The sequence below is a fragment of the Paroedura picta genome, chromosome 2 (assembly GCF_049243985.1).
Source record: "Paroedura picta isolate Pp20150507F chromosome 2, Ppicta_v3.0, whole genome shotgun sequence".
NCBI lineage: Eukaryota > Metazoa > Chordata > Lepidosauria > Squamata > Gekkonidae > Paroedura > Paroedura picta.
The window spans coordinates 36,274,319-36,418,497 of NC_135370.1; the positions used below are offsets into that span (position 1 = coordinate 36,274,319).

General features: G+C 44.4%; 1 protein-coding gene and 1 long non-coding RNA gene across 5 annotated transcripts; both read left to right on the forward strand.

Moving 5' to 3' along the window:
• The first annotated feature begins 4,866 nt into the window (after window positions 1-4,866).
• Window positions 4,867-25,129, forward strand: LOC143828639 (uncharacterized). 2 transcript variants are annotated; one of them, XR_013227782.1, is made up of 5 exons: window positions 5,018-5,084; window positions 14,988-15,166; window positions 17,836-17,939; window positions 20,850-20,959; window positions 23,500-25,129. It is a non-coding gene; the product is annotated as an uncharacterized LOC143828639 (long non-coding RNA). The 2 variants fall into 2 exon arrangements; XR_013227783.1 differs by lacking the exon at window positions 14,988-15,166 and having other exon boundaries at window positions 4,867-5,084.
• Window positions 25,130-36,283: 11,154 nt separating this feature from the next.
• TLK1 (tousled like kinase 1) lies at window positions 36,284-116,946 on the forward strand. 3 transcript variants are annotated; one of them, XM_077319736.1, is made up of 21 exons: window positions 36,284-36,955; window positions 80,374-80,492; window positions 81,408-81,479; window positions 83,285-83,360; window positions 87,644-87,690; window positions 88,335-88,421; window positions 89,192-89,281; window positions 90,777-90,869; window positions 91,221-91,331; window positions 92,361-92,497; window positions 93,144-93,332; window positions 94,887-94,953; window positions 98,788-98,885; window positions 101,127-101,208; window positions 102,287-102,378; window positions 102,463-102,552; window positions 102,847-103,016; window positions 104,968-105,103; window positions 107,001-107,112; window positions 107,360-107,467; window positions 115,072-116,946. In XM_077319736.1, exons 1-21 carry the CDS (start codon window positions 36,781-36,783, stop codon window positions 115,246-115,248), a joined length of 2,328 nt encoding a protein of 775 aa, XP_077175851.1. In that variant the 5' UTR covers window positions 36,284-36,780; the 3' UTR covers window positions 115,249-116,946. The 3 variants fall into 3 exon arrangements, with proteins under 3 accessions (XP_077175851.1, XP_077175854.1, XP_077175853.1); XM_077319739.1 differs by lacking the exon at window positions 36,284-36,955 and adding an exon at window positions 37,071-37,091; XM_077319738.1 differs by lacking the exon at window positions 36,284-36,955 and adding an exon at window positions 37,189-37,340.
• The last annotated feature ends 27,233 nt before the right edge of the window (window positions 116,947-144,179 follow it).

A 144,179-nucleotide genomic window follows, 5' to 3' on the forward strand; every position in this document is an offset into this window, starting at 1 on the left:
TGCGGACTTCTAATCTGGCATGCCAGGTTCGATTCTGCACTCCCCCACGTGCAGCCAGCTGGGTGACCTTGGGCTCACCACGGCACTGATAAAACTGTTCTGACCGGGCAGTGATATCAGGGCTCTCTCAGCCTCACCCACCCCACAGGGTGTCTGTTGTGGGGAGAGGAATGGGAAGGTGACTGTAAGCCACTTTGAGACTCCTTTGGGTAGGGAAAAGCGGCATATAAGAACCAACTCTTCTTCTTCTCAAGAGTGCTGCCTGTGTGGAGAAGTCTCTGCCTGCTGTAAGCATCACTGGAGACCAAAACTGGTAGCGGAAGAACTCACATTTTCTTTCAAGCTGCCTTTCTCCACCCCACCCCCACCCCTTCAGTGATGTCTCATGACTAAAAAGAGTGGGGGGGGGGAGAAACCAGTCACAGCTTGTAAAACGGCAGCTGATGGAATTCTGGAATAATACAGCAACAGCCGGATGATGTAAAAACCCTCCCCAAACAGATCTCTTTCCATGTTCCTCTTTATTAGACAGTGAAAAGAAGCCTAGGAGCCATTTTCAAGGCGCTCAAATAGCACCTGAATAATTAGCATATAGAGAGACTGGTTCTTTCTGTTTAATTGGGTCTACTGAATCCATTTCGGATTCCTGCGACTACCACCACATTGGATGGAGTCTCTGCAGCGCTTTCTCCAAATGAAAGAGTAACCCTTGGAAACTGGCTGGCATGGAATACATTTGCGTTTAGCATAATAGGGTTGTCGCGCAGGACTTTGAAACTGAGTGGTACACATTTCCTTAGTCATTCTCTCATGGCAGTATTAACAGCCTGGCTGGGCTGCAATTCTGGGCATGTTAGAAATTGCATAAAGATATTAATATATTCCTGTACAAGATAACACACGGTTTGGCTTCATTTGCCTCGGCATTAAAAACAATACACCTACTCTGGCAGCGGAATGAATTTTAGAAATCCTGTGCGTGTAAAAAGATTTCAACTAATTAGTGCTCTGGTTGGCAGCAGTTTTTAACAGGAGCCATTTATTTATTCATTCATTCATTCCACTGAAACACATCAAGGAATATAGGGCAGTTTGCATACCATTTCCTGGAAATTTCCCATTGAGGCATAGAGCAAGTCTAGATCTTCTTACCATTGCTGTCTCCTGTATTCCCACTGTCATGGTGGAAGTTCATAATCTGAGGAAGAGTGCTTGCGCTCAAAAGCTCACACCTTGAATAAATCTTTGTTGATCTTAAAGGTGCTACTGGATTCTGATTTTCTTGTACCTTCCAGTTAGGTGTACCAGGTTTCCTGCTTCGGCGGGAGATCTCCCACCTCCAACTCACTAATCACAGGAATCTGCTGGGAGATGGTAGAAAATGGTGGGGCTGGGGGCAACTCGGGGATTACTGGTGATGTGATGATGTCACTTCTAGCCTGCCCAGAAGTATCATCATTATCTGGCTGGGGACTCTCTAGCATTTCGCTAAAACTTGATGGTAAAAAACACAGAATTCTGGTGGGATACTAGAGCTATGATGCAATTATGTCATTTTCGGTTGTTCTGGAAGTGACATCATCATGTCTACCACTGTCGAGGGCTTGTACCTGATTCCCACCAGTTGTCAGCCACATGCTAGAAACCTTACTTCAGACTGAGAGTCCCAGGTTCAAATCCCCACTACACCATGGAAGCTTACTGGATTGACCATGGGCCATTCACCTTTAGCCTGCCACATTTCATAGGATGGTTGTTGTTGTAAGGATAACATGGAGGAATGAACTTGTAAGGTACTTTGGATCCCCCAAGAAGGAGAAAATCAGACTGCAAATATCTCACTCAATAAACACAGGGTCAGTAATATAACATACTTAAATGGTATATGACAGCTGTTCTCAACTTTTTTTCCCCATTGAGAACACCCCTGAAACATTCATCAGGCTACAAGAAACCCTAGAACTGATGCGATAGTGCAGAATATGGTTGAGAAGCATAAAGGTAAAGGTAAAGGTATCCCCTGTGCAAGCACCGAGTCATGTCTGACCCTTGGGGTGACGCCCTCTAGCGTTTTCATGGCAGACTCAATACGGGGTGGTTTGCCAGTGCCTTCCCCAGTCATGACCGTTTACCCCCCAGCAGCAAGCTGGGTACTCATTTTACCGACCTCGGAAGGATGGAAGGCTGAGTCAACCTTGAGCCGGCTGCTGGGATCGAACTCCCAACCTCATGAGCAAAGCTTTCAGGCGGCTGCCTTACCACTCTGCGCCACAAGAGGCTCTTCTTGAGAAGCATAGCTGTGAAGAAATTGAAATTCAGCTGTGTTAATGAGAAACACTGGATTAAAATGATACTAAATGTGAGGGACACAGCAACTATTAGCAAAGTTTTTACTGCCAATTTAAATGAAAATCTTTTACGACAGATTTTACATCTGAAACTGTTTGAAATTTTCATTTTATGCTTTGCAATTTTATGCCAATAAAGGTACTCTGAATCTGAATCTGCATAGCTGTGTACATGCCCCTCCAAGCCCGTTGTTGGCCATTTTGTGAGGGGAGGGCAGGTCAATATGGCCATATGTGATCATATCACTCAATACATGTTTAACAATTTTTGTATGCATAGGGAGCTTCTCCACCAGGCATTCATTCATTCATTCATTCATTCATTCATTCATTCATTCATTCATTCATTCATTCATTCAATATACCGCCCTCCCTGGCGGCTCAGGGCAGTATACATAAAACATATAAACAATACATGAAACAATAGAAATTAATTAATTAATTAATTAATTAACTCCCACCCATTCAGAAAACCCTTCCAGGGCTGTCAAGAAACCCCACGGTTTCATGAAACCCTGGTTGAGAAAGCCTGGTATAAGAGGCCAAAGAAGGTGCCCCCTGATCTCCTCTGGGAGGCCATGCCATTAAGACAGTTCTGATGCAGACTGTTGGACTAGCTTGAGTGTTGGAATTGGTCTAGGTTTGCTATCCTTCAGGTGAGACCTGGAGATCACCTAGAATTACAACTGTTCTCCGTATTACAGAGATTGGTGGTAGGAGAAAACGGTAGCTTTGGAAGGTGGACTCTGTTGAGGACTCTCCCTTCCCCAAACCTGTCCTCCCTAGGCTCCATCTTCACATTTCCAAAAAATCCTCAACCCAGAGCTGGCAACTCTAACTTAGCCTGAGGACACTTGGGTTGAAACCTCTGCTGGGTTGACCATAAAACTCCATGTGTGACCTTGACCTTCCTGGCAGTGCTGTTTCAACTCTCTGTGCTCTTGCTTGCATAGGCAACACAGTTCTTTTTCAGTGGTGGTGTGTTGCCTGTGGAATTATTATTATTATTATTATTATTATTATTATTATTATTATTATTATTATTATATTTATATTTATACCCCGCCTCCCCCCCGAAGGCTCGAGGCGGCTTACATAACCCCGTCCCCTAAAACCATAAAATGACAATAAAAACCGATAATTTACAGTAATGGCAACAGCGATGGCGTAATCTACTCATTTGCTCTCTGCATCCTCAACTACGGAGGGGGGTGACGCTCTCTACCGCCAGTTTGTGAATGTCCTGTCTTTTGAGTATCTGGAACTTGCCCTCTCTTTTGGGCTTCAAGCCAAAATGTTTATTTCTTACCCAGGCTTTTAATTAAGGAGTTGATCTTTTAATCATCATTTTTATAGCCGATTTCTAGCCTGCAAACTGTTTGATGAAACTCATTCTAATTCTGTTCAGTGCCCCTTTTCTAGTGGAGCATTTTTAACAGCTCTACAATTGGTAAGAATTTTTTGGTGTTTTTATGTTTACATTATGCTTTGTAAGTCCTCCCCCCCCCCTCATCAGGCTCTCTGTTCTAGATAAATAAAACTGCAAAGAAAATCATCACTACAAACTGACCTCCTCAGAAAAAATAAGAAGAGTTGGTTCTTATATACTGCTTTATCACTACCAGAAGGAGTCTCAGTGACAATGTCCTTCCCTTTCCTCTCTCCACAACAGACACCCTGTGAGGTAGGTGAGGCTGAGAGAGCCCTGATATCAGTGCTCGGTCAGAACAGCTTTATCAGTGCTGTGACCAGCCCAAGGTCACCCAGCTGGCTGCATGTGGGGGAGTGGAGAATCAAACCCGGCTCGCCAGATTAGAAGTCTGCGCTCCTAACCACTACACAAAGTTGGCTATCAGGATAGAAATTTGATGATGATGATGATGATGATTTTTAAACAGCTCTCTATTTGGGGAGAGATATAAGTTAGCATATATGAGGAAATGCCTGTTATTTTCAAATAATCCCTTCGTGTGTCCTGATTGGCTCAACTGGAGACTTCCTGCTCCTTGTGAGCCCACTTCCTCTCTGCTTTCCCTTCTGAACAGTAGACACTTAGGACTATGGGCCATCTCTCTCCTCTCTTACTCATAAAGTTTGTTTCTCTTCTCAAAAACTATTTTATTCTTGTAAACAGACAGTTCTCCGTTGTCTTGCATTTTTAAACTCTGCCTACAGGCAAGGCCTCAGCCCTGTGCACAGGGGCATGTTTGTGAGTGGGAAAGAATGCCGCTGTCCTTCCTTCCAAGTAAACAGGCACAGGAGCTGGGGCCCACGAGGCCTCCTGTCAGTCATGTGAAAGTCAATGTAGTTTTCTTTTCCATCAAGTCGTTTTCAACTTGTGGTACTTGATAGATCTTGGAACTGCAGGCCAGGTGCCAGCCACAAACCCAGTGTTTTAAATGGAAATTTTAAGATTTTAAAGTTTTTATCGTAAGCTGCCCCGAGGCCTTTGTGGAGAGGGGCAGCCTAGAAATCTAAATAAAATAAATACCACCTGCAAGAAACATCAAACACTATGTACATTTCAGATGCCCCACCGAGGAACCTGATTGGCCCTTAACGAAGCCCACGGATTGGTCCATTCTCAGAATCCCAATTCCCTCAGCGATTGGTTAGATTAAAATCCTTCATTTGCATGCAGTTGGAGTCCAACGCCCACAAATACAATGAGGCCACTAAAGTTATGCAGACTATGTCCTCACTTCGGGGAGCTGGGGTTTGGTCACTGAGCATAGGGTGAGTATTCATTATATTCAAGCCCAAGTTCTCTCTATAAGTGGAAGAGCCAAGAGATGGCCCCACAACATCTGGTGAAGTAACTGCCTGAGAACTGTTTCCTGTTCCTCCAGCCTATAAAATCGAAAGCTAAAGCAGTGATTAATGCGCGTCTCTCTTCTTTTGTTTATTTTCTCATCTGCTTTCCTTTCGGCTTCCTTTTGGTCTCTCTCCAGTACTTTTATAGGCAGGCGGCTTTGGGTCTGTGATATGCCGAGTAAGGAGGAGATGCATTTAATAAGAGGTTTCATGTGTGCCGCATGATTTTCAATAATGAATAATCTTTTGTAGGTAATTATGGAACGAAGGTGCATGTATATTTTTGACCCATTTCTAATTAAGACTGAAGTAGGTACAGGAGTAGGTACTTCAAGAATAATACCTGTTGTTGCTTGATGTACTCTGCTGTGATAAAGTTGTACAAATTACCCTTCCCCCCCGTACTTGATTGCAAGGAACAGTAGCTACCTTTGAAATGTGTTGAGTCAACATGTATGCACTTCTTTCAAATAAATGATTTCACAGCACTTTTTTTTTTTAAGTCCCGGTTCACTTCCTGCTTTTCTGGTGCTGCCTCTTTTCTTCTGACAGTTCTATTATTCCCATATACTGCACTGGGAGAGCAGCTTGCTTTCAGCCATCCCGTGAATTCAGCTGAGGCAAGATGGGAGACCCTCCCCCCCAACAACACTGATCCCCAGTATGGAACCTGCCAGTGTGCTTCTGGTGCCTGTAAACACCCCCCACACACACACACACACAAAGCATCTGTTTCCCCAAAGTGAAGAGCCAACTCTGCCTTTCCCCTGTTTCATTAAAGGTGGCTTACAATTAAAGTGAGAGCCTCTTGTGGTGCAGAGTGGTAAGGCAGCAGACATGCAGTCTGCAAGCTCTGCCCATGAGGCTGGGAGTTCAATTACAGCAGCCGGCTCAAGGTTGACTCAGCCTTCCATCCTTCCGAGGTCGGTAAAATGAGTACCCAGCTTGCTGGGGGTAAACGGTAATGACTGGGGAAGGCACTGGCAAACCACCCCGTATTGAGTCTGCCATGAAAACGCTAGACGGCGTCACCCCAAGGGTCAGACATGACTTGGTGCTTGCACAGGGGATACCTTTACCTTTACCTTTACAATTAAAGTAACTTACAATCACATTTCCTTCCTCTCACCACAATGGGTAGGGGGGAGTGCTGAGAGAAATTGTGACTGGGCCAAGGTCTGCCAGCTGGCTGCACGTAAAGTATTGGGTCATCAAACGTGGTTCTCCAGATCAGAGTTCACCACTCTTAACCGCTACACCATGCTGGGTCTCTTTGGAGCAGGCTGTGCTCCCATTCTGAAAGAGCTATCTCCATTGTAGGAGGACGCATGGCTTAGAAGAACCTCCCAATATTTGTGATTGTTCTATGTCCCCATGGCAGCCATTTTGTGTCTGACTGTGCCCCTTGATAGCTAGCGGCAACCAGTGACTTTTCTTTGAATTTCAGCTGTGCCCACAGACCCTACTAGGGTTGCCAACCCTAGAGATGTTTGACTTTTACAACTGATCTCAAGATGATAGAGATCAGTTCCTCTCTGGAAAGTGGTTGCTTTGGAGTGAGGACTCTATGGCAGTGGTCCCCAACCTTTTTATCACCGGGGACCACTCAACGCCTTTTACTGAGGCCCGGTGTGGGGGGGGTAGTTTACTCCTCTCCTCTCAACCACTGCCCTAACGCTCTCTGATCGCTATGGTAATGTTTAAACATCCCTTCAAAATAAGATACAGACATGCCACAACAATGAAGTGTGTTGTAAAGGGCTGGGGGGGATGAAGTAAGGGGCCGGGGGGGGAGAAGGCGTCCTTCGGGGCCCACCTCCAATTAGTCGAAGGACTACATGCGGTCCGCAGCCCACAGGTTGGGGATCGCTACTCTATGGCATTTTATCCTGCTGAGGTGCTTCTGCTCCCCAAAATTCACCTTCTCCAGGTTCTGCACCACCCAATTCCCAAACAGAGGTCTGTGGACCCCTGGGGGTCCATGGTCTTCCCCCTCCTGCATTAATGGTCTCCACCACAAATGAGGAAACAGGCCACTTCTATTGCCCCCCTCCACCCCTCCTGAGCATCAGGTCTCTTGTGGTTACTGCACCTTGGAAGGCAGAGCCTGCACGTTGACTCCTGTCTCTCCTCCTACCCTAATCTTTCTCAAGCCTGCCTGTTAGCACCAGTGGTGATATCACTTCCAGCAGCATGTCACTTCTGGGGCTGTGGCAGGCAGGCGTGGCCAGCTGAGATACCTTCTGGGGCTCCTTAAAGGCTGAAATATTATTTCAGGGGCTCCTCTGTGGTCAAAGGGTTGAAAAAGACTGCCCTAGACCCAAGAAATCTGGGAACACTGGCTCTGTGCCAGCTCCCTTCATTCATTTCTGTGATCTTCCTTATCACCTTATCTGTATTTCCTTGTTATATAGTCCAGTGGTAGGACTGTATTAGTTTTGTGCAACAAACCCCTAAAAGGAATATTTTTTAAAGTCCTTTATTTGTTTTAAACATTTGAATCCTACCTTTTCCCAAAGCTACAGACGGGTTACAAACACAAACTCACAGGGCAAAAGATGGAAAACAGCACAAAATATTAAAACACTCAGAGCTGAGAGGTTAATTAAAAACAGCACCAACTCGGGCACAGACCAAGCTATACAATAATAGCAACCATGAAGCCAACGGACTCAGCCAAAAAGCCCTCTGGCACACAATCATTTTGCAGGTTTTCTTGTGTACTGCCTTCCTCAATCTCTCTGGCAGGCTCTTCTGCAGCGTCAAGAGCATAACTGGGCTGCTTTCCACATGGGGGTGCAAAATGCCAAGACGGAAGCAGCAAACGCCATTAGTGGGAATGGCATCCACACCTCCCCTTCCTACTTTTTCATCTCTCTTCTGTTCCTCCCCTTCCCCCCTCCTGTCATGCCAGGCCCTGAACCATTTCCTACGATTTTTCCTTTCCTTATCAAGTCAGGCTATAACACTGGGCCATGGCTCTACACAGAAATAGGAAAAGACCTTTACAGGGCTAAAAAATAGGGGAGTGATGCACTGCAGTGATCATAATTTTGCAAGCAAAGTTTATCTCTGCCTTCCTTCCTCACAATTGTGTCCAGGAGAGCCCTGAATCCACTCTGGAGATTCTACCTAGAGCTGGTCCTTACGTACTCAAGCAGGGCTTCAAATAAGCTTCTTAAAATGAACCTGGGAGTAAATAGGCAGCCAGCTCCACTGTTCAAGAATGTTCAGTGTTTACTGTTCAACCATGTTAGTAGACTATCAATCAATTTCAAGTTAAAGGAAGCAGTGAATAAGGACGGCAGAGCCTTAAGAGAAAAGACTGAGATTGAATAGACAATTATGAAGCAAAAAAGATGGACATAGCAGTTACTTCTTACATTCGAAACAGAAGAACAAGTGAAAAAATGCATGGTTAAATGGATGCGAAATTTTAGAGAGCAAATATCTTGTCACAATGAGAACAGTTATGGGAGAAACAAATCAAGTTTACAGCCAATCAAACTTAAAGAGAAAACTGGCATAAACTGTTTTTTAGATGGTATATCACCCCTAAAAATATTGAGAACATTGATAAAAAATCATAACGGAAAATGTTGGAAATGTGAAGAAATAGAACTTTTTATCATATATGGTGGACTTGCAAAAGAATTCTGTAAGGAAATACATAGAATGTAAAATGTATTAAAAATCAGTTTTTCTATGGACTCTAAGAATATACTGTTGAGAATATGACCTAACAAACTACCAAAGCTATTGGAAGATATTTGAATACATAGTGACTGCTACTAGAACAATTTATGCCACAAAATGGAAAAGTGTTGTTTGTCCAAGCTTAGAAGATTGGAATGCTAAAATGGCTGAATATGCAGTTATGGCAAGTCCAATGTCATATCTAAAAAACAAATCAATTTCTAAATTTGAAGAAAGATGGAGAGTCTACTAAAAGAACAGCAGTTTATAGTGAAAAACATGTTTTAAAAACTGTGTCTATATATAAGAACGTTCCGCATTCGTCCAAAATAGCACAATGGTTACTAATTGAAATCGCTACAGTTTTGCCGTTATGTACAACGTCGTTGACAATCTGCAACACTCCTGAAACCGATCCGCAAAAAGCACTTCGTTGTAGCGCTTTCAGGGAAATCCCAAAAAGTGGATTCACCGTCCGGAAAGCGCTACACTCCTGCAACCAATCTGCAAAACTAGCGGGAAAGTTCTGTGCGTTACCATTGTTGCGGTTTCTGCAAAGTCCCTCCCCCTGGCTCTCTCCTCTGATCTTCCGGCGAAGCGATCGCCATTTTTTTCTCTCCGAGCGAGCGGAGATCAACGCACCGGCAAGCCTTCGTTTACCCAGTGAGGCTTCCCCGGCTGCAGTCCCTCTGTTTAAAGTCACCAAGCACAAGCATCGCAGAGGCCCGTTTGCTGGTTTATTTTCACTTTATTTTTCACACTGTTTTCGGCCGAAAATCGCGCCTGTGAGGGGGGGGGGTTCACTAAGGGGGGAACGTGGCAACGATGAAACGGCAGCTCAAACATCACCTGCTAGCTGGATGGGTCTCTCCGTTGCAATGAATCAACGCATATTCGTTGCAACATGTGTGTGTGTGTGTGTGTGTGTGTTTTAAACCTTCCTTAAAGGGAAAGGGGCTGTTTGGGAGCATAACGGCCGCCCATTGGCTGCTTGACGGCCAGGGGCGGGACACAGCTCAGCAATAGCGCTTCCTTTCTAGCGATTTTTGCCGAGACCGGAACCCTGTGGGAAACGATAGAAACGCAACTGGATTCCACTACAAAGGCAGGTATGCATAACGACGAATTCCACTATTAAAAATGGCGATTTTTCGTTCGGCAAACAATTTGCTACATGGATCCCGGTGTGGAATGGCCCATAGAATTAGAAGTTATATCACAGCATTTTATATGTTCTTCAGTGTTTCCCTATTGATACATGATTTATGCTGAATTATAGTAACATTTTTGCTCAATTGTAGATTTATAGAGACTATAAAATACATATTGGAATAAGTAGGAACAATGAAAGTGTAGCAATGAACTTAATATAATATAGCAATAATATAATATAGCAATTAACTTAAATATAAAATAATTTATTTATTGTATTTGTATACCACCCTCCTCTGAGGCGCAGGACGGTTCACGTGGAATGTAAAGGAACAATACATCAAACTCATTTTTTGTATCAAATAGAAATACAGCAATTGTAATAATAATAACAATAACAACAGAGAATAACAGTTTAACAGGATAACAATCAAACAGGTACATGGATTGTGGGGAGGGGGAGGTTCAGGGACAAGTGGGTGTTATTGGTTCCGGTCAACCTCAACCAAATGCCTGGTGGAGGAGTTCCATTTTACAGGCTCTGAAGAACTGTTTTACTTCTGTTAGGGCCCTGGTCTCTTCTGGAGCTCATTCCACCAGGTGGGGGGCTAGGACTGAGAAGGCTTGTGGCCCTAGTTGAAGTCAAGCAGGCTTATTTGGGGCCAGGGTTCACTAGCCAATTGGAGGCAGAAGAACACAAAACTCTTTGAGGGGTATAGGCAGAAAGATGGTCCCTGAGGCCCTGACCCCATATGGCCTTGAAGTTGATTACCAGAAAATTTAGCCTGATCCAGAATTCGACTGGTAGCCACTGCTACCAGTCGAATTGGAGGATGGGCCAGGTGTGGGACCTCCATGGTGTTGTTGTGAGGACCCTGACAGCTGCATTTTGGACCAGCTGTAGTTTCCAGATCAAGGTTAAGGGCAGGCTTGCATAGTTGCAGAAGTCCAGTCTAGAGGATCACTGTGGCTAGGTGTTCCAGGACCAAGTAGGGCACTAGTAGTTTGGCTTGGTGAAGGCGCGCTATCTTCGTGACTGGAGCTTACATTGAGAGAGAAGCATCCAGGATCACGCCCTGATAGTTGCACCACTGATAGCTGCACACCGTCCTGGTTGGGCAGATGCACTTCCTCACATGGTCCCTTCATGCCCAACCACAGGACTTCCGTCTTTGAAGGATTGAGCTTGAGAGAATTCTGCTTGAGACATTTTGTCACTGCTTCCAGGTAGCTGGCTAATACTTTTGGGGGAGAGGCAGGGCAGTCATCCATCAGGAGGAGGAAGAGCTGGGTGTCATCTGCATATTGATGTCTTCCCGGTCCGAACTTCCATACCAGTTGGCCAATAGGGCACATGAAAATATTAATAAAGATTGGAGAGAGGACCGCTTCTTGTGGGACTCCACAAGTGAGCTGTCAGCAGTTTTATGATCTCTTTCCTATTGCTGCCTTCTGTCTGCGGCCCCAGAGGAAGGAGATCAGCCACTGAAGGGCTGTCCCCCTTGTTCCAGCATTGGCAAGGTGGTGAGCTAAAAGCTTATAGTCAGCTGTGTCAAACGCTGCTGAGAGATCTAGTAGTATCAGCAGCGCTGACCTGCCTTGGTCCAAATGGCAACTGAGGTTGTCCATCATGGCAATTAGCGCTGTCACTATCCCATGGCCAGGCTGGAAACCTGACTTAGATGGGTCTAAGACTGTAGCTTCTTCCAAGAAGGCTGATATTTGAACTGCAACAGTCCTTTCCACCATTTTCCCCAGAATCGTTAAGTGCGAGACGGGTTGATAGTTATTGGGCTCTCGTGGGTGGATGTTTTTTCCAGTAGTGGGCGTACCGCTGCCTCCTTTAGTCCCTCCAGGAATTCTCCCATTGTGAAAGATAGGTTGATTATCTCCTGGAGGGGGGCCCTTATCCTTATATCTTATATAATGTTAAGATTCAGAGGAGAGGGAGATGGGGAATTATGTTAAGAATTCAATAATTTGAAGAGGAGGAGAAGGGGATAACCTAGATCTTTATTAAACCATATTTTATATTGTATTATTAATTTGTTGTTGGTTGTTGACAGCCGTTCAGTCGTGTCCGACTCTTGCTGATCGCATGGCACAGCTGTCGCCACGATCTTGCACCACCTCCTTTAGCCGTGCAGTATTCTGGGCCGGTGTCCATTTTGATCGTGTCCAACCTCTTTGTCAGCCTGGTTTCCTTTTCCCACTGACCAGTCCTAGCAGAATTGTTTTTTCCGTTGACTTGGATCGCATGATACGGCCAAAGTACGCAAGCCGGGATTTCATGATTTTGCCTACCGATGATATATCAGACTTTATGCGCTGTAGTATTTCCTTGATTGTGACTTTTGCTGTCCATGGAACCCGCAGAAGCCATCTCCATTATCAGCATTCAAATGAATAATGGGCCCCAAATTTATGTATGTATGTATGTTTTTTTCTATGAAAATTAAAAAATATATATTTTAAAGGAACAATATGTTCAAAGCAGAGCCTCTTGTGGTGCAGAGTGGTCAGGCAGCAGACATGCAGTCTGAAGCTCTGCCCATGAGGCTGGGAGTTCGATCCCAGCAGGCGGCTCAAGGTTGACTCAGCCTTCCATCCTCCCGAGGTCGGTAAAATGAGTACCCAGCTTGCTGCTGGGGGGTAAATGGTAATGACTGGACAAGGCACTGGCAAACCACCTCGTATTGAGTCTGTCATGAAAACGCTGGAGGGCGTCACCCCAAGGGTCAGACATGACTCGGTGCTTGCACAGGGGATACCTTTACCTTTACCTTTGTGTTCAAAGCAGCTTATTCCATAAAAAATGTGACATTTTTACAAACTAGTATTTCTGTGGTGTCTTTAAATGCAGTCTTTTGCACTTTAACAATTAACAGGTGTATTGTTGCACATGTGAAGCTCAAAAACCATTCAAGACACCTTTGCTTGGTGACAACCTAAACTGAATACCTGTAGTAGGTGAGGAAAGCATTGTTCCTGGTCAATGCAATTATACCTATTGATAAATTCTAATCCAACAGTTTCACAATCCCAGCAACCATGAATATTTACATATAAATTTGAATTCCGATGAGAGAAATTAAGATTTTAGATCTTCTCTTGGCAATAAAAGATGTTCCGTCATCATGGTGTTTGCTAGGAGTTTCATAGTTTCGTAGTGTTCTTGGCGGCTTGCTGCGGACAGGAGTAAAAGATATTGATCTAAAGGTGCTTCCCACATTACTACCTCTAATGTTTGTGCAAGATTTTTAAAATATGCCTAACACTGTGAATGTTACAAGCAGATGTTTGCAAATATGCAGAGCACACAAGCGTACCCGTCAGATTGCTGGTATTGGCATGGCCTCCAACAGAAGATCCACAGAAAAGGAAATCATGTATGTTCCAAACAGGGCCTGGAAATAGTTGAAGCCTTGTTTTATTTGTGAAGTCCTCACATTTTTGTGTGCAAGGAGGGTGTGTCCCCCCCCCCTTGGGCTTTTGTGACTCTTTCATTATAGCACTGTTATTATACCTCAGGTGTTATTAATTCTTGACAGGTGTGTTTGTGTGAACAAGAACAAGAGCACTTATTATCAATCCAGTTATTAGCTATTCCCTTATGTGAGCATCTTCACTCTCTCGGGCGCACTGCGATAGCTGAAGTATTAATTGCCACTCACAGAGGCAAAAAATAACTTCCAAGGCCTTGTACAATCAACAAGAAACTGGCGGAAAGGCCGCTGGTGTTATTTCACCTACGCGCTCTTTGAGGTAGACAGTGGCCACCAATGCAAGGTTAATAATCTGCAAACATTTGCACTGCCTCCCACTTAAAATCAAGTTTAATCTCAATCTTCCCTCTGTAATCATGCCTGTCCTCTCTTTTCTCTCTGCAATTCTTTATATTCTGCTAATGGGGGCTAAACTCGCTGAGAGGGAGAGGGAAAGGGATCTTGGGTCATAGTGGATAGCGCCGTGAAAGCATTAACCAAGTGTACTGCAGCGGTGGGGAAAAAAAGGCAAATTTTATGTTAGGGATTATTAGGAAAGCAATTGAAAGTAGAACCATATTGTAATACCCCTGTACAGAGCAATGGGTTGTGCGCAGCGGCGTCTGAATTGGCCGTTCCAGGCCGTCTCAGGCACGGGGAAGGGGGGGGGGCACGGGCACCAGTGTGTAACTCGGTGCACACATGCAGGTGCGGGGCTCCAGCTGTGTCAGCCTGGAACACCCGATTCGGACGCCGCAGCTCTGGTCACTGTATCTAGAAACTGACAGTGCAGAGCTGGAAAAAGTACCGGGGTCTTTTGGTGTTGGCTCCTGGCATTGCTATGAAGAGGTTGACTACCTCTGAATGTGCAGGTTCCCTTTCATCACCAAAGCTAGTAGCCACTGATAGACCTGTCCTCCATGAATAATCTAATCCCCTTTTAAAGCCACCTATCCCTGAGGCAAAGAGCCTCTTGTGGCAAAGAGCCTCTTGTGGCGCAGAGTGGTAAGGCAGCCGTCTGAAAGCTTTGCCCATAAGGCTGGGAGTTCAATCCCAGCAGCCGGCTCAAGGTTGACTCAGCCTTCCATCCTTCCGAGGTCGGTAAAATGAGTACCCAGCTTGCTGCTGGGGGGTAAACGGTAATGACTGGGGAAGGCACTGGCAAACCACCCTGTATTGAGTCTGCCAAGAAAACGCTAGAGGGCGTCACCCCAAGGGTCAGACATGACTCGGTGCTTGCACAGGGGCTACCTTTACCTTTATCCCTGAGGCAATCACTACATCCTCTGGTGACAAATTCCACATCTTAATCACTCATTGTGTAAAGAAATACTTCCTTTGGTCTGTCGTGAATCTACTACCCATCAGCTTAATTGGAGTCGAGTTCTAGTACTTTGGGGGGAGAGAGAGAAACCCCATGTATAACTTTATAAACCTTTATCATGTCTCCTCTTAGTTGTCTGTTTTCTAAACTCAGTTGTCCCAATTTCAGAGGCAGTCAACCTGTTAATACCAATGACAGGAGGCAACATCAGGGGAAGAACTCGATCTCTCTATCTTGATGTTGGATCTTCAGAAGAACTGATCGGCCACTGTGTGAGACAAGAAGCCAGATTAAATGGACAACTGGGCAGATACGGAAAGGGTCTTCTGAGTGTTCTTATCTAAAAGGTTCTGTAATATATTAGTGAATTTTTTTAAAGTCTCAGCTAAATACGAAGGCTACCACTTGTGCCAGCACCGAGAACTTCGTTCCAAATATTATTAGCAATTGTTCAAGCTCTGTATGCTGCCAAGTGATCATTGTAATTACACAATAAGTCCCACCCACCCCCCACGCGCGCACACGTATTAACAAGCAGATTTTACTTAACAAGCAGAGCCAGCTTGGTGTAGTGGTTAGGAGTGCTGACTTCTAATCTGCTGAGTCAGGTTTGATTCCCCGCTCCCCCACATGCAACCAGCTGGGTGATCTTGGGCTCGCCACAGCCCTGATAAAGCTGTTCTGACCGAGCAGTAATATCAGGGCTCTCTCAGCCTCACCCACCTCACAGGGTGTCTGTTGTGGGGAGAGGAAAGGGAAGGCTATTGGAAGCCGCTTTGAGACTCCTTCAGGTAGAGAAAAGCGGCATATAAGAACCAACTCTTCTTCTTCAGTAATATCAGGCTCTCTCAGCCTCACCAACCTCACAGGGTGTCTGTTGTGGGGAGAGGAAAGGGCAATAAACAATAGCAGTTGTATTCTATGAAGTGGAAACAGAAGGTATTCACAGGTGGTTGGGCAAACTTCATGGGTAACATGCCAGAGTATGGGGTGGGGCCACAATGAGGAGTGGAAATTGTATGAAAGCCCACCCTCTACTTATGACAATGAAACCTCTTCATGAACAGAAGTACTGCTGATAGACAAGGAAGGGTACAGATTAGTTTGTGAGGTTCACCTGATCTTCAGAGTCACCTTTTCTGAGCTCAAAACAGGCTGCTGGGAGGTAAGCACATGAACACATGAAGCTGACATGCTTAATCAAACTCATGGTGCATCAAGGTAAGTGTTAAACCTAAGTAGGATACTGAGTAGACCTGCTTCATATTGTTCTGTAATGCTGGATAGTCAGTTCACAGTCTCTTAATTTTAGCATCTACACTACTAGAGATTTTACTTCATTCTACGGCTAGATTGAGAGCCTCTTTTTCAAATTATTCTATTAACTTTATTATTTCTCACTCTATTTGAATTTTGCACTTAAGCATAATGTTTCTTCACTGATAGTTGCAATTATTTATTAATAATTCATTTCTAGGGATATTCTGTGACTAACTTATTTACTCTATATATTTTAGGGATAATGAGTAATACCTAATTATCAATTACTAGTGAGACTGAATTTAATGTAACTGGGTTTTAGTTCTGGTTTGTTTGGCCTGGTACTGGTCTACAAACAATGTACTGCTTTTAATACTAACTTGTCAAAAAGATTTTTTTTGACACTAGCATGTTTTTAAACATGGAACAATTTTCTTTTTCTTTTTTTTTTTGTGTGCTGAGTTTGGACAAATGAGTTTGCCTTATGTACCCATTCCACATGGTGATGGCCACACCAGTTCTCTGAGAAGGGGCAGTTTACCCCACCACTTCCTGTGTTCCCATGGGGGAACGTTTTTGGCGGTGCACACCATCTACCCTGGATTTCTGCTTCCATGCAAGGCATAACAGGGTGGGGGCCATTATTTTCATGTTTAGGAATGTGCTAGCAATACTGTGTTCTTAAACAAACAAAATATGCCCCAGGCAGTTTGGCTGCGCATTCCTTCCAGGACACCATAATCAACCCAGGGCAGGGGAGGAGCCGGGCCTTCCCTGTCACATGGGCCAGGCCCTGCTTAGTCCCTATTGATGCCCGGGGCAGAAAAGAGAACGCTTAAATATTTGTGTTCTCTTGACATGGGAGGACTTGAACCAGGATAGGCCTAGGCCACTGTCGACATCATGTAGGAGCGAGGATTAGCCCCACTGCCAGATGTGTCCTCGCCGTGGGTCTTATTCCACATGCTGAAAAAGTCATACTTAATCAGTCCATAGGTCCATGAGGATAAGTATTGCCTATTCAGAATAGAAGTGGTTCCCATGGATTAAGATGGAACTCTTTCGTGTCATACTGGTGATGCTAAGGATTAACCTGGGATGCATGCCAAGCAGGTGCATTACCACTGAGCCACACTTCCAAAACTGGCCAGGCAGGTGTTCCCTCCCTCCTTTGTGGAGACAGGGTTGGTGGGGGCACTATGGCCAGAGCCATTTGCCCCCCCCCCCATCCAACCTGATCATATCTTCACCATCCTAAAACAACCCTGCACTCAGCAATAACAAACTACAGAACAATGCAATTTGTGCTGAGTAGCTCTTGTGTGGTTTAGAAACCAAAGTCTTGTTTGCATAGTTGTCAAAACCTTGCTAGATACAGTGGCACTTCCTGAAAAGAAGGAATCTTCAGCAAGCGAACCAATTAACAAAGAGGATTCTAACCTCTCTGACTTGTTTCCTGTCTGTAATAATTATTCGGGGTGTGCAGGAAGAGGATTGGACCTCATGAGCCAGCTGCATCTGAAATGGTGGAGCCCAAGCACAGCTTTACTGCTTCTGCCAGAACTCAGCTTTCCCTGTTTTAAAATTACAAAGGAGCACTACCTGGATAGCCAGAAGCTATTACAGAGGTGAAATTCGAATGACTCTGTATTGGCAACTTTTACGCTGGTAAAATCTGGTTACTTCCAGCTGATGTAGGTCCTTGTTGCCTGGGTGAGTTTGCTGATTTGAACTGATTAATTTTTTTCCCTTCCAGATACTTCTGTGACCCAATAATCATTCCATCGCAGTTCGAAATTCCAGTCTAGCTGTGGTGTTCTTGTCTGAGCTAGAAAAGGATTTGCTCCATGTGAGACAAAGGTAAAAGGCCTCTTGGCCTGCCGGTTTATATGCTCTTTTCTTCAGTACACAATGATCTATTGCAGCCCACTTTTCCCTCTGATTTCCCAGATTTTCACTGTATTTGATAAGCTCATCTTCTCCTTTGTGTAGATCCCATCTCTTCCCCTCCTCATTTTCATCTCCCTTTAAAATGTGTGACAAGAAGAAAATGTTTGAGTTTTCTTAGAGTTTGCCATCCCTGGAAAATTTTCCCATTAGCCTTTGCAAGATATGGGCCTAAGAGCACAAGTAAAGCCCTGCTAGATTAGATCCAGGATCCATCTAGTATAAGGTGACCAGATTTTAACATTGGTAAAGCAGGACACCATTGACGGGGGGGGGGGGGGGGGCTTGATTAAAGATTTGGTCTATATGGAGCAAATAAAAGTTTAATAGAACGCATAGAACGCTAAAATAGTATTGTAATGTATACATGCAACATAAATACAATTTGCCAGGTGCCCCCAGATGTCCCTCCAAATGTGGGACAATCTGGTCACCTTAATCTAGTGGAGCAGTGGTTAACCACACAGTGGTCAACGCACATCCCATGAAGACCCACAAACAGAGCACAGATGCCAGGGCCTTCCCATGTTTCTCCCTGAGACTGGTATTCAGAAGTTTAATGCCTCTGAATGTGGAGGTTCCCTTTAGTCACCATGACTGGTAGCCTTTGATGTATCCTCTTTAAAATCAAAATATATTGGCTGGATACTTATCTGCTATGAGCTTGCTTTGCTTTACTTCAATAAAGTCTCTTGACCTACATGAGGAATTATGTGGTCTTTATCTTTTATTCAGTTGGTCTCTTAGGTTTATAACCAAGAAAAGGAAACACTCTTGTTTCCTTACACTTAGTAGAAAACCTGGCTAAAGATTATTCTCGAACCTGGTTTTGGAAGGGAAATAAGCCTGATAAATCACTCAATGAACCACATTTGTTTCAAAATGAGCATGGAAATACAAGCAATACAATTAAGCCAAAAACAAAACTTCCCTGCTTGAAATTCAGGATGCTTTTAGATACGTCATGTTGGCAGAAAGGGATCAGCTTGGGCAAGTGCCATTGGTACAACTTAATTGTGAAAATTCCAAAACTGACCAGAATTCTTACTCATACAAATCTCTATTACACAAATAATTAAAAGCAGATCCCCCCTGGAAAACTTTACTGTATGCAGCCACAAATCTTATGTTTTGAATTAGAATTCCCCTCTTTTACTGTCGTCTTCTCTGCAGACATCTCAGAAAGTGCAAACCTAGGATAAAAGGCCAGATTGTGTGTGTAGGCCCATGCACAATTGCCCCCTTTCATACGCTTCCCATTTTCAAAAGCAGACAGAATTAGGATTTCATTGTGAGCTGGGATCAAGCTTTTTGCACTGCAGTATTTTATAGGCATTCCAAAGTGAGGTCTTTGGAATTATAAGGTTACTAGATGTAAAGCCCATTTTATAATGAAATAAAATTGGGGCTAGATGGCTTTTCCCCCCCCAGAGTCCGAAGGGCTCCAGCGTAGCCAGGGATGGCGTGGGGCGAGTCACCGTCCGGGCCGCAGAAGTCTTGCCCCCCCCTGGACCATGGAAGGCTTCTGCGGGGCCGGGCTTGGATGGTTAGAAGTGAGGCTACCGGTGTTCTTCTCTCGCAGCTCCTGAGTGGCCGGGAGCTGCGGGGACGGTGGGTCGCGGGCGGCTGTGAGGCGGGCGGCCATGTGCAGTGGCACGGCGGCGGTGGGCCAGCCGCGGCGCTGGTGGCAGCAGCCCAGGCACAGAGCTGGCGGCGGCGGCCCAGGCGCCGAGGTGGTGGCGGAGCAGCTCGGAGGGTCTTTGCTCGCCATAATGTATCAGTCGTCCGGGCATGGCCGTGGTGGTAGCGGTGATGGGCGGGGACAGGCAGGGAGTTGGCGAGTGATAAGTTGTGGTGTGGGGGTGGGGGTGGGGGTGGGAAGGGCGTGCGGTGGGGCAGCCGGGGACGGAGGGTCGGGGTCTGCGCGCGAGGCAGCCGGGCGGGGGTGTGCGGGGAGGGGGGGTGAGTCCCATAGACGTCAGAGGGCAGTCGCTGGGTGGAGGGAAAGTATTTTTCCCGAAGCCCAGCGGCGTGAGGCAAGGGTCCTCCCTGGTGGCCATCCAGCAAGGACGGCGGCTCGGGAGGACTGTAGAGTTGGCAGCCCGGCGTCCGGGAGACGGGCCAAGTAGCCAATAGGGAGGTGCGCTTCGCGCACTTCCCAATTGGCCATTTGGCCCTGGATTGCCACTCTGAGGAGCGAATCAGGAGCCGCGAAGTTTTTATCCCAGACAGGGCCTGCCCTAACTCCTCCCCAACACCCCTTAGCCTTTTATTTAATCCGCTCCGCAGGAGCGGATTAAAGATGAAATAGCAAAGGTTGGATTGCTTCGATAGAAAACTGCTGAAGTAACATAGTGAACTAAGGAATAAACAGAACGGAAAAGAAAGGTTGAAAAACAGATGGAATGCCAAACACCTTCAACCATGTATTGGCTTTTCTTTCTTTATGGAAAGTGTATTGCTGGGATGAAAGAATGACTTCAAGACTGCTACAGCATACAGTGTACTCTGGGAAGTCCTGAAAGAGAAATGACAATAAGCAAAACATGGACCACAATAATCAGGACTGCTTCTGTGTAGACTATGAGATACCACATTTGTTTGGGGGAACATCTGCACAATGTCATGTTCATGCTCAATCCAAGCATGACTTGAGAGCTGGCGATCCCTAAGAGCATTGGGGGGCATGGAGGTGACTTCTGAGACATCAGTTCTTGTACCAGAACAGGAACCGGTATCATGGCAGGAAGTTCAAAATCTTGATGGAAAAAGTATATGGAAATTCCTAGGGCATCATGACGTTACTTATTTTTTCCAAAACAGGAAGTAACATTCAGGAGTTGATTGATGTCATGCCCCATTTCCTCCCTCCATTTCATTGTGTGAGGTTGGGTGATGGGGGCCATTGTCAGGAGATGTCCCAGCTTAATTAGGTAAGTGGTAATCCTTCTGCTGGGATTCCTGCATTTCCCCCCCCCCCCTTTAGCAATTTGAATGGATTGTTTATTCCATTCGTTCTGCAATGCAACAAGTGCTAGCTAATGGTTTGGTGTGGGTTTAGTGCCTCACTTGGAAGCTGTCAACCCTAATAGGAGGTCTCTCTGTGCACAACAGTCCTGATCCAAATCAGGTTCAAGCACATCTAGGAAGTGTGCAATTCTAGAACACGAACCTACATCTGTCTGGCAACCTTACCTCCTCTCCGAAATGTTTTCTTGACCTGAAATAGGCCAGGAGGACTATAGGGCTGGTTGGGTGACTGTGGAGGCATGATACTCTTTTGAGGCATCACTTTCATGGAATATCTCCACCCCAAGGGTAGTCAACCTCCAGATGGGGCCTGGAGATCTCCTGGAATTACTGCTCATCTCCAGACTATAAAAATCAGCTGCTTTCGAGGGTGGCCTCTTCTTAAGCCTGGGGCCTACTACTGGCAACTACAATTTCTGTTGTCTGCAAAGACAAATCGTTGCCTTATAAAACTGGAAAAAACTAGTCCCCCCCCCCACAAAGTCTCATTGTCTACTTTCCTGTAAACTCAATGTATGTTATCTCCCAAGCTAACTCCACTTGAAATTCTGGGCCACTAATCCCTCCCACGCCCCTGGTTCCAGGGTTAGGTATTAGACGTGCCTGGAACTACTGATTGATCCACCCCTGGTTCTTCTTCTTTTTCCATCACCAGTCTTTGACTATGTCCTTTAATGGTTTTCAATTGCTTGAGACATTGAGGGAAGGACCTTATATTGTTGTTGTAATATTAGCATATTTTTAAAGATTGGATTAATGTTTTATGGTTTGATGTTTTATTTTATGTGTGTTGTGTACTGCCGCAAGCCAGCTGGGAGTGGTGGTATTTAAATATAATTAATAAATAATAATTGTTAATGGACTCAAAGGAAAGACGAGGTCTCTCATTCCCTGATTTTCAAATTTATCACGAAGCAACCTCATTGACTTGGATTGGATTCAGCTGAAACACAATAAGCTATTACACCTAGAAGGGTTCAACAAATGATCCAGTTGGCATGAATACATTTGGCATGACAAGGATAGAATCCATAGGGGATTTAAAGAACATTGCATTAGGAGAAATTTAATTATGTTGTGGAAGAAATACAGACAAAGATTCGAACCATCTAAACCAGTGGTCCGCAACTTTTCTAAGGCTGCGGACCAGTGGGGCGGAGGGTGATCCGGCGGCCGCGCACGCCGCTCATGTGCAAACACACATGCGCGGGAGGTCCGCGCATGCGCGTTTGTGCCATGCACGGATGGAAATGCACATGCACGGCACTTCCACGCATGCGCGTTTGCGCCGGCGGCACTGCTTCCCTCCCCCCCAACCACAAAAAGAAGCTTGCTGGGCCACAAGCTAATTGGCTGCTTTGGCGGCCAATTTGCTTGCGGCCTAAGAAGTTTCTCACTGGGGGGGGCGGGGAGAGGGAAGCCACGGCCCGGCGGTTGGGGACCACTGATCTAAATCATTATGGTTGTCACCAGCCAAAATGCTCAGGTCAGGGAAAAGCAGTAAAACTGATTGGCTTATGTATAAAGATTTGATTTATACAGAAGGAAGGGATTTTAAATTTTGATCTAGAGAAGAACTTCAGAGAAAATCGATTGATTGGTTTTTATATCATCAAATCAATGACCTATTTAAGGTACATTAAAAAAGGGATTTGCCTCTCAGAAGTCCAGATTTCAGAAAGAAATAATAGATAAAGAGAGTCGAGAAATTTCTCAGCTGCATAAATATCTACTTGAGTGGTCTTTGGAAGAAAGAGTTAAGGGAGTGATGATTCAATGGGCTAAGGACGTAGGTCACTCAATTAATTTAGTTACTTGGGAAGGATTGTGGATGTAAGATATGAGATTTACTCCTTGTTATGTGATTAGGGAAAACCACTATGAAATGAAGAGCCTCTTGTGGCGCAGAGTGGTAAGGCAGCCGTCTGAAAGCTTTGCCCATAAGGCTGGGAGTTCAATCCCAGCAGCCGGCTCAAGGTTGACTCAGCCTTCCATCCTTCCGAGGTCGGTAAAATGAGTACCCAGCTTGCTGCTGGGGGGTAAACGGTCATGACTGGGGAAGGCACTGGCAAACCACCCCGTATTGAGTCTGCCATGAAAACGCTAGAGGGCGTCACCCCAAGGGTCAGAAATGACCCGGTGCTTGCACAGGGGATACCTTTACCTTTACCTTTTACTATGAAATGATGTACCGATGGCATGTTACCCTGGCAAAGATTGTGAAGTGAGATTTTAAAAAGTGCAAGATAAGTGTTGAAAAGAGGGATTACTATCACATGTGGTGGGATTGTAAAAATGCAAGAGTGAAGTATTTGATGAATTTGATGAATTTTTTAAAATGGTGAATTGTAATTTGGAGAAGAAAAGAAAACGGAATTATCTTTATTGAGCTTTGTAGAGGGGGATATGCCTGACGATAAAATGCTCCTCTTTCTTTATGCAGCATCAGTGGCAAGACTAGTGTATGCAGCTCTAGTGTATGCGGCTAAATGGAGAAGCCCGGAAACCGCTACTATAGAAGATTGGAAGAAGAAGACATTGAGTTCTGCGGATTGAGCAAGACCAATGGCACTGTTAAAGGACAAACATTTGGAGAAACATTATGAACAGTGGTCACCTTTCTGAAGCTACATGAAGAAAATCTTTCTAGACTCTGCATCATTTTATAAGACATAAAGAAAGTGAAGCAGCAGACAATTCTAATTAGTTTTTGGCACAGGAAGAGGGTTTATTTGTCCAGGAGGGACAAATAACAAATGAGTTGGGTGGGAAGTCAAATTTTAGGTTGTGAAGTGTTGTTTGTGTTATTTTTGTGTGTGTTTATGTAGTTTTTGTTCAGTTGTGATGCTGTGGTTTGTAGATGAAGAAGCATAAAAAACAATTCTTTTTAAGGCTACCAGTTGCCTACGCACAGCTGCTTTGGCCACTTCTATCATACATGTTTTTACGGTCTCCTCCAATGTCAATCGTCATCATCATCATCCACTTCATTTGTAGCTCACCTTTCTCCCCAAGCGTGCTGCATTAGAAAATATGAGAAGTTCAAGAAGACAGGGAAGACCTCCAATAAATGATGCATTAAGGCTAGGATTACTGCAACCAGGAAACAATATAAATAAAAGATGCCTAGAGCCACAAAAACGGTCCAAAGCATAACAGACCATGATGACAGGGCTACCAATTGCCCACCCACAGCAGGTAAACTCTAATATCTGCCCGTTCTTGAACAACTGAGTGGTGGGAGATAGTGTCGTGTATGAGGGACTGATGTTATAGATGCACTGACATAACTTCAAGTTGCCCCATTCACGGTAGTCTAGGAATTTCCTCTATCTCTATGGGCTTTAACAGAAAGACTGGAAAAATTCTTAGAGCATCACTGATTGCTTTAGGGTGCTTAGGGCTGATCCTGCGTTGAGCAGGGGGTTGGACTAGATGGCCTGTATGGCCCCTTCCAACTCTATGATTCTATGATTCTATGATGTGGTCATGCTGCTTCTGAGTGAAGTATCACTGCTGCATTAGTGACACTCCCTCTCCCCCTCCTCCACCCTCCAGAAGATCCTACAGGCTGCTGACATAAAGCCAGCAACCCTACATAAGAAAGAAAAGGGATTAAGTCCAAAAGCATTACAGAAGAGAATGTGACCATTTCCGCATTAGGAGACATACCTTGTTTTAGCCTCGCTTTGGATTTCCTTTGGATGCTGTGAGTCAACTCTAGCCTTTCCACGTTTGGGTTTTCCTTCCCTTATTTCCAGGCTGAAATCCGAGACATGCTTTCTGAACTGAGTCCAACAGAGGCAGTCTCCCGTTATGCTTTGCTCCCCTCCCCTTTTCAAAAAAATATGTTTTTTGCAGAATCATGCCTGCTTGCACCTTTGTTTTCCTTGTGCCCCTTGATCCCACCATTCTGTACCCTTGATCACTTCCCCCCTTCCCTCCAAAGTGTCCTGACTGTAAGTTTTGTTTGTTTTTTTAAACTGGTTTATGTTATAATATTATAATATTGCTGTGTAAGACTGGAAGACTGCTTTTTAAAAATGTAGAAATAGTGTAATGTGATTACTCACTTTTTTTAAAATGCGGATTTTTTAGAATGGAGGAGGGAGGGGGAGGGAAAGAGGGGGAGGGAGGACAGTTGCAAGGAAAGGGTGTTCCCAAACGACTCAAAATGGTGGACGCAAGGAAAAACCCAACTGCACGTATTTCTGCATTGGTCAGCCCCAAACTAGACCCTGTGAGACCCCACTTGAAAAGATGAAATCTGTTTTTGGGGGGGGATTCCTTTGCTGCAGGGCAAATGAGGGGGCAAATTCGGGACTGCACCTGAAGAAGCAAATTTTAGTGCAGAAATGGATGAAAAAGTCGACCCTTTAAAAATGCAAATCCTAACGATATTGCTAGTGTGGAAACAGTCCGAGAGGTGGTATGTACTTTGCGCGAGGCTACGGTATTGCCCCTTAGAAAAGCAACTGGTTGGTTTATTTGTCTTTGTTGATGTGGCATGACGCTACGTATACTCCCCTACGACTGTTGTAATAGAATACTGTGGTGTGCGGAATCATGTGGGGTGACGGAACAGTTAGCCCTCTTAGCTTTCTGTACTGAGAAATCTCTCAACAAGAGCAGTTTCAGTTTCCAGTTCCAACTGGGTTTGACTGTTATTAGCAACCAGTTAGCTTCAAGGTTTCCTCCTGTTGTACCTCTGTGATTACAAGAAAGTTTCTCTTTGGTTATATTCCTTCTGCGTGGCCTCCTTTTCATGATACTTATCAGAAGCACAGAGCTCTGGTGTTCAACTGGTGATGTAAGAAGTCACTTCTGGATGCAGCTACTGAAACTAGAAAACTAAATTTTATAGATTTGATCTAGCATCCTTAGCATCATTTAACAGCTTGCAGAAGTTCAGGCAACTCAGTCTGGTGCACATGTACTGAGAAGTAAATCCCTCTGAATTCACTGAAATTTGATGTCTAATAAGTTCGCATGACATTTTTTCTGCCTGTGTGACTTAGTTTGCTGCCGTTCAGCAAAAACTGTCCACATCAATGGCAGAACATTGCACAAATGAAAAAAAAATTACCAAGAACTGAAAACCTGTTTTTTTGTACCCCGCTTTTTATTACCCAAAGGAGTCTCAAAGTGGCTTACAATCGCCTTCCCTTCCTCTCCCTGTGAGGTAGGTGGGGCTAAGAGAGCTCTGAGAGTACTGATTGTCATCCATCTGGCTGCATATGGAGGCGTGGGGAATCAAACCCATGTCTCCAAATTATATATTCCTAGCCACTACACCAACCTGGCTCTAAACAGAATTGTTCAGGAGGGCATTCTTGTGAAGGAAATAGGACTGTAGTAAAACTGAATTGTTCAGGAGGGTATTTTTATAAAGAGAACAGAGCTGTAGTTTATGGCACTCTTCATTGTCTGCGTCCTCTTCTCAGTGCAGTGTTTTCTAATTTCTATAATCCGTTTTTTCCGTTGTTTACGATATGTCATGTCCCACACTTTTTCATTGTTGCATTGTTTTATAATGTTGTAATCCAATCACTGCCCTATTTGTCGTACGTCTTGTACTGTTTCTATTGCACTATTTTTAAATCTTGTAATCTGCCTTGAGTCTTAGCAAGAAAAGTGGATTACAAGTAAAGTAAATAAATAACTTTAACACAGTTTGCCTAATGGTTGATATAGTGAGCAAATCTATTTCTTCAGTTATGTGTTGTTTTAAGAGACGGGCAGAAGAATGCTAATGTACAAAGCAAACTTTCCCCCCTCCCCACAGTGATTAAAGGTGTACACGTTCATTAAGGCAATATTTTTAAATTTATTTTTAAATTTATATACCGCCACTCCTCCAATGATCTTGCGGCGGTTCACAGGAATAAAACATTCAAATACAATAAAACCCTATAAAATCCTCCCTTATGACAAAGGCAGCAAGTGGTCAGATACTCTTCTAATTCATCCCAATCCTATCCCACCTTGTTCAACCACAGGCCAAGTCCTCTTCCACTGGGAGTGGATGCCAGATCAGGTAGACCAGGTTACAGTTTTGGACTTGGACTGAGGGGATCCATTTGAACCCCCTTGCCTTTAAACTCAGAGAATGACCTTCGGCCAATTGTTCTCATCCTAACTTACCTTATAGGGGTGTTGTCAGGATACAATGGAAGAGTACGTCCCTCTAATTTAAGATTTAATTTTACTATAATAAGGGCTGAAACAAAAAAGAGCTTTCTCTGCCTTTGCTCCAGAAACCCTTTATGAAGAGGTCTTTCTCAGCTTTTTGACCGTCAAGAAACCCCTGAAATATTCTTCAGCCTTTGAGAAACCCCAGATGGGGCATGATGGTGCAGAATATGGCTGGGAAGCATTGCTGTGGACATGCCTACCCAGGGCTCCTCCCCTTCCCACCCCCCTCCAGGCCCATCATTGGCTATTTTGGGAGGGAGGTCGACATGTCCATATATGGTAATATCACCCGATAAATGTTTATCAAAGTAAAAACATATATTAAAATTATTTAACTCCCACTCATTTGGGAAACCCTTCCAGAGCCGTCAAGAAACCCTAAGGTTTCATGAAGCCCTGGTTGAGAAATCCTGGGTCAAGTCTTTTGAGGGCACAGAGTTGCATCCAGTAATCCATCTGCAGAAGGCACTGAAGCTTGTAGATGTCCCCTCTCCCCCTTCTCTAGCAGCCATTTTGGACCCTGGGGAAGTTGATCCCTGAAGTCACTGGCCCCACATATAAGGACTATAAGTCATGTGAAATGATGGGTTCCATTGAAGAGAAGGAAAGGGGGAGAAATCATCTTTCTGCTTCTTCTGGCAGAGCTCTGCTGACAGGACAGAAAGGAGAGAATGGAATTGGCAGTAGAGAGAGGGAAAAGTGGGAAAGTTCTATGCTCTTTGATAGTCAGTGATCCAGCTGTCAATGATTTGTGGCCAAGTGCCTGTAATCTGCTTTTGGGCCACACAGTCTGTAAACCTTGATAACACAAACCAGCAGTTTTTAAAGCAATTGTCATACACATTATCACCCACATATTGCTTTAATATCAGAGGAACTTAAATGCTGGTCACTGAGCACAATAATGGCCAAGAGGGCCAATGCCAAGTTGCACATGAACCTGCCATCTCCTGTTTCGGACGATTAATCAACGAAACTCAGTATTATCTACTCTGTTAGTGGGTCTCAAGCAGAGGTTTTCCACATCATCTGCTACCTGATCCTTTTACCTGGAGATGCCAGAGATTGAACATGGAACCTTCTGCATGCAAAACAGGTGTTCTACCACGGCATAGCGTCAGATGCACAAAACCAGCTCCCAGCAATGACCTGTATTTAACATCAGGGACAGGTATCTCTGTGTTATGTTGGCATAGCAGCCCCATACTCTGGGAATAAATTCTGGTGTGCCTTCCAGAACCCTTGCATGCCGTATGTAATTGAGGGATAATTTATTTATTTATATTTATATACCGCTGATCTCAAATGACTCGTGGCAGTTTACAAAGATCCATGAATACAATAACATCCGTAAAAAACCATTAAAACGTAATTAAATTAGAACATGTATTTGTGAAATAAAATAAGCCTTTAAGAACAAAACTAAACCAGACATTAAAATCTTCTTATATAAGTCAAAATCTAGTGACTTAGCACCATCTTGGGCCTCTCCTTGACACCTGGGAGCCTCCATATTTAAAGTACTCCATGGCCAGAGAAGAACATCAGTTCTGGCTGCAAACATTTATCAATGCTGGGAGATGTATTTTATTATAATGTTATTGTTTAAGATTTTAATGTTGGGCATATTATATATTATGAATATTGTGTGGTTTTATATTATGTAAGCCGCCATGAGCCGGCTTTGCCAGGAGTGGCGAATTAGAAATCTAAACAAACAAAGTACAAAATGTCAGTCTCTGGTTATTTTCTGCTGAGCTCCAGGAATAAAAATTGTTTTTCTCAGCTATACGACGTTTGACTCCGGTGACACCTTTAAGACCAACAAATCTTTATTCAAGGCATAAGCCTTTGTGTACACGCACACTTCCTCATATGTTAGAGAAATGATTGACATCATTTCCCAGTAATTTACAGAGTGGGGGGCAGGATGTAGCAGAACAGCAAGTGTAGGCATGGTGAGCCCTACTGAACCACAGTGGAGAAAAGGCCAAGTGTGCTGTGAAAATTAATGCAGCTTCTCCCATATGAATCTTCACAGGCTCGACTTTGGTTGCCTCTAATGTTGGAGGCTAGATGGGTGGCGACTTTCTTGGTCTTTCTTGGTCATGGCATCCGAATTTGGGGACTTCATCTCCAGGGAGATTCATCTATCTCCCTCTATCTGTGTCTTCCAACAGTGGGTGAAGACTTTTTACATTTCATCTGACATATTCCCAACAATGGTTATTGGCCTTCCTCCCTGGTTCTGGTATTGTATGCTAATGTGTTTTTATGGAGCTTTCTCATCATTTTAAATGTTGTTTTGATGGTTCAGAAGTTTTAATGTTTTTACAGTCAGAGCTTTGGGGACCGTCATTGGGTAGAAGGGCTGCATGAAAATGCTTGAACTAAAATAATAAATTCCGTACTTGGCCAAGAGGGCAGGAGCAGCTGAAGTTGCTACCACAGAAAACTTCTTCAGGATTGAATGCTGTTTTGGCATTGAAGTCTTTAATCTGAGCGTAGTATCCTCACACTTCTGTATTCAGTTCTTGCTGGAAAGCATAGGATTGGTTATATACCCTATTTTTCTGTGCTTTCTCTGTCCACATAATTTTTGAGTTTAAGAGTTTGGGGCCCATCAGTATAGCCATCATGCAAAAATTAAAGGGGGGAAAGATATTTTCTCAATCCAGTGCCTTCTGTTATTGGAAATTGTCATTTTCCACAAGAATGTTGTTCAGTGTAACCTTGCAGTCCATGTGCCATACAGGAATGAACTCAGGAGGACTGGGAAAAACAGTTCTCTTGGAATTGTGTCAGAAAAGTACCTTTGTGAGTCGTGGAAAAGAACTTCAGACTGCTTCATCACGTATGACAGAAGCGATCTGTCAATAAACAAAGAGTTGTAAGTGAACATCATTCATTTTGGGTGGGGTAAGCAAGACTAATGAATAATATCAGCATAATGTTGGAGAGCCAGTTTGGTATAGTGGTTAAGTGGCAGCCTATAATCTGGAAAACCGGATTTGATTCCCCAATCCTCCTCCTCATACAGCCATCCAGGTGACCTTGGGCCATCCACAGTTCTTTCAGAGCTCTCACAGCCCCACCTACATCACAGGATGTCTGTTGTGGGGAGAGGAAGGGTAGGCGATTATTAACCACTTTGAGACTCCTTTGGGTAGGAAAAAGTGGGTTACAAAAAAACAGCTCTTCTTTTTGTTGCTTTGGGGCCATTCTGCAAGTCACGTGTCATCAAAATGCATCTAGATTAGCTTTAATAAAGTCTCCTCCATAGCAAAGAAATGTTCATATAGCTTACAATAACTCTTATTCTTATACATCATCTAAAGCTTACACACCACATGCTGCATAGTTAACATATACTGTTTGAAAATCATGTTTTTCTTCCTTCTTAAATTTTACTGTTCAGGATAATACATTATTTGCCTCTGTTTTCTTCTGAATTCTGATGTTGTTTTGTTATCATATACATCACTTTTGCCATTGTCCCATATTCTGTAAGTTTATTAACCGATCCATAATATCTGGTGCTGATTCTTCCATTGTGCTTTTAGACAAGACAGACATTGGAACAGACACCAAAAGGGGAAGGGGCATCAAACCAGACAAGAACTGAGAAGCTGCTCCTTCTCTGAAGGAGGGGTAGGAAGGGAGAAATGGCTTCACGCCATATCTTGTTCGGTCTCTAGTATGATAGAGTCTGTTTTCCTAAGCAGTTATACCCTTCTAAATCTATTGAGGTCAATATGTTTATACGCATAGGATGTCTGCTTTTGATTATACTTTACTCACAAAATGGGTTTGGGCAGCCTTTCTCAACTTTTTTACCATTGAGAAACTCCTGAAACATTCTTCAGGCTTCAAGAAACCCCAGTAGTGGCCCAATCTTGCAGAATATGATTGGAAAACATAGCTGTGCACACACCCACCAGGGGCCCCTCCCCTTGCCACCCTCAGGCCCATCACTGGCCATTTTGAGAGGGGGGGGTTGGATCAACATAACCAATTATGATAATATCACCCAATAAATGTTTAACCAATTTTAAAAAATGTATTAACTCCCACCCATTTGGGAAACCCTTCCAGAGTTGTCAAGAAGCCAAAGAGTTTCACAAAACCCTGGTTGAGGACACCTGGGTTAAGAGAGAAGAGTGAAGTAAAACCACCCACCCCAAAAAGGAGATGATATAGTTACTTTTTGTTGTTGTTGTTAAGTCACTGCGGAATTATATGGTTTTCAAGGCAAGAGCTATACAGAGGTGGTTTGCCATTGCCCACCTCTGGGCAGCAACCTAGATTCCTTATAATCACTTATAGTCACTACCATCTTAAAGAATACTGTGTTGTGTAAGCCGACTGGCAAAGAGATAATTCTGAGCAAAACATATTTTCCCACCCTGTGCATGCTTCCCAAATGCTGTTGGTAGAATTTACGGTAATTAAATACAACATGCTAGTCAATCACTATCATGCCACTATCCCATGTACTTAAATGATATGGAACAACATAAATTGAAGTACCTAGTATTTATTATAAATTAATTGATGCCCATCAGGGTCTGTTAGCTGGATAGCTATTTTATTTGCGCTGAAGATCATTCCAAATTTTTACTACATTGTGCTTTACACGAGGAAGAGATAAACAGTTAATTATGCCCCCCCATGCACGTTAATCCCCCTAGAAAGTTTCCTGAATCACACAGAAGATTTTCTGGCAAAATACTTACCGGATGTTAGCCGTAATATCATTTTGTGCACAGTATCAAAGTATTGCTACATAGTGAATGAAAATTCTAAATAACCTGAGTAGTAGATAGAATCACAGAGTCACAGAACCTTCAGGGTTATCTTGTCCAGCCTCCTGCACAATGTTGGATGATGTGATCTAGTTTTTATATTTATGTTGCGATGGCTATTTTATATCTGCTCTTATAACTTTGATGTAGTTCCTATACATATGTGGTTAGATATTTTGTATTTCATGTTTGAGATGTAATTTTTAATGGTCGTTTTTGTCCGAATTAATTTAACATTTGCGTGGGATATATTTAGAAGAGGAATGGTATCATTCCCAATGGCTAATCAATATTTTAATTTGACTATTTCTACCATGATGTGTTCGAAACTTGACTCGTCAATTACCGTATTAATAAACTGACTGGCCCTAAAGATCAAAGGGGCTGGATCTTATTTGCCCATAAACATTAGGAAACCTATCAGTCTTGTCAGATCAGTCTCTCTAATCCCCATCGAAATCAAAGGTAACAGTTCTGAGTTTTGCAGTTGTTCAGAGAGCATGAAACTTCTCTACCTAAGGTGCAATGGGAGGAGGTAATGAATTTGATGTTTCCTCACCCCTTCCTTGCTTGAATTGGACAGGTGGCGGTTGTGACAGGGCTGAGTCTGTAAAGCAAGTCAGCTTCCACCTGCGGCAATAGTCGTACTAATGAGGCCATCTGTTCATCATCGAGGTTATTAAAGTGGGTGTTCTTTCCATGACAGACTAACCCTGCTCTATCATCTACTGGGATGGTGAGTGCGAATAGGAGTTAGAGGATGAAGTAGGGTACAGGAGAATAAAAGGAAGAGGGAGAAGGGTTAGACTGTTTTTTTGAAACTCAGTCTGTGAAATTTGATTGTCCTTAAAAGTACTATCTAGGTCAGGCTTTCTCAACCAGGGTTTTGGGAAACCCCTGGGTTTCTTGATGCCCCTGGAAGGGTTTCCCAAATGGGTGAGAGTGACTTAATTTTTTATATATATGTAAACTTTTGTTAAACATTTATCAGGTGATATGACCATATACGGTCATGTTGACCTCCCCTCTCAAAATAGCCAATGATGGGCTTGGAGGGGGTGGGAAGAGGAGGGGCCCCAGGTAGGCATATACAGAGCTGAGTTTCCCAACCATATTCTCCATGGTCACACCACTTCTGGGGTTCCTCAAAGCCTGAAGAATGTTTCAGGGGTTTCTCAATGGTAAAAAAGTTGAGAAAGGCTGATCTAGGATGTTGTGTGCCTACTGTGAATGAGGAAATTCAACAGCTGATACATGGTATAGGAAGGGCTGGCTCCTTACAAGCCTATCTACTTTAGTAAATCTCCATGGGCTTTAAATCAGTATTGTGAAATTAACCAGTGCCTCTAGCATGGAAATTAGGTATTCCATGTCATTAGTGGTTGACATCCATGCAATATGAAGTGATGTGTTTGGAGACTGTTTGAAGCCTGTGCTGGTCTACCAGGCAACTGGTGATAATTTGGAGAAAGGAGGGGGGGGGCTTCTGATGAGCAATAATCCTTAGAATGAGAGGATATGATTGCACAGAAATGAGACGAAAGGTCTAGTAACTCATTCAGGAATACTTTTGAAGGATGTATGACTGTATATCAAAGTGAGAGACAAGTTGTATGGTGTGAATGTGTGGAACAGTAGTGTAACTAGCCTACTTGGAGTTGTGGATGGGTGGGCAGGGCTTGATGATGCAGCAGGTTGGGGATGTCAACCTCCAGATGAGTTTCCGGACCTGAAGCTGGCAACCCCCCATCCCTTGCTGGTGGCCGGGTCATGGAACTGGCAACCCTACCAGCCAGCTAGCCGCTCCTGCCTCTGGCGTTGTCCAGTGTCACACATGGCAAAAGCTCACCCAGGTGATGGCACCTTACATTTTTTGGTGGGGGGAGGTAGGAGGTGGAGGCAGCAGTGGGCAGGGTGGGTAGGCTGGCTGGTGGGCTCCTCCACCGTTGACGTTGCTGGCCTGATGGGGCGGCAGCTGCTGCTGTGGCTGGCTGGGCCAGCAGGGAGGAGGTCATGTGGAAAGGGAGTAGCCCAGACTGGACTGAGACACCACAGGTGGTGAAAGCAGTCAAGTTCCGGCCTCCTTCTGCAGCTGTGCCCAAGAGGAGCTGGTGAGGCCTAGGTGGGCACAGCTGCAGAGGGGCAATGCTTGCTGTGAGGGTGCCTGGTGCTCCCTCATTAAGTGGAGTTCTGGACACGCATCCTGGTTCTCATACCCTAGCTATGCCACTAGTGTGGAAAGGGCTGAGGAAACGAGGTAAGGGAAAAGTAAAATTGGGGAGAGGGCTGGGTAGACTTGTGATGGGATTGGCAGAGAGGTTGCAGAGGATCATTAAGCACAGGCAAGATAATTTACCACAGAATTGTTTGTCCATAACTCATCTTAACCCATACCATCAGTGTCCTTAAATAACTGTAAGGGAATGTTATTTCTCCTTTTTAGCATATGCTTATTGGTGAGTGGGGATCTGAGTTGGTGCAGTTGCTTGAGAAGGTATTAGTTACTGCAGACGAATTACTCCAGAGTAAGAGTGAACTAAGTGGTTTACATAGTCCAAAGTTACAAAGTGATTCATCACTAGCAGACCAGATTCTTATGAAGGGGTCTGAACATGCATATATCTTGGGGTCTGTGTTGATTGGTTTACGAGGTAGGCTGCTGCGTAGGTGAACAAGGGTCAGGAAGAGACATGTACTTGCCAAGGTAGTAGTGAGTGTACAAGTTGCCTTGCTGGATCAAACAACCCCCCCCCCCCCCAGATTTTGTATCGCCAAAGAGACTTTGATGTTGACAAGACATTCCAGTGTTTTGTCATGTGGCACCCTGATGCATACTGCCTCTGAATAAAGAGATTCCACATGGCTGTCATGGCTACTCTTTTATAGACCCATTCTGATTTTTGCATGTTTTTTTCAGCCCATTTATTCAATAGATCTAATCTCGTTCCAAAGAACTTTCTGCCTAATACATGTACTGTTGTCACCTTGAAACTGAGCTAGCAGCCATAACCACATCCTATAAACCAGTGGTCCCCAACCTTTTTATCACTGGGGATCGGTCAACGCTTGACAATTTTACTGAGGCCCGGGGGGGGGGGTAGTCTTTTGCCGAGGGATGTCACCACCACCGCCTGAGCTCCTGCTCCCCTTGCTTTCCCACTGGTGCCCCTGACTTCCCGCTGCCCGCTGGGGGGCACTGCCAGTAGCAGCTGCGCAGTGCTACTCCGAGGGGAGCCCCAGCCCCAGCCATGGCAGCCGCTGGAGAACACCAAAGGTGAGCCGGCGGCAGAGTGGCAGGGCAGCCCCTGAGGCAGAAGCCGGGGAGGACGGGGAGGAGCCATGGCCCGGTACCAACTGATCCCTGGATTGGTACCGGTCCCCGAACTGGGGGTTGGGGGCCACTGCTATAGCCTAAGGCTATAATCTTATACACCACTTACCACAATGAGGCTTACGTCTGAGTAATCATGCATGTGGCTTGTAGTGTAAGATGTTGGTTCCCAAATATGGTGTAATATGGATAAGTGATAGGCGGGAACAGAGGGAGATTTTCCAGTTCTGCACAATGAAATCCAGCCGCAAAAGCACGTTACAAGCGCAGCATCCAATGTGTGCATAATATGGCTAGGGCACATTTTGGGCACAGTGCATAATGCACTTCCAATGCACTTTAGATGCAGATTTTCCTGTTCCGCACAGGAAAATCCACACTTAAAACTTACTGTCCAACATGTGTGTAATGAGCATAGCTGTGCAAGACTGCGACACCTCCAACTAGTTGAGAGACTGTGGACCACTTTCTTTTCTCTCCCATTTTCTAAACAGTGGCTTGAGAGGATCCAGGCCAGGCCGAAACGACGGCGTGTTAATCTTTTCACCCCCCATGCAGCCATTTGCCCCGGTGAGGGGACTACGGTGGCCACCGTGGAGGTGGCATTTCCTCACCCGCAGGCGGGAAAAGAATCCATGTCGGAAGACAGTAGGGAGAGGGGCGGCAGTTCCCCAGGCGCGTCGCCACGGCCTCCTGTGGGGCGGCTGCAGGAGGCGGAGCAGGTGCCCAGGCCGACTGCGTGTGTGTGCCCGCCTGCCTTCCTCCCTCCCTCCCGGGCGGGCTGTAGGGGCCGCCGAGATGCGCCACAGAAGCGGCCGCGTCGTCGGCGCCGCTCTCATCCTGGGCCAGCGCGCCTCTCTCGCGCCCCCTCTCCCTGCGCGTGTCTGCGCGCGCGCGCGCGCGTGTGTGTGGTGGCCGCGCGGCTCCTCCTTTTCCTCCTCCTCCTCCTGCTGCTGCTGCTGCTGCCCGCCGCCCTCTTCCCTCACGGGAGGGAGGTTAGGCTGCGAGAGGCTTCCCCTCCGTCTCCAGCCTAGGCGGCCGCTCTGAGGCGACGCAGTGCAGAGGTGTGGGCAGGTGGCGCCGGGCCTCAGCGGCCGCGGCTTTTCCCGCCCCGTCCCCTCCACGCCACGCTGTGTGTGTGACAGAGAGAGGGAGGGGAGGGAAGGGAAGGAGGGGGGGTCGCCGCCGCTGCTGCTGCTGCTCCCGCTCCCCCCCCACCCCCCGGCGCCCCACCCCCGGCCATGACCGCGGCGGCGGCGGCGGCGCTGCTGCTGCTGGTGCTGCCGGCTGTCCCCCCCGCGCCGCCGCCCGCCCGCCTCTTCCTCTCCGTCTCCGTCTCCCCCCAGCGCTGCTGCCCCCGGCGGCTGCCGCCGGGCTCCAGGAAAGTAGCTTGATGAGTGTCCAAAGTAGCAGTGGAAGTTTGGAGGGGCCGCCATCTTGGTCCCGGCTCTCCACGTCCCCACCGAGCCTGCAGGGCTGCTTCGCGGCGGCGGCGGCGGCCGTGGCGGCCTCAGCGGCGGCCTCCCTGCTCCACCACAACGCGCCGCCCGGGAAGCCGCTCCAGGAAGGTAAAGGCCCCCGAGACCGGCCTGCCAGGCAGAGAGGGAGGGAGGGAGGGAGGGAGGGAAGGAAGAGGGAGGAGAGGCGCTTCTCCGCTCTGCCTTCCTCGGGGAGGCGAGGGAGGAAGATGACTGACTGGCGGAGGTAGGGTGGGGGGGGGCGGGAGGGAGGGAGAGGGGAGAGGGGGGGGACGGGCCTTGGGGGGAGGGAGGGGCGCGGTGGTGTCAAGAGGGGCCGCGCCGCCGCGCCTCTGCAGCCGCCCGCCGCCTCAGGCCAGTCCCAGGCTTGCGGGGCCGAGGGCAAAGGGAAAGGAGGCGAAACATGTCTTCCCTTCGCTCGTGCATCCGACTGAGGCAGGTCTAGACGACACCCCCCTCCCTCCACCTCTTCCCGGTAATGCACGGGCATCTAAAAAAAGAAAAAAGAAAAAGGGAGGGGGAATCAAGGGGGCTTCCCCAACCACTCCCCCGTATTTATTTGGACCCCCCCCCACCCCTCTATTGCTATGTCGCCTTAATTCTACTGTTCCAAAGACTGGGGAAAGGGGGGTCGTGAGGAATGCCTTCCCACCTCCGTGACAAATCCTTCGTTTAAAAAAAAAATTTAATTGTCTTTTTCAGTCGATATCTTTTTTGGGGGGGAGAGAAAGGGCATTAAATGAAATTAAAAAAAAAATTTTTTTTGCTTTCGGTTTTTGAACTCCCCGTTTCCGTATCGATTTATTCTTTTAATGCATGTATATATTGTGAAGTGGAGGGAAAGTGGGGTGCTGTTCTTTTTTTGGGTGGTGTTGGTGGTGGTGGGAATAATGATGAACGTGGCTGTTGCTTAAAAGAGTGGGGGAAGGGTTGAGTCGTTTTGGCATCATGGAGGTGTAGGATGGTGGGGAAGAGACAAAGATCGAGGCACTTATTGCTGCAAGAAAGACACTTTCTTCAGCCATTGGTTTAAGACAAAAGTGATGGAGACAGCGTTAAAAGCCATCATGGAATGACTGCAACTTTCTCCTTTTCCTCCATCACATCTTGGATGATTTTTTCCCCCCTCTTCCCTCCCCTTCCCCCACCCCTCCTGTCTTAGAACGACAGTGAGAGAGCAGGGTGTTGTGGGTGTTTGCGGGGAATATCTGTATGAAGGTTATGTGCAAACAAGTCCTTTATATTGGCCATTTTTTCCTTGTTCCTTGCGTTAAACTATGTTGCCACAAGATGTAGCAATTATACAGTGTATGAACTGATCAAGGTTTGTAGGCTTTTTTAAAAACTTAGAATTATGGTTACTGAAAGATAGAGGGGAACTTTCATACATCAACATATGGTATTCTGGTGGAATGAATGTTGCATATTCATGATTTTTGGAACGTGGTGTCTCTTTGGCGGTGGTGCTTATTTCAGCGCGTTGAATAGCTCTCCTCTTTTGTTTGTCTTGTGACTTACTGCAGAAACTTTAAAACTTATAGATGGTATTTTAAATGTTTTGGGGGATTTGTCGCCTGCATTCTGAGAATTCGAAGTGCGAATGTAGCCTCTCCACAAGCAGGTTTGCTGTTTTGTCTAAGGGTTTTAAAACCTGGCAGTGCATAATGGAAGTGGTGTGCCCTCTTTCTTCATTCCAGTAGTTGTCAGACTTGCATCACTCCTTGTCACTTTTGCACACGTTCCTAGATAGGAAGCTGACAATAGGAAGCTCAGAGATTGGCATAAAAGAGCTTTAGAAAGAAAAAAAAAACCTGAAACGGCTGGATTTATGGCATATGTTAAGTGGTTGGCATTTTGGCCCTGCCTATTTCTTTGGAAACTGAAGCTCTTCAGGAGAAGATGAAACAGTTGTATATCAGTTTGGACTAAGTTTATTAAGTCTTCATGCAATAGTGCTTAACATCAGTATGGTGTAGTATATGCCACATAATGTGTAACATTATGTGTAACATTATGCCAGGGACTTTTTAGGTAGATGGTTTTACAGTATCATTTACATTTTTTTACTTCTTTTAATGTTGCATTAAATGCTCAGCTTCTGTTTGCATTTTCCTAGTGTGCAGAGTTTATGTAGCAGCTAAGCCTCACTTTTAAATGATAACTTGCGTAATTTAATATTTATCCCCCTGTGCTGACATATCAATCTGTGTGGTTTTATAAACTCTCCTTGCAAGGCCATCATGGAATGTAGTGGTGTTGATACTCTTCTAGAAGAAAACATGTCAAGATTTAATTGTGTTTGGAGAGCTAGAAATATTTCCCCTAGTAATATGGAAGGAATTTGCATGTCACATGAAATGCTTAATTCACCTCTTGCCATTTTCCATGCTCTTCTGTGTGTCTTCCTACCTATTTGCTTTTGATTGTCCGATTTAAAGTGAGATTCTACTAGTCGTTCAGAACATAATTGTCAGTCAGTGTTGGGCATTCTGGAAATGGGCAGTGTGCACCCTCAACTTTCTGCTTTGACTTCTGAAACAGCTGGAAAAAGAGCTGTGTCAAAGAACGTGATAACAGTGGGCAAACACTCAGGGTCTCATAAGGGTGCTGTATTGGTTTACTAAATCAATGTTGTCATCTGAAAGAGCTGTCTGCTCTGTCCAGACCAGGGGCAGTCAAACCGCGGCCCTCCAGATGTCCATGGACTACAATTCCCATGAGCCCCTGCCAGCATTTGTAGTCCATGGACATCTGGAGGGCCACAGTTTTGAGAATGGTTCAGGCATTTGTCATTTTCTTGGAGTACACTTGTGTTCGGACCAGTTGTTTGGAAGATGCAACTCCATGAAGGGTGAGGGGGCTCCATGTATTATCCAAAAGAAGAATAATGTCTTGCAACTGAAAAGCTACTAGGTATAGTAAACGGCTACCTTGTAATTGGAGCTGAATGTGAGGCCTTCAGACTTGAATGGAATAGACACACTGTTGGTTGCATCATTGTTCAGTGTTGAGAATATGTAGAACCACAGGTCAAAATGGAGTCAACCAAGGTGTGCTGAAGGCAGAACAACAAAATTTTTGGCGCTGGAATCAACTTTTGGCGCTACAATAAACAAACAATATATTTCTCTTTACAGAGCAGCCAGTACTCCCAACTTTGGTCATAAACATTTTAAGTGCTGCTTTTTGTCATGTTGGAAACTTATCTGATGTATCACCTTTCATGGGTGATAGGTATGTTTTTTGTGACACAGCTTCAGTTAATTTGCTGGATTTGAAATATGTCCTTTGTTTCCATATAAGATATTTAGTTCTGTTCTTGATGTAAGCAGGCAACGTCAGAGACTTGGTTTACTACTTGGTTTGGGATTGAGAAAACTTACTTTGTGCCCTGGGATAAGACTATTACTTGATGATATTTTGTAGGTGAAATCTACCTCTTTAATTTTATGCTAGATACTGATCGATGAAGTTGTTTTCTCTTTATAAAACGGTTGGCGTTTATTAATTGTATTCATATTGAGATAACTATGACAGAGAAAGCGATCACATTTACCAGCACAGCAGAGTTACACCCTGCGAACTTCATTAAAGTCAGCAGGCTAGTAAGAGTGTAATTCTGCTGCGGACTGTAGTGTTGATGTTGTCAGTAAAATGACTACATACCCTAAGTAGTGTCTGCATAGTCCAGCACTGAGATGTAGCTGCTAGAGTTAATGATAGTATTTTAATTAAAAAAAAAAAACCTTTAAAACTTTTTTTTCTTTGGCAGTGTGGAAGGTGGGGTATAAACATTTTAATGAACAGATAAATGAACTTCGTACTGCAGACAAAATATACTAAAACCGTTGCCTGAGAACTGGTTGTTGTTGTTGTTATGTGCGAAGTCGTGTCTGACCCATCGCGACCCCATGGACAATGATCCTCCAGGCCTTCCTGTCCTTGAGAACTGGTACCAGCTCTCAAAACTGATACTTCCCGGTTCTTGCAATCAAGACTTTGGAGATGATTGGCAGGCTTGGTGACCACAGCAGTTATATTGCCAAGAGAAGAGATGCAGATTTTCTAGAAGTATTAATGTGGCAGGAAAGACCTATTTTGTTGGTGTGCTTTTTGTGTGGATTTTTTTTTTGGGGGGGGGCAGAAATGGAAATATTGCAATAGTTTCTAGTATCTAAACTTTTATAACTTCAAGTAATAAACATAAAATGCAGTGTGTATAACTTGGCACCTAATTAGTACATTTATGAAATGGAGACATATCAGTGCCTTGGTTTTTATTCAGCCAGTAATGACAAATATACTTATTGTTAGATAAGGAGCAACCAGCTGACCAATCCTAAAGTTCTTATGCGTATCCTAGTTTTTTTTTTTACTAAGGGAAATAAAAACAGAGGCAGAAGTACAAACCATGAATAAAAGGCAGTCTTTCAAACTTATCTGAAGTTAGAAGCAGTATTCTTTCTCTGACATCCGTGTTATTCATAAACAGAAGAAACAATACAAAAAACGGCTACACTTGTTTACCCTGACAGCTGTGGTAGCAATGAGCACCCTCACATGCCTGACCCATCTTTCAAACTGCTTTCAACTCTGCAGGGGTTGGGCGTGGACTCCTGTCTATCCCAGTTTAACATACCAGAATTAAGGACTATCATTTAATCTGGTTGTTAAGTTAAAACTTTACAACAACATCAAACTCTTCAGTATTGTCAACACATATCGTAAATGTTGTGACAACTGCGAGTCAACTTAGCTACTCAAAGCCCATATCATGTCATTTAAACAATTAATAATCTATCCTTGATAGCACTACACTCTCAGGTTTCTTTCTGTAATTGAAATTGGTTTCTGAAGGATCAATAGCTTCTGATCACAGCTGTTAATTTTGCTTCCATATAGATTCCGATCCTCTCCCCCCCCCCCAGCTTTCCCCAGTTTTTCTTTTTGGGAAATGGAATGGAAAAATTGTTTTCTCAGTTTATCCCTCCCCCCAGATGTTGTATTTTCTTCTTTGGTTTGTTTTGGTCCTAGGATAAGGTGACCAGATTGTCCCACTTTTAGAGGGACATCTGGGGGCACCTGGCAAATTTTACTTATGTTGAAATTAAAATATATATATTACAATACTATTTTTTCGTTCTATGCGTTCTATAAAAATTTTTGTTGCTGCATCTAGGCCAAATTTTTAATCAAGGACCTCCCCAGTCAATGGTGTCCTGCTTTACCAATGTTAAAATCTGGTCACCTTATCCTAAGACTTTACATTTCTAGGCAAATTAAACCATTTTTTCAGCAGGCATTGCTTCTTGCCTCTTTATCCAGTTGGTGTAAAGTGCTTGGGCTGGGAGGGATGTGGTAGAAGAAGACAGGCCATTACTTACCTGTCCCTATTTCCTGTTTGGAATAAGAATAAAATATTTTGTTAGTGATAATGAATAATTATAACATTAAAAAAATGCAGAGGTGCCGATTGTGAAAAATATATCAAATTCATGTTAAACAGGTTAAATAGGATGAAAATCAAGTTAACATGTATGCTCAGATATGTGCAATGCTCTGTGATTCTTATATTTATTTATTATATAGTTGTGCCCAAATATTATAATTAAATGGATGTCATAGGTTAAAATATGTAATTAATTGTGGTAGCCTTGGAGTTGGAGAAATATGAAAATAAGTTCTGGAAGAATATTGTATAGGTGCAATTCAAGCGGGTTGGTTTGAAGCAGCAGAACAAATTTCAGTTGCACCTTTGAGAAAATTTTATTCAAGGCATCAACTTCCATGTCTAAAAGTGCTACTGGACTCAAAATTTGTATAAGGGCAAATTATTCAGTAGTTGGATTGGGTTTGCAACCTGATTTCATATTTTGTTTTTAATAAGTGAATTGTGTTTGTCTTAAGTGCCGTCAAGTTGCTTCCAAAATATGGTGAACATATAAACTAATGACGCCCAGAATGTCTTATTGTTAACAGTCTTGCTCAGGTCTTGCAGAGTTCGAGCCATGGTTTGTTCGAGTTAATCCATCTTGAGTTGGGTCTTCTTTCCTGCTGCCTTCAGTTTTTCCTAGCATTATTTGTCTTTTTCCAGTGACTTTTGGCTTCTGGTAATGTGGCCCAAAGTACAATAACCTCAGTTTAATCATTTTAGCTTTTAGGAAGATTTCAGGCTTGATTTGATATATTCTATATCTTTTTGTCATTCCATAGTATCTGTGTGTGTTATCTTTAAGAATAGCCTACAGTGGAGGAAGTCAATCAATTTTTATCCAAAAGCCCTGGGTTTTCCTATAGTACTTGAGATGAAAACTCAACTTTTACACTTCATGTGAGAGTTTCCTCATTCATACAAACAACTCCTGTAATTCATACAAATTACTCCTTTGTTGTAGGCTCCCTGTACCTTGGTACTGAAAGTCTGCTGCCTTAAGTATTGGGGAGGAGGGGTACACGTATTACTCCTTAGCTTAAACTTTTGACATATTATAATGATAACCTAATGTCCAAAGATAGATCACCTCAACTTTTCTGTAACCATGTTGTACAATTCCAGATACACTGTAAGCTTGTTACAGTATACGCTTGACTCCTGTAAGCAAGATCTACAACCGTTTCACAGAAAAGTAGTCCTAAGATGCATCTAGAAGGTTGGGTGACTGTTGCATGGTTGCAAAAGCATTAATTACTATTTAGTTCTGTTATGTAAATTGCTGTTTGAAACTTATGAAAGAGCCAGTATTCAATGGATATAGCTTTCTGTAAAAGGGCAGGATATGCTGGATAATGTCAGACTGGATTGGGGAGGGATTCAAAATCTCCCACCTTGAGGTAGTTGGAAGGAGTCTGAGATACTGATGTGGAAAAATAAATACTTACATGGCACTGCTTGTTTTTGGCTGGAATTCCACCAATGTTGCCTGATTGTTCAGCGCACTGATGCTTGGCTGATTTTACAAGTAACCTGCATTTTTGGCTCATGGTCATTTATTCCTTTTCCTTATGGCATTTCACAACCTTCTGTGTTTTGTGTTTATTTTAAAGACTCTTTGATAAACCTGTTAGCACTTTGCAAGCTCTGCGTAGGTTACTTCGTAAGAAAAAGATCTATGTTTACTAACTAAATTATTGTGCATTGAAAAACTGAACCATGTTAGTATAATTTTTTGTCTTGGAAGTGTATGGCCAGTCTTTTCTGTTCGGGACGTTAAATGTTATGTTAGTGCCTTGTGAAGTGGTGAATTTGAACCTAGGACCACTACACTGAAGTGACTAGAGAGAAATGCACTGAAACCTTGTGTATGCATTATATCTCAGTTTGCAATGTGCTTGACCAATTTAAAGCCATTTTCTTGATACCGTGATTTGAATAAGACCACTGCTCTTGTGGACTGGCTATAAATACATCTCTTAGGATATGAATATAAGGGAGTCATCCTTTCATTGCATTAATGTTTAGCGTGCAGATGTAGTAGTATATATGTATTCTGATTTCGCCTTACTGTTGGTGAGTTGTAGTAGACGTTCTGTCACTCCTTCCAACTTGAGCACATACAGTGGTACAGCTTTGATACATCTTTAACAAGTTTCTTGGAACTGTGTTTGAGATTGTGATACGACGTAACTTAATGGTTCTCTCACTCTTTGAATTGTTGAGGCGTCAGTAGCACATTTCAGATACCATATGGTATTCGACTTCTAGGTATAAGCCCAATCACTGCTATAATATTAGATAGCATAGTTGGTAGCATCATGAGATGCTACCAACTATGCTATCTAATATATCAGTGGTCCCCAACCTTTCTGAGTCTGGGGACCGGCAGGGCAACTGCCCCGCCCACGCATCACCCATGTGCGCCCCGCGCCCGTGCATCACCCATGCATGGCTGGGTCGCACATGCGCGCATGCGCCAGGCGCTGCCAAATTGCACATGCGCGGCACTTCCGCAAAAGTGCCGCACATGCGCGTTTTTGGCTGTGCATGGCATGTGTGCGCATGCGCGGCCCGGCCCTGATTCCCTCTCCCCGCCCTCCCGCAGTAAGAAGCTTCCCGGGCTGCAAGCTTGCGGCCGAAGACGTTTTTTACTGCGGGGGGGGGCGGGGAGAGGGAGCCGCCGCCCGGCGCCATGGCCTCCACGGCCCGCAGGTTGGGGACCACTGTAATATATGAATGAATTCCTCTCATGATGCTACCAACCATGCTATCTAATATGTCGCATTTAGGTTATGAATGAATGGCCTCTTAAATTTATTTCAAATGAAGGGTTGACATTTCAGCTGAGCTTTTTTGCTTCTGTCTAACACAGTGTAACTTTGCAAGACTATTTTAGAAAGTGTTCCAACTCCATTGGTGACTGACGCACTGTTTCCCCCTGAACCCTACAGTAATACAAAGAAGGACAAAGCGGCATGTCATCAATTCACTTGCCTACTTTCAAACAAGTATCCCTCCCAGTGAGGAACCTGAATTTCCAACAGAAATCCTGTTTATAGGTTAAACCTACCCTAGGAAGGAAAGAAATGATTTTCATTCTATGTTAGACTTTTGCACGCAAACACTTGTAGCACCTTGCTGTTGCAATCTTCACCGAAGCCTGAGCAATCACAGTACCTCCTTTCCCCATAGTTAAGGGACTTCTATCCCATGGGATTGCTGCAAATAGTCTTTCGCTTCAAGTTTTTGACACATGCTGTAGTACTTGAAAGGCAGGATCAGTGGCTACTGCTGATAATTGGCAGGTCAAGTCTACTCCAGTCTAAGTAATGTCAGTAGACTTAGACTGGTGTAACTCTGCACAGGGGTTTTAATAGAAAATGTGTAAACTGGGGGAAAGCATGCTTGAAGGCTACAGTATATTCCATGCTGTTTCACTTAATTGAGCTCTCCCTCCACCAAGAGATTTCAGACAGGTACAGCAGACATAGTTAGCAAGAACTAAAAGAAATAGTGGTTTTCATTTTGTTCCACTTCTTGAGACACTGTACACAAACAGCCACATCCAAATCAGTAAAATGGGGTGGATACGATTCTGCCAGTTGATTACATCTGAATGCTTAAAAATCAGTGTATTTTTTTTTTATAAAAGTTGGTTTAAGAGTCAGTCTGAATGATAGACATTAAAGTCCATCCTTGCAATCTGTTAAAATAAAAGATGACCAAGTGCCAAACGGCTGCTTTTCCAGGTAAAATAGATCCACATAAAAAAATGAATTATCAGGTTAATCACAATGCCATGAAATGCTGGGCTTTCAGTTGGACACAGGGACTAGCATATCACCAGAAGTGCTAGGGCTTAGGACAGGGGTAGTCAAACTGTGGCCCTCCAGATGTCCATGGACTACAATTTCCATGAGCCCCTGCCAGCGAACGCTGGAGGATCTCACTCTTGAAGGATCTCACCAGAACTATTTACTGAGCAATTATGCATTATCTTGTGCTCTAGTGTTGTCCTTGACTAGTTGAACTCTGCCATATAGTCATTTCTCATATTGGTCATTCCTAATCAGAGGAGTCATTTACTTTCCATCTGGTTGTGAAACAATTTTGCCTAGTAACTGCCATCATTTGTTTCTGGAAAGTTCCTAACACTTGTTACAACTTGGTCTTCTGCTTGTTTATTTGACCATAAGTTCAACTTAGTTCTGTCAGACTTGCTCCCAAAAAAGCATGCACAGGACTGCAGTATTCGCATGATCTCTTAAGTGGCTGCTATTCGTAAACAGCCATACAGGAAACGGTTTTCTAGATGTCATGACCAGAAAGTGCTGGTTGTATGCAGATTCTGTTTGGTTGCGCATGTATTTCGTTACCCTGTAAATGCATGTTCAGAAAGGGAATTGATTTCAAAATGAGGAATTTGATTTAAATCTATTTTGGAGTTGGTTTAAATCATTTAAATTTAATCTCTCCTAGTTAAGATTAAATTACTTTTCTTGAAGACCAATTTAAATGGTTGTTGTTTGATTGTTTTCAAAGTGCCATAAGACTGGGATATTCTTGAAATGTCAGTGGGTTTCCTCTCTTGGCACTATTAATTAAAAGTGAGGAAAAATGAAGTGAGCCTTGTGGGTTGAGCTTTTAGCCAAGGGAAGTCCAAAGTGCATCCACAAATGTAACATTCTGAAAGGAATAGTTGCTTCTGAACCAGCACTCCCATAAACAAAATTATGTCAGAGTTTAACATTCATCTTCAAGATGCCCCAGGACTATGGGTTTGCATTTAAACATAATAAAAAGTAGTTTGTAAAGAGTAAGAAGTTTTTGGGCTCATGCACTCATTCCCTCATCATACTGTTTAGGGCAGGAGTAGTCAAACTGCGGCCCTCCAGATGTCCATGGACTACAATTCCCATGAGCCCCTGCCAGCATTTGCTGGCAGGGGCTCATGGGGATTGTAGTCCATGGACATCTGGAGGGCCGCAGTTTGACTACCCCTGGTTTAGGGAGTCTTAAATGAAACTGCAGTGTGTTGTCATCATGACATTGGCTGTTTTAACAATCTGTTAAACCTGTTTGTTTCTTGTAAGGTAAAGTTAAAGATATCCCCTGCGCAAGCACTGGGTCATGTCTGACCCTTGGGGTGACACCCTCTAGCGCTTTCATGGCAGACTCAGTACGGGGTCTGTTTCTTGTAAAGGTTAAAGGTATCCCCTGTGCAAGCACCGAGTCATGTCTGACCCTTGGGGTGACGCCCTCCAGCGTTTTTATGGCAGACTCAATACGGGGTGGTTTGCCAGTGCCTTCCCCAGTCATTACCGTTTATCCCCAGCAAGCTGAGTACTCATTTTACCCACCTCGGAAGGATGGAAGGCTGAGTCAACCTTGAGCCAGCTGCTGGGATTGAACTCCCAGCCTCATGGGCAGACAGCTTCAGACAGCGTATCGCTGCCTTACCACTCTGCGCCACAAGAGGCTCAATGTTTCTTGTATGTAAACCTAAATTCTAATCTAAGCCATAGTTTATGTGTAAGGCTGATAAATTCTGGCTGCTGCTACTTCAGGGAATGACATCTGCATACAGTGATTGTCCTAATTCAGGCTACTTGTTAAATCAAGGTTGAGCTTGTTTATCTTAGGTTTTGGTATTGTTCTTGAGCTGAAAAGTCGTGTGTTGTGATTGGCTGATCAGAAGCTGCATTCTCTGGTTGTGGTTTGGCTTGATGTTTGAATTAATAATTGCTGCTGTATTGTGTATGTGGAAATACATGTGTGACTGAGTGCATAAACACAAATGCAGACAAGCAAAAGAGATTTTCGGCTGCATCAAAAGGAGTATAGTGTCCAGATCATGCGAGGTGATTGTACTACTTTACTCTGCTGTGGTTAGATCTCACAGAGTACTGTGTTTAGTTTTGGGCATCACAATTGAAGGAGGATGTGGGCAAACTGGAGCGAGTCCAGAGGAGGGCAACGAAAATGGTGACGGGTTTGGAGACCAAGACATATGAGGAAAAGTTGAGGGAGCTTGGTCTGTTTAGCCTGGAGAGAAGCTGACTAAGAGGTGATGTGATAGCCATCTTCAAGTACTTGAAGGGCTGTCACACAGAGGATGGAATAGAGTTGTTTTCTGTTGCCCCAGAAGGTCAGACCAGAACTCATGGGATGGAATTAATTTGAGAGAATTTTGGGCTAAGTTCCTGACAGAGTGGTTCCTCAGTGGAACAGGCTTCCTTGGGAGGTGGTAGGTTCTTCTTTGGAAGTTTTTAAGCAGAGGCTAGATAGCCATCTGATAGAAATGCTAATTCTGTGAATTTAGGCAGATTATAAGTGGGTGGGCAGAAAGGATTGTGTAGGTGCTTGGCTCTTGTGGTCATACCCAGCATTCTTCAGGTGACCCTGTAAGTCCCTTCCCTGGAGGTCCCTTCCAACTCTATGATTCTAAGCTACTGAAAACCACAGTTTGTTTGTGGCCAATGTTCTAAACTATGCTTTATTCAAATGGTGGTTTGGTAGTGGTATCTGAACTGAGCTTTTGTTCTTGTTGCAATATATTTAAATGAGCTTTTTAGAGCCTGTCTTGACATACACTACTCCCTAGTATCAGCCCATTCATATATGACAGGGTTCTTTTTTTAAAAAACCTAATTAGATGTAGAGAAATTTTCAATTCACAGGAAAAGTATCCCCCTTTTAAAAACACACACTTTTAGGAAAGGTTGAAATGTTAACTTTCTAAACTTATTTTACTGCTTTAACATTTTGTTAATGTTTAACATTTGTTAGCATATAAAACAGTGTTATTTGTCATATTTATGGGATGTAAGCCTATAAATGCTGTATTTTCCACCAACCGAATTGCAAATATAGCTAATATATTTAAGAGAGCAAGGTGAAACTGCTGCATGAATGCTACCTGAGCGCACAAATTTTAACATTTGCAATCTGAGAGGTAAAGAAGAAGCATGTTTTATAGTTAACAAAGATCTATTATTTGGACAGTTTCATAGTCACAGTTGTACTACCAGCATATTGGGCTGTCCAATTAAGCTTCTAACATCGAAAGCCTGAAATGTAGAAGAATTGGCTTTTATAGCCCACTTTTCCCTACCCAAAGGAATCTCAAGAGTGGTTTGCAATCACTCTTCCTTCTTCTCCCCACAACAGATATCCTATGAAGTAGTGGGGCTGGGATTGCTCTAAGATAGCGGTCCCCAACCTTCTTGTAGTCGGGGACCGCCTCCGAGGGTGGGAGAGAGCCGGCGGCCCGGCCACAGCAGCTGTACGTAAACGCGCACGCGCAGTTGCCGCGCATGCGCGTTTTCGCCACTAGGTGGCGCTAACACGCATGCGCAGAACAGCCGCACGTGCGCGTTTTCGCCAGCAGGGGGCGCAGACACGCATGTGCGGCGGCTCCGCGCATGCGCGTTTGTGTTGCTGACGTGCCAGCGGCCGCGCCTGCCTCTTTCCCCCCCTCTCGCTGCGGGGGGGGGGTGAAGGCAGGCGAGGCCGCTGGTGGCCTGGTACCGGGCCGTGGCCCGGGGGTTGAAGACCCCTGCTCTAAGAGAACTGTGATTGACCCATGGTTACCTAGCTGCCTTTATGTGGAGGAGTGGGGATTCAACCCTAATTTTCCAGATGAGAAATCACCCATCTTGTCACTACACCATGCTTTTTTTCTTAATTGTTGCCAAAATTATTCATGTTTAAACAATAATATATATGAAATGTGTCTTCTAGCTGAGGTTCCTGACTTTTGTTGAACTTCTGGGCACTTTTTTTTTATTTTTACAAGTACACAATACTTTAGAGAAAACTCTAAGCTGATGTACTTGATGCTAACTTGGCACATGCATGTTAACTTTTGTGTTCTGGTTAGAAGGAATTAAATTTTCAATGCAACTTTCAGCCTTCCTCTGAGGCTTCCGTGGGATTTCTGCCCCACCTCTTTTTTTCTCTTCTTTCCTGTAAGGTAGGGCAATAAGCTACTTCTTATCCAATAAATGTGTCACCAGTGGTTTAAGAGAGAGGGTAAAAGGTCAACCACGTAGGGTCAAGAGGACAACATGACTGCATGTAACTATTAAGAAGCTATGAAAGCTCTAAATCCCCCCCTTCATGAAGATTAGGAAACCTTTTAGGTGCAGAAATGCATCTTGGCATTGAGCGCTGTATATGTCTTCAACATTTTTTCTTTGAAAGCATTTTATTCATTTGAAAAGAAAAAAAATTCATAGGAGTTTTTTTTTCAGTACTCCTCCCTAATTTCCAAGGCCTTGGTGGGCGAGGGAACAAGGGTAAAAACAGCCCCCCCAATTAAAAAAAACACAACAACCCTCACCTTCACATCTCTAAAGGTAAAGTTATCCCCTGTGCAAGGACCGGGTCATGTCTGATCCTTGGGGTGACGCCCTCCAGCGTTTTCATGGCAGACTCAATACGGGGTGGTTTGCCAGTGCCTTCCCCAGTCATTGCCGTTTACCCCCCAGCCACAGAAAAATTGTCTGGATCCTCCTCCTTTTTTGGAGGCACCTGTTTCTTGACAGCTTCTCCTTACAGACACAAAGCTGATGCTTCCCGGACTCTCCTCTGAGGCACCTCCTGTGCAGTGAGAAAGAGAAAAGCTAAGGTTTGATCGTTAGCTTAGGAAAAGGATGCTTTGGCAGAATTGCACATGGGTAGTAGAACACAATGGCAGATATAATGGATCCTGCAACCGCCGGCTTGTGGATTGCTGGTCTACAGTATTCATAGAAAATACAATATATTCTAATAGTGTGACCCCCATTTGAAGACACCTAAATCAAGAGATTGCAGCAATAAACGGATAAGACAGATCTCTGAATACTGCCAGTTTGCAGAAAACACTGAAATCTAAAAGAAGAAAAAACATTGGGTGGTATTTTAAAAACAAACTCAAATTTATAAAAGGAGCGCCTGCAGATTTAAGCGCATGCCCTCAGTGATAGGTGCTGGACAACTGCAACAGTTTAGCTAGCATTCCAGGTTTGGTTTCTGTTAGTAGAAGGTTAGAGGGATGGTACTTTCAGGGTCTGTTTTGGCCTCTGAGGCACATTTCCTTGGGACCAAATTTCCTAATTTTTCCCACTGCAAAGTCTGCAGGTTCTCCATTGGCCCTTCACATCCAAATAGAAGGCAAGGGTATTTTCAAACAGAGCACATGGCAGACTGCTTCACAGCAGGACCAAGTCCCAGTGTGACACCCATTACAAAAGTACAGATATTCTAAACCAAAGTCCCTAAACTAGCAGTGTCAGTCTTTTGTTATTTTCAGGCCAGTAGGCTAGAAATTGGCACCCATGTTTCATGCCAAGTGTGTGGTGCTTTATCACATTGAGCTGAGGTGGGAACGTAGCCTTTATCTGAAGGTTACAAATCAGTTCAGATCTATTTTATTTAATCTGGACTAATCTGTAACCTGCAATTTATGATGCGTATGAGCCTGTTGTGGCGCAGAGTGGTAAGCAGCAGAAATGCTGTCTGAAGCGATGGCCATGAGGTTGGGAGTTCGATCCCAGTAGCCGGCTCAAGGTTGACTCAGCCTTCCATCCTCCCGAGGTCGGTAAAATGAGTACCCAGCTTGCTGCTGTGGGGTAAACGGTAATGACTGGGGAAGGCACTGGCAAACCACCCTGTATTGAGTCTGCCATGAAAACACTGGAGGGCATCACCCCAAGGGTCAGACATGATTCGGTGCTAGTACAGAGGTCTGCAGACTAAGGCTTCGGAGTCAAATGTTGACTTCTTATAGAATAGAACCAAACCTATACAATTTATATCAGGGGTAGTCAAACTGCGGCCCTCCAGATGTCCATGGACTACGATTCCCAGGAGCCCCTGCCAGCGAATGCTGGCAGGGGCTCCTGGGAATTGTAGTCCATGGACATCTGGAGGGCCGCAGTTTGACTACCCCTGATTTATATATTTGCAATCTTTATTGGAGGGATATGTGAGATACCAGAATAACCAGTATATAAATAGAGTGGCAAGTAATGGTTTTTATGGGACTCAGGGGCTTTTTAGAGATACTTGGCAGAAAGGAATTACTGGCGACTGCCCATTTCTACCATTTCCCAGGATGATCCGTGCACACATTTATATTCGGACTCTATAACCATATTTGTTAGTTATTTTGAGCTCTTGGGCACTAGTGACAGGACTCCCAATAGCCAGTGATATTAAATTGCATTCTTTTAGTTATCTAAAAGGATTTTTACGCCTTGATCTGAATTTTGATGCAGTTTGGCTGTTTAATTTGTAAAATGTTGCTGACCCCTGGTCTAGTAAGTGGTCAGTATATAAATTATCCCCCTTGTTTATGCCTAACCTTACTATATCTGTCAGACCCTAAGTGGGCTGCTTTTGTAAATATAAACATACTAGATTCAAAGCCCATTTTGAAAAAAAAGGGTTTTCAAAGGGGAGAAGGAGAAAGGGGAAGGGAAGGAGAAGGCCCCCCCTGGGCTTACCTTTTGTTGGCGGTCCCCCTTGTTGGGGACCCTGCAGTCACTGGCAGCTGGGGAGGTGGCGGAGAGCCGGTCCTGGTCCCGGGAAGCCGGCCCTTTCTAGGGCCAGGGGCCGCGAGGCCCATATCCACTGGACATGCCGGTGGAGAGCTGCCCCTTGGCCTGGGAAGGCCTTTTGCCATGTCTGCAACATGGCGAAAGGCCTTCCCGGACCCAGGGGCAGTGCGGGTGGGAGCTGTCTGGGCAGACCAATCAGGGTGCAGCTAGCTTTGCCCTATTGGCCCTATTCCATCTCAGACAGCCGGACTCGCTCCACCTCATGGTCAGTTTCCCTTTTATAAAGGGAAACCAAAATGGATAAGATTTGAAGGTTTATACAATACTCAAATTCTTAGTTATGGTACCTTGTTACTGCAGTTTAAGTTGTTAGCAAAAGGGATGGTGTAGAAGAACCAACTTGCCAGAACACAATCTGTCTTAATATTTACTAGGCATATGTGACTATCTTCCCATGAGCTACAACTTGGCTCTGTTGTAGCAACACTGCTGTTTTGGGTCCCATGGTGAAACCATGATGGTGAAATCTTGTTCTGATGTGAGCTAACAGTGATGGCAAGGAATGTATTAGCTAAGAGATCAATAGGAATTTCTCAGTAGCAGCAGAATACGTATTACAAGGGGAACCTTGGCTTTAAGAACCAGAAATGAGGATAGGCCTTTGTACTAAAATATAGACATTTTTTCTCAGTAATATGTGAATGATGATTTTAGGGGTGAATTGAATCAGAGTCCAGTAGCACCTTTAAGACCAACAAAGATTTATTCAGGGCGTGAGCTTTCGAGTGCAAGCACTCTTGGTCAGACTAAGAACTCCTTACATGACCGTGGGAATATATAGCAAAAATTAATTCTGTTGCATTAGTAAACTGTGTCACCCATCCAAATACAGCCAATAATAATTCTTTGCCAAAACAGCCAATCAATCCCCGTGAAATTCAGTTGTTATTCACACAAACATGGGAGAAATAAAACTCTCTGTGAAAGTGATCAGAGGCTATCACATCACCATATGTTGCTTGCCCCATCTCTTCCCATATCAGTGTGAAACATTCTTACAAGGTAATTGCCGGTAACTATCTTATCCCAAGGCCAGGGAACATACATACATGTACTCCTGTTTGCCAGTGGAAAGCTACCATCTCTTTGCACCCCAGGCTACTAGGAATAAACTCCAGGGAATGCCGATTTTATAACTTGACGAAGAGTGCTTGCACTCGAAAGCTCACGCCCTGAATAAATCTTTGTTGCTCTTAAAGGTGCTACTGGACTCTGATTCTATTTTTATAACCCTCGTAATACAATATAAGAAGGTTTCTTTTAGTGCTGCTGAGCCATATAAGTTGGCCTGTGTCACTTGTCAATTGGGCTGGCTAGCCTCAAGCATTACACTAACTACCCAAACTGAACCTTGTCATTTCTTCTGAATTACAAATTCTTAGCACTTATTCTTTGTTGTTGTTGTTGTTATGTGCGAAGTCGTGTCCGACCCATCGCGACCCCATGGACAATGATCCTCCAGGCCTTCCTGTCCTCTACCATTTCCTGGAGTCCTTTTAAGTTTGCACCTACTGCTTCAGTGACTCCATCCATCCACCTCATTCTCTGTCGTCCCCTTCTTCTTTTGCCCTCGATCGCTCCCAGCATTAGGCTCTTCTCCAGGGAGTCCTTCCTTCTCATGAGGTGGCCAAAGTATTTGAGTTTCATCTTCAGGATCTGGCCTTCTAAAGAGCAGTCAGGGCTGATCTCCTCTAGGACTGACCGGTTTGTTCGCCTTGCAGTCCAAGGGACTCGCAAGAGTCTTCTCCAGCACCAGAGTTCAAAAGCCTCAATTCTTTGACGCTCGGCCTTCCTTATGGTCCAACTTTCGCAGCCATACATTGCAACTGGGAATACCATAGCCTTGACTAAACGCACTTTTGTTGGCAGGGTGATGTCTCTGCTTTTTAGGATGCTGTCTAGATTTGCCATAGCTTTCCTCCCCAGGAGCAAGCGTCTTTTAATTTCTTTGCTGCAGTCCCCCTCTGCAGTGATCTTGGAGCCGAGGAAAATAAAATCTGTCACTATCTCCATTTCTTCCCCATCTATTTGCCAGGAATTGAGAGGGCCGGCTGCCATGATCTTTGTTTTCTTATTCTAGCACTTATTCTAGCACTTATTATTCTAGCACTTATTCTAGTCACGTTTATTTTGAATACCGTGCATCTCTTTTGTATCTTTTTGAAAATTCTGCATTCTCTGAGAACCATTTTGTAGAGTTACGAATAAGCAGTCTCAAAAGATCATTGAAGTTTCATGAACGTTTGGATATGTTGTAAAGATATTTTGGTGGTCTGCACCACTTACAGATTTTACTTAGTGGTATTAACATTGATTGCACTTGGTAAAGATCTATTGGTTGATAATTGGAGATCTGTTAATTAGGTGCACACATTAATGAGCTAGACGCATATGGTGCTTACCTTAGCATAGCCATTTCTGTTCCGACCTGTTCCTTCCGTCTCCTAGAAGGAGTTTTATGTGACATCTAGAAATTAAAGTTGCTTACATTTCTCAGTACAAAGGACAGTGAAGGTCATTCAACAGACTGGTAAGAGAGTTGATTATCACACCCCATTGCCATTCCAGATTTTAAAAATACGTGTTTAATTATATCTGGGATAAATACCTTCTGAATATATTTGGATGTAGTATGATTTGCACTGCTTGCGCGTGTGTGTGTTCAGTGGAACGTATTAAATTAAAAATGTTAAAGATAGTAAAATACATTGTTATTGGCCAAATAGGCATGTTTTTTAAAGTAACAGAAAAGGTTGGTAACAGAGGGAAGCTTAGATTTGGTCCTTTTATACAGATAAAACGCAGCTTTTCAGATCTGTGAAATAAATCATACATAACACAGAAGCTTGATTAAGCTGTAGATCTTGCACTGCCCTTTCTTATTATTGATTGAGTTACTGACAAACACCTTTTGGATCCAACCTGTGGCTAAAGTGGTAGCAACTTATTTGTACTCCTTTTGTATTCCCTTGTGCTTTTGTGATGCTGTAGCTACTGCCTCATCTGTGGGTCCGCCATTTTCACTGCGCGTTGGGAAAAATAACAATTTTTTTCTATACTTAAGACCTACCCACATATTTAAGAGATCACTTTATGCATCTTTCTTTGGAATCTGGCCCATTGAAGCTTATGGCAAATTTGCACATGGTTGTTTTGCACAGTTCGTTGTTCATGTCCTTCTGCTTTTGAAGGGCTGAAGAAACAAGAACAGAATGGGGAAAAATTCCAGTTCTAACGACTACTGTTTCCTTCTTTCTAATCAATGCAATCAAATCAAGTGTGTGTGTATTTAGCAGGCTTGGTTTTAAGCATTTGGTGCATTTTGAAACAGTAAAAACAAAATAGTGTCATAAAGTGCCACTGAGAACAAAGAATCTTCTGATGCCATAAAACTGAATGGGTTTAAATTGTGGGATAAGCCTTTGTGAACCGGAGCACTCTACAATCAGATGCATGAATTGTTCACATTCAATTCACATAGAGAGTGAGTATTACTCAAAGCTACAAACAACAGAAAGGAAGAGGCAATTATTACAAGTAGCCAGAGGCCCAGTTTTCCAGGACATGCCCCATTACATTATATTACAGAGCAAAAGTGAAAACAAGATCTAGTCAGGAAAATAAAATCATTGAAGGAGTGTGTGTGGGGACGACTCCAATTGCTGACAGATTAACTAGAATGAATCTGGCCTTATTGCATTAATCTAAGACTGTGTTTCCCAGGTTTTTTTGAGCAACCACCCCCTTGGCACCCAGGTCACATCCTTAGTGCCCCCCATACAAATACACACCTCTTTCCTTGTGTTAGGCCTGCTGCAAATTCAAAACACACTATATTGCCTATACTTCTTTCTTGGTTGTTGTGCAGCAGCTATATTTTGGTCTGGATAAAAAAAAACACCAGTTTATTGTAAAAGTCATTAGTAAAAGCCATTTTGGGTGCTCTCTTTGGGAGAAAGTCAGGCGGGGAAAGAGAGAAGCAAGCAGTGGTACATCCCATGGCCAGGAGCAACCAGGAGGAGGCTTTTCCAGCCTCCCAAAGATGGAGGTAACTTTGGGGAAGGGTTGCCGGCCCTGGGTTAAGAAATCCCTAGAATTGGGAAGGAAAGAATCTGAGGAGGGGAAGGAGCTCAGCAGGAATGTGATCCCATCCCGGCCACTTTCTGAAGCTGTCATTTTCTTCAGGAAGCTAAGCAGGGTTGGCCCTGGTCAGCACAAGGATGGGAAACCACTAAGGACATCCAGGGTGGCAGTGACAAGCCACCTTGGAACGTCTCTTGCTAGGAAAACACAGCTGTAGCCGGAAGAGTTAGACTCCTGTCCCCACTGCCTCAAAATTCCTCACTGCCCCCCTGAATCCTTCCACCATCCTGGGGGGGGGGTACTGCCTACTTTGAGAACTCCTAATCTAAGAGGAGGGGCGATTAGTTTTTGAAGTGAGCTAACCTGATTCCACTGAACCCAAATTTGATAATATCATGTGAAATCAAACTCAGCAAATTCTCACTGCAGTTTGCATTTTTGGCTGAAGTTTTGCAGCCTTTAAATCTACTACTGAATACACAGGAAGGGGGAGATACTTCCGACTGCTTTCATGCTAGCATGGGACAGAATTTACCGTGTTGGCGTATGCTCAGGGAATTATAGCATCACTGACATTGGGTCTTCTCATAGTGTTACTTGAGTGGTAATGGGGACACTTAAGGATCATTGCATGGAGTCATCCCTAATAGGAAATTCCATTTGATGGTTTACTGTTGCTGGCAAGTAGTTATTTTTGCTTGGGGGAATAGTTTACCCCGTCTTTATTTCTGTGAGAAGGAAGAATTGTCTTCCAAGAGAGTTTGTAGATCATGATGAGGTTTAAGCTGTGGGTGCCCACAAAGTTGTTTGTGTTGGATCTGCCTTGTAGAAGGTGATTCTTGGATACTGTCTTGTCTTTTCACTTCCAAGTGAGTTCTATAGTTCTCACATACTTCAATGTCAAGAAACCTCTGAAACATTCTGCAGGCTTTGAGAAACCCCAGAAGTGGTGTGATCGTGCAGAATATAGTTGGGAAGCATAGTTGTGTACATACCCACCCAGGGCCCCTCTCCTTCCCACCCCATCCAGGCCTATCATTGGCCGCTTAGGGAGGGGTGGGTGGGTCGTATATGGTCATATATGGTCATAAAAGGTAAAGGTAAAGGTATCCCCTGTGCAAGCACCGAGTCATGTCTGACCCTTGGGGTGACGCCCTCCAGCGTTTTCATGGCAGACTCAATACGGGGTGGTTTGCCAGTGCCTTCCCCAGTCATTACCGCTTACCCCCCAGCAAGCTGGGTACTCATTTTACCGACCTCGGAAGGATGGAAGGCTGAGTCAACCTTGAGCCAGCTGCTGGGATCGAACTCCCAGCCTCATGGGCAAAGCTTTCAGACGGCTGCCTTACCACTCTGCGCCACAAGAGGCTCATATATATGGTCATATCAACCAATAAATATATTTTTAAATATATAAAACATTAACTCCCATTGATTTGGGAAACCCTTCCATGGCTGTCAAGAAACCTGTCTTAAGGCTTGGCTGTAGAAGATGGTTAGAGAAAAGCTTTTACCCTCCTGCTTTTGATTTCTGGAACTGAAATGTAACTTGAAAGCTTTTCACATAAAAGTTTGAGTGCCATATTTACTTTGTGGGTTACATATTTGCTCTCTAGATTGTATGCATGTAATTGTTTGACCTGAGTCAGTTAATTATATTGATTTTCTTGTTTAGATTGCTGATCAATCCCATGGTTAAGAGAGCATGGTATTCATATTCACTCTTGCCAGATGACTGGTTAATCAGGTCCATCTCCAGGCACAAATCAAGACATGATATAGAGAAAATTGTCTGATATCTGTAGAGTTATGGATTCCTGCTTAGCTTGCAAAAGAGTTCTCTGGAACCAACACAGATACTTGGGTGTACTAATAGATGTCCCATCCCGTTATCTGTGACTCACAGACAAAAAAGCAGGAAAAGTCTCTTCCAAGTCTTATGGGGCTATTAATTTCAAACATAGACACAATACAATGGGGCACATTTAATTCCAGACATCTCCTACAACTACTGAGATCCTTCCAAAATCAGATTGCAAGAAAGGAAGACCTTTTGATCCGTATTCCACTGACTGTGAAATACAGTTTAATTTGGTGTATGAAGAAGAACAACCTCATGGAAGGCAAGATTTACTGAATCACAGAAATTAAATATTAGTGATCACAAACTTGTTTGGATAGGTAGCGACGCTGAATGGAGTCCCACAACAGGGACAGTGAACCAAGAAAGAAGTGATCCTACCGGTCAATCTACTGGAACTCCAGGCAATTTACTTAGTTTTTCTTTGTTTCAGAGACAAAATAGTACACTTCCACGGAATGAAAAGAATGGACAACATAGCAACCAAAATCTCAACAAGCAGGGAGATTCCAGGTCATCAGCACTTCACAAGGAAGCATTCAAGTTTCTTACGTGGGTAGTGAAGAAGCTGGTCTCTATCCAGGCAGAACATAAAGGGAGTAGTGAACATACGAGCCGATTGACTCAGGTGACAGGTGATCCAAGAGGGAGTACAGGCTGAAGCAATAGATATCTAGACATCAGGTTGGCCAAGAGGTCAGAAGATCAAGGAACAACAGACAGCGATGATTCTAGCGGCTTCATTTTGGCCTTGTCGGCCATGGTTCTCAGCCCTTCTTCAAATGTCAACAGAGTCTCTCAGGCGTTCAGTGCCTGGGGACTCGTTGCGTCAGGGACAAATCTAGCATCCACATTCAAAATGGAAAAAATTGACGGCTTAGAAACTGAAAGGGCAACTTGTTGAGACTAGGTTGCAGCACAGAAGTTACAGATAGTTTCCTTGCAGCTAAGAAACAGTGAACCAACAATATATAATTTTACACAGAAGGTATTTGTTTGTTGGTTTAGGAGGAAGAGAACTGACAACATGAAATCTGAGATCAGGTATTCTGGATTTCAAGCAAGAAAGTATAGAAGGAGATCTGCGAGCAGCAATTCTCAAAAGACAAGTTGAAGCACTAGCCATGGTGCTTCCTCAAATCAAAGGGATTAGTCTCCTGAGACACCCATACATATGCAGATTTCTGAAGGGAAGCAACCATGAAGGATTTCCCACAGATGCATAGATTTCCAAATTGTAAATTGCACACCACGCTGTCATCTCTCACACAACCTCCCTTCAAATCTATTAAAGAGGCCTCATTAAAGTGATTCAAAATGAAATATTTGTTTTAAGGCTTAAGGTTCTGGTAATCACCTTCAAGGCCATACATGGTCTGGGTCCTGAGAAACCACCTCTCTACCTATGCTCCCCAGAGAGCACTATGCTCCGTTAACAGCAACAGGCTGGTGATCCCTGGCCCCAGGGATGCTCGTTTGACCTTGGCCAGAGCCAGGGCTTTCTCTGTCCTGGCCCCCACCTGATGGAATGAGCTCCCAGACAACATCAGGGCCCTGCCAGACCTAAAACAATTCTGCAGGACCTGCAAAATGGAGCTCTTCCACCAGGCTTTCGCTCAAGGCAGATGAACCTACCGCCAACCAAAAACCTCTCCCACTATCAACTGCACCCACAAAAGAAGAACAAAACCCACTGTGCAGCAAAACTGAATCAAATATCCATTGTTGAATGTCACTGGATCAGCAACATCAAGATGTCCTATACTACATTGTGTTGAGTTCTTACTTTTCTTAATTGTTCTCACTGTTAAAAACATTATTCAAATCAAAATGCTGTATTGTATTACATGAAAGTTTCATTTTAAACTGCCCTGAGCCACAGGGGAGGATGGTACGTATAAATAAATAAAAATAAATAAATAAATAAATCACTGCCACTAGACATATGTCAGAACTCAGTACTATCCATCAACCATGAACTCTGTACCTTCCATGGAGATAAGGTGGGGTTAAGAACTCACCTAGCCTTTAGGTCAAAGGTCAACTCTACATTCCAGAGATCTCAAAAGATCAATTTAACTTCCTTTTGCCTGAGACCCAATCAACCTGAACAATCTGTCACAGGCTGAATGCTTGGAGAGCTTAAAAAACTTACATATGCAGAACAAAGCATATCAGAAAAAATGATTATGTATTTATTTCCATTTCTCCACTGAACTTAGGGAATTAAATGTACAAATCTCCTTTCAGTAGATGCCCCAGGCTCAAGGCATGTATTATAGAAGCTTATAAATTCAACATAATGGATGTTCTACAAGGAATAACTGCCCACTCTGAAGTGTGGTAACTAATGCTGCTTTTGCTAAGCAAGCCACAGTGGAAGAAGTATGCAAGGCAATGACATGGTTATCCATGGTTATCCATTTCTGCGTTCATTTTTATATTGTTTGGTATGCCAAAAAAAATGAGCCTCTTGTGGCGCAGAGTGGTAAGGCAGCCGTCTGAAAGCTCTGCCCATGAGGCTGGGAGTTCAATCCCAGCAGCCGGCTCAGGGTTGACTCAGCCTTCCATCCTTCCGAGGTCGGTAAAATGAGTACCCAGCTTGCTTGCTGGGGGGTAAACGGTAATGACTGGGGAAGGCACTGGCAAACCACCCCGTATTGAGTCTGCCATGAAAACGCTGGAGGGCGTCACCCCAAGGGTCAGACATGACTCGGTGCTAGCACAGGGGATACCTTTACCTTTACCTTTATGCCAATAAAGAAGGCAGTGTTGCTGCTGCTGTTATTTTTGTTGTGTTCATAAAGCATTATTAGATTAATGTCTACAGCTCTGCTAATGCTGCATTTGGCAGAAGAATTCTCCAACACAGACCCAAGTGAATTATTACCCATCCAGAAAACAAGGATATTGCCATGAGAGATCCCAGCAAGATGTCCTCTACCTCAGGGGGAGATGGATACTTACTGTGAAGTATCTTTAAATAAAAATGAATAAAAAATTATTTTTAGCCCTTCCAGTGTTTCTGTTTTCTTTGGAAAGTTAGTAAGGGAATCAATCAACTACTTGCTCTTATTTGTCTTACATTAATGTTATACGTTACCTATTATATCCAATTTTAGAATATAGCCTATATTAACTGCTTTTGGAGTTACCAAAACTAAAGGATAAGTAATTTGCACAGCAGAGACAGGACAGTGGATGGTGGGAATCACCTACCAAGATGCCCTCCTTTCCTCAGAGAAGAAATACCCTTCACGGTAAGTGTCCAGTAGTCCATTTTCCATATGTAAGATGTATTCTTCCTTTTCTTAGCTGTGGATTCAATAGTGTCATGGTTGCATCAAGCATAAGTGTTCCCCATGTCTTCCATCTTTTATTGCATCCTTCTGCATTAGCAGAACTGTAGACAATTGTCAGTCCGGGGGAAGGAGCCAATCTGCCCCTTTCGTCATCCCAGACAGGGCCCACCCTTGGGCCCCTTACTGCTTTATTTTATCCGCTCCGTGGGAGTGGTTAAAGATATGCACTCATTATAGCAATATATCACTATCAGGGATGTTTTTAAAAAATCAAGAATCTGTTTACAGATTTGCATTTGCAAGGGAAAAATCCATCATTATATAGGGTAAACGGTTTGGGGGAAGTGTAAAGAGAGTCATGTACAAAGGCAGAGTGGTCAGAAAGAATATTGACTGATCATGTCCCTTCTGAAAGTGCAAGGAAGCAAATGACAATAGCAGAAAAGGGAAGAAAAATTCAGAGCAGGGAAAGAAAAGGGTACCAGTTGCTGCAAGCCCCTGAGAAAAGCAATGATTATTCCTGAACCTGCTATCAAATGATTTTCCCAATCCAAGGGATATTCTTCATTATTGAGGCAGGAAAAAAGATACCACAGGGTGTGGTTGTCTCATAGTCACAATCCATGCATGTACAAATATAACTCAAATTCAATTGTTAGTACATGATTGGGGTCAAAGTGGCCTCAAAAGAACCAGGAAAATATGGGGGAAATGTATGGTGGAACTAATTCCTCCAGAGTTCATAGGGAAGATTGGGGTGGAGGGGCGGTCAAAGCAGTAAGGGGCCAGAACCAATTCAATAATGCCATGTGGATAACTCTGTAAATAGCAGCCTGTTATCTTTTATGCTCCTACCTGAGGCTCAAAAGGATAAACTTTTGTTTTCTTCCCCTGGATTTATACTGGTCCTTCATTAAAAGATTTACAGAAAGATATATCTAAAAACGTGTCTGAGTATGTAGAATGAAAATGGAATTATGTATTACAATGGCATTGCAAAGTTAAATAACTGATATATATTCAGAGAAAAATCTAGATATCTAAAACTTGACTCTGCAAAATTGGTTACTTTCAAATTTAGTATATGTCAGACCGCAGTTTATATTTTGTGGTATTGTAACTTAAAGTTTGTTGTTTCAAATATGTTAAAGGTGAGGAAAGATTAAGTAAACGTGCTTTAAAAATTGCACTGAATTGGTTGGAACTGGAAGTTGTTAAACTGATCCATTCATTGTGTGTGTGTGTGGGGGGGGGGGGGTTGCACTCATGCCTTTGAAATGTTTTCTATAAAATTTAACACAAAATTAGGATAACATTACAGCATTTCAAGATTAGAAAAGCATACAACTAGTAGACACAGGAATTTTAGGTCTGGTGTAATAGCTCAGAATAACCAGTGATATTTGTATGGCTTTTTGTATGTCACTAAGTTTGAAACCAGCTTTGCAAATAAGTCTGCAAAACTTGGTGGGAACTGTATTTTATTTTTAATATTAGAGCCAACATTTCATAACTGTTGAAACCACAAGTTGCTGAACAGTTTCTGATCTTGGCTTCAAATTGTGATTTGGTGATAAGTGTGGTTAGCACCAATGCTGGTGCAGATGTAATGATGACCGTTGCTCAGACTGATGAGGAGTGGTGACAGGCACACCCAGTTTTTTTTTAAACATTGTTTGGCAAGTAGGTGGATTATTTGTATATTGGGGGAGAGAGATTGCAAAAGAGGCCTTGAACTTCAAATCTGAAAGGTGCTGAACCCTGTCTGAAATATACTCTAGGCTGCTTACTTAAAAAGGTAAAGGTATCTCCTGTGCAAGCACCGAGTCATGTCTGACCCTTGGGGTGACGCCCTCTAGCGTTTTCTTGGCAGACTCAATACGGGGTGGTTTGCCAGTGCCTTCCCCAGTCATTACCGTTTACCCCCCAGCAGCAAGCTGGGTACTCATTTTACCCACCTCGGAAGGATGGAAGGCTGAGTCAACCTTGAGCCGGCTGCTGGGATTGAACTCCCAGCCTCATGGGCAAAGCTTTCAGACGGCTGCCTTACCACTCTGCGCCACAAGAGTCTCATACAGGCTGCTTACTTAGAGATACAATATTTACAGAAATCTTTGAAACCATGGGGTAAAAGAGAAATGTCATGAGAAACTGAGATGTAAGGACTATTTGTGTTTCTATTAAACCTAAATTTACTGTGTCGTCTAGTGGTTAGAGTGTTGGACTAGTATCTACAAGGTTTCAATTTGCAATTTGTCACGAAAAGTTCCTTGGTGACTTTGGGCCAGTCGCATTCTCTCAGAATAGTTGTTAGGATAATAGGATCCTATATAATATGCTATATATACAGCAGAAAAGACAACAAGTCCTGATCATTAAACCAGGTAAGTTTGTGAAACTATTTTGTACTGTGCAGGGTTGTTACCTGTGTAGAAAAGCCCTCTTGAGTAGTTCAGCTTGCATAGTTTATGAAGACCACAAGAGTGGGGGCTTTCCTGACCTCAGGCTAGGCAGGCCATTCTACAGTGTGGGAGCCTCAATGGACAAAGCATGTGTACAGGCAGTTGTTGCTTTAGCCCATTTTCAGGATTGGCCCCTGCAGAAACCCCGGCTGACATGGGTGGAATAAGTTATCGTGGCAGAGCATAGAGAGATCGGTAGTCCTGTAAATAAGGGGAACCAAGACCCTGAAGTGCTTTATACGTGATAGCCAGGACCTTAAACTGAGCTGAGTAACAAAAAGGCAAACCAATGGAGGATGTGCAGAATTGGAGTAATATGCATGTTCCGTCTAGCTCTCACTAATAATCAAGCTGTGGGACTTCTGGACCATTTGGAGTTTCCAAATTGATTTTGAGGGGAGACTTTGGGTCAGTCACATTCTTTCAGGATCTTTAAAAAGTCTCATTCATCACAAGAAAGAGAATATGTCATAGGAATTTCCCCCAGCGCTCCCTACTTTTTCAGTTGGAAAAATGGAAAAAGTCCTTTATATAATTAAGGGGTGGGTATCAGTAGTAGAATAATCTGCTCACCATGTAGAAGGTTTCAGGTTCAATGCCCAGCATCTCCAGCTAAAAAGATCGGCATTATATGAACTGAAATATCTCTGCTGGAAATCCTGGAGAGCCTGAGTAGACAATCCAGATGCTGGTGGTCTGATGCAACATAAGGCAGCTTCTCGTGTTCAGGTGTTCAACAAGATTTTATTGTTTACATTGCTAATTGATTGCATAAGAATTTCGTATTCACATTTGCACTAATGTGCACTAGCTCATATACTGGAAAAACACAAGGTTTGAGAAGTTCGTTCACATTAGCTTTTCTTTGACTTTCTAAAAATTGTTGCTGTTGCTTGGACTTCAGAGAATGAATTTCTGATGTTCATTCCTATCAGTGCTCAGAGTTGATATACTCTGGTATAGTATTTCATCGTTCCTGAAAATGGATAAAGATATGCTTGCATTCAGACTTGAAATTGTCATATTTGTACCTTAAACATATATACCAGTTTTCTTGCTGAGAACTATGTCAGAGGAAGATATTGAACTAAAGACTTGACTTTGCTTGCCAATAACTGGGGCCAGTCCATAGGAAATTTAGTGCGATATAAGTCATTTTCAGTAGTAAAAAATTATAATAATTCTTTGCGCTGATGATTCCCTTTAGCTACGGGAGGGAAAAACTTTTAGTTTTCATTTTTAAGGCAAAGTTCATTGAAGCAAGCATAACTCACGTGAAAAGCAGGGCAAAAAGAAACTACGCATAGATATATTACACCTTATTTACTCAGAAAGGTGTCCCTCAGAAAATAATATATACAAAATATGTTTACTAGATATATTTGTAGTATGTGAATGTAGGACATACATGTACCTTTTTCTTGATGACACATCTGGAAAAATAGTCTTGCATTGGAATGAATACTGTAGCATGAGGAATGCCTTTGTTTCAAAAGACATTCATTTTTCTAAAAAATGTTCATTTTTGCGGCATGTGCAATCAGTGTAGGGTTAGAGCAGGGTTTCATGAAACCCTGGGGTTTCTTGACAGCCCTGGAAGGGTTTCCTGAATGGGTGGGAGTTAATTATTTTTATATGTATTTGTTAATGTTAATTGTTAATTTGTTAAACATTGACTGGGTGATATGACCAGATATAGTCATTTCGACCCACCCCTCCCAAAATGGCCAATGATGGGCCTGGAGGGGGTGGGAAGGGGAGGGTGTGTACACAGATATGCTTCCCAGCCATATTCTGTATGATCACATCACTTCTGGGGTTTCTCGAAGCGTGAAGAATGTTTCTGGGGTTTCTCAACAGTAAAAAAGTTGAAAATGGCTGGGTTAGTATATTAAGGGCATAATCATGAACACTGGACCAGATCTAGTATTGCATCTTGTAGTCATAAACTGAAGCCGGTGTGTTAAACCACCAAGAAGTCAGAATAATGGAGTCCCAATTGATATTAAGGTGACAGTGTCCATGATCCAAACGATTTCCTTTAATATTACTGACTAGGAGCAAAGCCTGTTGCATTCAGGGATACAATGGGTGGTAGATTGGGGGTGGGGTGGGTGGAAGAACTCTGCGGACGGCCTCTCCCTCCCCCCAGGACCTGGAAAGGCTGCAGGGAACTCACCAGCAGGAATCTGTAGCCACTGAGCCTCAGAGGGAAGTGGAAGGAGGAAGGGGTGGTCAGGGACGGAGGATGGAAGGTGATTGGCTGGACAGACAAGCAAGCCGATTGGAGGAGGAGGCACTCAGGAGCAGGGCAGCCGCTCTGAGTGAATGTTAAGCTCTGGCATTTAAGCCATGAGACTAGCTCCTCCTCCAAGGCCTTACCAGAAATATACAGTGGAACAGATGTGAGTACAGTCCCCACTGCCTGTTCCTTGTGATTACATGGTAGAATGTAATGAATGTTCAGAGCTCACATTTCAAGATGCCAATTTATTCATCTGTCACATGAAAATGTGGTTGAGTGTATCTTTGGAGACAGCATACAGGACAGCACGGAGTTGACAAAACCTGGCTTTCCTGTTTAGTTAGCACTGAGCTTTACAAAATGACACGTTTGAAATTCCAGTGGGGCAGAATGACAGCTCTTCAAAAAGGTACTATTGAGCAATAGTGGTCATTTAGAATCTTTACTACTATAAATTTCACCTTCATCATGCATTCCATCTCCAGCTGTGAAGAAGACAAAGGTCCTTGTTGAGCCCCACTGTTGAACACTGAAGCAATTACAAGGCTCATGAACTAAACTTGTGTCAATGTTTGGCGTTCAAAGGGGCTGTAATGGTTTAGTTTCCTCGCCTGCAGTCAGTGTATCCACTTCCTAATAGCAGTTGCTGTTTAATTTGCCTTAGGGGGTGAGTTGTCTCAGTTTCGTTGTGGGTGCTTTATGGTTTATATACTAGCTTTATACTGTTCGTCCTGCAGTGAATTGCAGATATCACAACAAGAAGGAGCTCTGTGCTGGTACCTCGGCCATCCTGTAATTACTTGTTGTCTTAATGGCAAATTCTCAGGATTTTATTTCAAGTTGCATGTGCCTTGGCAGAATATAACTTCTATTGATAAAAAAGTAGAGAAAACAGGAAAAGGTGAGATTAAAAGGGTGATGTGATTAAAAGATAAAATAAAGTAGGGATGAGACTAAATTTTTAAAGTTTGCCAGCTCAGTTTCGATGTCTGTATTTTAGCTTTGCATTTTCTTTGTGAGACCTCCTGAGTTTTCTGTGATTCCCCCCCCCCCCCATGTATGCATTTTTCAGCTTTGGTGTATATATAAACTGCATCTAAGAAAAGAATAATAAATGACAGTCACTAAAAATGGCATAAAAAAGAAAACAAGAAAGAAAAGAAAATGGAGATGAGATCTCAACCGTGAAATGGAAAGGATTAATTAAAAAGTTAAAATATTTGTTGAATATAGGAATTACAGCTAACCTTCCAATGGTCTTATATACTGGATAGATTACCAAAGATTTTAGGAGAATTTACTCTTTCTAGGATATTTGACCAAGAGGACATCATTTCACATACGACAGGAATGTGCCATGATGTGGAAATTCTGGTGTATAGTAAATAGAAACATTAAAGAAATCTTATATACTATTAGCAACATGTGTCTACCATCTACAGATGGCTAATTTTACAGTTTAGGGCCACATGAGGCTAAAGGGATTTTCTGCACACTTGAAGGAATTCCCAGGTGTGGTTCAAACCCCTCCCAATACAATTGTGTTGTCTATGCATGTGCAGACAAGATCTAACCTGATGAGAGCAGAACTGCAACAGCCAGGCCTTATAGCAGACTCCAGCAGCTGTGCCGGGCACAGCCTCAGTATTAAACCACGCTTGCAGCTTTGCCAAGCCTGGCTCCACTGGTGGAGGCTACCTAAGAGCTGCTGTGGCCTGGCCGCAGTGGAGGAAAGCTTTGCCGATCACTGCAGCCCAGCCATGGTGGAGGAGGATTCTCAGCAGGTTCTGCAGCATGGCAACAATGGCACCCGACAACCACACCAGACTTGCATCACGTCCACACTGGGAACTTCATTGGCCCACCTCCTGGGCGGGAGCACAAATTCGGGGTGAAGAGGGGCACTGGACCAAGTATTCCCCCATGTAGGAGCAGGAAGACATGGGGGTATCTGACCCAGCTCAAATTCTAGCCTGCAGCCTGGTGTGGAGCCTCCAGTGTGGAATGGTCCTGGAGGCGTCAGAATACACAGGCAGCGACACTAGGCCCAGCCACTGTAGAGGAGGACTCTTAGCAGTCAATGCTGCTTGGCTGCAACACTGGAGGGCTCCCAGAAGCAGCTCCAGCCTTGGCAGCAGAAGAAGGTGCCAGAAGCTGAACTGAGCAGTGGAGGATGATGACATTGGGTTAATCACCCATGGCATATCTCCTGTCTGCCCCTTGATCTGTAAGGTGAATTGGTAAAAAGGAATATAAAATCTTGGACATGACAATTGCCCCTCCCAGTATATCATTATGTACTTACCTCCTTTTACTAGTTTATTACAGTTATAGCTCAGATTGTAGCTCTCAGAGTACCAGATTTGAAGGTTGGGTGATGCTCACCAGGGAGACAGGAAGAGGAAGAATTATAGTCCTGCCTCCCTGAGAGAGAGTTGGGAATCACCCAGTGAAGATGTCCTCTTGTCCTCAAAGGAGAAGGACCCTTTCCGGTGAGTAATCAGTGGTTGTTTTAGCTTAAATAGGAGTCAACCTCCTAATATTTTAGAACTGCAATTAATATTTTAGGGTTGAATTTTCATGTGAGGCTGAACTTTTGAATTATTCTGTGCTTCATGGAAGTTGATGCTTTGAAAGATAGTATTCTTGGGGGAAATGTTATACTGGACTGTAAAGCAAACCACAAGTTTTGATTGTAAGTTTTTATCTAAAGCTAGACATAAGGATTAAAGGGCATGATATTGCTCCTGTAACTGTGCAGAGGAGACAAGCATTTCAATGTGTCTTTCCTACTTAACAAAAATGGATTCAATTTGTTAAATGATTATATCTAACACTTTCAAAACCATTTGTGTGCTCTGCCTGCTGATGGTGCTGTCTTCTGCTGGTGGAAGGGGATCATGATATTTTTTTAGCTACTCCCTATACCTATACATGCATGCATACACAACACACACACTCTTCCCAGGGGTGCCTCTCAGCCTGGAAAACAATTTCAGAAGGCACAACAGACTTCAGCTAGAGGGATGAGAACAGAAAGCTTTCTTTTGCGTGAGTGGGTCTCCATTCATCATGTAAAATAGGATAATTTGATCCTATTCACTATAGGATGTATTTATAGTATGCAGCCTTGGTCTTCTGTTATAGAGATGCTATATTTCTATTATTAGTGAATCCTCCTGGAGCTGCCTCAGGGCAGTGTACCCAATATAATCAGCATAATGTCAGCATAAAACCAACATAATAAAATATTGATAGTGTAAAATTTAACAAATTAGCAGAATTTAGGAACAAGAGCAGCATCTATTTGTTCTGCTGGCCAGAGATTGACATTATATCTAGATCTTACTTTCAAGAACTCTTAAATGCTCTGGAGTAAGGGTAGACAACCTGTGGTCCTCCAGATGTCCATGGACTACAATTCCCATGAGCCCTGCCAGCATTTGCTGGCAGAGGCTGATGGGAATTGTAGTCCATGGAGGACCACAGGTTGACTACCCCTGCTCTGGAGGAAAACACATACTCCCTGGAAGGAAGATAGTGTGTACTTGAGCAGAGCATGCTGGTCTCCATCTTGACTGTTACCTGCAGAGTAGTGTGGAGGGAGGCAGGCAGCTATACCCCAAGGATTATTATCTCAAATATGTATGTTAGTCCTTGAGTAATTGTAATAGTTTTCTGTTGTGTGTTATTGTCAATGGAAGTCTACTGAAAAAAAGCTGTATATAAAGAGGCTGTATATTTTCTTCGGCCAATAAACTTGTAAAGTTTTATGAGACTGTTCAGAAGAATCTATTTGTTCCTTTTCATGGAAGGAGTGAAAAAGATTTCTCAGCTTGTCATAGGCTTTCCTGGCACTCCACTTCTTGAGTTACATCCAGACTACATTTTTCCACTAACAGAAGTATGTGTGTGTATAATGCCAACTCCCACTTCCTGCTGTGTACCCCCAAATTCCCATTCCTGTAGGTCTCCTTTCCCCCAGGAGCAGCATTTCTGGGGGATTAGTAGGCTTTAGTAGAAGGGTGGAGAGGCAAGAAAGTTCTGTTCCACTGATGGAAGAGCTTTCCATGAACAGAAAGCTGCCTCGAAAACATTTTAAATTAAAATTTCGATGGAAGCACCAGTAACCACTTTTGACAGAACTTGCACCATTTGCTTGGGCTCTTGCAGTGATGCTTGTGATTGCACTGACTATTAGTATCACTGTCATACTAAGTATCTCCTACAAAATGGAACTGTGAAAATCTTTTAACAGATACTTTTTGTTTTGGAGGGTATTTTCAAGACTTCCCTTGTATCTTTTTGTTTTAATGCATCATAGACACCGTTAATGAAACTTTGATCAGCTAAGTAGTCTCAACAGTAGATTCCATTTGAGATTAATATATTATACGCACAAGCAGGTGGAATATCAAAGTTCTGTGGCTTCAGTTATTTTACTGGTATGCCAAGAAAAATCAGTATTTGCTTAATGGGGTGTGTCTGTTTGTGTGTCAGTTTGTCTCCATGCCCCCAAGGGATTTATTATTCCTTAAGATGAGCACGCATCTTTAGTATATGAACTTATATTTAGTATATAAGAACATATATATTTTATAAAATCAAACTTTAAAACACATAATCTTGATTGCGGTTGAAATATTTGTCACATTTTGACTTTTTATGCTTATCATAGGTTGTAACTGTTGACTGCTTCTAAACACCATAATAAGAGAAAATAACGTTATGTGCCTTTTTTGTTTTCTACTCTTTATAGGTGATTTTACAAATGACTTGTAACTCGCTAGCCTTATTCAAAATTATTTGTATGAGTATTTTTGTCTGGGTGATGATTAGACCATCGATGCCATTTTCTAAGTTGCCAGCATATGTTGAAATGGTAACCTGCTGACAGCTTTGATCCATCCTTTCTTCACTGAGGCAGAGGACATCTTGGTGGGTTATTCCCATCATTCCCTGGGAGAACTTTTCCTTCCTTCCTTCCTTCCTTCCTTCCTTCCTTCCTTCCTTCCTTCCTTCCTTCCTTCCTTCCTTCCTTCCTTCCTTCCTTCCTTCCTTCCTTCCTTCATCCTTCCTTCCTTCCTTCCTTCCTTCCTTCCTTCCTTCCTTCCTTCCTTCCTTCCTTCCTTCCTTCCTTCCTTCCTTCCTTCCTTCCTTCCTTCCTTCCTTCCTTCCTTCCTTCCTTTCCATTCCTTCCTTCCTTCCTTCCTTCCTTCCTTCCTTCCTTCCTTCCTTCCTTCCTTCCTTCTTCCTTCCTTCCTTCCTTCCTTCCTTCCTTCCTTCCTTCCTTCCTTCCTTCCTTCCTTCCTTCCTTCCTTCCTTCCTTCCTTCCTTCCTTCCTTCCTTCCTTCCTTCCTTCCTTCCTTCCTTCCTTCCTTCCTTCCTTCCTTCCTTCCTTCCTTCCTTCCTTCCTTCCTTCCTTCCTTCCTTCCTCCTTCCTTCTCTCTTTGAAGGGGTGAGCTGCAGACTACTTTGCTTGAGCCACTGCATTACTGCTTCCAAGCAGCTGGCTAATGTTTCTGGTGGAGAATCAAGGTGGTCATCCATCAGGAGGAGGAGCTGGGTGTCATCAGCTGGGTGTCGTCAGTGACAATCCAGCCCAAACTTCCGTACCAGTTGGCAAGAGGGTGCATGAAGAAGTTGAATAGGATAAGGGAAAGCACTGCTCCCTGAGCATGCAAGCTGGTGGTGGCTTGATGAATATCTCCTATTGCTACCCTCTCTCTGCGGTCCCTGATAAAAGAGGTCAGTGACTGAAGGGCAGTCCCTCGAATTCCAGTACCAGTGAGGCGGTGAGCTTAGAAGCTCATGGTCGACTGTCAAAAAGCTGCTGAGACATCTAATAACAAGAGTAGCGCCAGCCCACCCCAGTCCAACTGGCAACAGAGGTCATCTGTCAGGGGGCTAGCGCTGTCCATTGGCTAGACCAGAAACCTGACTTGGGGTGGTTCTAAAACTGAAACTTCCTCCAAGAAAGCTAACAGCTGGTCCATGACAGCCCTTTCAAGGATCTTCCCCAGAAATAAAAGGTGTGAAACAGGACGATACTTGTTGGGCTCTTGCGAGTCCAGAGATGTTTTTTTGAGCAATGAGTGAACCACTGCCTCTATTAGTCCTTCTCGGAATTTTCCCATTGATAGGGATTGATTATTTCCCAGGGGGGGCCACTATACTTATATCCGTTGTCTTTAGCAGCCATGATGGCACAAGTATAGATGGCATGTAGTTGGCTTCACTGCAGTATCCTTTTGCAAGTCTCTTGAAGAGTTGTGAGAATTGATTTGGGGAGGGGGGTGGGCTGTGTATCTGCCCTGAGAACCTTGAGGGAAATGGCAGGGAACTGAACAAAATAAATACAACAATTAACAGGAACTATGATGGCATATGGATTTCTGCAGAAGTTGCTTCTTCAGCAAGAGGCTGTGAATGACAATTACCGAAAAAGAATTAAATATTACAATTTGGCAGAACAGCAGGAATTAAAAAAAAAATTCTGCCAATTGAATGATACTGAGTGTTTGAGAGGAAAGTATTTGTCAGTTTATCCAAGCTGCACTATCAAATATTTAAACATTTTGACTTTTAAAAAGCCACCTTGTTTATGATTTCAGCGGTATTACATTCGGATTGCAATGTTCGAGCACTGCATTTAGAATTTATCATCTTCATTCTGACATTTGTGAAAGATATGTAAACGGCTGGCATGGAAAATTGTGCTTGCTTTCTACAACTGGCCAGTGGCCAGTACCATGCAATTAGCTCTGCATGTCCAAGGAAATGTGGTGTTCATGTTCTTTAGTTAGAGCAGTCCACCATGCTCTGTTCCAAATCACATTTCAATCTGAGGGGCTTTCTGCAACCAGATTGTAACAAGTGATGGAAGTAAGCTATTCATAGGAGGGAGGCTCGCCTGGTCTCAACTAGGGCCAGGGCCAGGGCCTTTTCGGTTCTGGCCCCTACCTGGTGGAATGAGCTCCCGGAGAAGCTGCGGGCCCTGCCAGAGCTTCCGATTTCCACAGGGCCCAGAAAACGGAGCTCTTCCACCAGGCTTATGGTTGAGGCCAGGGTGAAGAGAAGATCTAGAGGCCTCCCCAAAGGAGGAATACCCCACCTATGCCATCAGTGGGGGTTATCCTCTCCCTGATTCCCCAGCGAGGTGGATGGGTTGATTGCTGCCAGTTGTTGTTGGGTAGCCAGTTTGGTGTAGTGGTTAGGAGTGCAGACTTCTAATCTGGCATGACAGGTTCGATTCTGCACTCCCCCACATGCAACCAGCTGGGTGACCTTGGGCTCGCCACAGCACTGATAAAGCTGTTCTAACCGAGCAGGAATATCAGGGCTCTCTTAGCCTCACCCACCCCACAGGGTGTCTGTTGTGGGGAGAGGAAAGGGGAGGCGATTGTAAGCCGCTTTGAGCCTCCTTTGGGTAGGTAAAAGCGGCATATAAGAACCAACTCTTCTTCTAACTATTGGTTTTAAGGGAAATAGGAGTATTTAATTTTGTCACCCACCACGAGCCGGCTTTGCCAGGACTGGCGGGAAATAAATATAAATATAATAATAATAATTAAAAATGTCAAAAATCCAACTGAACAGAGTCAGAGGAGTATCAGAAACCAGTCATTCCCAAGCTGTGGGCAAAACGATTCAACCCAACTGCAATGGAAGTGGTACTAGTCCAGAACTGCAGTTACCAGTGCAGTAGTGTGAGGAGAGGCCTGAGTTATCAACTATTTTGTCAAATATAGAGAGTTCAGAATGAAAGTTCAGCAGGTCCCACTTCTCAGGGACCACTTGGCATCAGTGAGCCTCTGGGAAGCTTACCTGCATGTGTTGATTCTTCCTTCCCATGGATGATTTCTCCATTTTACATTCAATAGTCTGATTCAAAGGCCCATTATGCACGGCTGCCAAAATGGCGATTTCGGGCCACATGGAAAATGCGGAGGGGGAAGAAGCGAAGCAAACTGCTTATGCACGGGACGACCCCGGTGCTGCTTCTGGTTGCGCCCCGGTCACCCGGAAGCTGCGCTTTTTTGGCGGCATGTACCGAATCTGCGGCCGGTTGCAGCCGGTACCGTGCATTATCGGTTATTTTAGTCGTCGCCATTCCACCCCGAATGTGCGCTATTCCCCCCCCCGTGAATAATGGGCCAAAGTGATGCCATTCTGTTTCTCCTCTGCACCGACAGAATATCTCGCTCAGAGATTTCACCCAAACACTTCTCATAGCAAGTGGCAGGCCTGGTATAAGTTGTTTGATGGTAGATGGTATTCCAGTCTTCAGGCACAAACCGATTCCATGGTTTCTTCATGAAGCGTCACTTTGGGGCCGTACAACTAATAATCACTTTCTCTCTTGGATAGATTCAGTTGGGTAGCCATGTTGGTCTGAAGTAGCAGAACAAAATTTGAGTCCAGAGGCATCTTTAAGACCATGAAGTTTTAGTCAAGGAGTGAGCTCAGGAAGTGTGCAATGCACACGAAAGCTCACATCTTGATTAAAACCTTGTTGGTCTTAACGGTGCCTTTGGACTAAAATTTTGTTCTCTCTTGGGTCTTGCACGCAATCTTGTCATGTTTGAATATTGAATATTGAATTGCTGTACTTAGTGACAGTTACCTCAGTCAGAGAATGTTGGAACTGAGTGCTCTTTCTGTTCATACAGGCCTCCAGGTGTTTGTGACCTTTAAGGTAAAGGTAAAGGTATCCCCTGTGCAAGCACCAGGTCATGCCTGACCCTTGGGGTGACGCCCTCCAGCGTTTTCATGTCAGACTCAATATGGGGTGGTTTGCCAGTGCCTTCCCCAGTCATTACCATTTACCCCCCAGCAAGCTGGGTACTCATTTTACAGACCTCGGAAGGATGGAAGGCTGAGTCAACCTTGAGCTGGCTGCTGGGATTGAACTCCCAGCCTCATGGGCAGAGACTTCAGACATCATTTCTGCTGCATTACCACCCTGCGCCACAAGAGGCTCTGTTTGTGGCCTTTACTTGGGGTATATTCTTTTTGCAGAAATTAGTTAGATCAGCCTACCTTCTTTCCGTCCCAGGCCTGTTCATCCATCCAATCGAAAGGAGAATTAATAGGCAAACTCTGAAGGGTGCCGTATGTTTTAGAAAAATGGTTGTCTTCTGTAAACCAAGATAATTATAATTTTACTGATAGAAAAGTTGCGGAAGCATTGAAAAAACTTCCTTGAAAGGTTTGTAACATGTGAAATGCGTTTAATTATAATGTTCTGGTCACTCAAAATATACAGCAGGAAAGTCTGAGGATTTTTAAAATCACTGTCTCTGATAGAAGCTTTGGGGAGTGCTGAAAAAACTATGAACTCTCTCTTTTAAATGAATTAAATACTCTTAAAGACGAGGGTTTACTCAATATACAGCATTCAATTTTCTCAGTGGAACAATAAGGAAAACTGGGGAGCACTTAAAAATTGACCTTCCCCTCCCTCTTTTGGATGGGTAAAATGTATTGAAATAACATAGTCTACAGCAGTTTGTGTCTCTATATCACAATTTTGCTTGTAGAAAACAGATATTTATACTGTAAAATTTCATAAAACGTCATTTTGTTGTTGTTGTTGTTATGTGCGAAGTCGTGTCCGACCCATCGCGACCCCATGGACAATGATCCTCCAGGCCTTCCTGTCCTCTACCATTCCCTTGCACCACAGCTTTGGATATAAGAAACACTAATGTAAGGTGACCAGATTGTCCCACTTTTGGAGGGACATCTGGGGGCATCTGGCAAATTGTACTTATGTTGAAAGTAAAAAATATATATTACAATAGTATTTTTGCGTTCTATGAAAAAAATTGTTGCTCCATATAGACCAAATTTTAATCAAGACCCCCCCCCCCCCCCGGTCAATGGTGTCCTGCTTTACCAATGTTAAAATCTCAATTCTTTGACGCTCGGCCTTCCTTATCGTCCAACTTTCGCAGCCAACTTTCGCAGCCATACATTGCAACATAGACGCATGTATATATGCGTGTAGAAAAGGGAAAGCGCTAACAAGGCAAATTCTGTTTGATCTAGCCTCCGTCAAGATGGAGTCGATAGTGCAGACAATATTGATTGGTTTGATGAACCCTTATGTTCGTATTGACAGTGGGTAGTAATTAGCTGCTAATGCTCTTTGAGCTATCCTTTGTGATATGAAACAAGGCAGTCAGTCTATACCAAGTAGTTCTTGCTATTATGAAGCAAAGACAAAAAAAGATAAGTGCATTTATTAGAGAGGTGTGGGTGGGGGGAAATCTGTATACACCCTAGGGGTAAATGTCAAAATTTTCGTTTTACTTGCTGGAATACTGAACTTGGGGTTCATTGTTGCATTTCCCCCCCTGGCTGGCCAGTAATCTTGGTGTTGGAAAAACATGTCCAAATGATGGCAAATATATCACATACTTATGATAGCTTCTTGATTTGTAAAATTCTGGAAATAGGACTCTTTATGCTATTTTTTTATTACTGTGAATGCTTTTTTCTTTACAGAAATCGGTTGTCTTGTTGGAGGAGAAAATATTTGAAGCCACTCAAAATTCATATAAATGGACAGGTTGGCCTAAGGAGAGGACAGCATTTTTAGGAATGGGCAAATAACAGGACAAGCCCAAAGTATATGTTTATGCTTCGTATGAGTTACAGTGTCAATAATTAGGGCCTTGACTTAGTCCTGTAGTTTAAAAAAAAAGGCCCTGTGATGTCCAGTAAATCCTAAATAGAATAAAGTTGACTACTGAAAACCAGCCACAATTTTTGGATATCTATAATTGATTAGCATTATTTCAGATGCCTTTAAATAGCGATGTTGTTTAAAGAGACTTTTAAAACCAACATTTAACAGTTGCTGAAATGAGATTTTTTTGGTGAACGCTTTTTAGGGCGTAAGCTATCTTTTACTTGCTGCTGATTTTATGCCATTTGTGGTTTTTTATGGTATTCTGGTCTTTAAAATTGTTCATGATATAGCAGGTTTTTAAATATGATTTCAGCTTTTAGCAAACTTGACCTAATCTTGAAAAGCAAGGTGCTGATGGAAAGTGCAAGAAGTCACAGCTGGGTTAGGGTGACTCCATAGGGTTTTCAGCATGGTGGTGGAGCATACGGCCAAGTCACAGCTGAATTATGGTGACCCCGTGGAGATTTCAAGGCAAGAGACGTTCAAGGGTATAGCAACCCTTGGTATTCCTTGGAGTTCTCCTATCCAAATACTAGGCAGCTTAGCTTCTAAGATCTGACAAGATCAGACTAGCCTGGCCTATGCAGGTCATAGGAAAAGCAATATAGGTGTCTTTTAAACCAGGGGTAGTCAACCTGTGGTCCTCCAGATGTCCATGGACTACAATTCCCATGAGCCCCTGCCAGCATTTGCTGGTAGGGGCTCATGGGAATTGTAGTCCATGGACATCTGGAGGACCACAGGTTGACTACCCCTGTTTTAAACAAAACAACGTTTCTGCAAATGTACTTCGACTTCCTTTGTGCAAGTTGCTTGGTAGAGTTTGTGATCTCCTTCCTGTGATTCTTGAGATAGCACAATAGTGCCTTTCAAAAACAATGAAAAAAAAATACACAATAAGAACTGAATGTGCTTTGCCTGTTTATCTTTTAAAATTGTATTATTTTTCAAATCTGTGTTGTGTCAAGTACAGCTACTTTTAATAAGAACAGTGCTAGTTTTGTAGGTCTGATTCTTTTTGAAGTATGGGATAAAGAATTATATTTAGTAGGTAGAATATAACTTTACTAAACTCCAGGTACAAGTATTTACATTTGTAGTCACATGGTGTTTAAACACTACTGTAAAGCAGTGGTCCCCAACCTTTTTATCACTGGGGACCGATCAACGCTTGACAATTTTACTGAGGCCCGGGGGGGGGGTAGTCTTTTGCTGAGGGATGTCGCCGCCGCCTGAGCCCTGGCGCCCCTGACATCCTGCTGCCCACAAGGCAGCAGCTGCGCAGTGCCACGCCAAGGGGGAGCCCCAGCCATGGCAGCCACTGGGGAGTACCAAAGGTGGCAGGGCAGTCCCTGAGGCAGCAGCTGGGGAGGAGGATGAGGAGGATCCGCGGCCCGGTACCGACTGATCCACGAACCGGTACCGGTCTACGGACTGGTGTTGGGGACCACTGCTGTAAAGGAAGCCTTTGTGTTTTCTTAGTCTGCTGAAATATAGGCAGACTAATGACTTCATGCAAATCTTGATTCGTACTTCTGTTGTTTGGGAAGGTAGGGATCTGTTCTGCATTATTCATATTGTCTTCTAGTAATTTGCTGCGAATTAATATTCTCAGAGTCCTCAAATTTTCAAAGCAAACTTTTCATTAGTTTTCTGGACACAATTAAAATTCTGTATGTCACTTCAAATGATGTGCCAAGGAAAAAATTCTGTCTTTTAGAAATGGTGCTTATTGGGCAAATTTACATAATTTCATATGCGTAATTTGGCTGTTGCAAGGTGAGCAGTGTAGGATGCTGTGTATATTTCTCAGTTATTCCTAGAGCATTCAGATCTTTCTACACATTTTCAAGCATTGCTTTCACAATCATCACAAAATCTATATACTTGTTTTTCATGGGTTGTATCTTGCCATGGAACTGTGTGGATGCATAACCCAGGATTGTCTAATATCTTGTGCTGAACTTGGTCTTCATCAGCCAAGGTGCTGTTACGTTAACAAATGTGGAAGAATCAGAGGATAAATTTTCATAAAATCTCTAGAGGTTCATATAGAGTTATCCCCTTTTGTATTGTAGCTCATTTTTAAAAGATGCGTAATTTACATTTCATTACAGCATCTGTGCCTTTATGCTCTGTAGAAAGCTGTCAGGACTGTACAGTACACAAAATAACTCCTTCAGCTTTTTGAGATCTGACTTGGGTTTTGTTCTTTTGAGAAAAAAAAAAGTTTATCTTTTCACAAATATCGTGCCTAAATGGCACCATACAAAATGCACATTTCTGTCGTTGTAGAATTGGGATGGGATGAGAGGACACGCAGTAATGGGTTTAAACTTCAAGTACAACGATATAGGCTAGATATCAGGAAAAAAAATTTCACAGTCAGAGTGGTTCAGCAGTGGAATAGGCTGCCTAAGGAGGTGGTGAGCTCCCCCTCACTGGCAGTCTTCAAGCAAAGGTTGGATACACACTTTTCTTGGATGCTTTAGGATGCTTTGGGCTAATCCTGCGTTGAGCAGGGGGTTGGACTAGATGGCCTGTATGGCCCCTTCCAACTCTATGATTCTATGATTCTACATGGGAGAAAGTTGTGTGTGCCTTAGATTGCTCTTGAGATGCCATAGTGCAAGACAATAAATAGTACAGTCTTGATGTGGCAGGTCAGTTTGGGGAGGAAATTGTTTCTTTGGGTCCGTTTATGTGATCCTGTTAGACGTCACTGTTTTAAAATATAAGGATATCCGATTGCTTGTTGTGAAATTACATCATGATCTGCTGGTAGTGTGCTTAATTAATGTTACATATTTTCTAGGTGCAATGGATGAACTTCATAGCCTGGATCCAAGAAGGCAAGAATTGCTAGAAGCCAGATTCACAGGAGTAGTGAGTGGCAGCACTGGGAGCACGGGAAGTTGTAGTGTTGGAGCAAAGGTAAGTAGGCAATGAGACCATCTAGTGCAGTGGTTCTCAACCTTCCTAATACAATGACCCTTTAATACAGCTCCTCATGTTGTGGTGATCCCCAACTATAAAATTATGCAAGGGTTCTTTCACAGGAATTAAACCCGAACTGACCAATGGCGTGAAGATCCATTGTTCATGATAGTATATAATTTTTCCCCCTGGGGTTTCTCAGTTCAGTTCTGCCTCTGCTGCTCCAGACAGACGAACGCTCGCTCTCGATCTGCCCCGAAAGGCTGTTGTGTGGATGCCCCCCCCCCCGGCCAAGCTGCTTGCCCTGCCGCGACCCCTGTGAAAGGGTCATTCGACCCCTAAAGGGGTCCTGGCCCCCAGGTTGAGAACCACTGAACCAGTGCAAATGATTCATGTTTCAAAAGGTACACACACAATCTACTTCAGAACAAGGTATATTAAGCAAAACAGTTGCGGTTATCAAGATAAAGTGCTAGAATTAATTGGCTACCTGATATTACCTACTCAACACTCAGTTCTTGAAAATTAATTTCATGTGCTGCTTGCTAGCTGAGGCTAAGCTTCTAACTTTGCTTATGTGGGGGATCAAAAAAATTTTTTTACTTAAAAGTTTGATTCTATTGATTCTATGAGGTTCCACCCCCTTCCCTTCTTAGTGGGTGTGGAATTGGGTTAGCTATATTGAATTTTGCCACCATTCTTGTTTTAACTTTTGTATTAATTGTATTATGTTTTATTGTACTTTTATTGTTTTAGGGGATTGGTTTTTATGTGACCCGCCTCGAGCCTCTGGGGGGAGGCGGGATACAAATTTAATAATAATAATAATAATAATAATAATAATAATAATAATAATAATAATAATAATAATAATATCATCATTTTACGTGGTGTTTTGTTTTTTTAAAACAGGCCTCAACAAATAATGAAAGTTCTAATCACAGTTTTGGAAGCTTGGGATCTCTGAGTGACAAAGAATCAGAGGTATGAAATAATTAAAAATTAATAGCAGTTCTGACACATACTTTGATTCGAAACATGGAGTTTTGACCACAAGATGTCAAACTTCTGATCATGGACGGGCATAATTAAATCCAATCCAGCATCATGACACCACTTGGTGAAGTAACTAACCTGTAGTATAGGTTTTTGGGGGGGGGTTGGGCTCACCCCAAATTTCAAAAGGTGTCTTAGTTTTTTAAAAATTGCTTTTAGCTGCTTTGCTAGATACAGGATTTGATAGTGGCACTTTGTTCCCTGGAAGCAACATTTGTATTCCAATTGTGATTATGTAGGAATGTATTGATGCTACTTTTAAAGATTTTGGAAGTTATGTGAAAGCAGAGCGAGTCAGTTCCTTCTAAAGACTTATGTAGGAATGGGGCTGAAAAAGCAAAGTATTCCTGGTGATTTTGCAACGGTGCCAATGTACTTCAGGCCTTGACAAAAAATACATTTTGGTTGTAGGAGCCAAACTCGTTTTCCAGGCTGCAGAGTTTTGTATTTTAATTATGCTGATTAAGAAATGAATTTATCTCCCTCTACGGAGTGGTACAAAATTAATGTATAAACAAGCAGTGGCAAAACTTCATGCACATGTATATTTATGTCATGCAGCAAAACATATTCTGATATGAAGTGATAAGTTTGTACTTCTGAGGGTCACAGTACTAAAATCATTGGCGACTAGGTTCAACAGAAACAGTACTAAAATCATTGCCAACTAGGTTCAACAATGAAATTTCTAGGCACCATAGAAACACAGAGCTGGAAGGGACCCACCCCAAGATTCATCTAGGCTGACACCCTGCGAAATGCAGAATATTCACAGTTCCCACCCTTCACCGCTCTCCCAGTGACTCTTGTTCTATTCCCAAAGGCAAACTGGCACCTGGGATTTGTCTAGGCCTGGTGTTCTTGAATATATTGTGGGCAGAATAGATCTTTGCAGCTGGCAACTAACTCCCCACCCTCCCTTTCTCCATCTAAATATTTGGCTAAGAAAATTCTGTTCCATTCTATAAGAAGATGTGTGCTTGCACTCAAAAGTTTATATCTTGAATAAAGGTTTGTTGGTCTTAAAGGTGCCACTGTACTCAAACTTCATTCAGTATAATCCTATTCAGAGTTTCCTATTCTGAGTTAGAGCCTTCCAGTTGCCGGACGCAAACATACACGTGCGGCAGTCCGCGTGTGCGTGTTTGCGCCGCTGGCATGCCGGCGGCCGCGGCTCTCTCTCCCCACCCCTCCAGGCCGCCAGCAAATTGGACGCCAAAGCAGCCGATTAGCTTGCGGCCCGGCAAGCTTCTCTTCCCCCCCTCCCGAAGCAAGAAGCTTGCTGGGCCGCAAGCTAACCCTAATCTTAATATGACTTGTACTTTTCTATTTAGCATCTTTGCCCTTACATATAGTTTTGGATTGTCAGTGGTGGAGTAAATCTGCTTATTAATAGGATGCTACTTGTGGCGCGGTGTGGTAAGGCATTTGACATGCTGTCTGAAGCTCTGACCATGGGGCTGGGAGTTCGATCCCAGCAGCCGGCTCAAGGTTGACTCAGCCTTCCATCCTTCCGAGGTCGGTAAACTGAGTACCCAGCTTGCTGGGGGGTAAACGGTAATGACTGGGGAAGGCACTGGCAAACCACCCTGTATTGAGTCTGCCAAGAAAACACTAGAGGGCGTCACCCCAGGGGTCAGACATGACTCGGTGCTTGCACAGGGGATACCTTTACTTTTACTTTTCAGTATGCACATGAGTTGAACTATTGCTGGATGATTTGCTTTTTGCAGACTCCTGAGAAGAAACAGTTGGAATCTTCAAGGGGGAGAAAAAGGAAAGCAGAAAACCAGAGTGAAAGCAGTCAAGGTAAAATTTAAGGGTTTGCACAGTAGCAGATCAGTTAGCCGTTAATTATGTATGATGGTTCAACTGATACAGTTGAACACATGTCATTAAGGAAGCTTCAACTTTCCACAGTCATAATCTGTAGTTTTTCTGGGTTAACCCAAGCCGAGCACCCCTTCTCATTGTCATTGTTACTTTAGGGACAATCTCTTTGAAAGGTTCAATTTTGTTCGTTTGTTTTAGATGGCTGCGAGTTCTGACAATTCTTTCTTTGTGGATAGCCCTTGGGGTATTTTCCTTCCCTCCTTCCCCAGGAGACATGGGAGGGAATTGAGTTTATTACTGTGACGTCCATGTGAACCATCAAAACCATCCTAATCTTAAATGCAATCTTCATTTTCCCAAATTAATATTTCAACTGGGGTCAAGTGGCCAGCAACAGGGAGCATTCTATTTAATGAAACCCAGTGAAAACCGAAACTGTCTAGGCTCTTCATGCCATCTCACAGGGAGCAGGCCTGTGTGTCTATTTTTGGCATCCTCCTTTAATAGGTTCCTTTACATACTGGGATTATTGACATCCACAAGGACTGAATAGGGGATGTATTAATGATTAATTGGAGACGCGTGCTGCGAATACCATGGACAGCCAAAGTTACCCACAAGATAGTTTTAGAGAGGAGCAAACCAACTATGTCGTTAGAAGGGAAGGTATTACTGCTAAAGCTCACTTACTTTGGATACATCATGTGATCAAACTCGCTAGAAAAATCATTAATGCTCGGCATGGACAGCGGCAAAAGGAAACGTGGTTGCCAAAGAATCCGGGGGCTTGACACGATCAAAGCCAATACAGGGATGACCATGAACCAACTAAAAGAAGCAGTCAGAGACAGGGGCGCATGGCAAAGACTTTCCTATACAATCACTGAGGGTTGGACACAACTGAACGGATGACATCATCATCTTCATCATTAATGATGACCCCTTTGCTGCTGTCATCTTTCTTGCTTCTTAATGTTTATGTCCTTTTTTGAGTACCTGAAGATCTGTACATCTGAGAACAAATATAATAGAAATGTTTTTACATGGGAATTATTGACCATTCCATGAAGACGTTCACCCTTAGAACTAGATATTTTAAAATCACATTTTCAGCGACTGATTTCTTAACAGATCTCTATCAAAGCCTCCAGATAGCAAGAGATATCAAGGAGCGCTCTAGGCATAGCGTGTGCCAGGTCCCAGAGAAAACGTTATTTCAAAGTGCGTGTTTCTTATCTTTGTACACTGTCGTCCAAAGTACAAAGTCTGGATGTGTGTTATGCACTGGTGCATGCGTGTGCAGAGCAAGCATGTTTTCTGTATCATTTAATTTGGCAAATGCGACTCTTGATTTTTGAAAGGGCTGCATGTACTGCAGAACTTCAGAAGATGACGTGCATTATTTTAACTACAGCACAAGCGGTGGATGCAAGTGCTGCTCCATAATTGTATAACGCAAAAATTTGTGCCTGCCTCTCTGTCCTTATCATTTGAAAAAGAAATCCCTAATAGACTAGTATGCTGAAATTCAAAAAGACTCTGTCATCTTTACATTGGTTAAGCCTGTATGGGTTTTTGAAGGACTGGTGCTACAAGGCCTGATTTATTCAAGTAGTGTTTATCAAACTTGTGAATTTTGTAGAACTCTTCATCATATTTGAAGAAATTGTATTACCTGGTTCAGTAGGATTGAAGGATTTGCTGGTTTTTGTTTTTCCAAATATAAATGCACTTTACATATACTATTACAAGGTGGGAAAACCTCCCAGAGAACATCAGAGCCCTGATGGAACTAACAAAGTTCCTCAGGGCCTGCAAGACAGAGCTCTTCCGCCAGGCAGTACGCACGGAAGAACCAGAACACCATATGGGCCTCCCTTAACATCTTGGTGTTCTCCTTGTATGTCTCCCTCTTTACAGACGATGGCTCAGCTGTTTGCTTTCAGTAGTTTTAAATGTACTTATGTGTCTTTATGGTTTTGTTGTTCATATTGTTGTAAGCTGCCCTGAGATGACTGGCTTAAAATAAAATGACAGTAGTTTTCAGACTACAGGTTAATACTCAAAATTAGATCACAGTTGCTGCAGATGGGTTACAAGTTCCACTCCTGAGTTAGTGAAAGAGATATAGGCCCTCCGTTGCCCTGCAGTCCTCTTCATTCCCAGGGAATTTGGTGGCATGCCTCTCTCTTCCCCTCAGAGAGCATCCCGCAGTGGAGATGCAAATCCAGGAACAAAGCCCTGCAATAAACCTATCATAGATGTCACTTCTGTCTTCATGTACCAAGTACCTCAACCATATTGAAGCTCTGGGCCCTTCTGGAATTTTGAGAGTAGGGATTTGGTGCCACTACAGAATGGCTGCTGGTGAGGGGGCCAGTCTTAAAATTGTCGGCATTGGGAGGTTCTATACAGCAGGGGTAGTCAACCTGTGGTCCTCCAGATGTCCATGGACTACAATTCCCATGAGCCTCTGCCATCAAACGCTGGCAGGGGGCTCATGGGAATTGTAGTCCATGGACATCTGGAGGGCCAAAGGTTGACTACCCCTGCTATACAGTGTTGACATCCTCTGAGCCAAGTATCTTCCTTTGATGGAGGCAGCTCTTCTGAAAGGCCCAGTGAAGTTTTAGAAGGCCAGTATTGGTTCTTGCTTTAAGGTAAATAGCAGTGTGTCTCTGGGAGCATGTGCTGGCAGGGATGACCAAGCTGTGGCTCTCCAGGTGTCCATGGACTACAATTTCCATGACCACCCCCCCCCGCCAGCACATGACCTGCTCCCACTTGCCCACCCCATCATGTCATCTGTGTGATACGGTGCCAGCAATGCCACACGTGCCAAAAAAGTCAGGGAACACAAATCTGATGCTGAAAACTACTCGGGGAAACGTTTTAATCTTCCAGGGCAAACTGTTAATGATATGAAATTTACTGTTCTCCTGCAAAAGGGCTTCCAAGAGAGACTCCAGTGTGCAAGCACTGAATTAGACTTCATCTAGAAATTAAGAACTCTTTGCACTATTGAATAAGGACTTGGGTTTCCTTAGTTACTATAGGTGTTGATAGCTCAACATGATCTACCTAAAACAGATATTAAATTACTTTTGCTTGTCATGTACTCTACTCAACAATGTGGTTTAGCCCTTGCTGTCTTCAGTTGGATTGACTCCTCTTTGTTTGTTGTTTCAAACTGACCTTTCTTTTTAACATCTTGCTTCCCCTGCCTTTCTGTTGTTTGTAAGTTTGATTATAAGTACACTGTAAGAGTTCTGACTCATGTAAAACTGGGCTAGAAAGATTTTGTTAGCTTCTTGATTTTACAGAATTAGATTTAAAAAATCTATGTGAATGTTTTAGGGAGGTAAAACCATCTATAATAAAAGGAGGCAAAACTGCTTCCATCTGAAAGACTTAAAATTTTCGTTAGTTTCCTAGAATACTTAACAAAATTTGTCATTTAATTTCACAAAAATGTATAAATGCCCTCTGGCAGAATATAAATGTGGTTCCCTGTATATTGGTAAGGAAGTATTCTATCAGATTTAAAGTATCTGTAATCCCCTGAAAAGAAACATTTCTGTTTCTTGAGAACTTTACTAAAGTCTAAGTTGCTTGGAGGAGTGGTAAGACATGTTTATTTGGGTTTGCTTATATTGGCTCTCGTTGGTTGTTCTGAATTTAAATCTCCTAGGTTGTTCTTCAGGTTATATTAACTCTTGTCCTGAGCTTTCGGCACCTTGTATCACAACAATAATCAGATACAATAAATCTGTTGATTGTCTGTTGGAAGCTTGCCCAGCGAATAACCAATCAGTCCAGTTTCCATACTTTCCCTACAGTCACAAAACTGTTGATACAAGTGTCACCTCTTCTTTTCAGAGTCTAGTGTGAATAGTTTATTATGGGAATAGAATTCTTAGGACAACCCCATAGCTTATAAAATAGACTGTTGCCTGTGAAACCTTATGCCACACTATTCTTTAAATTGCCATTTACAACACAGCTGCTCTTCTAAAATTAATCTTGCATTCAGTGAAATTTGGTTGCAGCTAACTATTGCTAGATTTGGGGCCTTGATGTAAATGTAACTATTTGATCATTTTTTAAAAAAACAGACTTCTATTCTTGAAATGAATGTATGCAAAGAACCCATTAAAAGTTATATTTAAAATAATACATGGCAGTATGGATAACTTTGCTGTATATAATACATTCTTGTGCTTTTTGTTTAAAAAATTTTGTTTGTTTGTTTGCTTCAGGAAAAAACATTGGGGGACGTGGTCACAAAATTAGTGACTATTTCGAAGTAAGTTTCTGATATCCTGTAAGCAATTGCCACATTTATCTTTTCACATGCTAATGGTTTCTTTTGATAGATGCATGCTAGTGTTCTCAGTTATCTTCTTTAATATTATATTAAATAACCTAAGTTATTTTTGTCTTTCCCAATCTATGCTATTGTAACCAGATAATATCCATATGGTAGTTAGACTGCAGAAAAAGTTTCTTGACTTTTCAAGTTATGTTATTACTTAAGGCATAATGAGAGATTGGGAAGCCTACAAAAGAATGTGTACATATACAACAGCAGTCAGGAGACCCCTAAATTTGGATTGGAGACCCCCCCCCCCAGGTTTTATGTATACATATAATAAAATGATGGGCAGCTGCTACAGCTGAATTACAATGAACTTGACAAAACAGTAGAGTTCATTTCTGGCAGTGACTTAAATGCACAGTAGCTGGTGCATTTCTATATTACAAAAAATGGCGAGGAATGCTTGCAGAAACCTTACTCTAGTTGGGTTTGCTTATCAGCCACTAGAAATTCAGTTGTTTAATTTATATATTCTATAATTCAGCTTACTTGCTATTAGTTTATATGTACAGAAGCATATTTTTGTTAAATAAAAGATTAATTCTTATTGGAGTTATTCTCTTTCTTTCTAGTACCAAGGTGGAAATGGGTCAAGCCCAGTAAGAGGAATGCCTCCTGCAATCCGTTCTCCTCAAAACTCACATTCCGCCCCTTCTTCCGTAAGTTTGATCTGCACAGATCTTTATTGATGCCATTCAGTAGAAAATTCCACTACTCTTCCAGAAGTTATGGGGGGGGGAGTGTTGATGGCGGTGGGTCACAACAATATATGAATCTGCTATACCGCTGCTTTTCTGTTTGTAAGTGCTGGGAATATGCTTGCATAGAAAACTCCAGTTCAAACACTGTTTGGGTAATTGCTTCAGGAGTGTTCCATTTTTACCTCTGAGCAGGTCGATAACTAGGTACCTTGGGTTGGGGGGAGGGGGGTTAGTGCAAAGTACAAGAGAAACAGAAATAAATCTTTATGGTGGTAGAAACTCATAATTGTAATTGGTCACTGACATGGAGCGATACCAGTATGGAAGAAAGTCACTTTCTCTTAACAAACAAAATTCTTATTTTATTTAACTGGACAAGAAAGATAATGCTGTGTCTTTAATATGTAGCCTTAATACTGTAGAGCAGGGGTAGTTGACCTGTGGTCCTCCAGCATTTCCTGGCAGGGGCTCATGGGAATTGTAGTCCATGGACATCTGGAGGGCCACAGGTTGACCACCCCTGCTGTAGAGTGAAGAACCATTTGGTTCTTTGTTGTATCCTTAGATTGGTGGCTCCTTTACTCATGAGGAGCTGCAGGGATGGTAGAAGAAAGACTCTGAACGCACTCCTTTCCTTTGAGCGGGTTCTTAAATTCGTCTTTAACTTTATCGTCTTCAAAGTTGTCCAGTGAAAATATAAATTGCTGTTTTGTATGTGCCTGTTTTAGGTTCGGCAGAATACTCCCTCTCCTACTGCACTATCCTTTGGGGACCACCTTGTTGCCCAACCAAAGCAGTTGTCATTTAAAATTACTCAGGTAAACATTTTATTCTGTATTTGGTGCTAAAAATACATGGGGTTCATTGTTTTTTATCATCCCCCCCCTTTTTTTTTCCCCCTTTGAGATTTGGAAGAGTAGTGCTTAGAAAAGGTTGCAGGTGTTTTATTGAAGGATTGTTAAAACAAATAACAGGAAATGAAACAGTGGTTTGCATCTTACAACATGTAACTACTTCTAACATAGGTTACTCCTGTGATTTCCCTTAGAGATATTTGTTTTAAAGAAATGTTGATGGAAACTTCCAGCCTTGGATTTTCAGATGTCATAATCTTAAAAGTTGAAGCTGAAAGTGAAAACTTCAACTCAAGCAATGGAAGGATGCAGATAATTTACGATCAGAGCTGTGTTTACTCTAAAAATAATAACATTAAAACTATTTGCATGTAAAAAACTTGAGTTGTGTAATCAGTATAATGTAGGCGAATGTAGCAAGTTTGCATATTCTTATTTTGCAGAATTCTGCCGTTTTCTCACAATCTGTTCTAGCTCTACTTCCCATTGGATAGGCAAGAACAACACTGAAGCCCGTTCCCCAATATCTGAAACTTTCTTAGCCACTTTTCTAGGGAGTTCTCTACATTCTTTCAGGCATATTTTCCAAATGTAAGAATAGAAATCTGCCATTTATTTTTTTTTTATAAAAGAAAAGGTACAGTTTATTATCTGAGTTCTATGGCCACTACCATATTCTGTGATTTAAAAAAACAACAACAACATACTTTCATAGATGCACAGAACCCTGATGATAGTTATACTTGTATCAGGATCTTACAGTTATTTGAGGTTAGTGAAAAATCTTATCCTGATCAGTCCAGTCTTTTTACGGTCTAATTTTTGATCGTTTCCTAGTTGGACCTTGAATTGGCTTTCTGGCTGCTGAGCGGTTGATGGGTTCTTAGCTTGGTTTCTCACTTGATTCCAGGCAGCCTGGTGACCACAGTCTCCAGTTAGATTACTCAAAGGATATCTGTTTTTTGTTGGTATCTCTCCTGTGCCTGCTTCCCTTTGAACCAGTTGGGTTTTTTTTTTTTGCAGAATCTGCAGCTCATAAGGTAGAAAGTCCTGGTCCCTAATGCAGTGGTCTAGTCCCAGTGCTCTCTTGAGCTATTTTCTTAGCCGCTGCAGCACAATCCTTTGTTACAGTTAAGAGCTCTGAATTGTGGTCACCTTCTCCATCCAGGGAAGAGAAGAGCTGGGAGCTGCCTTTTGTGTGCTCTTTATACCAGGGGCAATCAACCTGTGGTCCTCCAGGTGTCCATGGACTACAATTCCCATTGAGCCCCTGCCAGCAAATGCTGGCAGGGGCTCATGGGAATTGTAGTCCATGGACATCTGGAGGACCACAGGTTGACTACCCCTGCTTTATACCATGCAAACAGGCCATTTTACAAATGACCAGGATGCCTCATGATGCAACTATCCATGCTGTGTTTCCTAAGTTTGTTTGTATTTCCCACCGCTCTTTCTGCAGACTGATCTCACAATGCTGAAATTAACTGCACTTGAAAGTAATAAGAATCAAGACTTGGAAAAGAAGGAAGGTCGCATAGATGATTTGCTCAGGGTAAGTGTGATGCTCGTAAGAATAAGGGATCGGGCATCAAATTTATGAAAGTATAGAGCCACTTAGGATGGCAAATAAATCTTTTGTTACTCCATTTGGCTCAAGATGCCAAGATTATGAATGGCATACAATGTGCATATTTTCCCCCTTACGTTGTGTCTCCCAAATTATTTTTTTCACTTATTTTTTTCACTGAAGTCCCTTTTTCTTCTCTAAGTTAATTTATTTCCGGTTTGTGGACAGATCTAATGTTTTTGCAATCATGTGGGGTAAATGTTCAGCTCTTGTTCGCATTTGTGTGCAGAATTGGTTTGGTGTATACACTTGATTATCCTTTTCTTTAATTCTTAGGCTAACTGTGATTTACGACGACAAATAGATGAACAACAAAAGCTACTTGAAAAATACAAAGAAAGGTTAAACAAATGCATTTCAATGAGCAAGAAGCTTCTGATTGAAAAGGCAAGTTGAATTTACGGTGAAAGAACGCTGGGATAAAATTTAGCTGCCAAGGCAGAAGCTGAAACTTACTCATTGGATCACACCAAGAAGGAAAAGAGCCTTCTGAGGCTGCTTTGAATGCTGTTGCTCAGTCCACTATCAGTGGATTCTTTCCATTGCAGTAATGCCACAGTAACCCACGCAGGCTGCAGTCCTGTGGGCAAGACCAGTTTTGTGGGCCTGTTCTGTACTGTCGCCTCCTTCAAGGAAAGCAGCTGTGGACAGGAAGCTCCCTTAGACCATTTATGCACTGGAGGTTTCATGCTGAGCTGCAGGCTGGAGTTTTAGTCAAGGTGGGTTGGCCCACCTCTTCCTGCACCCACATGGGGGAGCACCTGGCCTGGTGCACCTCATCCGGCCCGGATTTATTCTTCTGCATGGGAGCTGGGGCAGTGAAATTCCCAGTGCATAAACGGTCATGCAGATGTGACAATATGTGAATGGGCCCTAGAACAACTGTCTTGGGGCAGTACAGAAATACAGGCATGGGCCCTGCAATTCAAGTCCAGCGCTAGCATGAAGGAGCCTATCCTAGTTTCTCAGTTTTTGTCATAGAAATGTATTTTAATGTTCTAATACGTTTGCAGAATGTGCTTAATTGAAAATTGCTTTTTTTAAAAGCCGGGGAATTTTTCCAGAGTAAGCATACAATTTACTGCCCTTTTTCTTCCTACTGAGAGCGACCCAAATGTACACAGCATAAAGTGTCTTAGAAGCGGGAGGCTTTCATAAAGAATTGAAGGAGTTACAGCTTTCAGCCACGTCTCTTGTCACTGTTGATTTTGTAAGGCACTAACAAATAGGTGGCTGTTCGAACAGTACTTGCAATCACAGCTGATGTGCTAAATGGTGCAATGGGAGGGGGGCGGGGCGGGGGGAGTGCTGATTCCAGGGACGAGAGAGTTTAAATAAAAAGCTCTAGATCCATTAAATACACTCAGGCTCTTGCAAAGGCTCTTCTGCCTAACTAACAATATTTTGGCTTTTTAGAGCACACAAGAGAAACTATCAAGCAGAGAGAAGAGTATGCAAGACAGATTACGCCTCGGGCATTTTACAACCGTTCGACATGGTGCTTCGTTTACTGAACAGTGGACAGATGGCTTTGCATTTCAGAATCTTGTGAAGTTAGTCAATGTTATGGTTTTCAAAATTGATAGTAATTACCGGTCCCTGCAGCAGGGGTTTAAATTAGTTAAGATGGGGAGCGTTGGGATTAGTTTTTCATACGCTTTTTGAAATTTCAGGATACAGTACAGAGCTTTTTTTTAATCAGTGGAGAATGAGAAATTTCTTAAGTTTGAAAACTTTGAATGTGAGCAGATAAATGTTTCTCAGGAAGCCTTTAAAAAATAGACACACTTAACAAGATATCTACAGATGGAAAAAAGTTTCAGTCTGGATCATGGATTCACAAGCTGTGGCCTCTGGGCTGTTGTTTTGTAAAGAGTTTGCAGGCTCTCAAATCTGCATTGTAGTGGCTTCTTCAGGCATTCCTATTGGAGCAGCAAGGAAGAACAAACCTTGGTGACTAGTGGGGTTCTGCTAGCATAAAGTGGAAGGGAGAGTAGTCGCCAGAAGAAAACAGCTGCCACTGCTAGGTTTGTCTGCAAAGAGAGGAACGAGGTGGAAGAGGCTGGGAGACGTTTTGCTAATTGAAGAGTAGGGTAGGAGTGAGAGGAATAAAACGTGTCATTTGAATGCCTGGCTGGAATAGGTTGTGGTAATCAACGTACAGAAGAATATTTTATGCACGATGTTCTGGGTTTACAGGCAACAGGAATGGGTAAACCAACAAAGGGAAGATATTGAAAGGCAAAGGAAACTTTTGGCAAAGCGAAAACCTCCGTCGACAAATAATTCACAGGCCCCCTCTGCCAATTCAGAGCCTAAACAGAGGAAAAACAAAGCTGTCAACGGAGCAGAAAACGATCCATTTGTTAGACCCAATTTACCACAATTGTAAGTTTGAACCGGTTTGTCCTGTTTTTATAGGTTAACAGTCAAAATGCCTGCCGTGATAAGGACGTATTAATTAATCAGTGTGTAGATATTAATTTAGATGGGAGTATCTAAATAACCATACACGGGATTAATGGGGTGAAATCTTTCTGTTCTGTCTCTGGTGGTGTTGATAGGGAAACTATCTTCTCAGATGCTTAACTCATCCCATAGAGTTCAAAGAGCATTTGGGGGAATGTGCATTACTGATTCATGCATGTTCTGATTGCAGTGATTGAAGATCGTAAGACATGCAGATATTCCATAAAACCCAGAAGTTAGACTGTACTTACCGTATATACTCTCATATAAGCCAAGTTTTTCAGCCCTTTTTTTAAGCTGAAAAAGTCTCCCTCAGCTTAGATGCGGGTATTAAAAAAACAGCTTCCAGACAAGACTGAAGGGTGGGGGTGGGAGACAAGTATACTTGCCTGAAGAAGCAGAGGCAGGAACAGCAGAGACACAACAAGCCTGGGAGGGAAAGAGCAGTCTCCGCCTCTCTCCCTCACTGCCTTAATGAGGCTAGCACGAGGCTAGCACGTGTTGCAGGAAGCTCTGAAGCCTCTGTCTCAGAGGGAGAGCAGAGAGCAGAAGAAGGAAACGCCCCTTGAGGAAGGAATAAAGGCAAGAGGGTCAGAGGGAAAGAGAAGAGAGGAGGAGGGGTGGGAAGAAAAGGGAAAAAAATCCTGCCCAAAACAGGGGAGGGGAGGAAAGGAGAAAAAGCCACTATCCAAACACCACCCTCGGCTTATATGCGAGTACATACGGGACTAAACCTGGATATAGAAATTAAGTAGATCTATGCCAGCATCAAGTACATATTTAAGTGATTGGTTTTCAGAAATATTACGTCTACTAGTGCAGCTATACCACAAAAGTCACTGTGTACCTTTTCAACAGAATCCCAGGAGGATCTATTTTGAATTGTCATTGGTATCATAACAGTAGTTCCTGCAGGTTGATATTTCTTAAAATGTCATTCCTTAAGATAGTGCTTCTTCTTGTTATAAAATATGGCCAATGCTTTGTTCTATACTTAATCTTTATTTCCTTTTATAATTCCAAGGTCCAGTATATCTCTTATTGTTGTGAATATTTGGAAACTTTAAGTCAGAGGTAGTCAAACTGCAGCCCTCCATATGTCCATGGACTACAATTCCTATGAGCCCCTGCCAGCGAAGGGGCTCATGGGAATTGTAGTCCATGGACATCTGGAGAGCTGCAGTTTGACTACCCCTACTTTAAGTGGTAGAGCCTTATTTTATATCAGACATTAGCCATATTTTAGTCCAGTGGTAACAAGAAAAATAGGGCTTGTACTGTCACCATTTAGGGGAGGTGCCTATTTAGGAAAGGTGCTTTTCAGAGCTTGGTATGTTTTGCTCTCTGTCCAGGATACTGGCCATCAAGAATGTAACTGTTTATAAGATCCTGGAATTATCTGTCTAGAAGTCATACAGGTATAAATTAGTTTTGTAACTTAATTGAAAGAGTTTGTTCATACTAATTTTACAGGCTAACGTTAGCAGAGTATCATGAACAAGAAGAAATTTTCAAGCTCAGATTAGGACATCTCAAAAAGGTATGTTTTTGTTCTAAATTGTGTTTCTATTTACTCAACCATATGAAAGTTTAAAAAAATAATCACAAGAGAAAGCTGCCTTACAGAACAGAATGCTTTACAGAATGGTGATGTCAGAGTTCGCTGTTAGCATACCGAGGAAGAACTAGAGATTTAACATTTCTGGTAGTGTTAAAGCCATGTGAAAAGTTGAAATAGCTACAAAAACTCACTTTCCTATGAAGCTTAAACCTGAGTTGCTGCTTTATTTGTAAATTCATCATGGGTTATCTTTGTTGTTGTTGATAGATGCGGTCATGTCCGACCCATCGCGACCCCATGGACAATGATCCTCCAGACCTTCCTGTCCTCTACCATTCCCCGGAGTCCATTTAAGTTTGCACCGACTGCTTCAGTGACTCCATCCAGCCACCTCATTCTCTGTCGTCCCCTTCTTCTTTTGCCATCAATCGCATTAGGCTCTTAGCTTAGTGGGTAACTTAGCTTATAAAATTGTATCAGATGGCATATTTATGGAATTTAAAAGTATAAATACCTTTATTTTCCGCAAACACATTTGCAAATATACCCAGTACTAACAAGAATCTGGAAAACATCTGTACCCCATGTTAATTTTGCATTTTTCACTCATTCCAAAAAGAAAGAAAAATATTTAATAGGAAGATTTTTTTTTAGTGTTGCCTAAAATTTCCTAGCTTTTCAGTAGAAAAATCTTGGGCGGGAGACTGTTTCCCCTTAATTTTTAAGTATGTGCCTTATATTTACTATATAGCCTGCTTTTCTTGGTGATGCTGAAGGTGGGTTACATGGTGCAAAACAGTCCATTCAAATAGCATGAAACATCCAACAGGGCAATAGGATTAGGATTATAAAAATTAGAAACAACGCAAAGTGTCACATGCAAAAGTGTATACATGCAAAAACATGCAAAAAATGGAATTACTAAAGTAGACAATGCAGAAATATAAACAGTGTAATAGAATGCAATCCTGTTATCTTCATAAAAATGCCATCCTGAGCCCTCCCTCCCTCCCTCCCTTCCTTCTGAAATCACAGTTTATAATCCTTTCCTCCCTCCCTCGAATTTCTATACTGCCCTCCCATAAGGCTCAGGGCGGTTTACATAAAACATCATGAGTATACATCATAATTACTGGCAGCAAACGTAATGGTGGTTCCAAAATGGATCATAACAGATTATAACAAAATACTACAACCGATTCACAGTGTGACAACAACTCTCAACGCTTAACTTGAACCTGTGGAAGGTCAGCATGCCTTAGACCATGGAGGGGAGTGTTTGGGGGACCAGCAGATGTTGTTGAGTCGCCTGGCCTCAACCAAATGCCTGGTGGAGGAGCTCCTTGGTGTTAAGATGGAGTATGAGTAAGCAGAAAGGATTGCCTTTGTTCCAGATGACGATGAGCCTTTGTAGCAAGATGCACCTTAGCGGCTCTATATTTTCTGGGCTTGTCATTGCTTCTCCGATGACTTATAATACAACCAGACAGTGTTTCCTGCTTCCTGCCTATTTTCAGCCTTTGTTCTTCTGTGGCCCTACATGGGTGTGAATAGCAGTAACAAGTTGGTCAACAGAGCTAAAGGAGAAGGGAAGAAAGACTGGCTGCCAAAACTGAGTCTGTCTAGGGAGGCTTTAAATCTCCTGATGTTCTAAAAAAAACAAATCCAGAAAAATATGAATTCAGGAGCCAGGCAGCTTATTGAAAGTCAAATCAGTTCTGGGCTGTGCCGCTTCAGACTGCAGTTATGGAGCTGCAAGATGCTTCCTGGGAAACATCTCTTACCCTTTTCCCCTGAGTGAGAGTGAATGCTCTTCCCTGAATAACATTAATGCAGCTCCACACTTCTTGAATGAATGGTTTTACCACGGGGTGAACTGTTTGCCTGGAATATACTATACGTGCAATAGAAATCCATCACAGTTACCTAACTGAAAAGTCAAAAGTGTAGCCTTTGTTGTGTTGTGTAACTAACTGGATGTGCAGGATATTCACATAGTTCTTCTGGCTTCTCCTGTGGAAAGCTCATCTGAATCAGTGGAGACTAGTCAAGCATTTATGTGGTGTTTTAAACCATAATTCCATACCAGCATTCATGGGAGAGGCATTTACTCTGTGCAGTAATGTTAACGCCGTATTCTGCAGTGTTTTCAATTACTCTATAAAATTTGAGTACTTTGTAAACAAGAAGCACGTAACTAAGCTGTGTACATAATGCTCTGGCGCTTTTTTTTTAATTAGCAAAGGTAATGCTTGTTGCATGAATAAGGCAAGCTCAATTTACCAGTTATTTCATACTACTGCTCCCTTGAGTACTTAAGATTGTAGTTGTAAAGCAGTGCCTTATGTGCCTGCAGTGGAATATTCTTCAGCAAAGAGAGATTGCCAACAGTCTCTCGTTTTGTGCTCATTCACCTCGCTTAGAGACAATGACTGACTGTGACAGATAGGATCAGAAGAGGCTTTTGATTAGATCCCTGAAACTGTGAGTGGAAGGAAAGGAAAATAACTGCTAGTTGTCGTTCAGCAAGAGGTTGCCCGAACCTGAAAGTCACAGTTTTTCAACAAAAGAAGATGACAGTGTGGAATTGCTGAATTACAATTCCTAAACAAGCTAAGTAGAAACGTTCTTGCTTAGGAATCTGGGTCCAGAAATATTACACTGGGCTCTACTTGGTGTAGGGCTTAGGAGTGCAGACTTCTAATCTGGTGAGCTGGGTTTCATTTTGTGCTCCTCCACATACAGCCAGCTGGGTGACCTTGGGCTCTCCACAGGACCAATAAAGCTATTCTGACCAAGCAGTGATATCCGGGCTCTCTCAGCCTCACCTCCCTCACAGGGTGTCTGTTGTGGGGAGAGGAAAGGGAAGGCAACTGTAAGCCGCTTTGAGACTCCTTTGGGTAGAGAAAAGTGGCATGTAAGAACCAAGTCTTCTTCTTCAGTAATATCAGGGCTCCCTCAGCCTCACCTATGTCTGTTGTGGGGAGAGGAAAGGGAAGGCAACTGTAAGTCGCTTTGAGACTCCTCCGGGTAGAGAAAAGCGGCATATAAGAACCAACTCTTCTGCTGCTGCTGCTGTTGCTTGTTAGACCTAAGTTGGGATAGACAGTGGTTTCCTTTCACAGAACAGGTGCCAAATTAGCCTAAAAGTCTCGGAAGATTGAGTTACCACCTATTATGGCTGTTTTGAATTGTTCATCATGTATACATTTGAGCTTTGCACAGTAATGTCAGACTGTACCTCTAACAGTTTCAAGCTAAAGCATGGCTTTGATTAGTTAGTCATTTCTAAGGAACTGTAGTGTGTGTGTGTGTGTGTGTGTGTAATTCCCTTATATAAAGCGAATTATAATATTGGCCATTTTATTTTTACTTTTTATCTGTAATTTTTACTTTTTTTGTTACAAGCTGATAGAAATATACTTCAGTCATATTGTATAGCTTAGGTTTTCGTGAACAATTACACTTTTCTCTGGTTCTACCTCTGAATGTTTGTGGGTTCTACCCCTACACATTAATACTATACATTAAGAGCTATCACACGGATCTTGGTGTCAAAGCACTTCCCCAAGAGTATCTTACTTTGTTTAAGCATGAAATCCACTGCCTTTTAGCTCCTGCAGTATATATATACAGGGAAAATGTGGAACATATTTCTTGAATTAGGTGCATAAATCTCACAGATAGTTCAGTTTTTCAGATGTTCTGTCATTGCCACTGCTGTTGAGACATTAGTAAAACACCCTTTGCAGAAGCTGAGTATAAACAAAACATAAATAGAGCTTTCATAGTTGATATTTTTTTCACTTGCAGGAGGAAGCTGAAATACAAGCAGAACTTGAACGTTTGGAAAGAGTTAGAAATCTTCACATACGAGAGCTCAAAAGAATAAACAATGAAGACAATTCACAGTATGTCACTGGGATTTTAATCTTGCGTGCATATTTCTTTACGACCTTCAGAGTGGATGCAATGTGGAAAATAACCATATATAGCTCTTATATTCTCTTTCGTTTTATGTCTACATATATTTAGCTTAAAGTCGGCTAATATAATTGTACTTTACATAAATACTGCTGGGGATTACAGAATAATTAAAATGCATTGCAGTGCAGTTACTTTAAGAAAATGTAAGCAGGATCAGTGGTGCTAATATCAAGAAGGCCTTTCAACATTAAGTAATTACTGTAGTGGAGACTGTGTATTTAATAAATCCCAGGCTTCACATGAAATTAAGATTGCTTATATGTGTGTATTACTTCAGTAGTGAGGCCTTGAATTTATTTAAGTTTATAGGGACCGTAAACTTTGGTTTACTGTATAGCATATGTGTAACGTGTGTAGCCCCATAACAAATGTCATAGATTCAGATGAGAAGTGAACCAAAGTCCTAGGAGCCACCCCCCCCCCCCCTTTCTCAATTTCTGGCTCTCAGCACACACACAAAATACTGTAGTCTGGTCACAGGAAGTAGAATGCGTCCTTCACAATGCTATCTCCTATTCTGCATAGATTCAAATAGGTAGCTGTGTTGGTCAGAAGTAACACAATAAAATCAGCGTCCAGTAGCACCTTTAAGACCTACAAAGATTTATTTCAAGGCATGAGCTTTCGAGTGCAAGCACTCTTCCTAGTCTGAGGAAAAGTGCTTGTACTTGAAAGCTCATGCCTTGAATAAATCTTTGTTGGTCTTAAAGGTACTACTGGACTTTGATTTTATTGTCCTATTCTGTCCTAGTGGGGAAATGATGCATTGGTGGGGAAGGGGATGTCTCTATATACCCTAAAACTGGTCAAGCAGTATCATGATGCTTCCAGCTGGACATAGTAAACAACTTTGAACTTTCTTCTCTGAAGAATGCCTAAATGGTCTTGTCTCCAAAATGAGAGACGGTGCGTCCAAGAGGGAGCGGTATATAAATAAAAAAATAAATAAACGAGAGTATCCTTGGATCATGACAAATAGAATAAAACATTTAAATGATAAAATCAATCCAATAAAACCAATTTATATTTAAAAAACCAGGAACGACCGCCAATATGGGTTGGATACATTTTGCCCTTTTTTAAAAAGGTTAATATTAGTCAGATGAGATCTGGGGGACTAAATATAACCCCCCTTTTGTTGATTGCCATAGCTGCATCTTCCTGTAGGTCCTTTTCGGTCCTGGCCCCCGACCTGGTGGAATGAGCTTCCAGAAGAACCGAGGGCCCTGCAGGAGCTTTCGCGATTCTGCAGGGTCTGTAAGACGGAGCTCTTCTGCCAGGTCATTGGCTGAAGCCAGGACCCGGGAGATGTAGGGGCCCCTCCATAGTAAAGAGCAGTTAGAATAAAATCAGTCTACATCTGGATTAATTGGGACCTCATCCCTGAGGCACTGGGGTTGGGTAGGGATAAAGGAGGAGGTTGGGCTCAGTTTTTTATTTTTTCACGCATCCGGAAAATGGGATCTGTCCAGTTAAATTATGTTGGGTTTTCATCTTTTATTGTAACCTGCCGTGAGACTATTCTCGAGAGCAGCGGGTCAGAAATTGAATAATGAATAGTAATAATAATAAGAAGAGTTGGTTCTTATATGCCGCTTTTCCCTACCCGAAGGAGGCTCAAAGCGTCTTACAGTCACCTCCCCTTTCCTCTCCCCACAACAGACACCCTGTGGGGTGGGTGAGGCTGAGAGAGCCCTGATATTACTACTCGGTCAGAACAGCTTTATCAGAGCCGTGGTGAGCCCAAGGTCACCCAGCTGGCTGCACGTGGGGGAGCGCAGAATCGAACCTGGCATGCCAGATTAGAAGTCCACACTCCTAACCACTATACCAAGCTGGCTCTCATAAGGACTGCCTATGTGCAAGCATACTGTCGGATGGTGGCTCTAGATAGCATACAAGGAAAGTTGAGCATGGAACACCAAAGACATCCCACTTATTCCAGGTAGAGTTGTGCGAATCGGCCGTTCCAATCCAGATGCCGCCGCACACAACCCTACAACCAGTAGCATTTCCTTGCATCTGATTTTTTAATCTAATTTGACACTTGTATCTAACATTACACTGACTGGGTATTAGGTATCCTCACAACCCCCCCCCCCAAATGTAGGTATTGGGAAGTGTTATTTCCCAGTGATCAGAACTGTTGCTTTCTTTCTTTTAAGGTTCAAGGATCACCCTACGTTAAATGAGCGGTATTTGTTACTTCATTTACTCGGCCGAGGTGGCTTTAGTGAAGTATATAAGGTAATGTCTCTCATTTGGATTAATTTTTACATTTCCGTTTGCAATTAAACTTCGGAGCCTTCCCGTACAGCTCCACGGAGCCTCCTGTGGTTAATAGCATCCATTTAAAATAATGCTATCAGTGTAAAAAAATTTTAAAAAAAATTCTTAACTACAACTCAACAGCAGTAAAGCAAAACACCAAGCTGGTGCATGTGTGTTTTAATACAGGGTGCACAGGACTAGATAAAAAAAACTGCATTAACTTTATGAACATTTTGTGATCCTTGTGCAAACAAATTTAACTGGTCAACTAACATTCATATGATTACAGTATTTGCTGGCGTATAAGACTACTTTTTCCCTCCTGAAAAACATGCCTCCAAGTGGGGGGGTCGTCCTATACGCCGGGTGCACTTCAGTTGGGATAGACATAGCTGCCCATAGTGGCCCATAGTACTGTAATGTAATGTAGCAAACTCTATATTTTGAGTGGAAATGTTGGGGGGTCATCTTATACGCCCAGTCGTCTTATACGCCGGCAAATACGGTAATTCCATAAAGATTCCTTTGAGAACTCTAATCATCTCATTGTGGGTGTGCATATACACACATGGAATAGGCTCGAGTTAGTCCACTTGGGGCAGCAGCTTTTCCAAGATGTTCTTGTTACCACATTTTTATGCATGGAGAGGAGTGGGGAAAGAACTGCTTCCATTTCGTTATGCACAGTAGTTTGTACAGAGTGACTCTGAGTAGCTTGTAAAGCAGATGGCAATGCTACATGTTCCTGGCTGCTGAAGGAAGCTGAAACATATTGAATTAACTTTGCATGATTAGGCAGACGGGTTTTGAGTTTGCTGAGACTATTTACACGTAGTCCAAAGGCTACCCAAAAGCATCTGAAAGACTACTGGATTTTTACTACTGGATTGTAAAGTTGCGTACTGTATGCTACCCGAGCTACAAAGTTCTATTTAAGCTTTGCTCACGAGGGTATGAAATAGCTGTAATGAGTTTACTGCACGAAGCATGTTTTTAACCCTTTACAAACGATTTGCTGTCTCTAGTGACTACTCTCACTCAATGTGCGTTCTAGGCTTTTGATCTCTATGAACAAAGATATGCTGCTGTGAAGATACACCAACTCAACAAAAGCTGGAGGGATGAGAAGAAGGAAAACTACCATAAGTACGTTTTTAAACACCTTTTTGTTATTGTGGTAAGTGAAAACAGTATTTTTGTGGGGTTCATGGTTAGTTCTCTCTCTTTCAGGCATGCTTGCAGAGAGTATAGAATACACAAAGAGCTGGATCATCCAAGGATAGTAAAACTCTATGACTACTTCTCCTTGGATACAGACACGTAAGTATACAAAACGAAGTATTTTTGTTCAAGAGGAGTCAAAATAACATTGGGAAGGAGTAAAGTTTACAGTGGTGGCATTTGGCCTTACTATATATGTTCTATAATTCAGATTTTCTGAATACAGGGAGTTCTATATTTTTTAGATTTCTGAAAAGACTTTGCTTTCCTAACCGTGAATACCTGCGTTGAAAAGAATATTGTGTGAAGATGAATGTTCAAATTTCCCTTGTATAATTAGATGGCCTGCGTTTCTTGCCTAACTTCTGCTTTTCCCCCCCTTCTCTCCTTTAGGTTTTGTACAGTATTAGAATATTGTGAAGGCAATGACCTGGATTTCTATCTCAAGCAACATAAATTAATGTCAGAGAAAGAAGCAAGGTCTATTGTAATGCAAATAGTAAATGCACTGCGGTATCTCAATGAGATTAAGCCACCTATAATACACTATGATCTTAAACCAGGTAAATGAGAAGCACTGGAAAACACTGTAACATGAGGCATTGTGTAGCATCTCTCTGCAAGATGCTGTCCTTTAACACCTGTGAGGCGGCAGCCTCTGCTCCTTCTCTCCCCCCTTTTGTTTAATCCATTGGATGTCACATTGTTTTGATTTTCCTTTATACTGTGGGTTATTGTAACACAGGAAGGGTTGTTTAATATCCATTTGGGGGGAGGAAAAGGTTTCCTTTCCTGCTAATCCCTTCCCCACGTAACTGCAAATAAATGTTTTGAAACTTCTTAGTTTAATCGGTCTTTTCACTTACCACTCTTCCCTTTTATGTCCTCATCCATAAATTCTTCCATTTCCTCTTTGAAAATTCATTTATACTCCTTTCTGTTTATTTCTTAAGTACTCTGCTTCATTTAATGTTCTTCTTTGTTTGTTTCTAAATGTATTTACTGCTTTGATGTCGTCTGTATTTCTTGACACGTTCAACTGGGGTAGATTTTCTTGCATGCCATGTCAGTGAAACAATAACTATAAACATCTTTGTTTGAGGGAGGGGGGCTTAAATTAGCATTAAGAAGTTTAATCATCTTTGACCATGGGCTCCAATTTATAACCCAAGTATTCTTCTAGTCATCTGGAGTGTTTGATGCGTTAACAGATTTCTGCTAATAAAATGTTTATTGCTTTATGCCAGCCTCTCTCAACCTTTATGCCACTGAGAAACCCCTGAAACATTCTTCAGGCTTCAGCAAACCCCCGAAATAATGTCAGCATGCCACACCTTCCTGCCCCGCCCCAGAAGTCATATGTCACCAGAAGTGACGTCACCCAGACACTCCCAGCAGTTGTGATGTCACTAGGCCACTCCCACAACACCAGAAGTGACAGCACAGAAATATTTTCAGATAATTTTTGAACAGAACCATACCTGCGCTCTGGACAGGTCACCAGTGTTTGCGCTACAGTGAAGAGAGCCTACTGAAATAGGGCCTATGCTGCTTTGCCTCCTCCCCTTGAAACAGGGCCAGAGCAGCCCTATGTGCTCCATTGCCCCCACCAACCCACCCCAGAAACCGGGGCAGGCCTTTGCCACTCCGTCGCCTCCCCCCCCTCCAATGCCAGAAACAGGGCTAGAGCAGGCTTATGCATTCCATCACCCCCACCCCCCCACGCCAGAAACATGGCCAGCAAGCCTAAGTCACTCTGTCACATTCCCATGCAGTTAAGTTGAAATGAGAGTAATCTCTCTGAATCCTAGTTGCTACCACGTGCAATGAGTCTCAGCCAGCAAGGACTTTTAGGGCTATGGACCCTTCCCTTCCCATCCGCTCCAGGCTCATCATTGGCCATTGGGGGGGGGGGGTCGACATGACTGTATTTGGTCATATCACCCTATAAATGTTTTTAAAATATATAAAAATTAGATTAACTCCCACCCAATTGGTGTAACCCTTACGGGGCTGTTGTAAAACCTGGTTGAGAAAGCCTGCTTTATGTTGTGCACTGGACAATGAGCTTCAAAATACTGAGTGTATGATTCATCTACTTCATGCCAGAAATTGTTCATTGTTTAGCTTTGCTATTTGATATGTAAAACTTTTGAGGCTTTTGTTCTTGTGTATAAGCTATTTCTTCACTTTGGTTCAGAATGAAATAGCTTTCCAGACTGTTTCAGAAACTGGTTTTTAACAAGGGCAGAAGGAATGATATTGTTGCAATATTAAAATCAGTAAAGATTTGGAACATCTACACAATAAAAGTGAGGAGATGAAATTTTACTGTAACTACAATGCTAGACAGCGTTTGGAATTCGCAGATTCAGAGTAGGTTAAGGCTACCTTGACGCACTGGGTGACTTTTGAACTTCTGTTAAATTGTCCTCTTCTGATTGAAGTGTAGCAACTGTTTAGCACTGCTAGGCTGGATTTGCCTTTTTGATGAGGCTCTCTTGTTCTGGGTAGGAAACATTCTTCTGGTAGACGGAACAGCATGCGGAGAAATAAAAATCACTGATTTTGGCCTGTCCAAGATAATGGATGATGATAGCTATGGTGTGGATGGAATGGACTTAACGTCCCAAGGTGCTGGCACTTACTGGTAAGTCTACTACACTGCATTTTACAAATGGATTCATGTGTGAAAACTACTTGTATATGCTTGCTAACAGTTGCAATGGATGATGAGCATTTTTAGCAAAAAGGGGAATTAACAAAAATTCTCCTTTTCTCTCACATGGATCACTGTAGCCAGACAGTCCGAGGGCAGGTAGGGCGCTAGTAGTGAAGGTGGTAAAATGCCGTGCGTGCTACACCTGTGAACTTGGGCCTCCGTTGAAAGGGAGGCATCCAGTATCATGCCCAAATTCCTGGCCAAGGGAGCAATGTTAAGCTGCACCCCAGCCAAGGTGGGTAAACGCACTTCTTGCCCGGCTGCCTTTCTGCCCAGCCACAGGACCTCTGTCTTGGAGGGGTTGAATTTCAGGTTGGCTTTGCTCTAGCCATCAAGTGACCATTTCCAAACACCTGGCAAAGGTGTCCGGGGGGAATCTGGGTGGCCGTCCATGGGGAGATAGAGCTGGGTGTCATCCGCATACTGGTGACAGCGCAGCCCATAACTCCGAACCAGCTGGGCCAGAGAGCGCATAAAGATGTTAAATGTGGGGGAGAGTACCACTTCCTCTGGGACCCCACAAGGGAGTCGATAGGGATGTGATATTTGTTCCCCCACAACCACCCACCACCCTCTGTGTCCGGTTCTGGAGAAAGGAGCACAGCCATTGAAGGGCTTTCCCCCTGAATCCCAGCCCCGGTGAGGCAGTGGGCCATTAATTCATGATCGACCATGTCAGATGTGGCTGATAGATCGAGTAACATGAGTACGGCTGGTCTACCTCAATCCAGCTTGCGTCGGAGATCATCCATCAAGGTGACCAACACTGTCTCCACCCCGTGGCCAGGACGGAAGCCCAACTAGTATGGGTTGAGCCCTGAAGTTTCATCCCAGTATGCCAGGAGCTGGTTCGACACGGCCCTTTCAATCACCTTGGACAGGAATGCAAGGTGCAACACTGGGCAGTAGCTGACTGGGTTCCTCAGATCCAGTGTTGTTTTTTTTTCAGTAAGGAGCAAACCACTGTCTTCTTTAGCGCCTCTGGGAACACCCAAGTAGACAGGGAGTGGTTGACAATGACTCCCAGAGGGCCTCCTTTCTGCTGAATAGGAACAACCAAGATGCACAGGGATCTAGGAGGCCGGTGGTTGAACCAGTGCCTCCTTTAGCACCTCCAGGAATGCCCCAGTGGACAGGAAGAGGTTGACAATATCTCCCAAGGGGCCTTCTATCCACTGGATAGGAACAACCAAGATGGACAGGGATGTAGGAGGCTGGTGGTTGCCCTCACTGACCCCAGCAGCTTGTCCGTTTCAGTTTCTGAGAGCTGCCTAAAGCCATCAAACATATCCCCCTGTGATGGCCAAGGGGCCTCCAGTTCCCTTTCTATATCAAATGTGGCAGGAAGGTCCTGGTGGAGTGACAAGACTTTGTCTGCAAAAAAGCTTGCTAATGCCTCACAGCCAAGTGCCAATAGACTAACATTTTGGTGCTCCTCTTCGAGGACAGTCAGGGATCGAACTGTGCTGGGTGAGAGCTACTGGACGCAATAGAGGCAACATAAATTTTTTTGTTTACGAGCAACAGTTCTTAAAATCCAGGCTACAATCTATAAATCCATAACAACAGCTCAAATATCTCAAGAAGTCTTAATAGTTTGTTTTTTGGTGATTTCTTCTAACCCCAACAGCTATGTATGTTCTTCACAACAATGTGTGTGAGACTTCTTTGCAATTTCTTTGTGGTTATGCCTGCACTCAACCGCTGTCAAAGACAGCTGTCTAATTTGCACTTCCAAAAATCATTGTCTGTTATAGGAGAAGGAATTCCCTTAGTGTGCCTCTTTGTAGTGACTTTTTAAAAGCTTTTTTTGTTTTTTTTGTAGGTATTTGCCTCCAGAGTGTTTTGTTGTAGGGAAAGAGCCGCCAAAGATTTCTAACAAGGTGGATGTGTGGTCAGTTGGTGTGATCTTTTTCCAGTGTCTATATGGCCGAAAGGTAAAAACAAACTCCGAATGTGGAGTTTTCTGGTATTTGCTGCTTGTGGGTCTCCAGTCTGGTCCTTGGACAGGAAAATTTCTTTCTTGAGTAAATAAAGCAAGTTAACTTTTGCTTATGTTTCGTAGTATTTGGGAACATTTTATGAAATAGTATGAGTTTAACATGTGGAAATGATACCACTAATTTGGGGTGCTGGGACTGTTTGTGTCATGAAATACAAATGGTTTGTTTTGCTTTCCTCCAGCCATTTGGCCATAACCAATCCCAACAAGATATCCTTCAGGAAAATACAATATTAAAAGCCACTGAAGTACAATTCCCAGTGAAGCCTGTTGTGAGCAATGAAGCCAAGGTATGTCTGTAAACTCCAGCTGTACATTCTGGTGGAACTACTTTTTGATGTATAGAAGAAGAAGAGTTGGTTCTTACATGCCACTTTTCTCTACCTGAAGGAGTCTCAAAGTGGCTTACAGTCGCCTTCCCTTTTCTCTCCCCACAACAAACACCATGGGAGGTAGGTGGATCTGAGAGAGCTGTGACAGCACTGGTTGGTCAGAACTGTGCAGGGCTGTGACAAGGCCAAGGTCACCCAACTAGCTGCATGTGGGGGAGTGGGGAATCAAACCTGGCCCACCACATTAGAAGTCAGTGCTCCTAGCCACCGGTGGTCCCCAACCACTGGGCTGCGGCCCGGTGCCGGGCTGCGAAGGCCCTGGCACCAGGCCGCGGCTCCCTCCCCCCTCCCCCTCCCCCCGCAGTAAGAAACTTCCCAGGCCGCAAGCAAATTGGCCGCAAAAGCGGCCGATGAGCTTGCGGCTCGGCAAGCTTCTTTTTGTGGGGGGGTTAGGGGGAGAGGGAAGCAGTTTCACGCATGCACAGTATGCGCGGTTGGGCAATCACCCTCCCCACAGTCACCGGTCCGCAGCCTTAAAAAGGTTGCGGACCACTGCTAGCCACTACACCAGCCTGGATTTTTAAGGCAAAAGTCAAGGAACTCCCGTATATTATATTATACTAGTAAAAAAGCCCATTGTATTCCAAATACAATGGGCCCTAGCAGGGGGGGGGAGAGCGAGGGACTGGCGAGGGCAGGGTGAGGAAAGGTAGCTTACCGGTGAGAGGGCTGTAGCGACGTCGGGCAGCTCCTTCGCGGCGGGCAGCTCCTTGGGTGGCTCCTTCTCGACGGGCAGCTCCTTTGCGGTGGGCAGCTCCTTCGGCGGGCGGCTCCCTGGCGCGGTCTTCTTGCCGGCGGCCATCTTCTTGTGCCGGCGATGCGTTTTTAGAGGCCGGGGGCTCCCTGGACGCGGCGGGCGCAGCCCGCGGGCGCGGCCCGATCCGCGGGCATGGCCCGCGGGCGCGGCCATGGCCCGCGGGCGCGGCCCGATCCGCGGGCATGGCTCGCGGGCGCGGCCCGATCCGCGGGCGTGGCTCGCGGGCGCGGCCCGATCCGCGGGCGTGGCTCGCGGGCGTGGCCCGATGCGTGGGCGCGGCCCCCGCAGGGGCGGTCCCCACGGGCGCGGCCCGATGGCCTACCGGTCCCCAGCCTAATAAAGGTTGGGGACCACTGGCTTAGAGGTTCTTAGAGGCCGGCTGGCTTGGAGCAACTGCGAGCTGCGCTACGCGCGGCTCGCAGTTGCTCCGGCAAGGAATCGGAGGGACCAATCGGCAGGCGCTTTGCGCCTGCCGATTGGTCCCTCCGATAGTCTGTCATGAGGAAGGGGCCAATCGGCACCCTTCCTCATCCCGGACACAGCCCGCCTTCCAAGGGCTTACTGTTTTATTTAGTCCGTGGCGCCCGTGGCGCCACGGGCGGTGTAAAGATTATATTATATTATATTATATTATATTATATTATATTATATTATATTATATTATATTATATTATATTATATTATATTATATTATATTATATTATATTATACTAGTAATCAAGCCCGCTGTATGAGTAATACAGCGAGCTCTAGGCACGTACCAGATCGTAGGAGGCCCGTCGGGCGGTGGGGCCTCTCCCGGGCGGCGGTCATTTGGCGGGCAGGGAGTCCCCAGCAGCCGCGCTCGGCGCAACTGCCAGGAGCTCCCTTCCTGGTGGCGTGACGCGGCGTGACGCGCCTGGCGGGCTGACGCACCATAGAGGCGGAGGGCAGAGCGGCTCCGCGTCAAGGCGAGGGCGCAGGCGCGGCGGACATTTTGGAAGCAGGCGGACGGAGGCCATGGGCCACGCGGGCAGCTACGTCGGGATACTCGGCAACAACGGGGTACTGCCGGCTGCGTCAGGCCGCCAGGCAGGGAGCCCTCAGCAGCCACGCAGAGCGCGGCTGCCGGGGACTCCCTTGCGGCCAGCCGGACGTGTCGGAGCGTGGCTCGCAGTTGCTGGGGCTGGGAATCGGAGGGACCAATTGGCAGGCGCTGCGCGCCTGCCAATTGGTCCCTCCGATTGTCTGTCCTGAGGAAGGGTCCTATCCGGACCCTTCCTCATCACGGACACATCCCGCCTTAGGACCCCTTAACGCTTTATATAGTTTAAAGATTATATTATATTATATTATATTATATTATATTATATTATATTATATTATATTATATTATATTATATTATATTATATTATATTATATTATATTATATTATATTATATTATATTAATAAGAAACAATCTTTAGTACGAAACATTAATAAGCTTATAACAACATTAGAGGTTAGTTATTGACAAGTTATCTTTAAGTACAAAGGAAATTCAGAATAAATACATATTAAAAATAATGCTTCCATTTTTGTAGTTCAAAATTCCTTGAAAAAATTGCAGTTTCTTTTATTTGTGTTTTGAAATTACATTTTCAAAGGAATTTCATTAAAGGTAATGATTTACATGTGAAACTTCTTTGAGATACTATGTGCCATATTGGAGCTTCCCATCTAACAGTTCCTGGTTTTATCGTTGACATCCTTGTAAAGATGTGAGGGCCCAGGGGGAGTAAAACGAAATTTCCGAGGGGGGGGGGAATTGCATGAGTTCCCCCCCCCCCAAGGCTTTGTTTTTAAATTTTTCCAGTGGAATATTTTTTTAATCTGGGGAAACACTGGAAAACAACTCCTGTGAAATGTTCCCTTTTACAGTGGATAAAATGCTGCTTCAGGCAACGTTTTTCACACTAAAAATGTATAGCATGAAAGAGTGAAGATTTTTCTCACTTTTCCCGATGGAAGAAATGAAGAATTTGAAGGAGCACTGGTAAAAATCTTTTTAGGAAATATTTTCTCTTTGGATGAGAAACTTTATCTTTCCATTTTTTCACTCATTTTAAAAGTAGAAAATAAAGGAATTCCTCAGATTTTTTTTTCAAATAGGAAAAATGAATTTTGGGTGAGTCCTAGGGGAAAAAAACCTGATATATCTTGTAATGTAGCCATATATAGGGTACTTTCAAGATTTTAAAATTTAAAGGTAAATAAGTTTGACAAGAGTTAATGCACTATTATATTTATATTATCTAATAGTTTAGTGTTTTAAGCCTAAAGCAGTGGTCCCCAACCTGCGGGCCGCGGCCCGGTGCCGGGCCGCAAAGGCCATGGCACCGGACCGCGGCTCCCTCTCCCCGCCCCGCCCCCGCAGTAAAAAACTTCCCAGGCCGCAAGCTTGCGGCCCGGGAAGCTTCTTACTGCGGGAGGCGGGGAGAGGGAATCAGGGCCGGGCTGCGCCTGTGCGGGCCACGCCCGCTCGGCCCGATCTGCGGGCGCGGCCCGATCCGTGGGCGCGGCCCGGGCGCGGCTCGCGGGCGCGGCTCGGGTGCGGCCCGATCCGCGGGCGCGGCGTGGGCGCGGCCCGCGGGCACGGCCCGGGCGCGGCCCGATCCGCGGGCGTGGCCCGCACGGGTGCGGTCCGCGGGGGCGCGGCCCGATGCCCTGCCGGTCCCCAGCCTCGGAAAGGTTGGGGACCACTGGCCTAAAGCATCCATTTGTTGACAACATAATTTGTTTTCTGTCTTCAGCTCAAGTGATATATATTAAAGTTACATCTGCCATGGTGTCATTATTTATTTTATTTCTTTTCTACTTGTTTTCCACCCTTTCCCTGGGGGCTCAGGGAAGCTCACGGCATAATAAATATAACATTTCAATGTAAACAACCCTGAGCCTTTGGGGAGGGCAGTATACAAATATGAATTAATAAATCAATAAATAAACCTTTTGCAATAAAATATAAAAATTTAAATCCAACAATTTCAGAAGTGCCACCTCTTCTCTAGAGAGAGGGGTACATAAAGTACATCTTTACTAGTCAGTAGGTGGGTGTGGGGGCATTTTGGGTAGGGAGACAAAACATTTGATGGTGTTTCTAGTCCTCAGATACATACAAGAGATACGCTGTAGTGACAATACCAAAATATGAAACCGCTATGACTAGGCTGTAAACAAATAATTAATTATACAATGCAGCAGCATCAATATATATAATGTATCCTAAATTAGCAGTGTCTTTCCTAATCTCCAGTCACAGAGGAATTCCAGATTGCAGAAAAGAGTACTACCTCCCGAGGAACAGGCTTTCTTGGGAGGTGGTGGGTTCTCCATCTTTGGAAATTTTAAAACAGAGGCTAGATAGCCATCTGACAGAGAGGCTGATTCCGTGAAGGCAAAGGGGTGGCAGGTTACAGTAGATGAGTAATTGGGATGTGAGTGTCCTGCATTGTGCAGGGGGTTGGACTAGATGACTCATGAGGTCCCTTCCAACACTATTATTGTATGATTCTATCTGATTGAATTGAAAGTTAATAATTCTGTGGGATCCAAAACCTGGCATCCTGTATTGCTGTTTGAGCCATTATAGGCTGGGAAGACAAGTGATCTGTGGGACTAGATCCCTGTTATGAAGATTTATTAGGAAACAGGGATTAACTATTGTGTTTGCTACATGCTAATCTAAGGATTGCTACACTGAGGATACATTATATCACCAGGCCTGCCCTGGAGATGCTCTAGAGCTTTGGGTTTACTAATTTAAGACTGTTAATGGACTGCAATTGAAGCTGTATTGATGATATCACATTGTATCACTTTGGAATGGTCTCTAGGCCTCAACCATAGGCCTGGCAACTCTGTCTTACAGGCTCTGTGGACCTTTCTAAGGTTCCTGATCCCATTGGGCAGAGCAATCCACTTGGCTGGGGCCAGGGCTGAAAAGGCCCTGATTGAGGTCAGTTTCTTTGGGGCCAGGGACCTTGAACAAATTTTGCTGGCTAGATTTTAAACTTTTTGGGGTGAGGAGGAGGTGGTACCTAAGGGTGTAGCAGTTTGCAACACTCTTTCAGGTTTTGGGTTTATTACAGAAAATGAAGATATTAAGTTATGTCTTCAACAGTTCCAGAAATTTCACATCTCTACTATCCAGTTAGGTTAAAAGAAAAGAAAAAAAAACACCTTATTTGATCATTTTTGTGTTTCCCTTTCTACAGCATCCTGAAAGTGATTTAAATGTACCATTATGATTTCCATTGGTGTCACCTATTTTCAAAGGACACTGTTTAGAAGAAATGTTCGTGGCTGTGGACTGGTGTAGACATAATGAACCACAGTCAATAGATGAGAGATGGGATTGTGAGCTCCCTCCCCTTGGGAGCAAATTCTTCCTACCCCTGCTAGTAGTAACCAAGGCTCCTTATCTTGGGTTTTTCCTTGTTTAGAAGTGTGCCAACATAGAGGTGGACACGAACCAGGAAAATGGAAGTTCGATGCATTTGTGGGTTGTTGTGGGTCAGGGAGATGTCACGAACCACGAACCACGAACCCTGAACTTACACAGAGCCCCCCCCCCATGTTAACGAACCTTTGGGTTTGTTTGAGTTCATTAACTGTTTAGCTGTTTCCTGGAGTGCTATACACATGAAATTCACTGTAGTGCCTCCTGACTGTATCGCCTCATTGTGGACATGGTCTCTGGGTCTTGTCCTATGTCCACCCTTCTACCCTGAGAAGGGGTCATCCACCCACCTACCTCCACATGTCATAGTTTTTTATTTAATTAATCCCCCCCAAGTTGTTCCCATTCCTCTAACATTATTTTTGGCTGAAATTCTGCATCCAGTTTGTCATAGTTTTAGAGAGGAGCGAGATTTCCTATGGACTTAATGGATGATGACTGAAATGGGCATCAGGAGCCCCCACGGTGGCTGAGTGGTGCCCGGACATATGATCATGAGGGTCCACAAGCTTGGAGGTGCCTGGATGGGGTGTAGCTCCCAACACACTCCCTGGGTCCTGTGTCAGGTGCTCTGACTTCCCACCTATCTCCCTACCTACCTAACCAACTGTCTACCTGCCCACCTACGCCACTTGTCCGCCTGTCTAACAGCTGCTGTGCACAACTACCTACAAGCACCAGGCCCAGATCAAAGGAGTGCGGTGACAGCTGCATCACATCCTGGCCCCTCCAAGCTTGTGGATCCTCCTGGTCACCCCCCGCTCCACAGGCAGGCCCTCCGGATCCATCATGAGGAGGGCACAGGGGCCCTCCTCTCCCCAGGAGTCATTGCAATGATCTCCGAGGCACAACTGGCAGCCAGGTAGCCAAGCAAAGGCAGGGATGCCTGACCATCTCTGGGTGCTGAGGCATGGCTGGGTATGTTTTCAACTTCTCCCTCCTGTGGGAGGAGACAGCCGTGGCTCAACCCTAACACCAAACCGGCACTTCCACTGCCCCTCCACACAGCGTCTCCACAAGTTTAATCCCCAGGAGGTTTGTGTGCTGGGAAAGAAAGGCAGAACTTGCATAGGTAATGGACACTCTTTTCTGATCAGCAAGACAGGCTATGCTTTCAGTGTGCCTACTAATGAAATGCTCTGACCTGGACAGAGAAGGCTAGCCCAATCACAGAAGTTGTGCAGGATTGGCCCTGGCTAGTTATTTGCATGGGAGATTTCCAAGGAAGTCCAGGGTTCATGACTCAGGGGCAGACAATGGGAAGACACATCTGAACATCTCTGGCCTTGAAAATCTCACGGGGGTCACCGTAAGTCAACTGTGATTTGACCGCACTTTCCACCACTATTAAAGCACTTCTTAATTATTGCTCACAGTATATTAATTTAAGAGTAGCAGTGGCAATTTTCTGTTTAGTCTCCACCCAAGGTAAGCAAGGTTTGTGAGCTTTGGAAGGCGGGGCTTGCAGCCACTTCTGGAATTGGATTAGAAATTTGTACTGCTCAGGATTCTCGTTCCCTTCCCTCTTTCATTGTATTGCTCCCTTTTGTCCTTTCCAGCGGTTTGCTTTCTCAGCTGAACTTTTGAAAAAAAAAATTCAGATTGGTTGCGTTCCAAATATTGAAGTTTGCATTCACTATGCTAATTTAAGTTCATGTAACTTATTCTACCTGCAAAAAATTGGGAGAGTTGTGCGTTCAGGATATAAATACCATTGAATACTAGTCCTCCTTGGATGTAACGTAAATGGTGCACCGACCTGAAAAAAATGCACAACCCGCATCAAAAAAATGTGCCATTAAATTGCATGCTCATGAAGTTGCGCTAATAATGAATCGCTGGGCCAATAAATGTTTGTTTCTTACTGTGGCGTTAAAAGTAACACAACTTATACATACTGCAGACAAGTAAAAGGTAAAGGTAAATGTATCCCCTCTGCAAGCACCGAGTCATGTCTGACCCTTGGGGTTACGCCCCTCTAGCATTTTCTTGGCAGACTCAAAACGGGGTGGTTTGCCATTCCCTTCCCCAGTCATTACCGTTTACCCCCCAGCAAGCAAGCTGGGTCCTCATTTTAGCGACCTCGGAAGGATGGAAGGCTGAGTCAACCTTGAGACAGCTGCTGGGATCGAACTCCCAGCCTCATGGGCAAAGCTTTCAGACAGCTGCCTTACCACTCTGCGCCACAAGAAGCTCTTTGCAGACAGTTAAGTGCTCTATAAATACTAAAAGGGCATACTGATTTCCATTGCTTTTCCTGCAGGCCTTCATCCGGCGTTGCTTGGCATACCGTAAAGAGGACCGGTTTGATGTCCATCAACTGGCTAATGACGCTTACCTTCTCCCACACATGAGAAGATCAAATTCTTCAGGAAACCTGCATCTGACTGGACTGGCAGCCTCTCCTACACCACCTATATCGAGCATTATTCCCTACTGAAGCTTCTTAATGCAGAAGGTTTGCCGTGAGACACCTTTGCCGCTGGCCACAGGGGACTTCCATTTGGAAACAGCCGATGAGTGTTTTTACACAGCAGGACAAGTTTAGCGATGGCGCTTGCGTACTGAGGCGGTTCTGCAGGATTTCATTTCACGAGATGGAACTCTGGATCATGGTCTGTGAAATAAATGTAGCCTTCTGACTTTTTCCTTCGAAAACACGGAAGGCCTAACTCTAGCTGCTGCCTCCCCAGCGGACGTACTGCATTCTGAAACTGAAGAGAAAGGTGTGCGTGGAACTCGGAAGGAGGGGGGAACACTGTAAATAATCTTTTTAATACTTCAGAAATACGTTTGGTTGAAACTGGAGAATTCTAATGAGGAGGGTAGTTTCATTATTTAAATGAAGACGAAACGAAATAGAGCACAGAAGAACAACTTGGTGCCTCAGCACAACAGCTGGACGACAGAATCTTTCTTCCCAAGAAGTCCATATTTCAGAAACAAGATACACACAGAAACCAAAGTTACAGATGAGTGCCACAGCTGTGTATTTTAATTTCTTTGGGTAGAAGTGTTTTAGTATTTTGATTTGAATTTGTTTTGGGGGGGGGGGTTGGGGGTTGGGTGGGAAAGGAATGCTTTAAAAAATAGTTGGTTGGACGACACTATTTCCAAAGGGGTGGGGTGGGGAAAAAAATAGCTGTTTCAGTGAGGTAGCAGAAACTAGCTTGGAAACTAGTTGAATTATTTAAATGGCATCGCAATACTTAGCAGTGTTGTGAACTGCTGACTGCTACCCAGGCTTTTGAGGAGGGATTTACCAAGGCTATGTACGTAACCAAAAGCAAGCAGGTCATGTTCAGTGTTTCTATGCAGGATAATGACAAATTCCCTAACTCTATTGTAAATCGTTGTACAGATGTCATATTTTCAGTTCAAAAAATTTCAGCAACCTTATCCCTGTACAAATGTTTAAAGTATGGCTTTTTCTAATTGGATATTGTATTTTTTTTAAAGTCTCCTTGAAGGCGCTTTTAATTGCTGCTAAATGACGTTGCTTTTTCCTTTTGCAAAACAGAAAAATCCGATGACCTCCTTAAAGGTGCGAGTCAACTGTACGTCCTAGAGAGACTGAAAGTAGATAATTCATTAACAATCAAGGCATGTAAAACCGATCTGTGTTGGAACTATAAAGTACAGTTCAAGTCAGTTTCCTGAACTCTTGAGTGCTGGAGCACGTTGATACTAGATGTAGAAGTTGTTTATGGTTATTCTTAGTTTCTGGAAGTTCTGTCTACAAGGTGGGAAGATGTTCCTCTAAAGAGATGTTTCTTGTGGCTTGTACAGATATTTTAAAAATGTGAAACATTTTCTAACTGCCTTGTATGGTAGAAACCTTTTTTCAGAATGCAGTATCTGTCTCTCTCTTTCCCATGCAAAATTCCTTTTACTGTCACATTCATAATGCTGAATTCCTGTATGTAATTTTGTCCATGTTGCAGAAAGGGAGGCTGTATTACCACAGGGTTTTTTTTCCCCCATTTAATATTGTACAGTTAAACTGTGGCTCTTGTTTCTGATGTTGCAAGCCATTTTGTTTTTGTTGTACATAAGGATACATTAACTGTCTCTTTAAGATGCTGCTGAAATTGTAGAGAATGTAGCCAAAACAGTAATAAAATAATGACAGTTGGAATTTTTTAGTAGTTTTCATATAATTACTCGGGAGCATGAAGATGTCCCTAAAAGTTCAGCAGTGTGAAGGTGTTTATTATCACCCTAAATGCCTACATTTACAAGGAAATGTAATCCCAGCATTAGACTGTAGAACTAGGAAAGGAAGAGTGGACACATGAATCAAACTGCTCCATCAAGATCAGTATTTTTCACTGAGTCTAGCAGTGACTCCCCAGGGTCACAGGCAGAGATCTTTCATATCATCTACTTCCTGATCCTCTTAATTGGAGAATCCAGCGATTGAATCTGGCACGTTCTGCATGCAAAGCAGCGGTGAATCACCACTGATCCAGTAGTCCCTTCCCCACTTTGGGTGAGTTCTGCTTCTGGTTTCCAAAACTGCAGTGATGTCTAAAGTTGACTGCATAACATTTCACTTACAGCAATATCTGTGGGCTTGAGAAGTAGTTGGAACTGTTTTCTCTATACAGTTTAAATCACCAGGTTCAAGGGGAGCTATGTGACATGGAGGGGGGGGGTTCCTTCTGCTACCTTCTACTTTGACCTGCTTTGTCTCCCAAAATGGTGGCTCCCCCCCCCCCCCCGAGTTGGTGGACTCCAGAAAAGAGCAAAGTAGGTGTCTGGAATGGGAGGGGTACTTGCCAAAAAAAAAATCATTCCCTTACTCCACTTCTGCAGGCAGAAAGGGTTAGGAACCCAGCCATGCTTCACACATTATCGCAGAAGAGGGTAAATCAGAGATGGTGATCACTCATGCCTCATTCCTGGTGACAATGCTTTATGCCTGCTTTTAGTTTTTAGTTCATCCTACATTTCTTGTGCTTATCTATAGTCATATATTCTACCTAGCATTTTTGTTACTGAGGGATATACCTATTCGCTATGCTTTTTCTGCACCAGTAAATAAACATGTCCCAATTTTCCTTCATTTTATTGTGGAGGAAAATAAAACCTCAGCAAAAAATGCCAGATCAGGAAGATTTTAGGGGTATAGGACAGTTCAGGCAGGATGAATTAAGTGGACGTGTAGAAGTGTAGCCAGGGTTTTCCCTATCGTAGTGTTAAATTCGCCCTCCTTTTCTTCCAAACATTTGTTTAACTGCCTTTTTTTGAGCTGATGGTTGCTGCCATAAGCCTTATCCTAGCAGCATCCTTTGAGAGGTGGGAAGGACTCCCCCCCCCCCTCGGGCTCCAGGCCCTTCCCAGCTCCCTGGGCTTCGCGGCTCCCAACTCGTCGCTAGATGGACATACGGAGGGCCCAATCGGCAGGCGCAATTAGACACCCTGCTTTATACTCCAGGGGGAAGGGGCCAATGAGCACCCTTCCCCATCCCAGACAGGGCCCTCCTTGAGGGCCCTTACTCTTTTATTTATACCGCTCCCGCGGAGCAGTTACAGATGGTTAATACCTACCAGAACGAACAGCACAGCACAATACGAAAGAAGTCTAGTCCTAACCCTCTTCTGTGTTCTTGGCTTCTGTGCAGACACACCTGGGATTGTGCATGCGCAGGCCAGCCACAGAGAGGAATTTCTACAGTTCTAAGCACTGGAGCGCTTCTTCTCCCCTTTCCCATCTGGAACCAGCATTTCCTGCCCAGACTGACACACGATGGGGTGGGGACAGCGCTCTTTCCTCGGTCTTCACCATTGTGAGGAGAGGATTGTTCATCTAAAGCTCTTCATCTGTGAATGCTTTGTGAGGGCTTTGTGCGAGTGTGTGTGCTGTCCATCGCTTCTCTGATGTCTTGGGGTATTAAGATGGGCAGTGTTTAAGAGATGCACAGACTATAATAGCCCATTTGTCTTTCTTGTTTTGCCCGGGGGATATTGCATAACATCGTGATTTGAGTTCTGCCAGCAGTCTACCCCCCAAGGCCCACAGGAGAAAGCGATAGGGTCCAAAACACCTCATCCCAAAAAGCACCAGACTCCCTCTCCAAAATGGGCCTGAACATCGTCCTTGTCTAGCCTCCCCATCACTAGTGTGTGACTTGCCTTCGCCCCCTCTACTTCGGTCCCTCGCACCCCGTTGACAGTTCTATCTGTGTTGGTGGAACAGGAAGCAAAACCAAGAACGCTCTTCTTGTTGCTGAGATCTCCATTGTGGAGGACAAGGTATTCTAGGTGCCTGCTCACTCTCTGGCATAAGTTCCTCCTTTCTCAAAGGTACCAGTGTACCTTGTAACACAGTTGTTCCTCTGGGGTCCTTCCCAGGCTCCATGTTTCTCATGGTGCTTTCCTACAGTGGGGTCTGTGGGAACAACAGTCTCCTTGCCTTCGGTGGATTATACCCACAGACCATATTGGATCTGAGAGTCACCCAATGTTGCCAGGAGCACAGTGCCTTAAACTTCCCTTGGAGCCATTTGACTGACACTGAGGGCCATGCAGTTCATAGTTCTGACCTCCCATCCAAGGGACCTTCTGTAACTTTCCTGGATGACACTGTGGGCTCCCATTCTCTGGTTTCACCTACCTAGCAGCTCTTGCATATGTCACAAGGCATTAGAAATGGATGTGGCTTCAATGTACCTGAAGCCCACAGGTCAGATCCTGAAAACATGGAACATGTAGCATTCTCTATGCTCCAAGGACTCTTCAACGTGGCAACTGTGACCTGGTTGAAGCTAGCCTCCATCCCAGCATTCTCCAGCTAACTCCCTAGTTGCAGAGGTGTTAACCTCCTGGCAAAGGGCAGGAGCTCATGTATCACTCCTTGGATCCTCTGGGGAGGAAGATCTACAACTTTGGGACCATGGGCATTTGAGTAGCCAACTTTACAGCAATTATGGGGAGGCACCAAATGTTCTCCAGAATGTATGACATAGTACCTGGACTACCTCGCGAAAGACAAGATTGCTGGCTAAGGTTTTCTAGACAGAGAGGAAACAACTGAATGCATCCCAACATGGCTTTGACTGTTGCACCGAGCCACAGCATTCAGCAGAGTACTTTGACAATATGCTCTGCTCTACCAGCAGACCCCACGATGAACGTCAAGGACATGCCTTTTGAGGGGAAGGAGCTGCTGAGCAACCAGATGAACAGCACCCTGGGAAGGATGTTCAAAAACAAGCTTGCTGAAAGATCTTTGGGGCTCACAGTAGCACTTTCCTCATTGAGGAAACTGAAGTATTTTCTGAAGCATTCCTAAACTAGAACTCAGGATCCCTACCAACCTGCATAGCAACAACTCCATTAATTTAATCTGTCAGAGCAGGAAGCAATAAGGGAAGCAAAGATGGAAACATCAGCCGAACTGTCCCAGGGGGCAGTCAAGTAGAGGGTAATTCTTCACATTACTAGCCAGTTCCTTGGTATTTGGTAGTAGTTTATGGTTGGGGCTCTGTTATTAAAGGTAGTTGGGCTCTATCTATCTACAGTACATCATAGCTATTTTTTGGTCCACTCTGCACTTCAACCTGCCTAACACCTCCTTGAGCCCCATGCTGTGTTGAAATCTGAGGTGTAAGCCCTTCCTGAAAAGGGGTCAATTAGGGAGGTTCCACTGGCACAGTGTACCCAAAGTTTTGTCTCTAGGGACTTCCTCATCAGGCCAAAATGAGGGGGACTAGACCAATTTTAGACTCATGGATCCTCAGTAAGTTGTTAAGAGTGGCCAAGTTTAGAATACTGTCTTTGCACAATATGCTTCCCCTTCTTGACCTGGGCATGTGGACCTTAAGGATGCCTATTTTCACAGAGCAATTCATGAGGACTGCCCCAGGTTTCTCAGGTTTCATTGTGGAAACACATGCTTTGATTACTGTGTCTTGCCATAAGGTATTTACGAAATGCATGTCAGTGGCCATCTCCCACTTTAGAGCAAGAGGATGCATAGTTTACCCTTATTTGGATGACTGGCTATTTGCGGCTTCTTCCAAATTGATATGGGTGTTGAAACCCTGGTCTCCTTAGACCTTTTAGTTAATTGGGGAAAGTCCCACCTGTCTCTCATAAGACATGAACTTCAGAGGAACCATGTTAGATGATGTTTAGGGAGGGGCCTCACAGGCCGTGGTGTTGCTTTTCTCATCTGTTCTCAGAGATCAGTGCACGTTCAAAAACGAATAGGCATGGTGGCTTCAAATACCTCCACAGTGCCCAATGCTTGGCTCCAAATAAAGGCGCTTCAGAGTTGAGTCTTCAAAGTCAGTGTAAACCACAATCATGCCAACTGTACACCAGCTTGGTGTAGTGGTTAGGAGTGCCGACTTCTAATCTGGCGAGCTGGGTTTGATTCCCCACTTCTCCTCCACATGCAGCCAGCTGGATGATCTTGGTCTCACCACAGTCCTGATAAAGCTGTCAAGGGATGAGATTCAGGCTCCACAAACACGACATAGAGGTACTCCCTGGCACTTCCCTTACACGTTGGAAGAGCCCATTGTGGTGAATTTTCAGTGAATTCACCCTGCATATCAATCTCCTAGATATCAGAACGATCAGATATGCTCTCACAATGTCTTTTTCCTTTTGGAAGGAGGCTTCTAGCATATGGTATGATGTTATCCACATGATTCTGTCTCTTCAGGCCATCCACATGGCAGGCATTAAAAACATCAGATCAGATCCTGAAAACATGGGGCATGTAGTATTATCTATGCTTCAAGGACTCCTCAACATGGCAACTGTGATCTGGTTGAAGCTAGCCTCCATCCCAGCATTCTCCAGCTAACTCCCTAGTTGCAGAGGTCTTCTAGCAAAGGGCAGGAGCTCATGTTTCACTCCTTGGATTCTCTGGGGCGGAAGATCTACAAATGAGCAGAGCATTTAGGTACTGCCACTCAACCCATAGTATCGAACACCAGTAGACATGTTTGTATCCTCTTGGTGCCTCTGTTTTTGCTCAAGGGTGGTATGGGCCTCTGGTTCTTTTGGTGATGTGGCAAGGGGAGTTCAATGCCTTCTATACTCCTCCCTTAGAAGTTAAGGTAGAGAGACCTCATGGTTATTCCGATTACTGTGATCACTGACCCAGGAGGGCTTGATTCCCCACTCTATGGGAGCTGTCCCTAAGGATGCACATTTCCTTTCCTGCAGACTTTGACTTTCAACTTGATTCTCTAATGCATCATAATATGCAACCTTGACTGATCACAATATGCAATGCTTGGCTGATCCAGTGGAGACTCCGGGGCTTTACGCACCGGGATCTTTGTTGCAAATTGGTCACTGAACGAAAAATCGCCATTTAAAATAGTGGAATTCGTCGTTATGCATACCTGCCTTTGTAGTGGAATCCAGTTGCGTTTTGTAGCGTTTCCCACAGCTTCCGGTCTCGGCAGAAAAGGAAGCGCTATTTCCAACCTCGTCCCGCCCCTGGCCGTCAAGCAGCCAATGGGCAGCCGTTAGCATGCTCCCAAACAGCCCCTTTCCCTTTAAGAAAGGTTTTTTTTAAAAAAAAACAGACCCATTGTAACGAATCTGTGTAGATTCGTTGCAACGGAGAGACCCATCCAGCTGCCTAATGTGAGCTGTCGTTTGATCATATGATCGTTGCCACGCTGCCTCGAGTGATAAAAAAAAAATCCCCCCCCCTCTCATGGGCCCGATTTTCGGCTGAATTAATGTGTAAAAAATAAAGGGACTTTATTTCAGCAACCGGGCTTTTCTGTGGTTTGTGCTTAGTGACTAAAGGTGAAGGACTGAAGCCAGGGAAGCCTCTAAACAGAAAGAGGCTCGCTGGTGCGTTTATCCCCGCTCGCTCGGAGAAAAAAAAATGGCGATCGCTTCGCCGGAAGTTTGGAGGACAGGCTCAGGAGGAGGGACTTTGAAGAAACTGCAACAATGTTAACGCACAGGTCTTTATCGCTAGTGTTGCAGATTGTTTGCAAGAGTGTAGCGCTTTCCGGAGGGTGAATCCACTTTTTGGGATTCCCCTGAAAGCGCTACAATGAAGCACTTTTTGCTGATCGGTTTCAGGAGTGTTGCAGATTGTCTACGACGTCGTGCGTTATGGCAAATCAATAGCGTTTCCAATTGGCAACCATTGTGCGATTTTGAAGCCGTGCAAAAAGCCCCTCCATGTTTGGCTAGGGTTTCAAGGGTCTTGGCGGCAGCTCTAAAACCTAGTCCATACAATCCCATCTAATGCCCATTATCAATTATTTTTGATTACCTATTCTCCTTCAAGGATAGGGGTTTGTCGATGCCCTCTATAAAGGTACATTTGTCAACAGCCACCAATGGAGTACCATGACAAGGTTGACGGTCCCGCCATTTTCTCCACACCCCAATCCTAAGAGGTTTCTAAGAGAGTTGGTTAATTTTTCATGCTGCCTGTCCAATCCTCAGTGGAGGTTGTCTTTGGCTCTGTCCAGTTTACTTCACAAACAATTTCTACCTCTAGCTACTACTGACCTACCTTATTTTGTCCTTTAAAACTGCATTCTTGGTGGCTATCACATCCCCTTTGGACAGGAGGAGGGAAAGCACTCCAGTAGAAATTTCTAGGAACATAGTGGTTCCTCTTGGTGGCTAGCCTAGGTGGGTGCAGTCCCACCTCTGCTTTCCCAGAAGACCATTCAACAAACAACAACTACAGGTAAGTGCAACCATGTTTTACAGTGACTTCCTGACTTCACTCGGATTTCCAATTACATATGGTTATCATCACTACAGTGCTAGTAGCTCCTAAATGGACATTAGGCTGCACGCTTGAAAATTTGGGGTCTTCTTTCCATTTCATGTGCCAGGTCTTAAGCAGTATGGTGTCCCCTTTAGATGCAACAGTTCCAGCTGCCAAAAGGCCCTTGCCAAATCTTCCTGCTCACCTGTCATGAACTGTGTTAACATTGGATGAGAGTGCTCCATCTCAGCACCCGGGAAAGAGTACGGTACTTCCATCCAGGCCGAGAGTCTGCAGTTTCCACTACAGTTCTTGGGAATTTTCATCTGTAAGAATGCCAGAAATAATAGCAACTGGGGAATGTTTCCTGTAAGATGTCCATATTCAGTCAGTCTTCCAGGCAGAGTGATTTTGTTCTGGATCATTCTCGTTCCGCCTTCCCTCAGTGGATGAGATTCTCTGTATATTTCTACTTTCACTTTTCCAAATCTGCATACACTATGCCTGAATAGCAACTCTCCTTCCAAAGATAACCCTACCAGTTAATATTTTTGCTAGGTCAAATTTCTTGATGGAAAAAACAAAACAAAAAATAAAAAACAAGCTGTCTGATTTGGAACTGAACTGAGTTGTAATGTTTACCCCTTGAAATTTAGTAGAGCTTTTTGTCGGGCTACTTATTAAACAAAATGTCAAATTCCTATTTACCTCTTAAATGTTTTCTGCCCTTTTTAGTATACCTACTGGGGAGAAAAATGCTATTTCAGGTGGGGAAATGCATTGATTTACTTGATTGGGTTATTATTTTTAAGCAGTCTTGTAGGAGACATTATGTCTCATTTTGGAATCTCCACCAACAGGTAAAAACACAAATACCTTATTCCCGTCTCTCCTTTTGTTAGCTGAAATTAAATTGTTCAGTAAAAATTTATTAGGCACAACTTACCTTGCGAACGATCCTTACTATTAAAAAATAATGGGTACTGGGGATGGTGGCGGACATCGTAAATATCCGGGGCAATAACACTGGTTTATATAACCCCCTGTGAAAGATCCCATAGGGCTCTTTTGTGGGACACAGACTAAAGGGGCAGGGAAGACATGGGAGGGTTTTCTTCACACGTGAGACTCCTCCAATGCCCACAGCACTGCCCCAAATTGTTTTGACTTTGTTGTCTTCCAGATGCAATTAATGAACGGTGTAAATAATTGAAGCAAGTTCAACTGCGGGGCCTTCTGGATTGTTTTAAGTATGCAAATGGTGTATTATGCTAATTGGGAAGTGTATGGCACAATTGCGGGATTTTCAGCCTCCCGGATAGTTGAGGGGGTGCCCATGGCCAGAATTCTCACATGTTTCATTATATCCTTACTGTGGCAACTCAGATGGTACGGTCAGGGTAAGAGAGCCCTGAGGACAATATCCAGGAGGCATCCTTCCCCAAGACGGAGTTCTCATGCAGATGGACATTGTGCTGGGAAAATATAGTAACCATGGTTGTTTTCTTACTTGTAAAATGTTGGTCAACTGATCTTCTACAGCAGTGGTCCTCAACCACGGGGCCGCGGCAGCACCAGGCCAAAGCGACCGATTAGCTTGCAGCCCAGCAAGCTTCTTTTTGCGGGAGGGGCGGAGAGGGAAGCGTGGCCGCCGGCGCAAACACGCATGTGCGGCAGGTCCGCGCATGCGCATTTGCACCATGCGTGGGCACAAACACGTATGCACAGTTTTGTTTGTGGCCACGCATGGTGCAAACGCGTGCGAAACTGGCGCGTATGCGCGTTTGCGGCCGCCGGATCACCCTCCCCCACCCACCGGTCCGCAGCCTAAAAAAGGTTGCGGACCACTGTTCTACAGCAGAAAGGGGAAAGTCTGCTTTTGTTGTGTTTATTATTGTCTTGAAAGGCTCCATGTTGTAGTTCTTGTACTGACGAAAAACAGGATTAATGAGACAGATTTCAAGACATTTTGCAAACTTTTTGGTTTTGTTGCGTTTGTTATTGTCTTGTTATTGTTATTGTCTTGTTGTCGTTCCTGAACTGACATAAAAATAGGATTAATTAGACAGATTTCAAGATATTTTGTAAACTTTTCATGTTTGCTACTTTGCTTCCAAATTAGCTGTAATAAATCTGATAAGAGCTTAATGGGCTGCTTTGTGGCAAAACATTAACAGAAGCTATGTTTTGCGTCCACTTAATTGCACAAAGCCGGGAAGAAGAGCAGCCATCAAATTAGCTTTATTAAATCATCTGTTGCAAGGCCTGCTCGGTGGTGGTGGAAAGCAGTGTCAAATTGCGGCCGGCTTACGCTAGCCCCATGGCAAGAAATGTTCAGATGAAGTTTGCCATTGCCTGTATCAGGGGTAGTCTAACTGCGGCCCTCCAGATGTCCATGGACTACAATTCCCATGAGCCCCTGCCATGGGAATGCTGGCAGGGGCTCATGGGAATTGTAGTCCATGAACATCTGGAGGGCCGCAGTTTGACTACCCCTGGCCTACATCATGATCTTCAGTTTCCTTAGTGGTCTCCCAAATACTGACCAGGGCCAATGTTGCTTAGCTTTCGAGATCTGATAAGAAAATTTGGTTCTTATATGCCGCTTTTCTCTACTCGAAGGAGTCTCAAAGTGGCTTACAGTCGCCTTCCCTTTCCTCTCCCCACAACAGACACCCTGTGAGGGAGGTGAGGCTGAGAGAGCCCTGATATTACTGCTGGTTGTTTATTATGCGAATTACTGGGGTCACTTGCTCTGTTTTTGGCTACCAAAAGCCACCCTGGGTTACTTGGGCTTCCTATGATCATACTCTCATACTTCCTTAGACTCAGCAAAACACCATAAGGAAATATATTCCATATATTCCATAATTTCCCCAAGGTTGTCAAACAATGTCCCTCAAATTCCCTTCTCTCAGTGGCCCAGGCTCGATTCATGATGATTAAACAACCTTACCTTGAGTTTGATATGATCTAAATCAGTGGTTCTCAACCTTCCTAATGCTGCGATGGTTTAATACAGTTCCTCATGTGGTGGTGACCCCCAACCACAAAATTATGCAAGCGTTCTTTCGCAGAAATTAAACCAAAACTGACCAATGGCGTGAAGATCCATAGTTCATTATTGTATAGAAATTAGACCCTTTGCTGTCACCCTTTCATTCATAAGGAATGTATATAAATTGTTTCCCCCCTGGGGTTTCTCAGTTCAGTTCTGCCTCTTGTCCCACCATGCCGATCTCACTCTTTTCCGCTGCTCCAGACAGACCAACGCTCTCTCTCGATCTACCCCGCAAGGCTGTTGTGTGGATCAGCAGCTGGCAGCCAAGCACAGGCACCTGCAGGAGGAGCAGCAAGAGTGGTAGCACCCCCTTGGCCATGCTGCTCGCTGTGCTGCGACCCCTGTGAAAGGGTCGTTCGACCCCCCAAAGGGGTCCTGACCCCCAGGTTGAGAACCACTGGCCTAAAAGGTGGGAATATTTGCCCCCTTTAAAGGAAGGAACCTGTTTCTGCGTTTGTGTGTGTGTGTGTGTGTGTGTTTGTGTGTGTGTGTTCTTCAGTGCCAAGCATAACATTCCTCACAATCGTATGAAAATAAACAGGCCTAAGTAGAACAGGCCTCATAAATGGAAGAATAATCAAATTGAGTGGCAGCTGTATTAATCAGCAGAATTGGCGGTGAAGCCTCTGATTAATTAAATGCTTAACAAATTTAATACTGAAAATGAGGCCTTTTAAAACGAATGCTTTCCCAACTCAGCAGGCTTCTGTTTGTAATTAAAGTTGTCTTAACATAATTGGAAATGAGAACCTCACCTCCTGTGGAATATATCTTCGGGAAAGTTGAACATTGAAGCCCTGATTTACAAATCTCGGTTAAAAATATATATATTCTTATGTCTATATCAGCCTTTCTCAACTTTTTTTACCAGAATAGGAATAGAATAGAATAGAATAGAATAGAATAGAATAGAATAGAATAGAATAGAATAGAATAGAATAGAATAGAATAGAATAGAATAGAATAGAATAGAATAGAATAGTCTAATGGCCTAGGAAATGAGTAATTCTAAGCTTATCAAGTATACATTGGTTGGGAAACATAGCTGTGCACATGCCCACCCAGGGACCCTCCTCTTCAGGCCCATCACTGGCAATGTTGGGGGTGGGGAGTGGGTCGACGTGACCATATAGGGTCATATCACGCAATAAATGTTTAACAAATTGGAAGAAAAATATATTAAAAATTAATGAAGTCGAACCCATTCAGGAAACCGTTCCAGGGCTGTTGAGAAGCCCCAGGGTTTCATGAAATCCTGGTTGAGAGAGCCTGGTCTCAATTCTGCCATGATTGGGCTGGATTCAGACTAAGAATTTTCCAGACAAATCTTGCCTATGGAGAGCGAGTCCTCCTTCTCAGTAGTAACCCAGAACCCCACCCATCCCTCTTATCCTTGGGGGATCCAACCCAAGGTCTAGACCAGGGGTAGTCAAACTGCAGCCCTTGAGATGTCCATGGACTACAATTCCCAGGAGCCCCCTGCCAGCGAATGCTGGCAGGGGGCTCCTGGGAATTGTAGTCCATGGACATCTGGAGGGCCGCAGTTTGACTACCCCTGGTCTAGACCTAAGGAATTTGGAATTTTTTTAAATGGTCTAGCTCATTCATGTAGAATTGTGAAATTTATGTCCGAGCCTAGAAATGCACGATGACAATATTGCTAGTATTATTATTCTGTTATCGCTAGCTGCTGTTTTAAAGGCATCTCTGACAACTGATTCTGATTCAGTGAATGTTCTGCTGTTTTAATGAGGCAGAAGACAAGGTTTACCTCAGGTATTGAGCACTGACATGCAATTAGGTCTGCATATTTGTGAATCTAAAATTAGTATTCTTCTGGAGTCAGTTTTTCACCCCTTTAAAAAATGTTACAAGGACGGGCCATCAAATCTTAATAATCTTTATGTAGTTTCCCCCATCTCTCCTTAAAGCTCTCCAATCAACAAATATTCTTTTGTGGCCCCTGTTAAAGGAAATACGGCATCCAGCTGTCGCTTGTGGGAAGCTGTTTCGGTAGGGTTATGAAACTGAACATGGGGGCATCCACTTTTGGCCACATTTTGGCACTTCCTTTTTCTCTTTGACTTGGATGTTACTTGAGTGTTGGCGCCAGATTCAATTCTGTATTGCCAGTTCCTTTGCAAAACGGGCAGGGATCAGTCTGTCTTTCTCATGATCGAAGATCGAGAGCGTACAATAAAAATTATGTTTGTGATCAAGGACTAATATTGAATACAGTAACAATTCTGTTAGTGCTTAAATCAGACCAAAAGCTTCTTTGACATTTAAAAAGCCATTTAAAACAATTTTGAATATAGTAAGGTAAAGGTAAAGGTATCCCCTGTGCAAGCACCGGGTCATGTCTGACCCTTGGGGTGACGCCCTCTAGCGTTTTCATGGCAGACTCAATACGGGGTGGTTTGCCAGTGCCTTCCCCAGTCATTACCGTTTACCCCCCAGCAAGCTGGGTACTCATTTTACTGACCTTGGAAGGATGGAAGGCTGAGTCGACCTTGAGCCGGCTGCTGGGATTGAACTCCCAGCCTCATGGGCAGAGCTTCAGACTGCATGTCTGCTGCCTTACTACTCTGCACCACAAGAGGCTCTATTTGAATATAGTAATATTATTTAATTAGTAAAATTTTTGTGTTTAGCCATTCATGATTCTTTATCGTACTCTGTGAGCTAAAGCATGGGTAGTCAACCTGTGGTCCTCCAGATGTTCATGGACTACAATTCCCATGAGCCCCTGCCAGCAAATGTTGGCCCATGGAACGGAAATAGAGGCCGGACAGGCTCCACCCAGGAGGCTGCTGCTCAAATATTATTAGAGCAGCTATGTGTTAAAGATGGGACGGAAGGCAGCATGGGGTAGTCAGATTTTGGAGGCTTGGAGGGAAGGAGACCTCCAAGGAAGGCTCTGCAGGGGGAAGAAAAAGTAAACCAACACTGCTTCACACTTGTCTTAAAAGCCTATTTCTGGGATCACCATAAGTCAGATGCAACATGATGGTTCAAACACACACACAGAGGTACAAACAAGAGACTCCAATGAAGAACAGACACTCTCAGTGCCCACTAGATGGTGCTGTATGTTGCAATATCCCAGCTGCAAAAAGCCACTGATTCTCCCCACCCTATCACCAAAAATATACAATGTGCTATATAGAAAGTGAATAGTGGGGTTATGTTGTTGTTGAGCATAATTCTAACAATGTTAAGTCAAAGTGGGAACAGAAGTGGGTGTGGAGGAAGTCTCCCAATGAGGCTACAAGGCCATCTCATTGCACAGTTATGAAGGCGTGTGAGAATGCGGTGAAAGCAACAAAACGAGATTTCTACGTCACAGAAATTGCGTCTGCAAACTCTCACCCGGCACAACTATTCAGAGTAATTAGGTCACTTACCGCCTTTGAGGGGAAGGGCGCCAAACGATGAGGGAATTGGATTTTAGCCGTATGGCATTATCGAGCTATTTTGTGGACAAAGTCCTGTCACTCCGCCACGACCTACCTGCCACTATCGATACAGTGAACTGGAAGCTCTGTGGCCATTGAGGGGGTTAGGCTTTGGTGGCTTCCGGTGACTCTCATTAACTGAAGTGGACAAGTTACTTGGCTCAGTGAAAGCAACCCCTTCTCTGTCTTATCTTGGTTGCTTAAAATGGGTGACCAGCAGGTAGGAGGCCCCATGATGAATATTATCAACCTCTCTTTAACATCAGGAGAGTTCCCCGAGGGGCTAAGGAAGCAGTGCTATGCCCTTTACTGAAAAAAACCTTGTTGGACCTGCAGGACTTCTCCCGCTACCTCCTGGTCTTGCATCTTGCATTTCTGGGTAAGGTGGAAGAGTGGGGCCGCGGCGGACCAGCTCCTAGTATTCTTGGAGGAAACTTTGGCCCCTGACCCATACCAGTCTCGCTTCCGTCCTGGCCACGGGTTGGAGACTATGCTGGTTGCCCTGACAGATGATATCCAGCGCCACCTGGATCGAGGCGGTTCTGCCATTCTTGTGCTTTTAGATCTGTCGGCCGCATTTGATGTGGTCGACCCGGAGCTATTGGGACACTCGCCGGGAATGGGATCAGGGGGGCTGCGCTTCAATGGCTAGTCACCTTCCTCCAGAACAGGACGCAGAGGGTTGCTTTGGGGGAGGAGCTGTCGGACTCTTGTGAACTCCCCCACACTTTTTAACATCTATATGTGCCCTCTAGCCCAGCTGGTCCGGGGCTACAGGCTGGGTTGTCACCAATATGCAGACAACACCCAGCTCTACTTCCCAATGGATGGCCAGCCAGACTCCCCCTGGATACATTTGCCAGCTGTTTGGAAGCAGTGGCTGGATGGCTCAGGCAGAATCCCCTGAAACTCAACCCCTCCAAGACGGAGGTCCTGTGGCTAGGAAAGGCAGGATCAGGAAGCGTGTCTCCCTTGCCTGGATGGTGTGCAGTTAACACCTGCACTGGTTGCTAGGAATTTGAGAGTGACCCTTGATGCCTCCCTTTCTATGAAGGCTCAGGTCACTAAAGTAGCCCAGGGCTTTTTCCTGGCCCCAGCCTGGCCCCAGCCTGGTGGAATAAGTTGGAAGAGCTGAGGGCCCTGCCGGAGTTGTCAGCTTTCCGCAGGGCCTGCAAGATGGAAGTCTTCTACCAGGTTTATGGTTGAGGCCAGGGCAGAATCCTGGCATTCCAACCAAGGTTCCCGTCCCAAGGGCTATGAAACCTGCACCCACTCCCAGCGGAAGACAACTCGGCCTCCCGCTAAACAAGGTGGGATGGGTAGGGCTAATCAGAAGAATTTCTGGCCACTTGCTGCCTTATTGTAATTTGGGGGGGGGGGGGGTTGTGAGGTTTTTATGGTATTTTAATGTTTTATTCTGTGAACTGCCGCACATCCTTAGGAAGAGCGGCGGTATATAAATTTAAAAATAAATAAATAAACCAATAAAAGGTAAAAGCCACCCCATGTCCTTTTAAAAATCTTAATTTAAAAAAAAATTCCCAACCTTACCCAAGCCCCACCTTGTGGAATGAACTCCCAGAGGAGCTGCAGGCCTTGCAGGAGCTTTTGGTGTTCCGCAGGGCGTGCAAAACGGAGCTCTTCCACCAGGTTTATGGTTGAGGCTGATGGGGCAAGATCGATCTGGTGGGCCCCCTGGTGCTAGGAGGTGTAAACAATCTAGCATTTGTCATGTATGCTCCCTCTTCCCACTCCTCTGTGTAAATACTTTTGGGGGGGGAGGGGGTTAGGGGTTTGAATACCGCCATGACTTTTAGGATTTTGATCTTATTGTATGTTATGCCTGGAGTGTTTTAATGGGGTTTTATAGGGTTTTTTACATGGACAAATTGTATCTTGCCACGAGCAGTTTCTGGGAGCGGCGGATAATAAGTCTAAGAAATAAAATAAATAAATAAAACCGGAATAACCCTTCTGGAGCTCTGGAGTAACCATGGAGTTATCTGTAACCCTTCTTTGGAAACGCTGGCCTATTCCTACGAACTGCAGCAGTAACGCAGAAGCGCTCTTGAGTCAAGGCTTCCATTTGCATGAAAGGAATCTGGTGCTGTCTGACGCACTATCAATTGCGTTAGGCTGTTTTCTCTGCTATTAGATTGTAGAGAATTGTGTTGCCTGCTAACATTCTGATAATTTCGTATTTTCTAAATTTCTTCTAATAAACAAACTACATGTATACAAGTGTGTGTTTATTTGCACAGACTTGTCCTGGGAACCCGCGGGGTTCAGCTCTGGACTCCTTGACACACTTATATATGTCGCACAGCCGATTGTAGGGGAGAGCAAGTAAACTCTTTGTGCTGAGAAAAGCAGGCCGCCTGGAGGTCCTTGAGAACAAACATGATAGTAATCAAAGCAGCTGCTCTGTAATCTATTGCCATTAGTAACTTAGCATAGTGGGTGACCTTAAGCAGCTGAAGAAACCAATGGCATCTTTCCTTTTGTGCTCCCAATGGCATGCAGCCCTATATTTAATATCGATAAAAACCTCTACTAAGCACATTTACTAATTAATTAGAAAAGTGTAGGATGAAATTAATTGCGCAGTTAATTTATGCAAAGCATTCAGCTTGGCCTAAATTAGTTCCATCATTAATTTATTCTTAAGGTTTCCTAATTAATTACTAAGCCCACTTGTTGCATGTTTTATAAATAAATTTAAAGACTGTCGTTCATTATTGATAGCACAAAAAAGAAGAAGCTCTTGTTGATGGGTTTCACCAGGGATGGCGAAAACCATGGCTGATTGTGAAGAGCTCCAAGTGGACCTCCACAGACTGGGGGAGTGGGTGACAATGTGTATTGAGTATTCAGGTTATTGATCGGCCATAGGCCATTTCAATCAAATGTAAAATGCATACAATCAAGATAAAACACATGAAATCATGAGGAGGAAAGAGGTGAAACATTATTAAATACATTCCTACATCTGTTCCACATAATATATTTCTGGTAAGGCCTTGGAGGAGGAGCGTGTCTCATTGCTTAAGTGCCACTCAGCACTTAACACCCTGCCCCTGAGTGCCTCCTCCTCCAACTGGCTTGCCTGGTTGCCCAGCAGCCAGCCAATTGCCTTCTCTCCCCCATCCCTGACCACCCCCTCCTCCTTCTACTCCCTCTGAGGCTTGGAGGCTGCAGATCCCTGCCATGTGAGAGCTGCCCTTGCCGGTGAGTTCCCTAACAGCTGCCTGCACCCTTTCCAGGTCCTGGGGAGAGGGGGAGGCCCTCCGCAGAGTTCTTTGACCCTACCCCCCAAAACTAGCCCCCCTTGTATTCCTGAATGCAACAGGCTTGGCCCCTTGTTATAATATAAATACAGTGAGGATGACAATGTGCCAAATGAAGTTCAGTATGGGTAAGTGTAAGGTGATGCACATTGGGACGAAAAATCCCTTCAAGGATAGGGTAATGGGGTCTAGATTTGCTGAGACTGAGAGGGGAAAGATCTTGGGGTCATGGTGCAGCTGTTCTCAATTTTTTTGCCATTGAGGAACCCCTGAAACATTCTTCAGGATTTGAGGCAGAATATGGTTGGGAAGGATAGCAGTATACACCAGTGGTCCCCAACCTTCTTGAGGCTGGGGACCGGCAGGGCAACTGCCCGGCCGTGCATGCCGTGCATGCGTGGCCGAAATCATGCGTTGCGCATGTGCGGCTGGGCCGTGTATGCCCATGCACCATGCATGACCGAAAACACGCATGCACAGCACTTTCGTGCATGTGCAAATGCACGAAAGTGCCACGAATGCGCAAAAGTGCTGCGCATGCGCAAAAGTGCAGTAGATGCACAATTTTTGCTGCGCATGCGCAATGCACATGTGCAATGCCCGTGCACGGCCCTGCTTCCCTCTCCCCCCCGTCCCACAGTAAGAAGCTTCCTGGCCCGCAAGCTTGCGGCCTGGGAAGTTTTTTACTGCGGGGGGGGGCGGGGAGAGGGTGCCGCAGCCCGGTGCCAGGTGGTTGGGGACCACTAGTGTACACAACCACTCAAGACTCCTCCCCTTCCCACCCCCTCCAGGCCCATCATTGGTCTTCCAGGGCTGTCATGAAACCCTGCTTGAGAAAGCCTGTCATTCTGGATAGCTCAATGAAAGCGTGAACCCAGAGTGTTGCAGCAGTGGAAAAGACAAGTCCTACATGAGGCAATATTAGGAAAGGGATTGAGAATAAAATGGCCACTATTGTAATGCCCCTGTAATGCCCCTGTAGTGTGACGTGATGATTTGGAATATTTTGTAACAATTCTGGCCACTGTACGTCAAAGAGGACATTGCAGAGCTTGGAAAAGTACCAAGGAGGGCAACCTAGAGGATTTGGGGATTGGAGCACCTTCCCTATGAGGAAAGGATGAAGAATCTGGGGACTTCTCAGTTTAGCAAAGAGATGACTGGGGGGGGAGGCATGAAAGAGAAGTCTATACCTTTACGCATGGGATGAAGAGAGTTTACAAAGAAATCATCCCCCCCTTTCCCAAAATACTAGAACTCAAGGACATCAAATAAAGGTGATGGGAAGTAGGTTCAGGACAGACAAGAGGAAATGCCACTTGACACGAAAGCTTATACCCAAAATTAAACTTTGTTGGTCTTAAAGATGCCACTGGGCTCAAAACTTTGTTCCGTTGCTTCAGACTCACAGAGCTACCCACCTGAATCTACTTTACACAGAGGGTGGCCAGAATGTAGAATTCGCTGCCAGAGGATATACCAATGGCCGTGGGAATGAGCAGCTTTAAAAGGGGATTATTGAAGGACTAGAAATGAAGCCCGCTGTAGGTAAAATACAGCGGGCGCTAGTGGATAGGGAGATATAAGGAACAAAAGGAAAGTAGAAGAGGGAAGGAGGGATGGGAGTGAGAAAGGAGGGCAAGGGGAAGGAAGGAAGGAAGGAAGGAAGGAAGGAAGGAAGGAAGGAAGGAAGGAAGGAAGGAAGGAAGGAAGGAAGGAAGGAAGGAAGGAAGGAAGGAAGGAAGGAAGGAAGGAAGGAAGGAAGGAAGGAAGGCAAGCAGGCAGGCAGGCAGGCAGGCAGGCAGGGAGATAGGTGGACTGGGAGGGAAGGGGGGTAGGAGGGGGTGTTAAGGGGGAGTGGCGAGGGGGGTGCAAATGGGGTGGGGGGAAGAGCGTGGGGTAGAGAGGGGTGGGTGCATGGAGCGGGGTAAGCAGGGGCGGATCGGGGTGGGGAGTTTTGGGGGGGGTGTTTGTTGGAAGAGGGTGATGGGTGGGTGGGTGGCTTGGGGGATCCGCAGTAGAGGTGGGGAGTTTTGGGGGGGCAGAAGACACCGACAGGTCCGTCGGAAGGGTCGGGTGTTCTGGGGCACAGGAGGAGCGCGGTGGTGACGTGTGGGGTTGGGTGGGCGGGGGGAAGGGTGCATTGGCTGGGAGGGATCATGGCCAGGTGGGGGGGTGGGGGTGTTGGGGGCAGGGAAGCTACAGCGCAGTGGCAGCGGTTCACTTGGCGCGTTGGGGGGGGCGGAAGAGTGCGGAGTTAGGGTGAGTGGGTGGATATGGGGATATGAGGGGTTGGGGTCTTACCTGGGGCATCGCAGTTGCAGCAGATGTGCTGGTGGGACTGGCAGGGGTGGAAGGTGCCCCTCCCCGGGCAGTGCCACCACCCCCAGGCGGTGCCACCGCTCCTGCCAACTCCAGCAGGGCACCGATGGTGGTTGGCCAGCCGCAGTAGCGGCAGCCAGGGCTGGAATGGCGGCATGGGGGGAAGGTGGGCCGGGAGGCTTGCAAAGCATTTGCCCCCCCCAGGCAAGGTGGCTTACTCAGCTGCAGGAAAGTAGCAGGGTCTTTGATCTGGCGGCCCTGCTCCTTTCCCAGCAGCGAACCCTTTGAGCGGCCAGTCCAGGGCGGGCCAAGTGGCCAGTGGGGAGCCGCGCTGCGTGCAGCTCCCTATTGGCCACTTGGCCCCAGAGTGACACTCGAAGGGGCCAATCAGGAGCCTCTTCGGCCCCTCCAAGTTTTTATCCCAGACTCAGCCCGCCCCTTTCTCCTCCCAACTTGCCCTTAGCGTTTTATTTATAAGTCAGTCAGTGGCTACTAGAAATAGTGACTGAGGGGACTTCCACATTCAGAGGCACTAAGGCTCCAAAGCCCAGAGCCAGGAGGCAACATCCTTAATATTGGTTTAGTCCAATTTTTAGAATTTTATCCAGATTTCTATGTAATTTATTGCAATTTGTATTTTGACTGATGTCCCCTGCCCTGAGACCCATTTGGGAGAGGGGCAGGTTAGAAATCTCAAAAATAAATAAACATACGGGAATGGCCTTGGCCTCTGTGTCCTGTTGACAGGCATCCAGGGGCCCCTTTGTGAGACAGGATGATTGACTACATGAACTATTGGTCTGATCCAGCAGAGGTCTTCTGATGTTCTCATGATCATTCAAGTTGGGGCAGGCCTGAAATAATGCCTGTTGGCAGCTGTAATTTATGCTGTCACAGATGTGCTCAGGGATAAAGCTTAAATTACATAAAGTTCTCCTCTTGACTTAGATGCTTCAGATTATAGGCACTGCTGATATGGAAGAGCACTGAGCGACTGGTTTGCTGTAGCCATTGCTGTGCTAAAGCTACTCCTTAGTCCATCATGAATGCAGAAGAATCCTATGCTAATTTACTGGGATATCCTGTGATAATTTACCATCATATGGTGCTCAGTAGGGTAAGGGAAGGATTGCATCTGTAGGCACCTGGTGTCCACATACCCGGGGTGAATTTGCATTGAGCTTTTTATCCCTGTGACCCCAAATTTAAAAAAGTCATCTACATGTTATTCAATTTCTATTTTGATATTTAGCGCTTTAAATTTTCCCTCTGCAACGTCTATGATTGATCTGCGGTGATACTACCTTTCTCCCGTGATATCCAGGAGCAGATATAGCTCCTATTTGAGGAAACTGCTCTGAAAGCCCCAGTATTAAGTGTAGATGTTCTGTGTTTTACCAGATTAACTTCTTCCCTGGAGCCTTCAACGTTGACATAGTGAAGCAGTCTGTTGCTGATTGGTCAGGGTGTCAGTTCAAAGACTGCCTGGTTCCCAGTTACCATTCCCTTTTGCCCTCATTCGGGGATCTGTTTTAAAGTGACTCTAAAAGCACTCTAAAAGCCCATACTTCTATGAGCAGAGATTTGCCTCTTGGATTTACTTTCCCCTCCTTGTTCTCTGTGAGGCTGCTGCCTCCTCTCCCTCCCACCACCCCACTCCTGCAGGAAAAGAAAGATAAACAAGCAGCCTTGTACTCCACTTGCCCCTCCTCTGGCTTACTCTGGCTGTATCATTGGGAGTCAAAAGGCAGGAAATAAAGCACTATCCAGCCTTGTGCTCCTTCAATGCCAGTTGGAGCTTCACCTGACCCCCCCCATCAAGTGGGAAGCAGACCAAAAATTATGACAATGCTAATGCAGAAGGATGACATTTTTAAAATCGGGGGGAAAGGAAGGCTGTAGATATGGGTTCAAATCGACCAGAATTCGGCAAGATTTACAGTGGGGGGGAAATGTGAGTCCAGAATGTACCAAGGTTGGAAGCTAGGATCTCCTGCTGCTAATTCTTCCCTGGCCACATCGCCCTCCACTGCCAGATTGCTCCACTCAACTGCCAGCAAGAGTTGAGGCAGCCAGAAAGCACAAGCTGGGAGGAGGGGGGAACACAGCCGGGACCTGGGAGGGAAAAGAGGCAAGTCCTGGGCTCACCGGCGCATGGGGGAGCAGGGTAGGCTGCAACTCCTGCCAGCAGTCCCCCCTCCACCTCTAGAGCTGGGGTGGGAGTGCGGGAGGAGTCAAGTCCCCACCAGTGCTCCCCCTGCCACAAGAAAGCACACTGAGGCCTTTCCTGGCTTTAGCAGGCCTTCCTGGGGCAGGGGGGGAAGGGAGGAGGTGAGTCCCCACCAGCACTCTAGCCATCCCGATAAGGTATCATGGCTTCTCCAGCCCTCGGCCAGCCTGTCCTGGGTGAGGGGAGAGAGGGCTAGTGCTCATTGTATTTGAAATTACAACGGGCTATTTTGCTAGTAGATAAAGTTAAGGAATGGGAGGAAGATGGCCTCCACATAGTGATGATCTAGAACATTTCTATAAAGACCACAGAGACTAGGAGAAGCAGCCTTGCATCAGCCAGCATCCTCTCCAAATTCTGTTTCTGCTTTCTCCAAATACTTGTTGGTAAAAAAAAAAAAACTACTAGAGGAGTTAATGTAATAAAAAATAGCAGAGTTATTGTATAAATGATAAGACTGGACAAGGCAGGAATAGTGTATTAAAAAGACAATGTTACTAGCTAAACAGGATAGGGGAAACTGGAAGACAAAACAAGAAAATGCATAGCTGCCTATAGCTCAGGGGTAGTCAACCTGTGGTCCTCCAGATGTCCATGGACTACAATTCCCATGAGCCCCTGCCAGCAAATGGGAATTGTAGTCCATGGACATCTGGAGGACCACCGGTTGACTACCCCTGCCTCATTCAGGAGCTCTACACCTTAGCTGTTACATGGTGAAGATTAAAAATGGATCTGTCTCTCTGTCTGAAGCAGAACTCTTCTCAAAACAAAAGGGAGGAAGTAGAAAGCTTCTCTTCTTGCTAAACTTGTGGATGTGACAAGCCTGAGTCAGGCCTCTGAAAATAAATCTGCATATCTAAACAGACCATTTGACCCACTCTGCCTGTCCCCACTAGCAACAACTGTAAACAAACAGTCTAATCCAGTGGTCCGCAACCTTCTTCAGGCTGCAGACCGATGGTGGCAGGAAGGGCAATCGCCCGACCGCGCATGCGCATTTGCACAATGCGTGGCCACAAATTTGCATGCAAATTTGCACAATGTGCGGCGCAAACGTGTGTGCGCAGCACCCCCGCACATGTGCCTCACATGCGTTGCACATGCGCTGCACATGCGCCACACATGCACCGCGCATGTGCGTTTGTGGCCGTGCATGGGGCAAACGTGCATGTGCAGTCGGGCATGCACGTTCGCACCATGCGCTTCCGCAAATGTGCATGTGCAGCGCATGTGTGGGAGTGCTGCGTATGCACCTTTGCGCCACACTTTGTGCAAACGTGCATGCACTGTTGTGGCCACGCATTGCGCAAACATGCATGCGCGGCTGGCCGATTGCCTTCCCCGCCAGAAGAGTGCCACGCATGCGCGTTTGCATCAGCACATGGCGCAAACAGAAATGCGCGGCCGGTGCAGCCCTGCGGAGGCAGGGAGCCGCGGCCCAATGCCAGGGCCTTTGCTGCCCGGTCTAACCCTTTGGTTGACTCTTGCTAAGAGACAAAGTCCGACAATACTGCCACCCTCCAAAATCTCCAAGTCAGTGGTCCCCAACCTTTTTTAGGCTGGGGACCGGCAGGGCAACTGTCCCGGCCACGCTTGCGCACAGGCGTCATGTGTGGCTGAAATTGCGCATGCACGGCACTTTTGCGCATCCTCGAAAGTGCCGCGTGTGCGCGATTTCGGCCGCGCATGGCGCATGTGCGCAGGTGCGGCCCTGATTCCCTCTCCCCCCCTCCCGCAGTAAGAAGCTTCCCGGACCGCAAGTTTGCGGCCTGGGAAGCTTTTTACTGCGGGGGGGGCGCAGGAGAGGGAACCGCGGCCCGGCGCCATGGCCTTCGCGGCCTGGCACCGGGCCGCGGCCCGCAGGTTGGGGACCACTGCTCCGAGTATTTGTTGCAACAGTGTTGGGAACCCTACCCAAGAAAGTGGTAAGTATCATGAAAATGAGGAGTGTCTGGTTGAAATCAGAACTTATACTTTCCAGGGTGACTAATTCCTACAGATGACAGGTGGAGTTTAACTATCCTTCAGGCTCCTTGAAATCCATGGTTCTCCCACATTCGTACTTTTCTGTTCTCACAACACACCTCCTGGGCCCCAAAGGCTCAGAGGATGAGGGGAATAGATAGGGGGCAAATTCACAGTTTGCCGACATATTCAGGGAGCCCAACAAAACAACAGAGCGAAATCCTTCTTGGCTCTCCGATCCGCGCAGCATCTTTCCAATATCGCCCTGGCGACTCCAGCGCAGGACAGACCAATGAACTCGGCGGCAGGGCGGAACAACCAGTGAGCACTTTCCACCTCTCCCCAGCCAGGGGACTCCCGCCCGTCTTCATTTTTATGTCAAGTCAGCAGTAACAGGCCAAGGTGGTGGGGAAGGACCCTCAATATTTAGAAGCTAATTCAGCTGTTAAGCCCGAGCTTTCAATTGTCTGTTTATATCAACACCGCAGCATGTGAGACCTGTTAAATTATTCTAATTAGTGGCTTTTATGCATTCAGCCCTTCTGCCGCTTTGCACGAGGCATTTTTAATCCATTATTTGTTTGCAGAGCAGCCGCGCTTGACAACAAGATCCCAGGGAAACTGTGCATTAGCGACAGCAGGCGGTGGCAGGTAGAGGTTTGCCGCTCAGGAGACCTGCCCAGCTAGTCGGGGAGGCATTTGTTACCGTGCCAGTCTGCCGGCGGCTAAATAAGCTGCTTCTAAATCCTCTCAAGAAACCTTCTCAGTGCCCGTCAAGTGGGGACAGCTGTTTTGTTCTCCTCGCCCACAAATGCCGTGGTGTTAACTCTGCCTGGCGAAAGCAAATGGCAGCACATCGCCTGTTCTCCTCAGCTCGTGGAGGAAACGTCAGCAGAGCACAGTTTGAAGGGATGCTGTTTCCCAGTGATTTATTCTTAGGAGTGCGGACTTCTAATTGGGTGAGCTGGGTTCGATTCCCCACTCCCCCACATACAGCCAGCTGGTTAACCTTGGGCTGGCCACAGCACTGATAAAGCTGTTCTGACCGAGCAGTGTTATCAGGGCTCTCTCAGCCTCTTCCACCTCACAGGGTGTCTGTTGTGGGGAGAGGAAAGGGAAGGCGACTGTAAGCCGCTTTGAGACTCCTTCGGGTAGAGAAAAGTGGCATATGAAAACCAACTCTTCTTATTCCTTTTTTCCCCCCTCTTGGGCACAGGATGCTGCCACTGGTCAGGTCAGTATGGCGTACTCTGACACTCTCCGGAGTCTGAGGCAGAGGCCTTTCCCATCCGTGACCTGGATCCTTTAAAAATCAGGTTAGCAACCTCCAAGTCAGATCTCAAAACCTCCTGCTATTACAACTGGCCTCCAAACTACAGAGCCAGGATGATGGTGTGGTGAAGAACGGCAGCTTCTAATCTGGAGCAACAGGCTTGATTTCCTGCTTCTCCACAAGCATCCAGCTGGGTGACCTTGGGCTACTCACAGTCCTGTAAGAGCCGCTTCAGCCCCACCCCCCTCACGGGGTGTCTGTTGTGGGGAGAGGAAGGGAAGCCGGTTGTAAGCCACTTTGCGACTCCAAACAGAGAGAAAAAACTCCAGCCGATTGGCTGCTCTTAATTTTTCTTGTTTATTATAATGACTTGTATAGTATGAATCCAGCAATAACCAGACTTGTATAGTGTGAATCAAACAACTGCCAAAACAAGTTCCAGATAAATCAATGTTACTATATCCCGTTTTCAATTTACTTCTTCCTTAGTGTTATTGTTTTATATAATGTCCTAGCCCAGTGGTCCGAAACCTTTTTAAGGCTGCAGACCGGTGGGGGGAAGGAGGGTGATCTGGCACAAAGGCGCATGCGCGGCACGTCCGCGCAGGTGCGGCCGCAAACACGTACGCGTGGCGCTTCCGTGCGTGCATGAAACTGCCGTGTGTGCGCATTTGCGGTTGCGCATGGCGCAAATGTGCATGCATGAACCTGCCACGCATGCACGTTTGCCCCCCCGCCAGCTGCGCTTCCCACTCCTCCCCCCTGCTGCAAAAAGAAGCTTGACGCCTGGGAAGTTTCTCACTGTGGGGTGGGGGTGGGGAGAGGGAGCCACGGCCCGGTGGTTGGGGACCACTGTCCTAGCCGGGGGGGGGGAGGTTGATCTTGCACAAAGCCGCATGCGCGGCATGTCGGTGCAGGCGCAGCCGCAAACACATATGTGTGGCACTTTTGTGCATGTGCGCGTTTGCGGTTGTGCATGGCGCAAATGCGCACGGCGCAAATGCGCATGTGTGAACCTGCCACACACGCGCGTTTGTGCCAGCAGCCGCGCTTTCCTCCCCCCCCCCCGCCGCAAAAAGAAGCTTGCCGAGTCGCAAGCTAATTGGACGCTTTGGTGGGCGATTTGCTTGCGGCCTGGGAAGTTTCTCACTGCGGGGAGGGGCGGGGAGCCGCGGCCTGGTGCCGATGCCTTCGCGGCCTGGTGCCGGGGCCTTCGTGGCCCAGCACCGGGCCGTTGGGGACCACTGTCCTAGCCGGCTCTAACTCTCTAGGAGGTATTCTTACAGCTCATAGCGGGGTATAAAAACCAACTTGTCTTTTCAGTTCCACTGGAGAAAATGGCTGCTTTGGAATTAGGACTGTTTGGCATTATACCCTGCTGAGTTCCCTCCCCTCCCCAAACTCCACCATCCCCAAGGCTCCACCCCCAAAATCTCCAGGTATTTCTGAACCCACACCTGGCAACCCTACATAAAATAGAGATTTGTTTATGTAATTCGTCTGTCATCCAACTTTCTCACTGAGATTCAAAAGTGATGCTAGGAAGCCAGCATGGCGTAGTCGTTAAAAGCAGCAGCTTCTAATCTGGCAAGCTGTGTTTGATTCCCTGCTCCTCCACAAGCAGCCAGCTGCATGCCCTTGGGCTCATCACAGCTGTATTAGAGCTATTCTCACATCAGTAATGTCAGAGCTCTCTCAGCCTCACCTACCTAGCAGGGTATCTGTTATGGAGAGAGGAAGGGAAAGCTGCTTTGAGACTCCTCAGACAGTGAAAAGTATAAAAACCAACTCCTTCCCCCCCCCCCAAACATAGGACCTTCTTCAAGCATTGTATGTAGGTCCACGAAGGCCTCAGCAGTGGGGTCCCCACAGTCGGTGGCCTGGTCAATACAATCACCATCCTTCAAACTTCTGTCCCATCCCTAGGTTTGTAGGAGAGAGGGCTAGGGAGGGGCCGGTCCAAATGCTATGCAATGCCAGGTCAATTAAGAACAAATCCTCACCCCTGCGTGATTATTTCTCAGGGCACAGTGTGGACCTAGCTTGCGTTACTGAGACCTGTGCTCATGAGGGTGAGACTGTCGCCCCGAAAGATCTCGGTCTTCCATCAGCCTCGGCTCTATGGTGGGGGGAGGGGTGGTGATCCTGTTCCAAAACATGTATCCTTTCTGGGCCTTCCTGGCACCATCGATCACGGTGATAGAATGTGTTGGTCTGGGGTGGGAATCAGTCGAGAACATGGCTGTGTGGGTGGTGTATCGATCACCCACTGCTCCACCAGATGCCCTGCTGGGCCTGCTGGAGGCGGTAGCTGCCTGGGCATTGCAGTTCCCCAGCCTTTTAATTCTGGGTGACTTCAACGTTCATGTGGATTTGCCATCTCCAGGACTTGGTCCGCACCTGGTGTTGGCCATGGTGACACTGGGTTCTCGTAATTTGTTGCTGGCCCCACCCATCAGGCTGGCCATACCCTGGATCTGATCTTTGGTGTGGGAATGGAGGTAGATCTGGTGGCTAATACCTTCATACCATCGTCGGACCACCATACCCTGAAGTCTAGGCTATGGATTCCATGACCCAAGGTTTAGGTGACTGACATATTTTAGTCCACCCGCAGAGACTTATGGAATCTGATAGATTGTTCAGGATAGTTCGGACTCTTACCGCTCTCAAAGAATAGTAGTGAATTGGATTTAGGCTGTGAGGCTTTAGTGGGCATCTTTGTGGATAAAGTCTTGTTGCTCTATCATGAACTTACTGCCACAATTCATACGGACAGTGAACTGGAAGCACTGTGGCCGTTGCAGGGGATTAGGTTTGATGGCTTCAGGTGGCTCTCTTATCCAAAGTGGACAAATTGTTTGGGTCAGTGATGGCGACCACTTGCCCCCCTTGATCCTTGTCTTGGCTGCACAGATTGAGTGACTGGCAGATAGGTGATCCTCTGAGGAAGATCCTTCCGGGACAGTTCCTTCAGAGGCTCAAGGAGGCGGTGGAGAAGAAACCATTGCTGGACCCACAGGAACCCACCAACTACCGCCCGGTATCGCACCTTGCA

Excerpts from the sequence above, each read along its gene's own strand:
- TLK1 (XM_077319736.1), top strand. The coding sequence starts at position 36,781 with ATGAGTGTCCAAAGTAGCAGTGGAAGTTTGGAGGGGCCGCCATCTTGG. Across the intron at positions 81,480-83,284 it reads TGAGTGACAAAGAATCAGAG|ACTCCTGAGAAGAAACAGTT; the intron begins GTATGAAATAAT and ends TGCTTTTTGCAG. Across the intron at positions 107,113-107,359 it reads AGTGTCTATATGGCCGAAAG|CCATTTGGCCATAACCAATC; the intron begins GTAAAAACAAAC and ends GCTTTCCTCCAG.